At 43.7% G+C, this 144,179-nt stretch overlaps 1 protein-coding gene across 2 annotated transcripts; it reads right to left on the bottom strand.

Moving 5' to 3' along the window:
- Positions 1-84,130: 84,130 nt before the first annotated feature.
- Positions 84,131-139,887, bottom strand: PGM1 (phosphoglucomutase 1). Of its 2 annotated transcripts, none has more exons than XM_036842567.1 (11): positions 139,383-139,887; positions 110,676-110,838; positions 110,185-110,331; positions 108,614-108,739; positions 106,065-106,255; positions 104,638-104,792; positions 102,015-102,130; positions 93,118-93,253; positions 90,114-90,297; positions 87,191-87,325; positions 84,131-84,800 (listed from the first exon to the last, which is right to left on the bottom strand). In XM_036842567.1, the coding sequence occupies exons 1-11, from the start codon at positions 139,626-139,628 to the stop codon at positions 84,711-84,713; spliced, it is 1,689 nt and encodes a 562-aa protein (XP_036698462.1). In that variant the 5' UTR covers positions 139,629-139,887; the 3' UTR covers positions 84,131-84,710. The 2 variants fall into 2 exon arrangements, with proteins under 2 accessions (XP_036698462.1, XP_036698455.1); XM_036842560.1 differs by lacking the exon at positions 139,383-139,887 and adding an exon at positions 115,840-116,445.
- Between the last annotated feature and the right edge of the window lie 4,292 nt (positions 139,888-144,179).

The raw sequence follows: 144,179 nt of genomic DNA, 5'->3' as shown, positions 1-144,179 counted from the left end.
AAAGAGTAAATTAATAAATTAGAATTTAAATTAAAAGCATCTGCTCATCAAAAAAACACCTTTAACTGAATGGTCAATAAACTCACAGAAAAAATGTTCAACATCATTACTCATCAGGGAAATGCAAATTAAAATCACAATGAGAGGGCTTCCCTGGTGGCGCAGTGGTTAAGAATCCGCCTGCCAATGCAGGGGACAGGGGTTAGAGCCCTTGTTCAGGAAGATCTTACATGCCGCGGAACAACTAAGCCCGTGCACCACAACTACTGAGCCTGCACTCTAGAGCCTGCAAGCCACAACTACTGAGCCCATGTGCCACAACTACTGAAGCCTGCGTGCCTAGAGCCCGCGCACGGCAATGAAGAGTAGCCCCTGCTCACCGCAACTAGAGAAAGCCCACGCACAGCACCGAAGACCCAACGCAGCCAAAAATTAATTAATTAATTTTAAAAATCACAATTAGCTACCATTTCATATCCATGAGAATGGCTAAAATTAAAGAGACAAAAACACCAAATATTGAGAAGATGGAGAGCCATTGAGTTTCTCATACACTGCTGGTGAGAGTAGAAAATGTTACAACCACTGTGGTAACTTTTTAAAAGTCTCTTAGGAAGGTAAATATACCCCTACCTTATGACCCAACAATTTCACTCTGAGATATTTACCCAAAAGGAAATAAAAATCTATGTACAAGATTTGTACAGCAATGTTCATTGCAGCTTTATTCATAAAAGCAAAACACTGGAAACAACCAAATGTTCACCAACAGGAGAATGAATAAATAAAATGTGGCATATTTGTTTTATGGAATACGACTCACTAATACAAAGGAACAAAATACTGGTGGATGTAATGACATGGATGAATCTCAAAAACACTATGCTCAGAGGAAGAAGCCAGACACAAACGAGTACTTATTCTATGGTTCAGTTTTTATGAATTTCAAGAACAGAGAAGATTCAGCTGCAGTAGATATTATATTAGTGGCTGACTCTAGAGGGGGAACTTGCATCCCTCTCTCTCCCCTGTGGATAGACTGGAGAGGGACAGAAGGGAAATTCTCAGTGATGAGAAGGCTGTATATCATAATTGGAGTGGTAGTTATAGTTTTGAAAATTCATCAGACTGTACATATTAAGATATGTGCATTTTATGTTATATACTTACCATATATAAATTGTTTTACTATACAGCAGAAAGCAAATGAGAAAGACAAATGTAGGAGTAGGCAAACGTCCAAAGCTGAGTCAAATTACAGCTTTCAGATTTAACCTATTTTTTAAATTTCCCCAGATTGTTAAAGACAGTAACTACTGTGATTCTTCCAGAATCTCCAAGTTGATTCCAGATCCATTGCAGGGTAGCTCACTCTCTTAACCTCTGGAAGGAGGCTCATATGTAATAATAAAAGGAAGATTTGTAGAATCACCAAAGCCTAAAACTGCAAAGGGTCTTAGAGGGCACCTAGCCATGGGATGGTAGGTCTGTGCACACAGAGCAGCAAGGTTGGGAACATAAAGGAGTGAGGCCAGTGCAATGGTACCTTGGCAGACTGGATATTTAGGTCCAGTGAAGCATCATCCTGTGGGAATGCAGGCCAGTATACCCAGCTCTTCCCTTTCTAAGAGAAGCTGGAAATTCAAATTTCCTACATAAAATCTTCCAACTTTTAAATGTTGGCAAATAATTTTCAATTTATATAAAATTAAGTAGAAAAATCACGTAGAAAATATAGGAGAAAATCTTTTGATCTTGGAGTAGGCAAATATTTTTAAATTAATGACCAAAAGCACAATCCATAAAAGAATAAATAAATTTGACGTTATCAAAATTAAAAACTCTTGCTCTTCAAAGGACACTGTTGAGAGAATGCAAAGACAGCCCACAGACTGAGAGAGAGAATATTTGCAAGTCATATATCTGATGAAGGACTTACATCCAGAGTTTATAAAGGATACTCAAAACTCAATAATAAGAAAACAGACAACACAATAAAAATGAGCAAAAGACTCAGACACATCACCAAAGAAGATATGAAGTTGACAAATAAGCACATGAAAAGATGTTCAACATCATTAGTCATTAAGGAACTTCAAATTAAAACCAAATTAAAATACCACTACCTACATATTTGAATAAAAATTTTAAAGATTGCTTATTCAAGTGTTGACAAGGATGAGGAGAAACTGGAACTCTCATACACTGCTGGTGGGCGTGTAAAATGATACAACTTTGGAAAGCAATTTGGCAGTTTCTTAAAAAGTTAAACATACACTACATTGGACGTAGCCATACCACTCCTAGACTTTTAACCCAGAGAAATGAAAGCATATGTTCATACAAAGACTTATACATGGATAGTCAGGGCAGGTATATTTGTAGTAGCCCCAACCTAGAACAGCCCAAATGTCTATCAACAGGTGAGTAACAAAACAAACCATGGTATATCCATATAATGGAAGGAATGAAAGAAGACAGACGCCCTCCACAAAAGTATATTCTTCATAATTCCATTTATATAAAATACTAGGAAATGCAAACAAATGTATAGTAAAAGAAAGCAGATCAGTTGTTACCTGGGGCAAGGAGTGGATAGATTACGAAGGGGCATGAGGAAAGTTTCGGGGGTGATGGATATGCTCATTATCTTGATTTTTGTGATGGTTTTCATGGTTGTGTTCATATGTCAAAATTTATCAAATCATACACTTAAATATATGTATTCTTTATTTTATGTCAGTTGTATTACCTCAATAACAAGGTTTTTTTAAAAACAGAAAAAATTATTTAGGCCCAACCAAAGATATCTCTGAGCTAAATACAGCCCTTGAAATACCAATTTGCACCTCTCCTCAAGTTTTACTTCCCCCACTTAAAGAGTTAAGAAAACTGAGACCTAGAGAGATAAAGCAGCTTGCCCAGGTAAGATTCTATTTGTAAACCCTGTGTCTAGGGGCTAGATAAGAAAACACCATAATAATGTTGTTGATGAAAATGATGATTTAAATGGATTATGGCTCCTTATCTATTTTAAGATTTGCTCTCCCAGGGGAAAGTAGAGTTTAATATGAGAAGATCTGGTCTCAATCTCCACTCAATCACTAATTAGCTCCATGACCTTGAGCAGTTTCCTTAAAATTTGTGGAATCTCAGTTTCTTCATCTCTACATTCATGTTAAGAATATCTACCTCATAAGGTCTTCTTGAGGAGTAAATAAAACAGGATATGCTCAAGTAAATTTTCAATAAATATTAGTTAGGTTAATAAATTTAATCTGTGAGATAGATGGGTGGGACATGTATTATGAATTGATATAAAGCTGAAGATGAGTGAAGTTAAGGGTTTGCCCCTGATCATGCAGTTAGGAAAGATAGAGTTGGCTTACCCAGTCTCTCAATTCCCAGTCCAGTGTTCTTTTGTAAAAAGGGACACCCCCGAGATTACTGGAAAAAGTCTACAGATGGAGAGTAGGGAGGTTCTTCTCAAAGAATCACTTAATTCAGAGATCTCAAAATAGTAGCCTGGTGGCCATATCCGGCCTTCTGAAGTATCTAGAATCTGAATGGATAGTGTTTTAAGAAATTTAAGTCAACATTTAAAGTTTGAGAGATTTCACATAAAAAATCTGAATTTCCTGCTTGGCTTGAAAAATGTTAGCAGATCTGGCAACACTGAGCCTCCACTGAGGCAGGGCAGTGGAGAGCCTTCAGATGGAGTGGGTGCCCTCAGGTCTCCATGGTCCCTACCATCTCTCACACCCTAACACCAGGCCTGCCTCACTTATTATATTAATAATATAAACCTGGACCCACAGGCATTTACATGTGCAACCTGTGTTTTCCACCATTCCACCTCACACAGTTAACCACCCTTCCCAGAGGGCCAACGATGTTTATGATTCGTCATCTAGAAATGACGATGAGCCGTGTTGACATTCAGACAGTCATTCAACAGAATTGACTCCCTGGCGGCTGCATGTGTCAGCAGTTTCCACACACACCAACTGAAGCAGAGATCTGGCAACCTTCCAGCATGTTTGAGCAGTGTAGATATTCAATCTGGACTTTTTTGGACACCCAAGTGGATATATGTTGGGGGTCCTGAGTCTCAAATGATCCAACTTGACATCCTACCTTGATCAAACTGACCTGGAACTTCCCTGTTTCCACAGACCTGTGTTCCAATAGCCACAACTTTAAGTGATCCTATAACCACATTCAGTCTCCTAAGGAAACCGATGGGTGTCAAAACCAGTGCTGCCCAGGTCATGGTGACAGCTCCGCATTAAACCTGAAATGAGCCCACGAAGTAAACACACAAAACATATTCAGGATGAGAAAGGGGAAAACCAACAGATAACACACAAAAACATTATTTTTATATGCAAAAACTACCAAATTGCCTACAATTGGTGAATACAAATCACTTTTTGGCTCTGAGACAGTTCCTCACAGCACACAAACGTGAGTTAAAACCTGTGCTTGAGACCTTGACATACATCTGCTCTTGATCTTCTGTCAATCCAAAATATTTTTCCTCTTTCAACCTAAACACTGAATCAGGAAGCCTGTAATGAACTAAATAGTACTAGTTCACCTAAAAAACATTTTTGAAAACCAAAGTCTCGAAATAGATACATCTTCTCATTTGTCTCTCCTAATTACAAAATATAAAGAATACCTTGAAATTTTCAGTATTCTGATTATATTTGATGCTGCCACTATGAAACACAGGTCACCGTGAGGATAATTGCCTTAGACAGTTAGATACAGCTATGGAAGAGCCACCCATGGGAGGAGAATCAGCTGACTCTCTGTGTGTCTATGGTTTGTTTTGTTTTGCTTTTTCAAACAGTGAAAACGCTGGTGGTTAATACCTTTGTGGATTTCATTCCCCTAGAGAAAATGCATGACAAGCAACCCGCTTTTTATTACTGTTTTTTAATAATAGAATTAAAGATCTATTGCCTGATGTAATTTGTAAACACCATCAACCAAGAGGAGAGCACTCCAAAAACTAGTAATCATTTTAAGGGAATATGTTAAAAATTCTAAATAATAAACCCGGGTGCCCCCAGACCCAAGTTAGAAGTTAGTATCATGGTACAGAAATGTTTCTGTTTTCTTGTCTTACTCAGAGAATACCCTTTACTCCAGACTTCCTTATCTCTCTAATAAATGCCAGATTTTATTGACACATTTCATCTGCTTCTTGCCATACACACCAAAAGCTCTGGAATGTGAGGTCTCTTTTCGAGCCCCCATTATCTCCACACATTTGCAGAGACAGCACCATTTTAATTCTCCCAGGCTCTTGACTTTGCTTTTTAAACGCAGTCCCATTACACACACAGTGCATCTGTTTCCCTCCCAGAAGAGAAGCATGCATGATTACTCTGCCTTTTCCCCTCAGAGAAATGTACTACACACAGAGGACACAAATCTTTTGATCAACAAGCTTCCAAAGAGATACAGATTTGTTCTCCACAATCAGCAAGGAAGCTGCACTCAATCTTCTTCCTTTACTACAGTTAAAAGAGAAATAAGGGGGTGGAGAATCCTAAAACTGTGACAGAGAGAGCTTTCTTTAGGGAAAAGAGTAGAAAAACATTTGCAAGTTCACCCCAGGAAGTTGCACAGAAATTGATCCCCAAAAGTTATGCACAAAATACCCCTGTTTGAGCAGAGAGCACTTTGGAGTTTTCCTCTTGGATGTTGAATTTTTTTTTTTTTTTTTTAATCTCATTGAACTCTGAGCTCTAGACTCATAACAATGTTAGGCGTGTATTGTCACTACAGGGTTTTTCATCTCTGTGTAATTTTACAGACTAGCTCAGAGAATCCCTGGGCTAGAGGGAATTATTTGGATTCCTGTTTTACAGCTGAAGAAACTGAAGAAGAGAAGCAAAGAGTTTCCCACTGAGACACAGAAAGAGCCTGTTTGAGGGGCTCAGTCTTCAAGGTTTCAGAGTTCAAACGCATACTCGGAACACTACAACAGGGGAACGAGACAGCCTTCTAAATCTAGCATGAAATGCTGGATTTTGTTATTCTCTCTATATAATGCACTAGAGCATATCTGTGTGGGCAGGGATGGCAGCAACAGAAAAAATATGATCAAATGGCAGCTATAGCCAATACAGTCTTATTCTACATAACTGGATGTGACTTAAAAAATATAGTCATTCTTTCCTACCGCAAACATTAGTTAAACCCTTGATGCCAGATACATCTAAATCCTTCCATTTTATTGCGTATTTGATAATAGCTTATTCTCACAACCTGAAAAAGAAATCGTTAGGGTACAGTTGAACTACATTCCAAAATTCCTCTTGGAAGATGTAACTTTTGGTATAGAAAGCCAAAGCTTTTTGTTCACTAAAAAGAACTATGCTTCCCGTGCATCTAAATTGACCAAAATTTCCAGTCATAATATGGAGACTTTATTTCATGTGTAGAAAAGCCCCTCATGGCGATCTGTGAATCTTGCTGGAGGGAACCAAGAGTCCTAGAATGAGAGGTGGGTAAAAAGCCAGGATAACCTGTTTCTAGTCTTCGTAAGTAATAATAATAGCATCTGCCATTTAGTGAGCACTTTACATGCATTTTCTGATTTAATCCACAAACTTTTTGAGTCTGGTATTATTGCTTCCATTTTACAGATGAGAAAATTGAAGCTTGGAGGGGCAAAGTGCCTCACTCATGATTACATTCAGTGCCAGTGTGGTTAAACAAGAAGCCTTTTGAAGTCAGACAGCCTTGGGAGTCTCAAAGACATTTAACAGTTGTAGAGTCACCCACTGTCCTAGTTGGCTTGGGGTTTCCTGGAAAGTGGGAATTTCAGTGCACACCAGGATGGTTGCTCACCCTACAAGTTGTATAACCTTAAAGAAAGTTACCACCCCTCTCTGGACCACAGAAGAATTTGGACCAGAAAGATCCTTAAAGGTTCAGTGGAATGCCAAAGTCTGACTTCCCTCTCTACGTAGGGACATGGGTCATCTCTCCAATAATAACTCAAGGAGTCTGTAGGGTCGCTGTCTTTACTCTTCCGTTCTTTATGACTGAGTCCTCCTGTCTTATTCTGGAACACACCCTGCAACTGGATCTACACAGCTACGTGAGAACTCATAACAACAGCTTTCCATTGAACAGGGCTGGGCATGATGACCTCCACCTGCATCTGCCTTAACATTTTCAAGGATACATTACACTTATCACATCCACTCAACCTCTCTCAGCCTATTTCCCCATCAAAATGGGAATAATACAAATATTATAGTATCTCACAGGGTTAGTGGGAACCAAGTGAGATAAAAGATATGAAAGTGCTTCTGTAAACCATAGAAAAATATATATACGTATCTCATGCTGCCTCTTATCAGAGGGTGGGTACACAATTCACAAACCCATCTGCATCTGGCTCAGGGTCTGTGCTTACCCCCATGTTCTTGTCCCACATAGCACCATACAGATGAATTGTTGAAGGTGGAATTTTTTATATTCCAAAGGCTCTGGATCCCTTCTTTTTTTTTTTTCCAGCCGCACCATGCAGCTTGTGGAATCTTAGTTACCTGACCAGGATTGAACCTGGGCCCTCAGCAGTGAAAGCATGGAGTCCTAACCATTGGACCACCAGGGAGTGCCCTCTGGATTCCTTCTTATTTTAGTCACAATTCCAGCCATTTCCTGGTTATAACCTACTTTTCAGAGAATCAAGAAATAGGAAACCTGTTCTGTACATCAGGACTGGAGATGGAGAATAGGAGAATACAGATGGGAATCACTCAAACTCCAGGACAGCATTGGTTAAAATGTTTAGAAGAGAAAGAAGGAAACTAAATTTTTATGGTGAAGAATTGTCTAATCTCTTAAACGGGCAAAGTTGTCTATACCCAGTCTAATTCACAGAGGTATTTTGAGGATCAAATCAAACATGGATGTGAAGGGTCTTTCAAAAGCAGGTAAAGGAGTCTACACATTTAAGTGCTAGGTATGCTTATGGATATGAATAGACATGACACATATATATTTTATCTAATCCAATGCTCTTGTTTTACCAGCAGCATGCAATGACCAGAGCATGCCCTTAGGCATAGATTCACAGATCTGGCAATTGGAGGCGGAGCTAGCATGCCCAGCAGTGGTACAAGCTGAGGGAACAGTGGCAGGCACAGACAACATCTATGACTGGCATCTTGGGGGTCCACTAGTATGATGTACCAGAGAATGCTACAATTCCCTCTACCACTGTACAGTATTCCATTGCTATATAAACCCCATGAAGATGAGAATTTTTTTATTGGTCTGTTTTGTTCATTGCTGAACCCTCAAGGCCTAAACTAGTGATGACACATCATGGCTACTCATTAAATATTGACTGAATGAATGAATAGCATCCCTGACCATTGCCCAATCTGCTTCTCCTTGAAGGCTCCTCTAGTGAGGAGGCACTCGGGATGAGCTAAAGCAGCTGGGTCCTCTGTTGAGCCATCCTCTAATAGAAAGTTCTCCCTGACATCAACTTCTATGTAACACTTCCCTGTAACACTCATCTTCTGGCTCTAGTTTTCTCTGCGACCAGGAGGAATAAATCTAATTCCCTGCTCCACTTGAAAGTCCTTCAAATATTTTGGATAGTTGTGTGTGCCTGATTTCTACAGCTGTCCTCTTATGATATGGTTTTTAGGACTTTCACTATGTTTAAGCTGAAAAGGACATGGGGTTAGGAGAAAGCCCTGCCACCTGCAAGAGGAGTGATCGTGGGCACGTTTCTTCCTCTAAGAAATATGAGATTAATAAACCTGCGTTTCCGGTTTGGCGTGAACATTAACTGAAACCATGTAGATAAAGCCCTAGTGTCTAGTACATGGATGGTCCCCGCAACGGTGAGTCCCTTTCCAGTGCCCAGTCAGCATTTCCGGTTATGCTGCAGCTTGTCAGTACCAGGTTTAGAAGTGATGTCCACAAATGCGCCTTCCTATGCGTCTCTACTTAAATATAGAATACGGAGGGATTGTAACGTTCCTCACTCTGAAACATTTAATAAACTTAAAAAGCTGAGTCTCCCAGTCTGTTTGTGACAGGTCAGGATTAGAAGTCAACTCTATTCAAAATGCACTCTAGGAGTGCAGTCACATTTTAGGCTACCCATAGCAATATTGCTTCCTATTGCGCTTACACAGCTAAACTCCAAAGCCATTTTTGTGTGGCTTATTCTACCATAGCCTGCATCGGGTACAGCTGACTTTTTGAACCTAAGTGTAGGGGTCTGCGTTGATCCCTACTGGATTTCTTCTTTAGTGATTCCCTCTTCCCACAGCTCCACACCTGCCTTTGAAGCAGACAAGACTACCCTAAAGAACTCTACCATGCCTTCCCTGTCTCCCATTCACATCATCATTACGTGGCACATTCTCCAGAGATGAGCAGGAGGCAGGGGAGATGGAAACCCCTCTACAAATTTTACTACTTTTCAGCTGCTCTTTTAAAACTCCTACATGTGGGAGGAAATAGAAGCTGTTAACCGACTAGATGGTTGTAGAGAATGTGTATCTGCATCATCCAAACTCTCTTTGACCTCTAATTCCATAAATACAAGTGAGATAAGCGGTAGTTTAGCAAATGACTGCAAGGAAATGAGAGGGGAATCCTAAAACGCAAGCTCTAGGGAATGTCAGAAAATCAGCCCATCAAAGTAGCAAAAGTGCCGGACTGGAGGTTAAAGAGTTGTTTTCGAGTCCTGACTCTGTCACAGACCAGCTGGGGCACTTGAGCATGTTTTTTTTGTTTGTTTGTTTATTTTATTTTATTTATTTTTGGCTGCGTTGGGTCCTCGTTGCTGCGCACGGGCTTTCTCTAGTTGCGGCGAGCAGGGGCTACTCTTCATTTTGGTGCACGGGTTTCTCATTGCGGTGGCTTCTCTTGTTGTGGAGCACGGGCTCTAGGCGCGCGGGTTTCAGTAGTTGTGGCTCGCGGGCTCCAGAGCGCAGGCTCACTAGTTGTGGCACACAGGCTTAGTTGCTCCGCGACATGTGGGATCTTCCGGGACCAGGGCTGGAACCCGTGTCTCCTGCATTGGCAGGCGGATTCTTAACCACTGAGCCACCAGGGAAGCCCTAGTATGTTTTTTTAACCTCTCTAGGATTCAGTTTTCTCATCTATAATAGGAAATAAAAATAATAACCCCTGAATAAACTGGCAATCCAGACAATGGGATATTATTCAGCACTGAAAAAAAAGTGAGCTATCAAGCCATTAAAAGACATGGAGGAAACTTAAACGCATATTACTAAGTGAGAGAAGCCAATCTGAAAAGGCTACATACTGCATGATTCCAACCATATGACATTCTGGAAAAGGCAAAACTATGGAGACAGTAAGAAGATTAGTGGTTGCAAGGGTTGGGGGAGGGAGGGATAAATAGGCAAAACACTGGAGTTTTAGGGAAACTAGTCTTGATGATACTATCAATATAATGGTGGGTATGCGTCATTATATATTTGTCAAAATCCTTGGAATGTATAACACCAAGAGTGAACACAAATGTAAAAAACAAAAACAAACCCACCTTTCATGTGTTAAATAACAACAGTACCACGTGTCTTATCACTCAAGTCCCATGTGCAGGTCTTGCCGTGACCTCCATTTTACAAATGAGGAAACTGAGCTGCACCGGGATGTGGGCACCAAAGATGGGACTTGAACCTGGATCTGCTAACCACAAGCTCGGGGTTCTTTGCTTTTCACCATATTGCCTGACTCCCAGATCTCAAATCCTGTACAATTTTCTTGTAAGTGAATTTGTACCTATTTCGTGTTCCGGAATGAATACAAAGGAGGTTCTCTGCAAAACTCTTTCATCTGTTTTGTGCTGTTTACAGTTTATGCAGTTTACAGGGAAGGCAGCAAAACAGAATGGGCTTTCAAGGCATGTCTTAGCAAGTTCACATCTCTGAGCCTCAGATTCCTCAATTAGAAAATGGAAGTAATGACAGCACTTTCTCTCCAGGAACACTGTAAGGATAGTGGAGGACAGCGCAAGTCAAGAAGCACCCAGCAAGTGCCTGCCATAAAGGGGACTAAAGAAGATTCTGTTACTCTTACCCTTGGGTACATTGTGCAGGCAGTGAGAGGCAGCACAGCACAGTGGTTAAAAGCGTGGCTTCAGGGCTTCCCTGGTGGCGCAGTGGTTGGGAATCTGCCTGCCAATGCAGGGGACACGGGTTCGAGCCCTGGTCTGGGAAGATCCCACATGCCACGGAGCAGCTAGGCCCGTGAGCCACAACTGCTGAGCCTGCGCGTCTGGAGCCTGTGCTCCGCAACAAGAGAGGCCGCGATAGTGAGAGGCCCGCGCACCGCGATGAAGAGTGGCCCCTGCTTGCAGCAACTGGAGAAAGTCCTCACACAGAAACGAAGACCCAACACAGCCATAAATAAATAAATAAATAAACAAATACTTAAAAAAAAAAAAAAAAAAGTGTGGCTTCAAATCCCAGCTCTGCCACACACTAGCTGTTAATCCCGGGCAAGTTGCTTACCCCCTCGCTGCCTCAGTGTCTACCTGTGAAAGGGGGTGAGCACAGGAGCACCTACCTTGGAAGACTGTGGTGAGAAGACACTGAGCTCATGCAGTGACGACGCCTGGATCCGTGTTTGGCCCATAGGAAGCTCTCGTACGTGCTGGCTGTTGAGATCATGTTCCCTCTCTTTCCTTCAGTAAATCTCAACTCCATGGTTGCAACCAATTGCAAGACCACTTTGAATATATTCCTGTTTGTTTCAAACCCACGCCAAAGGAGCCAGCTCTCAGGATGGTTTCCCCACCTCTGACTCGGGGTTGCATCCCATCTGCTCTGACGAGTGCGCTGAAATCGTCCCCCCACCTGAACCAATTGCCAGCCCCTAGAGGCTTCTCTGGAGCAAACAGTCCACTAGCAAGGGCTCTGGGATGGGCAGCAAGGGTGGGCAAGGCTAGCCGGAGCTATGGATTCCCCTTGGAGTTGGAGTTATCATTTAGGGATCCTTGGCCTCCCACATGGAGTGGAGAGGAAAGTACTCCTGGGTGACAGTGGTACTCCTCTTCAAGGCTCCGCCAAGAGAGAGTTACCGGGAGGGGGATGTAAGGTGCTGCATACAGTGACAACAATTCTGAGAACCTAAGTTTTGGGTTCAGGCCCTTCAGCTGAGCCCCCCACGGTTAGTTCCTTGGCTCTGCTGGCTCCCGGTTCTGGGTTCCTGCCTAGGGCATGTGTTTTCTGCTCTGCAATGCACTCAGTGCATCTGGGAATGCCGGAAAGCTCACTCCTTCAGCCTCTCAGACGCTAAACATACCTTACAAACATGTGTCTTTCCACTGTCAAAGAATGCAGGATGGAATGTTTGGGGCAGATGGTTTAAAGGAAGCCCCAGTCAACAATGCTCGTTAAAAAAAAAGACATTCTTCCTGAGATAGGGGCTAAAATTAAGCATTTCTTCGGGTGGCTGCCATGGTCGTATGCATGTGTGTTACACACTCGTCTGGCACTCTGGTTGGAAGCATCTAGAACCTGGTGCCACAAATCCCTAAAGTTACCAGGGGTTAAGCAAAGCCATCTTCCTAAAATATCTATTTTATCTGAAGAAAGCTAAAATAAAACCTTTCTTTTATATTAAGAATATAAGATCTATTTAATATAAGTGACATAATTAATCAGAATTCATATTTTGAGTGAATGTTTTTTGGACAAAACACAGGACCTGGTAGTAATTTTGTTCCTTCCCTCCGCCATAAGGGATGTTTCTCTGGGAAATTTGTACCAATGTTGGGCCTCAGTCGTGGTGTGAAATGCGAGAGAGAAGACAGCCTCACGCAGAGGACGGAACACTGGGTGTGCGGTCCTCAGACCAGCGTGCAGCCCAGGACTCTGCCACCTACTCGCTGTGTGATCTCATGGTCAAACAGGGATGTTAATCATTGTCCCGTCTGTCTCCCAGGGCTGCTGTGAGAATCCAATGAGACAATGCGTGTGAAACAGCTTTGGAAACTACAGTGTCCCACAAATGTAAGTTATTATGATTCAGCTTTGTTGATTTTGGAAAGCTTGTTTCATTTTATTTATCACACGTATCCTCCACCCCGCGCCCTTCCCCCACAGGCAGATCAAAAGAAAGGAACCTATGAGTTGACAAAAAGAAAGGAAGTCACCGGGCTTGCTGCTCTCACCCGGTTTTGCGTCAAAGCCATGGGAGAAGCAAGCTCCCTGCAAGGCGGGGAGCCCCGGCCTCGTCACCCCGCTTGGAGGGGCCACTCAGACAGAGCGCAGCATTCACTGCTGTCTGACTTTCATTATGCGGGTCTCTAGACAAGCAGAGGGGAAAAGTGCAGAGGAGCGGGTCAGCGTCTGAAATGTGAGAGGGGCAGCGGTCTCTGAAGTGTATGGGAATGGGAGGAAACCTAATACTGCTGCTGAGTGGAGAGGGAGCATTGCATCATGTGAAAATCATTGAAAGTGGTCAGCAGCGCCTGAGGGCGGGGGAGGCTGGCTTGTCCACTGACCCACTGGCAAAACGGCCTGGACTCCGTTCTGTCCCACTGCCCAGTGAAGCGGCAGTGGGCATGCTAGGCCATCCATCTGGGTGCCCACAGGGACTAGAGACCGGACCCTCCGCTCCTGAGAGGGTCCATGAAAGTACTGGTTCCACGGAAGTACTGCTGGGGGTGGAGGAGGCAGTATGAATCCAAACCAGCGTTAGGAACTAGAGAGAATGGGGTTGGATAATCGACGAAAGAGTCAAAACTACTATTTAATGGACATTTAATATGTCATTCAATCCTCACAATAACTCTATAGGCAGATTATTACTCCTATTTTATGGACAAAGAAACTGAGGCTCAATGAGTTAAGGGACTTTTTAAGGGTACACAGCTGGTAAGTGGCACAGCCAGAGTTTGAATCCAGATCTGTGCAACCCCAGGTTTCTTGATTCTAAACTCTGTTGTACCCCTCTCTAAATGGGAAGTGGAGCCATGGTTGGGAATTAAATGGAGATGGATCAAAGTAGACGCATGATGGGAACAAGGGAGGAAGGACTGGAGGTCTTCCATGTTGGTGACTTGGTTCTGTAGGCAGGGGAGCATGTGTGTGTACATTTGTAATCTAAGAGTTGGCCACCTTTCCCAAGTAGGTAACTCATGGCCTGACTTCAGATTTTATATGGGCTTGGGTGAGGGTGGGGCTGCAACCACTACTGGAAGCAAATGCCAAACAAGCCAGCAGGGACATAGGAAAGAAGGCATGATGGAGGGGAACAGACATCCCGCCACTGATGAGATTTGCCTTCGGTGTTTTTATCAATTATCTGTTGCCATAATAATGCTGCATAACAAACAAGACCAGTATTAAAGTGATGTAAAACCACAACCAGTTATTATTTCTCATGCATTTAGGGGCTGGCAGAGTAAGTATGCTGATCTGGGATGGGCTCAGATGATGTCAGCTGGGCTTGCTCATGTGTCTGCCACTGGGTGGAAGGTCTTCCAGGGATGGCTAATCTAGGATGACTCAGCTCTGCTCCACACAATATCTCATCACCCAGCAGGCCAGTTCAGGATTGTTCTCATGGTGAAGGCAGAGGAACAAGAGAGAGTAGATGTGTGCAAGACCTTAGACATACCATCTCTCCTGCCATATTTCACTGGCAAGTCAGAAGACAGCCCCCAGATTTAAGAGGTGGGGAAATAGACTCTGTCTCCTGATGGCTGGCAGAGTCACACTGCAAAGTGCTTAGAGGACTGCAGACATTTTTTTGCAGTCAGCCTACTACAAGATTCAGCCCCATTCCCAAAAGCAGATGAAGGGCAGTGGCATTTTCTAATATTCTGGACCGTGCCCACTTCCCTGCTTTTTCTCCACTAAATGCCACTTCCTTGCACAGTCTTTCTGCGTCTTATTGGCTGGGGAGATACAATGGCTCTAGAATTAGGCAGATAAAAGAATGCCTTCTTTTTTTCGGGGTACTAAAATTCAAACTGCTTGTCCACTGACTTCATCTCTAAAGATTTTATAACTAGGAAGCTTGCATTAGAAAATAAACTTTCTCAGTGAGCCATCCCAACCTAGCCATACGTGTATGGGAATGCTGTCAAATTCCAGGAAACAGATGTTTGTTTAATAAGATGAATTTTTACTAGTACTTCTACCATACTGCTAATCCTAGGTTTGTGATCTGAATTTAAGATAGTAAATTCCAGCGATTTATTTCCTACAATGTGGCTGAGATCATAGATTCCCCAGAGGTACACCTTTGAAATCCTTACATATGAAATTACTGGCCTGATGTTTGACATTTGTATGACAAGAACTGACTGTTACAATACATTAGAAAGAGCAGTGGGCTTGAAATCAGAAGCCCTGGCTGGTGCTGAACTCAAAGGAGCATTGTGGTCAGGCACCTGCTCTGATGTCAGACTGCCTGGGATTGAAGTCCAGCACAATCATATATGCTTTGTAACCTTAAACAGGTTACTTGAACTCTCTGTATCTCAGTTTCCCTATCTGTAAAATGGGGATAATACAAGTTCCAACATCACAGGGATGACATAATTCAAATAAGATGCTGAGAACAAGGAAATGAAATCCACACCCCCACTTTCACAGCAACACTATTAACAACAGCCAAGACATGGAAACCACCTAAGTGTCCATCAACAGAGGAATGGATAAAGAAGTTGTGGTATTTGTATACAGTGGAATATTATTCAGCCATAAAAGAAGGAAATCCTGCCATCTGTGACAACATGGATAGACCTTGAGATCATTATGCTAAGTGAAATAAGTCAGACAGAGAAAGACACATACTGTATGATCTTACTTATATGTGGACTCTAAAAAAACTAAACCCCATAGATACAGAGAATAGACTGGTGGTTGCCAGAGCCGGGGGAGGAAGGGTGATGGTTGAAGGTGGTCAAAAGGTATAAACTTCTAGTCATAAGATAACAAGTCCTGGGGAGGTAATGTACAGCACAGTGGCTATACTTAACAATATTGTAGATTTGAAAGTTGCTGAGAGTAGATCTTTAAAGTTCTTATCACAAGAAAACCAACTTATAACTATATACAGATATCAAATCATTATGCTTTATACCTTGGAGTAATATGATGTTATATGCCAATAAAACTGGAAAGGAAAAAAAAAAAAGATGCTGAGAACAATTCCCACACAGGGTATCCACCACCAAAATGCTACCTATCATTATTGGCTCTGACCCTTGTTGCCTGAAGAACCGTAACCTCTCTGGCCTGAATATCATCATCTGTAAAATGAGAGCAATGTTACCTTATGGATCCTTCAACTTCCGACCTCAGATGGGCTTTCCCGCCCCTGAGAGCCCCTGAAACCAAGGCTTGGCTCAGGCTGACCCACAAAGATAGGGCACCTACAAGAGTGAGAGAGGGGTTTAGTCATTCTTCTGCTAGTTTTATTTCCTCATCCATCTCACTGATTCAGTGCCAGCAGTACCCTTCCATGTTCATGCTAGGTGCTATTGCAGCTCATTGCTCTGTTCCAGGGAAGCTGGTGGAGGGCCTGGAGGGACCACTCCCTGCTCCCTCAGCCACCATCTGAAAGACAGGACATCTGCCCCAGTTGACCTGTGGCCACACTGCTCCTGAACATGTAAGAAAAAGCCAAGTTGTACACGGCTTCCCTGCCCTTGGAGTCTTTCCCTACTGGTGCCCTCACTTCTTTGAACCTGGGCCTGGGAGAAACAACTTCTTTTTTGTCCTCAAGACAAGGTATGGGGGTGAGGCCCTCAAAATACAGCAATGCACATTCTGGTTTGAGGACTGGAAAGCAATAATGGGCCTAGTTGCCCAAACTAGAAAATTTTTTTAACTAATTTTTATTGGAGTATAGTTGCTTTACAGTGTTGTTAGTTTCTGCTGTACAGCAAAGTGAATCAGCTATACATATACATATTACATCCCCTCTTTTTTGGATTTCCTTCCCATTTAGGTCACCACAGATCATTGAGTAAAGTTCCCTGTGCTGCACAATAGGTTCTCATTAGTTATCTACTTTATACATAGTAGTATATATATGTCAGTCCCAATCTCCCAATTCATCCCACCTCCCCCCTTTCCCCCTTGGTATCCATACGTTTGCTCTCTACATCTGTGTCTCTTTGCAAATAAGTTCATCTGTACCATTTTTCTAGATTCCACATATAAGCAATATTATATGATATTTGTTTTCTCTTTCTGACTCACTTCACTCTGTATGACAGTCTCTAGGTCCATCCACGTCTCTGCAAATGGCACAATTTTGTTCCTTTTTATGGCTGAGCAATATTCCATTGTATATATGTGCCACATCTTCTTTATCCATTCCTCTGTTGATGGACATTTAGGTTGCTTCCATCTCCTGGTTATTGTAAATAGTGCTGCAATGAACATTGGGGTGCATGTGTTTTAAATTGTGGATTTCTCAGGGTATATGCCCAGGAGTGGGATTGCTGGGTCATATGGTAGTTCTATTTTCAGTTTTTTAAGGAACCTGCATACTGTTCTCAATAGTGGCTGTGTCAATTTACATTCCCACCCACAGTGCAAGAGGGTTCCCTTTTCTCCACGCCCTCTCCAGCATTTGTTGTTTGTAGATTTTTTGATGACCAAACTAGAAATTTTGATTTAGCTGTGACTCATCCCTTAGAAGTCCACCTACCAAGTCCTGGCGACCCTAATTAACAGACATCTGCTCATAGCAGCACAGTCTCCCCCATTGCTACTGCTCTTACCTTAGTTCTGGTCTCATCCTGAGTCACCTGGAAACTGGCAAATGTTTCCTCCCTGCTCCATCCTCTTCCTCAATGCCAGAGAAAGCTTGCGAATAACTTAGCCATTTTTCAGTGGTTCCCCGGCCCCTACAGGATAGTCAAAACCTTGCACTTACGACCCTTAAAACTTCAGCTGTGGCTTTCTTCCATCCCCATGCCATGCCACTTCCCTGTACACAAGCCTTACAGCAACCAAATTGAACTCCTCTCCATGCTCCTAATACACAATGCCCTCTTCCATGAAATGTCTCTTCCTCATCTCTCTTCTAACCAACCTCAGCCTTTGATAGCATCTTAAATGTCACCTCCTCCAGGAAGCCTCCCCAGCTCTCCCAAGCAGGGTTAGTTGTTGGACTCCACGGCACTTTGTACCTACTTCCATCAGCACACTCACTATATTCCAGTGTAGTTGTGTGTCTATATAGGCAATCCAGATCCTAGTCCCCCAGAGCTGGAAAAGGCCCATTGAATTCCAATTCTATGACGTGTGGAAGTCCAAAGCCTTTCCTATGGCTTTTGTGAATTCCCAGGGGATCTATATTTCCCTTGTCCCCCATCTGCATCTCCTGGTCCTACACTTGCTGCTTCTAGTCTACAATGTTGACCCAGGTGTGACCAAGGCCATCACATAGGGCTATATAGATCGTGCTCTGCTGAAGGGCATCAAACTAAGAGGGCAGAGAGGTCTGAAAACCAGCCTGTGCCCTGCTCACCCTCAACATCCACCAATAAGAGTTTCCATTTACTAATTTACGAAAATGTACAACATGAGATAGTGGTGGTCCTGTGCCCCTCCTTATAACAAGGGTTTGTGATACAGATGACTACTTGAATCCAGGGGGGCAGGGGGAGGCGGGGAGATGGAGGCGATGGCATTTCTATTCTTAAACTAAGGTTTAATAACCTCTTTACCAGACAAATTTTAATGCCATTTCTTCTTACATAATCCCCAACTTCACATCAGCAAGTTGGATCCTCTCATCCCTCCATCTTCCCTCCCCTCCTGTTCCCTCCTCCTCCAACTTCTTATTCTTCCTCTCCTTCTCTCTCTCCCCCTCTTCTCTCATTTTTCCATGAACAGTTTAACCACTTTATTTGGTCTTTATTTTTCTGCCAACACACAAAGTTTCATCATATCCTCGGTAATTTATTAAGACATTTTTGTAAACAAAGAATGTTCATTCCCTAAAAGGATGTCAATTGAGATCCACTGTTAAGATAATACACAAGTCATCTTCTTACACATACATCTGTTTCCCTTCCCCCCTTTGTCTGTCAGTTCCTTAAGAGTAGATGTTGTATTTCCATAGTGCCCATTATAGAAGATATCCAGTCACTATTCAGTAAATGAAAAACTGAAATCACCTGGGGCTGACCAAGACCAGGCTCAGTTTCTCACTCTGCCCCTTATTAGCTGAGGACCTTAGAAAATTAACCTCTTAGAGCCTCAGTTCCTTCATCTATAAAAGCATCAGGACTAAGGTGAGGCAAGTGAGGCACTCACTTGCAGGCTTGGCAAAATTTAAGGAGACTGAGAGTGTCTCCTTAACTTTGTACTCTGGGAAATGGACTTGCCTCACCCTAGCCCTGACCCAGATCTAGAAAATCGGGATAATAATGATATCTATCTCATGATAATAATGATTATAGTAGAGATTATTTGAAATGAAGCATGCAGTACTAAGCATGCCATCTAGCATATTTCTGAGTATTAGGGAGGGTTTTAACTTAATAACTGTAGCCCTTATTATCATTTCAAGCTGTATTATATGAAACTGATCAGAAGCGTCATTGTTTAATAGAAGCTATTTGAAAATTAATGTTTAGAGTTGTAATAATTCAAACAGGTCTTTAATAATTTTCAACTTGGTAAAAAAAAAAAATGTTTTCATGCACACATTTGTTGTCCTATGGATTGGGATATATAGGAACACATCTTCGTCTCTCACCCTGAATCATCCTTAATGTAGAGTTGCCAAGTGAGAGGCATTGTTCTATCTTAGAGTATCTGCCCACAGGCAACTTAGGGTTAAGCTTCACATTTGAAACCATTGTTGGTTTTATATCCATAGCAGCTTAACCCAATGGCCTGTCTCTCCCAATTGGCATCACAGGTACTTCTCTGTGTACCTCAGTTTCATTGCTCTGAAGGATAGCACCTATCAACATAGGTGTTTCAACATCCCCGGGTTGGACATCTGCCCCAGGTGCCCTTGGACAACTGCCATGAGCCGTCTCATTGCATCTCTCCTCTTTGGATTTCAAACATCTATCCCGTTCTGACTGATGTGCTAGATTCTTTTAAAGTTCTCTTTTAAAACAATTCTTCCTGACAGTGAATTAATGCCTTTAGTGAGCATTAAGTCAGGTATAATTTCTTATATGTACTTGTATGCACAGGGAAAAAACTGTGACTATTTTGAAATACATTGAACCCATCCATAAAATCATGGAAAGATTTTTAAAATGTAAATGTCTAAACTTGACTCAGTGAAATCTTCGAAATGAAGTGTCACAGTACACCCTCTGGGTAGAAACAAAAGAGCTGAGGCCCCCCCCTTCACCCGAGGTATCCTCTGGTGAAAATTTTATATCATGTAGCTCATATTTGAAGTAAGACCATCCTCAAATGAAGACCATCCTCACCTTCAAACTGAGTGAAACTTCATCCAGCTGTTTTCACGCACTGTGATGCCAAAGAGACAGACAGGAACTTAACCACGTTTATGTAGCTGATGACGATGATGGACACGTGAGAACGTCAGGCTGGCTTAGAGGTACTGAGCAGTGGCAGACAGTACCTGGCACAGAGCAAGGCTTCCATAAATGCTATTATCTGTTAAGTGAAAGACAGTGTGCAAAAGCATACACACCCCATCATTATATCTAGGAGAAACAAATGAAGAAACATATGCCAGAAAGGATGTGAAAATGTCGGTAATAGTTGTGTTTGGACAGCCAGGAATTCTTTCCCTTTCTTCTTTGCAATATTTTCTCATTTTTCTTTAATGAACATGTATTATGTTTACCACGGAAATAGCATACAGCCTTAGTAAATTTTAAAAAATGTTTTTGGGAAACTCTATTTTGTCTACTCTCACCCTTTACAAATCAAATACTTTCCAGACCTCTGAAATGTTACGAGAGAAAGGACGTGAGGAAGACTTTATGGGAACTGACAGGAAGTCATCCTCTGGCAAGAAGGCTAATCCCTCTTTTTCTTTTTCTCTTCCCTTTTTCCTTCCCTCTTTCTCTCTCTGTAAGTGGAGCTGAATCAATGATTTGCAGCTGTGAGAGCTGCCACATTTATTTCTTTAATGATTTTTTTTTCTACCAAACCTCCTCATTGCCAAAGCTGCCTGGGCAAAATGAAAACATATAAACATTTAGAAGTTTGTTGTACTTTTTTAAGCAAAACAAAAATGAATGTGTCCTAAAAGCAACTAGACTGTGTAGGTCAACCATTATTTTTTTAGTTCCTTTTTTTATACCAGCAGATTTAGTAGCCAGAAAACTGCTGGAGTCTCTTTGCAGAATCCAAGCAACGTAAAATCACTGACCTCGGTTAAACTCCTGACCAGCCCAGCTAGTGAATAAAGTAAACAAAAATCCCACAACTAAAGCTGATTTTATGCCCCAGCTGTGGGACAGGATGTGGATATTTTAAATCAAACAAACTAACAACGAAATGCAACCACCGCCACCAACTCCCAAGCACCGGGGTGTAGCCCCCCATCACCCAGAGCACCACGAGTCCTTCCCAAAGTGCTCCTGCAGTAAATCCTTGATAAAGCTTGACTCAGAGCTCCTGAACTGTTAGAGCCGACCCAGAGTTCACCTGGCATTAATTTAAAGCTCTGACTCAGGTGGTATATGCGGAGGGACTCAGCATAGGTTGCTGCAGCTGTTGACAACCTTGAGTACACTAGGCACTGGTCTGATTCTTTGTAGAGAAAGAAAAAAGGGAGTGAAAAATCATTGAACCTCCTCTACCAGTCAGGCCCTCTCACCTACCATATCTAATTTCATCGGCACAACAAACTTATGAGGTGAGGATTATTGTTCCCATTTTACAGCTGAAGAAACGGAGGCCCAAAGAAGCAAAGTGGCTTGAGGAACGTCACCCAATAAGTCAATGGCAGATGGGCTTCCCTGGTGGCGCAGTGGTTAAGAATCCGCCTGCCAATGCAGGGGACACGGGTTCGAGCCCTGGTCTGGGAAGATCCCACATGCCGCGGAGCAACGAGGCCCGTGAGCCACAACCACTGAGCCTGCGCGTCTGGAGCCTGTGCCCCGCAACGGGAGGGGCCGCGACAGTGAGAGGCCCGCGCACCGCGATGAAGAGTGGCCCCTGCTCTTCGCAACTAGAGGAAGCCCTCGCACAGAAACGAAGACCCAACACAGCAAAAATAAATATAAATAAGTCAATGGCAGAGCCAGGAATAGAACTCAGATCCCCATGGCAACTGCCCAATAAGGATGGAATGGGAATTCCCTGGCATGGAGAATGCATTCCAGGAATCTCCTATATTAGGAATTCTCAAACCTAGTCCTTACCCCGAAGTTCAAATACTTCAACCTGCCTCTGTGACAAAGAGGGTTTCTGCGTAGTTTAAGGAAAAGTGGTAGAGTTCTTTTTTAAATGCCTCTGTGTTCATGGTGTGCCTATGTCAGCCAGAGCAATCATATCTCCTTTGTGACCAGGTCTTAGGAGATGAAGAGGACAATCCCATCTGGTCTCTGAATCTTGTCACCCGATAGCACAGGAGCCAGTCTCTTCTGGCCTAATCCTAAAACTACCATATCTCCTTTGGCAGGCTTTATTTTAGCCTAGAGGGCTATGGGGTTAGAAGATAATGGGTAAATATTTTAGGACCAACTCCTCATAAAAGAACAGGGAGGCCTGGGAGAGGATTTCCCCAAATCTAATCTATCCCTGGTTGGACAACATTCAATCTGTGTCTTGTGGACTGTGCCAGTTCACAGTAAAAGGGCTAACTGTTTACTGCAAATTTTATATAGTTCTCAACCCAGTGTTAAAATCAGGAGAAAATGCTTTTTGAAAAAATACATACCATGAGTTTTTTGTTTTTTTTTTTTTTTTAAGAATTAACAGTAGAATTTAAGGCACTCAAATCATTTGTCTCCTCTAAAGCCTCATGTCTTAACAACTACAAAATCTTGCCTCTGGAACCTGGCAGGATTTTAGATTGGGTGTTAATTCATTTGGGGGAGAAGGGGATTGGCATGCATTTACGTGGAGTAGGGAGAGATTTAGTACTTCTTGAGGAGAAAGCAGAGGTGAAATAGATGTAAAAATGTATCCCTCCTCAGCAGGACTTGGTTCCCACAGCTGAACTGCTGATTCTACAAGCCGCCTTCTGCTTCATATGAAAATGACCTCTTAGTTTTGCTCTGATTTCCTTTTGGTCATAATTACCTGTTATTATAATATTCTCATTACCACAATATAAAACTCTAGAGGATGGAGAAAATATAAAAATCACCACTAATCCTATCACCAACCAATAACAGTTTCCAGGGGGTTTTTTTTCCCTCTGTATGAGCTTTATTCAGCCATTCAACAAATATTTATTGAGCAACTACTTCTATGTGTCGAACGCTGTTCTTTTCCATTGTCATCGTCATCGCGGCGAACACCATCTTTTCCCTTGTTTCCACTGAATAATACAGACGGCTTATATTTCTAGCACCAGAAAAGAGAAAGGCAACATAAAACCGGTCAAAATTAAACTGCATTCTTGAAGTCTGAGGTGATGTCCTGGGAGTATCTTGGGATTTCCTCCGTGTGGGAAGTAACTCAGGGTCCATAGTCTAGTTGTTTCTCGTTCATCTGTGCCCAGGGGAGGGGGCTGCCTTAGCTGCTCCAAGAGCACTGGTGGTCACTTACCTCTAGGCAGACCTATCCACCCTGTCACATCTGGGCCCTTGACAGGGAAGGAGAATTGTCCTCCCTGAGAGGAGGAGGACTTTCCACTCCACACCTCCTGCACCTTCTCACCTCTGCTGACCTGAGGCCTTGAACTCTTTGTCCCAAGGAAAGAGCACAAAATCTCTAGAGAGTCTGTTCCGCCCCTCGGGCCCCTAGAAGAAACAAGATGGCAGCCCCCAGCTGGTCACTCTGGCCTTTTGTGATGGTCAGCCTGGAGCTTCACTCCCTCTAAGCCCCCTGGCCTCCCACACTGGAATGTAAATATAGAAGCCACCAACCTTCTTGGGATCCAACAAGCAGTGTGGGGCCCTCCGTCTTCTCCACCTCCAGGCACCCAGAACTCTCCTCCCTCCTCCCCCCAACCCACTTCAGGGCCCTGAGCTGCTCTCCTCACTGTTCATCAGTTTCTTCACCCAAACCACGTGAGAGAACTTGAGCCGATAGAAAATGAGGAAGCGGTGGATCCAGCTGACCTCTGGGAGGCCTCCTCGTTATACAGATGGGCTTACTGAATGTGAGGGGCCCCGAGGAAATGGGGGTTTCACCCCCTTCCCCATTCGTTACTCACCACAACTCCCATCACCATCCTTGTTCTTGGAGCGAAAGCAGCACACATGAGGACTGAAAAAATAACCATAGTAATAATAACAGTCAAAATTTCTTGATGATGACAATGAGCCAGGTCCTTGATGCTGCACTAGGTCCTTTATGAGGATCGTCTCATTTAATCCTTGGGACGAGTTAGTTATTATCCCCATTTTATACATGAGGAAATTTGGGCTCAGAGAGGTTATGTGACGTGCCCAAGGTCACACAGTTATTAAGTGGAGGAGGTGGGATCTGGACTAGAACAGGGTTCCTAAGCATCATCCTACACCACCTCCTGTGCCATTTACTCATACCTACTATGTGCCAGGCATTATGGTGGGGCCTTTATACAGGTTTCTTTAATCCCAAAACAACCTGTGAAGGAGGCTGTATCCCATAGTACTAAGTAACCTTCTGGAGTCAAACAGACTTTGCCTGTCATCTCTTAAACTCAATTGAGGCAATCGCCTGGGCTTGTGCCTTTCCCCCTCTGCTTTAAAGTGCCATATTGCAAAGAACATGGATTTTAGAGTGGAGTAGACTATCTGAATCCCAGCTCTTCCACATGGCAGCTATAGCAGCTTTGTTATCTCAAGTCTCAGTTTCTTCATACATAAAATGGAGATAAACACAACCTCCCTAATGGGGTTATTGGGGGTGGTTAGTTAAGGGACATAATGCAGGTAAAGCACAACACCTGGCATCAGTGTCCAATAAATGGTAATGCTTATTAGTAATAAATGGTAAGCATCAGAACCACAATACAAACTCAGGGATTATTGGCTCCAAATACCAGGAACACTGCACTTCCAGGGTCATGACAAATGTCCCAGCAATGTAATCAGGGTTCCTGCCTGAGTGACAGAAAATCGTGTGCTTTTGGAAACACTTGTTTGCTTTCATAGGGCATGCTTGCAATGCTGAGAAATGTACACCTTTCCTCATTTTTCTTTAAAAAATGAGTGTATCACACAAACTTTTTTGGAGGCCCCTCATCACAACTTCACTGCAAAGGTTCAGCAAGTTAGGCACATGTGAGAAGAGAATTTAGCAATATTTACATCCAACATCCCTAATTTACAAGGCAAACGTGATATGATGGATTTGCTCCCTGCCAGCAGCTACTTTGAACACTTGGAGTCATACTGCTGATTCATCAAATGAGGATAATAATATACTTGTTCAATTACCTGAACAACATGCTTCCCGGTGCTCCTCCATTCTCTCCCTTCCTAATTCCCACAAAACAAAAAATGCCATTTTCTCTGCAGAGGTACTCTTCACGCAAATCTCAGGGATATCTGCATTAAAAGTAAGTGTAAAATTTTGGAAAGTTTGGGCATAGTGGGCATATTTTGAATTGTAGATGATGGCAATGGGAAAAAAACCAACTTTTTTTTCACTCCATCTGACCCTACTTATGTATCAGGTTGGCCCTAGAAGCAGCTCTGAATTGCAGCACAAAGAGAATACCAGCAAATCTGCCTTTGAGACTGCGCCTTGTCCACTACTGGCTCTTTGACTCTGGGCGAGTCTGAGCCTCAGTTTTCCTACCTGTAAAAAGAGTTGGGGGGAGGGTAACACCCAACTGCTAGAGCTGTTGTGAGGACTAAGTAAAATAAAGGACATGAAAGCACTTTGAAAACCCTGGGTATCCACAGAGACGTGAGATCTTATTGTGGCTTGTAATAATTAAAATCGGAGTTGTCATTGTTAACTGTAAGTCTAAGAGTAACCTCAATTTGTGTTTAATTCCTGGTGAAAAGCACTTTCCAGAATGGCATCCAGCTTTGGTCTGCAGTCATAGAGTTTACTAGTAAATACTTGTGCACGGGTGGCAAGCGACGTCCCCAGATGTGTCTAAGCCAACAGTAACACCCGACAGCCATCATTCCAGTCTGGTTCCTTCTCTCTGAAACACTTTGTCCTGTTTGCAGAACTGGCCCACAATTGGCACATTTGAAGAGTGGTGAGGAAGCCAGTGGCTAGAGCAGAGTGAGTAGGGGCAAGGGTGGTGAGCAATGAGCTCAGAGAAGCAGTGAGAGACAGGACCTGTGAGGGGGTTGAGAGGGAAGCCCCTGGAGGGCTGTGAGCAAAGGAGGCTGTGATCGAACTCAGTTTCTAACTGGATCATTTCAGGGCCAGAGTGGAAGTGGGGAGGCCAGCAAGGAGACCTTAACCCTGACGAGGGGCCTGGTGGGTTGGACCAGGGAGTTAGTGATGGAGGTGGTGAGTAGTGACTTGGTGCTGGACATAGAAAGGACGTGTAGGGGAATGTGTTGTCCAGGAGGAGCCAAGATTTGGGCCCGAGCATCTGCAAAGAAGACAGTGTAGCAGGTGTTGGGGAGCCCAGGAGTTCTGCTCTAAGAACTATTTTAAAGAATTACATTTGGGGGACTTCCCTGCTGGCGCAGTGGTTAAGAATCCGCCTGCCAATGCAAGGGACACAGGTTCAAGCCTTGGTCCGGGAAGATCCCACATGCCGCAGAGCAACTAAGCCCCTGCGCCACAGCTACTGAGCCTGTGCACCTAGAGCCCGTGCTCCACAACAAGAGAAGCCACTGCAATGAGAAGCCCGCGCACCGCAACGAAGAGTAGCCCCCGCTCGCCGCAACCAGAGAAAGCCCACACGCAGCAACGAAGACCCAACACAGCCAAAAATAAATAAGTAAATAAATTTTAAAAATATATATTAAAAAAAAGAAAAGAATTACACCTGGGAGTTTTAGTAAAACATTTATCCACATGTGAGTTTTTGAAAAGGCACACACATCCATAACACACATTATAATTTTCAAGGAAATTTCTTGTCCGTTACCTCATTTGATCCTTAAAGCAGCCTTGTGAGGTTGCTGCTACTTTCCCCACTGCGTCATGATTTGATTGAACAAGTAGAATCACTATGGTTTGATATAGAATAAGGGGTTTACCGTAGAAATTAGACCTTCTGCCATGGGTAAGCTCATGGAGAAGGGTCTGTGTCAGGTGTTGTGCCTACAGTTGATACTGGAAGTCGGGAGGGAAATCTGGACATGAAATGAAGGAGAGCAAGGATGTGCTAGAATCCACATGGAAAATAGGGACCCCATGAACATGAACCAGAGCCTGTGTCCATCTCCCACCACCTCCAACCTCAGTGTCACAGACGACCTACAGGAGAAGCCGTGCCCTTTACGTGCAACTGCACACACTCTGACCCAGGACTTGAAAGGGCTACAGGAGGATATAATAGGAGCTGAAGGTCCAGGTGCAGCGCCACACCAATGAGCTGAGCTAGCAGATCAGCAACAGTGTGAGAGTGCGTGTGTGCGTGTGTGTGTGTGTTGCCACAGTGCCTGCTATAGCATAAAAATAGTTCCTGCTTCGCTGCCACCCTCCAAATCTAGCACAGATTTGTCTTGTAGCCAACTCGAAATGAGATCCACACAGGGAAGGGAACCCTGGGAAAAATGATTCCAGCGTAGCTAAATTGACATGGTATAAAGTCACCACACCCAGTTTACAGATGAAGAAAATTAAGGCCCAGAGAAATGACCTGACTTGCCCAGTGCCTCGCAGAACCTTTGTAGCAGAGGTTTTTTCCAGAGCCAGTTTTGCTGACCCCTAGCCCTCTGGCTTTAGTTCGCAGTTTTTGGACGCTTGCTATGTGCCGGACACTGAACCATCACAGCCAATGCTCACCACCACTTTAGGGACTAGGTATTATATTCCCCAGTTTACAGATGAACATACCGAGGCTCAAATAGGTCAAGTCAAGTAATACAACTACGGAAAGAGAAAGCCGAGATTCAAGCGCGGATTGGTCAGACCACAAGCCCCACACTCTCAGTCTCCTAATGTGTGGGCTCTCCTCCACTAACCTCGTGTCCCACCCTGCTTCCTAGGGTGAGGCATCAGAAGATGCCTCAAGCTAAGAGAGGTCCTGGCACCCCACTTTCCCCTCCGTGGTGCCGGCCTGGGGCCAGTTCCCTCCCACCCCATGGACAGTGTGAAAACATGGTAGGAAGTGCTTTGGTTAGTGCAGTTAGGAGCTGCACTGAAGGGAACACGTACTCCCAACACAGCAGGGCAAAAGCACCAGAGCACAGGCTCTGATGGGGAAGAAGCCCACCAGCTCTCGGCCACAGGAACCAGAAGCATAAAAGTCAAGCAAGTGCCCCCTTGTTGCTGAGAGATTTCCCACAGTTCCAAAGAGGCCAGAAAATAGATCTGGGTGGGGGACAGGAGAAGGCCTATTGCTTAGAAATAAAACCTAAGATGTGTGGCTTTAGAGTTATCAAACAACTCTACATTCATTTAATTCCCTTGATAATAGTAATAATAATAATAATGTAACAGCTATTATTACATATTGCAGTGGACTGCTTATTTTGTGCCAGGCACTCTTTTAAGCATTTCACGTAAATTAACCCAGTTAATCCTCACAATAAGCATATAGGGTAGGAGGTACTATTGTCCCTACTGGGAAATTGAGGTATGGAAAGATTATAACTTGTCCAGGGAGCCCAGGGCGTCTGCCACCAGAGCCTAGTTGTTCAACCTTTATGCGATACTAATCTGTCTCTCCACAGCCCTGTAAGGAAAGGAGACAGGAAAGGAAGGTGACAGGATTATGGTCTCCATTTTGCAGATGAGGAAACTGAGGCTCAGAGAGTGGAATAAGGTGCCTAAAACCTCCCTGCCAAACCCAAATTTGAAGCCAGAGCTAGTCAACTGTGAAGCTCATTCCCTTTCCACTCTGCCGCTCAGTCCTGTTCAGTTAGTGAATGGCACATTCAGGACTTGAGACCAAGTCTTCCAATGTCTAACTCAAGCCCAGCACCAGTTGCTTATGGTTTGCCAGAAAGACTCATTGCTTTGAATACTCAAGTGGGCAATTTGGCTTCCAAAGTCAGCCTGGAGGCCAAAAGCCATCTACCTGGTGAACAGAATGGTCCTCTCACATTTTCAGTCAGGAAAGGACCAATGTTGACTTTCCCACCTTGGAAATGTTGCCTCACGCCTTGAAAACAGAAGAACAAAAATAATTTGAGTTTTAGAGGTTGGGCAACCCCAGCCCTGGTCTATGGCCATAACTGTGGTCGTCCTAGCATTTAGACCCTTGGAGGCAATAGTGTAATCACGCCTCTGTAATTCAACAAAACTCACTCACCCAGCATCGGCTTACTAGGCAGCCCCTCCAGAGACACACCCTAGGGGAAGGGGAGGCATGTACATCAGGGAGCTCACACACAGTCCCTGCCTTCGGTGACTTTACTGAGTAGCTGGGCAAACTCCAGTTCCCCTCCCACCCATCCGCACCACCACATACCTAAATAATATCAAGAAACATGGCCACAGGAACCAGTGGAAGCTAGCGGGAAAATGGCTGATAAAATTTTCTTTCATCATTCACTCAATTATATATAAATATGCATAGTTTCCTCTTACTTGTCATGTACTATGCTAGGCACTTTGGATGTGAATCACATTTAATCTTCCTAACACCCCCATATGGGACGTACTAGTATCTTTATTTTACAGATAAAGGGAAGCACATAGTGGGAAGATGACTTGCTCAAGATCAGCCTGTGAGATAGTGTTTGTAATTCTAGAACTCAGATCATCTGACATCCAGTTCACAGTTCTTTTAATTCCATCATACTAGAAAGGGGATTATAAGATCCTGGAGTAAAACACAGGAGCAAAGCAAGCAGAGAAAAAAGAGTGAGACAGGCAAATCAATGGGCAGGTCATTACAGATTTTTTACCTACCCATGGAAGGCAGAAATAACTAAGACAGCTAGTTGTCCAGCAAAGCATGGTGTTCCCCTTTCATAGCGGAGCCATGTTGCTAGGAAATGACTGCCAAGCCAAGGCCTCCCTTTGCCCTTGCATCTCGATGTGGCTGTGGAATCTGTTCTCACCCGTGGGATGAGAACAGAAGTCGTGTATGTCACTTTTGGGCAGTGTGTTTAAGAAGTGGTTATGCCTTCTTTATTCCCACTTTTCCCATCCACTGGTAGAAAACATAGGGTCTCACCACAGACACTCCAGACATCCCTGCTGGGAGAAGAGCAGTTGGGTAAACAGAATCTCACATTTGGGCTGGATGTGAGCAAGAAATGAACTTCTGTTCTATTGGTCCATCATACGTTTGAGGGTTTACTTGTTACAGCATCTAGCATTAGGCTAACTAAATATGGCAGATGAGTGCTAGGCTTTGGGTTGTTGTAGAACATAATTCACTCTACCTCTCAGGTAGGCAATAAATCAATAAGGTACATATAGGTTAACCAGCCTTTCTGAGGACAAGGAGGGCCCTTGGCCAGAGGTGTGGCTTTCACTAGACTGAGCTCCCTGGGCTGAGGCCTGTCTCACTGCTCTCTGTTTCCCGGGTCTAGCACAGCTCCTGGCTCATGGGACACATTCAGTAGGTGCTCTATGAACGGATCACTTCCCAGGTCCTTGCCACCAGAACACAGTGAGTGGCCGCAAGACTGAAACTTGATGCAAATATCTTGAAACCAGAAAAAAAGGGAGTATTTCTAAAATGTCTGGGAGAGAATCTGAACTAAGCCTTGAGCCTCTCTCAGCCAGACAGAGCTGACAAACAGTACAGCAGATGCAATAAGGAAATATTTTGGACTTTAACAACATTATACATATAACAAAACGAAAGAAGAAATCCCTCAATAAAACACCCTTGTGAAGGACCCCCCCGCCAACCCTTACCCCAAGGAAGGTTTCCTAAGTGATGAACTGGAGTGTTCCGATCCTTCTCCTGATGCATAACCATCACTTGTATTCCCAAAGGACTTTTCTGCTTAGGAATTTTTATGGGGAAGGCCTTGAAATACCCTGGGGGAGAGCTTATGGTAAATGTTTTAACAGGGTACAGTAGCCATAATATGATAGCTGATGTAGAAGGAAACCCAGATGGTAGCTAAGATGTCAGGAAATGCAATTTTCTTTTTTATCTGGGGAAAAGGTTTTCCCCGAATTCCAGAACCTATAGTGATCTGGCCTCATAGATGGTCGATTTGAAACCTCAACACAAAAGGATCTCTTCCAACTTGTTAGGGGAGAGGGTACGGGACCACTGCCTCTGGGACCACTACCTCTGGGACCACTCAGGAACTGGACTTGCTCCCTTTAACTAAGTTGCAGCAGAATTCACATTCTTTGGCTAAGAAAAGAAAATGTATCTGTAGATCCACAGGCTGATAAACACTAAGGATAAAAGCCTGTATTAGATGACACGTGCTCTGCAGATATTACTCTTTTACCACAGGTACTTTGAAGATGTCTAACTGCACAACAACTCCGAAAAGCAGGCATCATTTCTACCACATTACAGACTCATCAACTGAGGCATGCCAGCCAGCCATCCAGGAAAGGGCAGGGTCTGGCTCCAAGTCCGGGTCTAGATGATGCCAAAACCCACTGTACGCTACAGATGCCCCTTGGGTCAGACCCCTCCTGACTCCAGATCCAGCATGCTCCCCACCACATCACTGCTGCCTGGGGGAAAGGGAAAGACATCCTTGCCTTAGATTACTCACAGTGCCTCTACATCGGGATTTTGCTTTGCTGAAGGGAAAAGGCTAAACCATCTATAACTTAAAGGAGACACCACAAATACAAGATCTCCCAGGAAACCCCTTGACCCCTCGCTTTGGTGCCCAGTAAATTCAGCTGCCATCACCACCAAAGGCAACAACATAGATTTCTCCTCTTTTGCCTCTGTCCTTATGAGCTCAGTCTTAACTGTTGCTCTGTAAATTTCTTTTATGATGAGGTGCCTGAAATATAACATTCTCAGCAGTTTAGAGCACAAAACTGATTTTAACACATTATGGTACATCTGGGGATTGAAAGCCCATGGAAGCAGGTCAAATACAGGTACTGAGCTTTGCTGTAGAATTCAGCTAGCTGAGTTGGACACATCAAACTGCCTTTGCATTCCAACCTGTTGTACCTCTAAGCCCAGCTAGTCGATTTCCCCAAGCTCCAGGGCTGGGGAGTGCCAAGCCCATTCTGGCCAGAAATCAAGTACAGTCTCTTGAGCTCAGACCAAAACTGTTCTTTCCAGAGCCCTTTGCCATGCCTGTGTCACCTGCCTCCTTTCCTGAGCTGCCCTCTGAATTCTCTTCTCTCTAGGCCAGACATGCTTGCTCTTCACCCAAACCCCCCTCAAGAGGTTTTTCTTCTTTTTCTATCTTTGTTCGGTAGTATAATTCTTTTTAAAATTTTTACATCCCTTGGGCATTTAAAACTGCCTATTCATCACAAAAATATGATGAGATGCATCATCCAGAATCCTACCACTTTTTCCCATCCCTAGTTTATTTGCAGACACAATAGCTAAAGAGTTTGTACAATTATATCACAGATGCATTTTTGGCAGTTGTTATATTCCTTTGTGGCTGGGATGGCAAATGGGTCTCCTTTCTTGACCTGAATCTGGTCAATCTGCCTGGCATACTGGCTTGGGAAGATCCTAGGCTCAGCAGGTAAGTGTGCTGGGAGCAGTTAGTGATTTCTGCCATGGGCTCATTTTGGGAGAGAGGAAAGCGTGGGAGCACACAGACATGTCTGCTTAACTGTACTGTTAAGGGTTGTGGTAGACTGTCTGAAAATATGGCCTCCACCAATTCCTCCCAGCCCTGGACAGGTAGGTAGGTAGAGTCTGTTTCTCCTCCCCTAGAATCTGGGCTGGCTTCTTGACCAATTTTGATCAACAGAATGCAGTGGAAAAGACACTGTGACTTTCAGTCCCTAAGAGGCCTTGAAGCCTCTGTTCACCCTCTTGGGATCCAGCCACCATGTAAAGAAGTTCAGATGAAAGATGCCATGGAGAAAGAGAAAGAGCGAGGGAGGCCCAGTCAGCCCCAGCTGTCCCAGCCACCTCAGTGAGGCACTAGACATGGAAATGAAGCCATCTTGGATGCCAGCCCACACCAGGCTCCCAGCTGAATGCATCCACGTGAGTGACCTGGTCAGTGCCACCTGTGCCAGAAGAACTGTCCAGCAGAGCCCAGCCAATCCACAGAATCATGAGAAATAATAAAATGCCATGGTTTAAGCCACAATGTGGGGGTATTTTGTTACACAGCAGTAGGTAATGCATACAATACTTTCATCTTTTTAAAAATTTTTTATTTATTTATTTATACAGCAGGTTCTTATTAGTTATCTATTTTATACACATCAGTGTATACATGTCAATCCCAATCGCCCAATTCATCCCACCACCACCCCCACCCCACTAATACTTTCACCTTAATAGCTGATTTTCCGAATTCCCACTTTAGGCTATCAAGTCCCCTCTTGCATAACATTTTCCTTGACCTTTCTCTACCCAAATGGAAACTGCAGTTCTCTCTTTTGTGTCCCCTCTGACCCCTTACTTCTCATTGTACATACTTGTTTGCAAATCCAAGTGCCTTACTGGACTGGACTGCTGGAGGCCACCGTCCGGGTTTCATTCATATGTGAATCACCAGCTCTGTAAGAGAGGGCCTGGCACAGCGATGAGAGCTCAACAGATGTTTGCTGAATAAATGAACTAAATGAGTGAATTGACCATTGCACTGAGCTTACCTCTGCCCATAATCCTGCCTCCCCTCCCCGCATGTACTGGTATACCTCCCTCACTTCACCAAATCTCTCATCAACAAAGACTTCCTCCACCACCGTATCCCAAACAGCAACTTCTTCTATCTCTCTCTAGCCTTTTACTCTCTTTTATTTTCCTTCACAGCACATATAACCCTCTGAGAGTGTATATACCTATTTGTATGTCTCTCTCCGTTAGAATGTTATCTCGTAATGTCAGAGACTTTGTTTTACTCACTGCTGTGCCCCAGTACCTGGAACAATGCCCAACACCTAGGAGGTGTTCAATAAATAATTGTTGAATGAATAAGTAAATGAATATATGTATCATAACAAGAACAACAAATTTCGGTAGTTTTCCCACTTTTAATTTGAGCTGTCCTATATTTCAGCTTGGTAGGTATGATTAGTACCCACCAGTATCCAGTTCGCCCCTCCTTCCTGGGCACACAGAAGACCACTCATCCCAATAACCATGAGGTTAGGTGTGGCCATGGGAGTAGATCTAGCCCCCGGGCTCTGAGGGAAAGTGACACTAGCATATCTGGGCTGCAGCACTGCTGAGAGGGTGTGTGCTCCCCACGAGCCCCTGCCCTGCCTGGGCTGAGATGATGGAGACACCAAATCACAGGAGTCCGGGATTGCCGAGCCGCTGGATGGAGAGCAGCTGCTCTGGAGAGCTGCCCAGAACCACAGGGGACTTTGCATGAGTCAGAAACTAACTTGTGTTAAGTCACTGAGATTTGAGAGTGGGCTGTTACTGCAACACAGCCTAGCCCAACCTGATCCCCAAAAGCCTATTTGCTTCAAATTCCTTTACGTCTGAGAAAGAGATGAGGCAAATGTACGGGAAAGAGGGAAAGAATAAAGTGTTTCCATCACCCAAATATTAATCTACAATTTCAAAGTACAAAAGGGTCCGCCATGAGCCAAGCATGGTGCCAGGTCCCAAGCTGGGCCCTGAGGGAATTGGAATGAATCTGAATCAAGAGCTCACAGACCACTGAGAGAGACAGGCGTGTTATTAAAATATGATGGGATGCTGCAATGGCTATAGTTCTACTATGTACAAAGTGCTCAGGGCACACGTAGGGTGGAACACTGCATTCTGCCTGTTCCTATGTTAAGGTCACTCCGAGCTCAGCCAAAGAGGGGCCGCTCCTAGAACACTCACAGGAGCCAGACTAGGTCAGACTGTCTCTAGCAGTTAAAGCGGGCAAACAAGGCAAGGGGCAAAGTTTCCCTTCCCTCCTTATCGTGCCTCCTCTTGGCTCTGGCCTGCAGGCGCCTCTTGCCCGGTGTGGAAGGCCTCCCCTGGCTCTGCAGGTCCTCCCCTTGGCCTGTCCTCTAAATCAGAGCCCTAAGTGGTGTATTAGTCAGGATTCTCCAGAGAAACACAACCAGATACGTGTTTGTTTGTTTATTAATTATAAGGAATTGGCTCACACAGTTATGGAGACTGAGAAGTCCCAAGATCGGCAATCAAGAAGTCTGAGAGGCAGGATTGCCCATGATGTGGTCCAAGTCCAAAGGCCTGAGAATCAGGAGAGATAATGGTATAAATTCCAGTCTGAAAGCCTGCAGGCCTGAGACCCGAGAAGAGTGATTTTTCAGTTTGAGTCCAAAGGAAAGAAAAGACTGATGTCCCAGTTCAAGTCAGTCAAACAGCAGGTGTTCCCTCTTACCCAGTCAGTTTTGTTCTATTTAGGTCTTCAGTTGATTGGATGAGTCCCACCCACATCAGGAAGGGCATCTGCTTTACTCAGTCTACTGGTTTGTTGTACACCTGAAACTAACACAACATTGTTAATCAACTGTACTCCAATATAAAATAAAAAGTTTTAAAAAAAAAAGAAAAGCAAATGTTAATCTTCATCCAGAAACAGTCTCACAGACACACCCAGAATAATGTCTGACCAAGTGTCTGGTCATCCCTGGCCCAGTCAACTTGACACATAACATTAACCATCATGGTTGGTGACACTTGTCCTGCCTGCTTTCCCATTGATTCACAGCCAGTTCAGCTTGGGAAGCAAAAAGGAGGGGAAGGGAATCCAACAGACTAACGTATGTCAACGATGGAAGTAATTCTCATTCATTTAGTGGCTACTGCTAGCCAGGCATGTTAGACACATTCTCTCTAACCTTTATACAACTCTGCAACATGGGAGAATGAGCCCCATTCTACAGATAGGGAACCTCAAGATCAGAGAGATGACGTATACTGAGAGTAAGTCATTGTATCAGCTGGTGGCTCTCAGAGGTCTGTACAGAAGTCTGTACAGCACGGCCCCATCTTCTAATTCCTGCCCTGTAACCAAGTTCCTGACTTTAATATCTGAGCTATTCTGTCTGCCCCTTAGCCTTACAGTGATTGTTTCCTTCCTATGTGTTTGCAATAGCAAAGTAAAAAATCCCAACCATCTGCCACTTAATAAAAAGAAAAATATTATTTATATTTTTAACTCAAAGGATATGGTCATGGCAGCAGGAAGCAAGCAGGGCAGGTAGATCAGCTGACTGCAAGGCTCTCACAAGCCCATGTCCCTTGTCTTCTCCCACCACCTCATCTTGCTACTCCAAAGCCATTAAAGAAATAGCCCCTGGCTCTGAACAGCACCCAGGAAAAGGCAATTCAGAAGCTGGGACTCTGATGGCAAGGTGCCTTCTAGGTCTATTGCCCTTGAGCTTGGAGACCTCTACGATTTCTCTGCCTGGCTTGCTTTTACAGTTTCTCTAGGACCAGGAGGTTGCTACTTCAAAATGGTCCCTTGCCCTTTATTCATTGGTCAGTTCATGCATGTGATCCAACTGCTTCTCCAATCAGGAGCATTTAAGAAGGAGGTGGTGAAGTCATCCAGATCAACTGCAGGGGCAGGGTGGCCTTAGGAAGAGTCCAAAGGACTGCTGTCATTGCAGCTTTAATTGACAGGTACGCTAGGGGAGGACAAGGGTAAAACCACAAGCAGCAGCCAATGTCTTAGTTTGTTCCGGCGGCTGTAATAAGTACCAAAGACTGGACAGCTTATAACAACAGAATTCTATTTCTCAAAGTTCTAGAGGATGAGACTTCCAAGATCATGGTGCTGGCAGATTCAGTGTCTGGTGAGAGCCCACTTCTTGGTTCATAGATGGCTGTCTTCTCACTAAGTCCTCATATGGCTGAAGGAGAGGAAGGAGCTCTCTGGAGTCTCTTTTATAAGGACACTAGTCCCATTCAGGAGAGCTCTGCCCTTATCAGCTAACTGCCTCTCAAAGGCCCTACCTCCAAATACCATCACGTTGGGGATTAGGTTTCAACACATGAATTCTGAGGGGACAGAAGAAATAATCTATAGCAGCCAAGAAACAAAAGACCTTTAGGAACAAAGTATTTCTAATCCTTATCTTTTGCTGAGACATCTTTAGCCCAAGAACCAGGACATTTCCTTGGTTACAAAATTCAACTTTATTAGAGTAAAGAGCAAGATAAACATGCAGTTCTAAGAGTTTCTAAGGACAAGCCAAGGCAGTGTGTGTGTGTGTGTGTGTGTGTGTAAAATAGGTCTTATTTACAATTATAGCTGGGTCAAGACTTGAACCCAAATCATCCTTACTCCCAAATCCACACAAACACCAATGTACCCTTCGTTTAATACAATGTCACCTGCATGGGTGATATGTTTAAAATAAGAAAATGCTTATTCCTCCCATCTGAGACACAAGCCCCTGGGGTTTCACAGGAACCTTTGGAAGGTAATGCTTTAACCAGTGATTTTTAGTCTTTGTCTTTTTGGCTCCAAACAAATAAAAAATAAATATTCATGCTTCCACTGGGAGCAGTAGCTCACTATGGCATAGACATAGAGTTTCAGTGCAGGGTTGGGGGCAGAGAGAAGAGGGCATGTGTGGGCTGGACAAGCCCTCAGGTGATTTGGACACATCATGGGGAGATAAATAGTATGGGCTTCTACTCTACAAGGATCCTAATGTTCAGGCCTGGTCTTCATGGGACAGATCTCATTTTAGTCCTTTGTTTTTTTCTAACTTAAATTTACACAATTTTTCATTAATAAGACAATTAAAAATAAACTCTAGTCTCCTTGGAGCTCTATGTTTCCTTAATATCATTGCCAGAAAATTAGACACAGCTGGGTGCTGCCTTTACAGGAAGACATGGCCTTTGGAATCAGAGAGACCCAGGCTCAAATTCCAGATCCTCTCTAGGAAGGGCACTAAACCCCTTGACTCAGTTTCACCCACCCCTTCAGCCTTAGTTTCCTCACCCTCAGAACCAGATGATCCTATCACCTTTCCAGATTTGGAGGGTCTTACATGCTACAGACAATAAATATTTTCCAGTCTGCTGCCTCTCACTGAATGTTGCTTCAGAAGTCCATTTCCAAGAGTTGGCCTAGTGTGTATATTTGTCATTTGAAATAGCTATACAGTATTCTATTGTGATAATGTGTCACAATTTGCTCTGCCATTTCCCCAGTGGTGGTAGTGGGGATCGTTTCTAGTTTTCTTTTCTTATGAATTGGATTGCTATGAACATCTTTACACAGATGACTTTTTCCCCCCTTAAGGGATTTCCTTGGAGTAAATTCCCAGCAGTAGAATTACTGGATTGAAGAGTAGAATCTTCTTCATAGCCCTTGTTATTTGTTGCCAGATGAATTCTCATTTTCTAAGAAGGCTTTCAGCTGGGAGAGCCCAGCATTTGTGGTAGATATTATGGGTGGTTTCTGTCTGCCACTGCTGTTCCTGTCAAAAGCCTTACTGGAGAAATCATTCTCAGACTCTCATCCTGAAATTGGCACGAAGTGGTAGGAAATATGGACTAAATATAGAAGAAAGTGGAATGTGTAGGGATGCAGGGCTGGGAGAGTGAAGGTTGATAAAGCTCTCTGCATTTAGGAATTAGGATCTGATTTGACTATGCACCTTGGTCTAGAGTTAAAGGATGCTGGAAGAAAACACTTCCAATAAACTAATATTTAATGTTTTCATTCTACATACACTTATGAGCCCTTACCCAACATGTGCCAACATTTATTTGGTGTCTGAACCTAGCCTCCCCAACTCACTTTGTAATATGAGGAAGGCAAGTGGTCAAAGTCTGGTCCTGCCCACCAGGGGCCTTTCCCAGCTCAGATACTAGAAGAGAGAGCCTGCTTAAGAAGCCAAATAAGAGTATGAGTAGAGCCTCAAATCAGAGGCAGATAACAAACTGAGGCACAGAACAACGAATCAAGAGCTTCCCTGAAATTAGCAAATGCAAAAGTCCAGAGCAAGAGTAATGGGAGTATATGTGGAGTAAAGGAGAAAACTGCAGGGAGGGAGGGTGATGTAAACCAGTATAATTTCCTAAAAGTTTTTTAATTGTGCTGTTCAAATCTTAAATATCTTTGCCAATGTTGTTTTCTGCTTGATCTATCAATAACCAAGAAAGCTGTATTAAAATAGTGAAGGATCTGTTAATGATTCTTTGTAGATCTAACAATATATATAATATATAATTTTGAAGCTATGCTATTAGGTGAATATGTTTTATACTGTTACCTTCCTGATAAATTGAACCTCTTAGCATGATGCAGTGATTCTCTTTATTTTTCTTAAAGCTTTCCCCCTCGAATTCTATTTTGTTTTGCATTGATTTAACTATAGCTGCTTTTTTTGGTTAATATTTTCCTGCTTTATTTTTTCTAGCCTTTGACTTTAAAATTTTCTGTATTCATACATTATAGTTGAAAATCCCATAGGAATCATATAGTTAAATTGGTTTCTATATAGCCTAAGAATCTTTGTGTTTTAACAGGAGAGTTTTATCCATTTACATATATTGTGATCACTGATTGATTTGGATTATTTCTGCCCTCTTACTTCTATTTCTCTTTTCTATTCCTACTGTCTTTCCTGTTTTACACCCACTCTTATTACCTTATTTGAACTGACTGAATTTTTGCTCTTCCTCATCCTACTTCTCCCTGTACTTGTTTGGAAATTAAATGCTCCAAGTCTATTCTTTTCAACAAAGTATAAATAGCATTTTCACTTTTTCTCAGAAAATACCATGACCTTATAACGCCTTAAATCTGATCACCTCCTCCTCCAAACTTACGTACTATTTTTGTCCATGTTTCAGTTCTTGGCTTTTTGCCCCAGACACTAGATATTATCATTATTTTAGTTTTCTTAGTTTTGTCTACAAATTTACCAAAATCCCCATTCACCATATCTCCTTGAACATTTCATCCATTTTCCTTAATAATTATCTGCTGTTAGTAAACTTTCTCAGTTTTTGTTTTTCTGCACATTTCTGTATTTTACCCTTATTCTCGATTGGTAGTTTTCCTGGGTATGGAATTGTGGATTATTTTATTTCAGCACATTGAAGATATCAATTCAGCATTTTCTGGTTTCCATATTTTCTCTAGAGAAATGCAGAACAAAACTACAATGAGCTACCATTTCACACCGGTCAGAATGGCCATCATTAAAAAGTCTACAAATGACAAATGCTGGAGAGGGTGTGGAGAAAAGAGAACCCTCCTACACTGTTGGTGGGAATGTAAGTTGGTGCAGCCACTCTGGAAAACAGTACGGAGGTTCCTCAAAAAACTAAAAATAGAGTTGCCATAGGACCTTGCAATCCCACTCTTGGGTATATATCCAGAGAAAACTGTAATTTGAAAAGATCCATGCACCCCTATGTTCATAGCAGCACTAGTCACAATAGCCAAGACACTGAAGCAACCTAAATGTCCATTGACAGATGAATGGATAAAGAAGATGTGGTACATATATACAATGGAATACTACTCAGCCAGAAAAAAGAATGAAATAGTGCCATTTGTAGCAACATGGAGGGACCCAGAGATGATCATACTAAGTGAAGTAAGTCAAAAAGAAGGCAAATACCATATGATATCACTCGTATGTAGAATCTAAAATATGACACAAATGAGCCTATCTACAAAACAGAAACAGACTCACAGACATAGAGAACAGGCTTGTGGTTGCCAAGGGGGAGAGGAGTAGGGGAGGGGGTGGATTGGGAGTTTGGGATTAGCAGATGCAATCTATTATATATAGAATGGATAAACAACAAGGTCCTACTGTATAGCACAGGGAACTATATTCAGTATCCTGTGATAAACCATAATGGAAACAGATATGAAAAAGAATGTATACTCAATACTCTGTAATGGCCTGTATGGGAAAAAAAATCTAAAAAAGAGTTGATATACGTATATGTATAACTGATTCACTTTGCTGTACACCTGAAACTAACACATTGTAAATCAACTATATGACAATAAAAAATTTTTTAAAAAGAAAGAAAAAGAATGTATATATGAATATACAAATATGTATAACTGAATCACTTTGCCATACAGCAGAAATTAACACAACATTGTAAATCAACTATACTCCAATTTAAAAAAAAAAAAAGAAGAAGAAGAAGAAGAGACAACAGAGTGCTTGTCCTTTCTCTCTGCCATGTGAAGACATGGCCAGAAGGTGGCTGTCGGCAAGCCAGGGAGACAGCCCTCACCAGAACCCAACCATGCTCGCTCCCTGATCTTAGACTTCCTGTCTCCAGAACTGAGAAAAAAATGTTCTGTTGTTTAAGCCACCCAGTCTGTGTTACTTTGTTATGGCAGCCCAAGGAGACTCCGCATAAAAACTGAGATAATATAGTAAAATATATATTTCTTTCTCTCTAGAGAAGTCAGCCATCAGACACATTGCTGATCTTTTGAGAAAAGTCTTATCTTTTCTTTCCAACTTATCTTCTCTTTCATCCCACCTCCAAATACCTTTTTTGATTTTCTGGAGTTTGCCATTATTTGTATTTGTGTGTGTGTGTGTGTGTGTAATTTGTTGTTATTTTGGATCTGAGAACTGGTTTCTGTTGTATGCCTTATTCTCTGGAAAATAGACTCTGAGTGAAAGACTGGCATGCAGAAAGCTTTTTGAAGAGAGTTCTCAGGATCAAGGTCTGTAAAGTAAAGGAATAGGATTGGAACAGGATGAAATTGGGTTGTGATATAGTCACAAAAATGGCATCATCAGCCCATCCTATGGGGAACTCTGGCACTTAGATGGCCAGAGTCAGAAGCATTGTCCCAAACTGGGGCAATGTAGCTGAGCCTTTATAATTTCACAGCAATGACTCATTGGACCGAGGCAGCCCTCGAGAGAGGTGTGTGACATTGGGCAAGGCAACTCTCTTCAGCTGTACCTTGTCAATTGCCAACACTCTTAGTAGCTGGTCCTGGTGGGGGTAGGAAACAGAATTGGGCTGGAACACCAGAGCATCCACTACAGTCCACCCCTCATGATATTCAGACCTACTTGTTGGAATATGTCCTGGAAGCATATCTTTCAGGACTTTACTGGACTCTTTTTCTGGATAAACTTAAAAATAAGGTTAATGGTATAAACTACTGCACTGACTGCTGCAGGACAAAGCAGATACTCATCATCGCCTTCCTCTACTCTCCAGACCCCTCATCCTCAGCTAGTGCCTCTGAAGGTTTAAACAGCTTACCTGGAGGGGTGACCCAGCCTCTCATCTCTGAAGGATCTGAACTCTTGGTCACCCTGGCCTTCTCAGGCAATGACTTTTGCACTTATCTATTTACCATGAAAATTAGGTAAAGAAGTACCAAGAAACATTCAAATAAATCACCTGGGTGCCAAACATATTCTTCCCTGCCCCCACTGTGTAACATCAGCTCTACCTCTTCCTGATAATCAGAATCAATTACCCCTTCCAGGAGCCTGAAGGCATGAGAGAGCAAGAGGTAGCTGAAAAGTTAATGGAATTCTTTCCAGAAGCATTTCCCTTTCTGTAAATAAACCTATGTAGAGCCCAGAGTCGTGGGGATGAAGCACAAATTCCCCAAGTGGGTAATTGGGAATGATGGCAAGGAGGCTACTCCTACATAAACCCCTTGGTTTCCAGATCCATGTATTCAGCCTACTGGGGACAGCACATCACCTCCATAGCTTTCTTCAGATCAGGCTCACTCTTCCGTCACGGCGCTCATGAAGATAATTGCAACTACTTTGATTTTGACAGTTAAATGCTGAAATCTCACCTCTGTTTTGGGGATCATGTCATCTCTATTGTTATTAATATCCCAATGCTCCTACCATGAGCTCTGGTCTATAGGGAACAGCCGTCACTGAGCTTCTTGGTGAGGCTGACCTTCCTCTGGTCAGTGTGTTCCTTATGGCTTTGGCAAGTGGTGTGTCTTTTGGGCCCACCTGTGCAACATAGTCTTCTGGTGGATTTCCCAGCCTTATATAGTTTATTTATTCTAGTTTGCACACTTCTCTGAGCCATTTTATCTCCTCTTCCAACATCTTCCATAGCAACTATGGTATTTCAACTTCACTGACTGTGGGCTATAAGCATTCTCCAAACACTTAAGAGTCATCCTGGAAGTGTGTTAGCACTGTCTCCCAGGGTCCAGTCAGGGAGGGTCCTAGTCAGGGAGAGTGCTGCCATATCTTTAAACTTTTCCGTATCCAGTTTTCTGGTCTGTACCCCATCTTGGTGCAGCACTCTCAGAATCTAGGTCGATACACACTCTCCCAGCTTCTGTTGGTACATGCTGGCTCTGTCCTGCAGTTCCTCTGGGTTATAGTTCCTTTCTTCCTTTACCAGCCCTGGCACGTCCCTAGCTGGAATATGTTGTGATTTAATCCTATATTTTTCTGTTGGCTGAAGGGAGGGCAAATAGGGGTGTCACGTGTTAGCTCACAAGGCAAAGGCCTCTGCATTGTCTTCAAGTGAGGGGGAAGCACTAGCCTTTAACGCGGAGTGGTAGGCTACTGCTGCAGACCCAGAAGATTCAGAGCGATCTGGAGACTCAAGATATTCAAGTACATCAACCCAGATGTCCTTCTGCCACATCTCAGGGTCCCCTTCCTTTCCAATCAGGGCTCAACATTGGTAGACTAACCCTGCCTGAGTTTAGAATCTCTGTTACTCTTATGCTTAAATCCTGGGTCAGCTGAGCTCTTTCTGTTCCAGAGTTCGGGAGATGAGTCTCCATATAAGCTGCTGAATATTTACCCTCAGTCTTTCATTATCTTTCTCCAGAGCAACAATTGCTCCCTGCCACACTCATCCAATTCCATCCTCCTTATAGAGCATTTCCTCCATATTACCCAAACATCTGACCCACCACTGTATGGAAATACACTTGTGTACCTTCCCAGTTTACCACAGTGAAAATTTTAGCCATTTCACTGCTACCTGGTGCCAAGAATCATCTGTGTTCCAACCACCACCAGTGATAACATTCTTACTGCCTGCAACCAGCTCAAAAATTGTGTATTAACATCTGCATTCTTGGACACTCCAGGAACCAACTACTGCAGGTCAGATTTCCTGGGAAGCAGATTCTGGGATGGACATTTGCATATCGGAAACTTTTTGGAGAATATTCTCAGAATAAACACCTTGAAGGACATGAAGGAACAGACTTGAACAGAAGGAGAAGTTAGGGTATTGAAGCACTCACAGCAGTTCTCAGCTAATCCCACGTGGACCACTGGAGCTTGGACAGACTTGAAGAATAATCCTGAATCTAGGCAAGGACGCTGGCTTGATTCCTATGCATTCACCACTCACTGGAGGCTGACTGCCCTCAGAAAGGTGGGTGGGGGTGACCCTGGATGAAAGCAACTGGTCACAAAAGTTTCAAGTCAAAGAGAAAGAGCAATGGAACTACAGCGTGAGGACATGGTATGGTCAAGGAAAGAGTCCCTTAAATGAAAAAAGATGTGAGCGCTTTTTAGGCTAAAGGGAAGGAACTAGAGGAAAGGGAGTTTTTCAGCCATCAGGAGGTCTGTGGCCTGGTGCTGGGTAGGATGCGGGGAAGTTTAGAAGGAAGATTCTCCCTTTGCTGTGCACTGATGACACCGTAAGAGAAGCAGCTCCGAAAGCTATGGACCGTTTGGGAAAATAGTTCTGTGTATGAGGGTAGATGTGTGTGTGTGTTTAAAAGTTATTCATTAAACAATCATGAGAATGGAGAGGTATGCCTAAAACTCACACAGATGGGGAGAGCTTGAAAGGAACCAGACCTGGAAGAGAATCTGTGCTTGGAGAAAATTTTCAATCAAAAAAATCTGTTGACCCTATTGAATCAGTATTTTCCAAATTTGTATGACCATGGAAGTTTTAATTTTTTGGAATATCTTTTGATGTGTCTCAGAACACTCCTCAAAACACAGTTTAGGAAATGTGGAGCCAAGTAATAACTTGAAGACTTTAATCAGTCTTCTAATGGCCGATTCATCGTCAGGAGAGAAATGGAATGAAATAGAAGGATGGTTGAACTTTCTTATTCAATGATGTTTCACTTTGGAAGACATTTACAGAGCATCTACTGTCCACTAGACCCTGTTCTGGGCCCTAAGGACACAGAGATGACCAAGGCAAAGGCCCTGCATTCAAGGAGCTGGCAGCCTGTGAGGAGACTCAGACAGGTCTATAAGTAGATATTATACTGAGTCTCTTGGGGAGAGAGATCCTTGGTGACCAGCCAGGAGCCTGTGCTTGTCCAGACATGGCCTGGACACCTTTTCTTCATGAGAAAGGAAGACAGGAGCTGGGCCTGAGTGAGGGGACCCTTGGAGAGACCAAGAGGGCAGGGGGAGGCCAGCATTTGGAGTGAGGACCTACCTGGCCTGGCTCTGCCATTACCTGGTCATGTAATCTTGGACCAGGCCCATCTTTAAATCTCCCGGAGCTTCTGTCTCACTTGCAAAGTGGAGATAGTAACAATCCACACCTCACAGGGTCTCCATAAGGATCAAATGGGAAAAAAGGGATGTGAAAAAAATTACGTATACCGTAAAGCACTCCACAAAGATGGATCTTATGACTTACTTATTCCTTCACAAAGTACACTTCAAAGAAAGCTAAACAAACTCCCCCAAACTTTCCACTCTCAGGGCTATTTTTATTTTGTGATTTTCCAAGCCTCAAAATGAAATTGGAAAAAAAAAACCTTTAGCGGCTGCTTTTTATATGGTAGTTTATAAGAGTCAGGGTAAAATAGAAATCATGATAGCACAAGGCCCCAAGTTTACATTCTCAGAGGGAGGCCATGAGCTGGGAGCGACGAGGACTTTAGGGAGGGCAGCTGAAATCACTAACGCCAGCCTGGCTCTAACTAGCCTGTGTAGTTTTAAGTGGTCTAATCAGCCCTGCTTTTCACAAACACAAATAAATAAAAATTGACATTACATTGGGCAACAATATGGCATGCCCTGTGCAATTAGAACCAGCTGAGTTTATGCACCCCACAGTTTACGGAGAAGGCAGCCGTGCACTGCGCTCTGGGGACAGATGGCTATGTGGCTTCTTTAACACACATGTTCCAGGACAGCGGTTCCCAACCCCTTGAGGGGATGCAGGCTTCTTTCAGATGGTTCTAGAGGTTCATCTATTACAGCAGCCATGTCAATAGGCTGGCTAAATACTGGCTCCCACATATATGTAGGCATAATTTTCAAGTGTGCATGCATCTACAGAGGCTTTGTTCTTTAGGTGTTTTCTCAATTAACAGATACAAATAGCACAACGACCGTGCCGTGCGGGTGAGGTCTTTTATTTTAACAAAGGGTCCTCTTGCTCGAAAGGGTTGGATCCCACTGCTCTAATGTGACAGAAGTCCCAGAATTTATTATAATTCAATTGTAGAATGCTGTGGTGCATGGAGAAAAGGAACCACAGGGGTCTGAGAAAAGACAGGAGTCAAAACTTGTTCTAGGAATTCCAAAGCCTGGACCTGCCCTTGGAGGCAAGAGATTCTTCTGCACTCTTACTGTTCTTACTTGGTCGCCCAGCGTCTGGTGCTCCGGCCTTGCCTCCCTCCCGAGGGGGCTCCACACTGCAGTTGGAGTGAGCCTTCCAAAATGCAAATCGGAACTTCATGCTACCCATCTCCAGAACCCTACTCCCCTCACTGCCCTGGGCACAAAATCCAAACTCTTTCCAGAGGCTCCCAGAGCTCTAGGCAAGACCTCCCCCATCCCCTTTCCTCTAGGACCTCATCTCCTGCCCCTCCCCTCACTCTCTACTCCAGCCCCTGGCTTCCTGCCTTATTTACAAACAATCCCAACACCCATGGCCCCCCATTCTGGCCTCTGCATTTACACACATTTACACGCTCAGCCTCGGACACTTCCTCCCTCCTCACCCTTGCCTGAATAACTTCTACTCTCCCAGTTTCACATCTTGGTTTACGTGTCATTTACTTTGGGAAGGTTTGCTAGAATCTTCCCCTTCAAGACAGGTCTGAGTTAATTAGCCCTCCTATGGATACAGCTCCCTGTAGCTGTGTCACGGGAGCATGAAATGTGCCTGGTTCCTCAACCATCTCTCCATCACCAGACGTGAAGCTTCGTGAGCTTTGTTCCCTAGCGTGTCCCGGTGGCAGAAGGTCAATCAATAGGCTCTGAATGTGTGCAGATGTGCAATGAACGTCTTTCCCCTTGTGGGATTGGACAAGTAATGCTTTCAGACAGAGGAGCTACGCAGCCCCCGTCCCATCGCCCTGCATAACCAACCACTTACTACAAGCCAGACGGGCCCGGGCACAGGTACTAGCTCTTGTTCAAGAGCAAAGCAGAAACCCGCAGAAGGTTCTGGCATTGGTTGCAAGCTCTTGGGAAGAGAGATGCTGGTGTTGGGGAAAAAATGAAGAAAAAGTTGACTCAGTGGAAAAAACAGAAGACAGAGACAGCTAAAGTACACAGAACTCTCTCTCCCGCTCCCTCCCCCGCTCCCTCTCTGTCATCTCAGTAATTTGCTGAGCAGAAAACTACTGATATTTCCTCTTGAAGTCATAGGATTCTGCTAAGGGCAAAAGGGTCCAGAAAGGGTACCACGTGGCCCGAATTTACCAAACAAGAGAGGGGCAGACCTCAAACGAGAACCCATGTCCCCCGATGCCAAGTTGCCTCCTCTTCTCAGACCACCATGGTGCTTAGGCCTGTGCGTACACTTCTCTGGAGAAACTGCCAAATCCCAGAAGCAGCACATGTGCCCTCGGCCGGAGATGGCCTCAGTAAATACATAGTGCTTCTTGGCTTGCAAAGCAAATGTTTACTCAAAACCCACATGGCATGGCACATAAGTTCCTGACAGCCCTGGGCAGTTTCTAACTCACTTATTTATTTTTAATTTGTTTTTTAGTGCTTATATTTTCTGCATTAGACCTGGAATAAACAGAGTTCCGAGTAGAGGCTGGGTGAACTGAAAAGTGGTTTTTACTAAAAAACCCTAGTCTCTGCCTATTATCTCTAGATTCCAATTTCTGACAAGTCCATGAGCAAAATCAGTCAAGCTTAAATGGAGGCAGTGCTCCATTCAGGGGTGGTCTTTAAGGCAAGACAACATGCCCTCCTTTAGGAAATGGGCTGAAGAGTTAAGGAGACACATGTGGCTCTCAGCACATGCCTCAGATTGAGACTCAGGATATCTGGGTTCTGGTCCTGACCTTGCCTCCAACTAGTTGGTGACCTTGAGCAAGTCACTTAACCTCTCTGAACTTCAGTCTCCTAATCTGTATAGTGTGACTAATGATATCATTTTACTTAATTCACTATACTGACAACAGACCAAATTAAAGGTCAAGTCCAATATCTCTCCATCAAGTATTTATTAAAGGCCTACCAGGGGCCTGGCTATTCTAGGAACTGAAAAGACAGCAGTGAACAGAATGAAATCCTGTCTTCATGGAGCTTGCATTCCAGTGGGGAGCAGACATGATAAATAAAACATAAGTAATAGGTCTGATGCTAGGTTCTAAGGAGAAAAATTATCATGATAAGGAAACAGAGGATGATGGGGGTGGGTCACCTTTTTCTAAAGGGTGGTCAGTAAGAGGCTCTCTGATATGGTGAGTCTTGGAGGAGGTGAGGGAAGAGAGTCCCAGGCAGGAGGAAGAGTGGTAACAAGGCTCCAGGTGGTAAAGCTTGGAGCGTTCAAGCAGGAAGAGCAGGGCGACTGGAGCACAGTGAAAGAGTGGAGAGGGACAGGAGACAGGATCAAGGAGGAAGGATGGGGTTCCCCAAATTTCGTGTGCGTAAGCATCCCTGGAGGTGCCAGGAAAGGTGATCCAGAGATGCTCCTGTGTAACAAGCACTAGCCTGGAGTCGAGCATGTGCAAAGGGCTCCCTGGAGCACAGTAAACACCATCCCAACCTGACTCAAGAATGCACACGAGGGCTTCCCTGGTGGTGCAGTGGTTAAGAATCCACCTGCCAATGCAGGGGACATGGGTTCGAGCCCTGGTCCGGGAAGATCCCACATGCCACGGAGCAACTAAGCCTGTGAGCCACAGCTACTGAGCCTGCACTCTAGAGCCTACGAGCCACAACTACTGAGCCCTCGTGCCACAACTACAGAAGCCCACAAGCCTAGAGCCCATGCTCTGCGACAAGAGAAGCCACAGCAATGAGAAGCCCGCGCACCACATCGAACAGTAGCCCCCCCTTGCTGCAACTAGAGAAAGCCCACACACAGCAACGAAGACCCAATGCAACCAAAAATAAATAAATAAATTTATTTAAAAAAAAAAAAAAGAATGCACATGACCTCTGGTTGCCCATGAACATGTTCGCATTTATACCAGCTCAGCTCACGTGAATTACATGGTTTAAATGTGCCTGACTTTCAGCCCTCCTTTAGGTCAAGCCCCTGTGTTTTAGAAAATTTCACCTGCAGAACTGGACATTAGTGTGGACATTGTTAGATATAGACATGAGGACCTGGGCAGCCCAGCCACTGCTGCCTTTATTCATGAGGCAGACTGTGGTTTGTTATGTGAGGTCTGACAGAGGTTCTCAGCCTTGAGCCCTTGCCTACCAGACTCTTGCCTACTATTTTCCAAGAATCAGAGAAATATAAGTATGTGGGGTCTGGATCTTGATCGCAGCCTGGGAGCCGTTGGAACCGCTAGCCCGTGGGCTGGAGCCATTAGCAGGCCCGCGTGGGCCAGGGCAGGCCGGTCAGGGTGGGCACTGTAGGAAGGATACGAAGGGCTGGTCCAGGGCTGCACTGTTGGCAAGGCTTAAGCCTGGCCCAGAGAGCACTGAGTAGGGCTTGGAGAGAAGGGAGGGCACATTATTAAGCACCTCGTGTTTTCTAGGCAGCGGGTTAGGCTCTTTTCATGCACAATCACATTAAATCCTCACTAACCTGAAAAATAGAATTACTGTTCTATAGAAAAGGAAACTGGGGTCCAGAGAGGCTGAATAAACTGCCCAATGCCACACTGCTATTAAGAGGTAACTGGAAGCATTAGAACTCACTGACCACCAAGGGGGGAACGGGGTGGTGGGTGGGATGAATTGGGAGATTGGGATTGACATATATACACTATTGATACTATGTATAAAATAGATAGCTAATGAGAATGTACTGTATAGCTCAGGGAACTCTACTTAGTGCTCAGTGGTGACCTAAATGGGAAGGAAATCCAAAAAAAGAGGGGATATATGTATATGTATAGCTGATTCACTTTGCTGTACAGTAGAAACTAACACAACATTGTAAAGCAACTATACTCCAATAAAAATCAATTAAAAAAAAAAAAAAAAGAACTCACTGACCCAAAGACTGGCATCTTTCAGTGACACCACGACTGTTGTTTTGAAATGAGTTCCTTTATCATGAGCAGCTCCAGGTGGTCCTGTTGAGTTGGGTAGTTGAGACTAGTCATCCTTCCTGTCATCTCAGGAGTCTGGAGAGATGACCAGATTCTCCAGACAGACTTGGGATTCCAGTGGGGAAGAAGAGTCCATGTTCCCCAAGGGCTCCACTGATCTGGCCCTTTCAAGAAGATACCCATCTCCTCGCCATTGGGGCCCTCGTGCTTTGGTCTGGGCAGGGCCTCTGGCACTGGGCACCCTAACCCCCTTTGCATGACCCGGCACCCAGCCACCCAGACCCACCTCTGCGGCCCTGGGCCAGGCTGGCTGAGTCAGAGATGTCGGTACTGACCTCTGTGTCTCCCCAAGTCTGAAACACTGACTTGTTTTATAACCATCTGCTTCTGCTTCCTTCTTCCTTCTTGGGCTTGTTGGCACTGACTCTCATTCGACGGCACCCTTGCTCATGAAATCTCACCTGCAAATATGGGAGTCTATGCACCAGTCCCACATTGTTGACATCTCTGGAGTTGTTTATAAAAATATCCCTGCATTCCCTGCCCTGTGCAGCTCCGTGTCAAGCTCCGCTTGCAGGTGAGCTTTACCAGCCTGATAAGGAGTCCTTTACTTGCCCTTTGGGGAAGTTATGACTCACATCACCAGCTTTCCTTCCCTTTCTAGAGCTTGTGTTATCCATAAAAAGGGCCATTATAAAGGTCATGGAGAAGACTAACCCCAGTCCTGGGCTTTAAACATTTTCTCCAGGACACAGTTGAATCAGTGATAACTTGTGACCAATTAGTTTGAAAAGGAACTAGTTAGCTTAACTGGAGGATGGTTATCTCAGTGACTTGTCTATTCATCTTGGGACTGGCTAGTTCAGGTAGGATCTGGCTAGCAAAACCATGGGCTGGGTAGTTCATATTTGGATTGGAAATTGTAGCTCAGGGGTTGGTTAATATGTTTTTTCTGGCTGATTAGCTCAACTTGTTATAGCAGCAGGCTTGGGAAGAAAGACCTTGATCTTTATCTCCCTGAAAGCAAGCCAGCATCACTCTGCCAGGTTCACCTAACTCCAGGTAGCCAACATACAGGTGCAGAGAGTATGAATGGATCCCTGAAGCACGGCAACATCACAGGACCGAGCCCAACCTTTCGCTCATATCTAGGACACTAGGTCTCTGCCCAGATAGAATAGTCACGAGGAGAAAGAAGATAACGTTCATCTACGCATTTATTCAATGATGCTTACGGAGCACCCACTCTACTCCGGCACTGCCAGGCACTGGGCACGAGGTCAGGACAGGATGCTACACGTGTTTTGATGATATTTCCCAGCCTCCCTTGTGGTTAGGAGTAGCCATGGGACTGAGGTTTGGCCAGTGGAACACTGGCAAAAGTGATGTGCAACACTTCCAGGTGTGGCCTTTAAAGTCTCCTACACAATCCTCCACAGTCTTTCTCTTTTCCTGTGTTTGCCAGTAGAGCAGACGATCCAGAAAAAGACCCTGAGATCCTCGAGGAGCCATAAAATGTATGGAGCCCGAGTCCCTGATCACTGCACACAACAGAGGCATCTCTGAACTCCATGCTGACTGGACTTGATGGGAAGAGAAATACACTTTCATTGTGTGAAGCCACTAAAACTCAGGGCTTGTTTATCGCAGCACTTAACCTATCCTGACTAATGCACAGCCCTTCACCTTTTACTCACTGCACTCTTGGCAGGCCTTGCCTCTTTCTGTTCCAAGAAAGACAAACCATGCAGAGAGCCCTCCAACTTCCTTCTGCTACATCCCTGACTTGTCTGTGTGTCTTCACCCTTTCTTTGTCCATCCCCACCACCCCCCAGGGTGAATCCATCCACCAAGTGCTTGATCATATCCCCCTATCTGTTTTGCACCTTCATTCTGTTGACTGTCCTCTGCCTAAAAAAAAAAAAAATACATTGAACTCTCCTCTTTCCTTAAGTGAAAGAGAGTCCCATCTAGAAGTTGGGTACTTGAGGCAAGTCATTCTCCTGGTCATCCCAGGAGTCTGGAGAGATTGTCAGATTTTCCAAACAGATTTAGGGTTCGGGTCAGGGCAGAGGGTCCACATTTCCTGAGAGCTCCATTGATCTGGCCCTTTGAAGGGGATGCCTATCTCCTGAAATAAAGTCTGTGAAAGCGAGCTGCTTATCCCTCCTGCATCCCCCTAAAGCAACCAACCTATTTGTCTCTGACCCTTTACTACCTAATTCCTGATGAATAAGCCAGAGTTACTATTTCTACCTTATCACTCATTGATTCCTTAACCCACAGAAACCTAGTTTCCTCTCCCACTGCTATCCTGATACTTTTCATTCAAAGGTCACTGATGACCTCTAACTGTCAAGTCCAGGGGATTTTTCTCAGCCTCTTCCAGCTTAATTTCTCAGAAGCACTTGACACTTGCTCAACTTCTCCTCTAACTCACTCTTGCTTAATGTTTGCAGCCCTCCTCCCCCCTGGTTCCTTCTGACGCCCCTAAATGGACGAAGGCCCCCATGTTCTGCTCTCTGCCAGCTCTTTTTTCTTGAAATTCTCTTGTTTGGCACATAAGGCTACTTAATAATAATAACAATAACTAACATATATTGAATACAAGTGTCAGACAAGTGCCATGCATATCACATACGTTATCCCACCTCACCCTAACAAGAGCCCTCTGAGGTTGGTGGTGCTATAGCCCCATTCTACAGATGAGAAAGTCTAGGCAAAAAGCATAAGTAAGGAACTTGTGCCAGGCCACCGCCGGCAAGGGGTAGAGACAGACGAGGCTAGTGCTTGCCTGCAGGATGCCTTTTATTTACTTTTGGAGAAGTCAGATGCAGCCCCATTCCAGAGTGCGTGATTTGGGAAGTGCAAGGACCAGCTGGCCGCACTTGCCCCCTAGGCAAGCCCCTCATGCAGAACACAAAGTACAGGAGTGCGCAGGCACTCAGAGAGCCAGAATTCAAACCCTGGCCTCTCTGACTCCAGAGATGCTGTGCCCCTCACCTCACAGGGCATTGTGAGGATTAAAACTAAACAGAGCACAGATGGATGTAAAGCTCTGGGCTCAGCATTCAGCATGTAAGAAATATACAACATAGTTACTATTATTGTCATTATTATTCATCTCACCATTCTCATCCACTTCCAATGTTTCAACAAGTGAATTCATCAAATGTTTAATCATCTCTCACGTGTCAAGTGGTAGGCTAGATTCTGAGGTTACCAAGATGAATAAAACACTGTTCCTGCCTCATTAAATTAAAAATCTAGCAGGAGAGAAAACCATGCAAACAATGTACTAAAATTAAAAAGCAACAGGCGCAGTAACAGAGCTGGTGAGCACAGAGGGGAGAGCATTACACCGGCATAAGGCAGGGAAGGGAACCAAGTTAAGTTTGGTGCAGCTTCAGAGAGGAAGGGACATTTCAAAGCGTCTGGACCATGAGGAGGGATAATCCAGAGAGGGAAACTGCGTGAACAGAAGCATGCAGGTGGGCAGGTACATGGTGTATGTGGCCTGGAGTTTGCACTTGGCAATGGGAAGTCACTGAAAGCAGTGAGGCTGTGACGCGGTCAGATCTTGGTTTTAGAAAGAAAGCCCTGACATCTAGAACGGTGTATTGCACATAGTAGGTGCTCAGTAAACATCTGATGGACATTAGTTGAATGGAGAAATGGAAGAATGAATGAAGAACTTGAAGGAAACTTTTTTCCTGGGTAAGCACTGAGACACTGCACGTGAATGTCAACGTCCTCTGGAGTTGTGTAAACATGTATGCTCACGTATTTATTAGAATTCACTGTGGAACAAACTTGGACTTAGAGAACATTAGCACTGGAAGAATCCCTGATGGGGAATCATTCCTGTCCAACCCAACCAGCCCAGAAGCTGAGGCCCAGGGAGGGAAGTGGCTTGTTGAAGGGCTTTGTCTCAGGGCCCAGTCAGTTTTGGCTGCTGCAGTGTTGCTCTCCTTGAGTCTAGTGGCCTAAGTTTCTGATTTGATCAGGTGCTCCATTCAGGAACTCTACCTCCTACTGAGCACACCTTTCATATTTCCACCTCCACTCCTTGCTTATATGTCGGTGGCCCTGCCTGAACGCCCCATCCTGTGTTCTTCCCAAAGAGTATCCATCCTTCAAGGCTCTTTTCCTCCAGGAAGCCTCCTCTGACTACCCTGGCATAAAGTGATCTTCTCTTACACTTGTAGTAGTTCTTGAATACTTCTTATGTGCCAAGAACTGTGCTGGGCAATTTACATCCTCTACTATACTTAATCCTCACAACAGCCCTATGAAATATGCGTCATTGTTATCCCTCATTTTCAGAAAAGGAAAGAGGCACCATCAATATACTAAAAGCTAATAGTACACCAGACAGTAGACTAAATACTTTTCATGGATTACCTAGATTATCCACACAACAAACCCATTAAGTGACACTGTTACTATAACTTCCACTTGACTGATGAGAAAAGTGAGGCTCAGAAAGCTGAACTTGTCCAAGTTCGCACAGAGATGAGGGGCTGGTTCCAGGATCGAACCCAGCATTCCATCTCTGGAGTCCCGCTGCTTCCCAGTGAGGTGAGGACTTGCTTAGGGTCACCCCAGCAAAGGCAGAGCTGGGGTACCAGCTGACCAGAAACCCACACTTCATCCCCTGTGCTGGATAGGCTTCTGTTGCTCCGAGTGTCCATCCAAATCACCCATTTGGCTCTTTCCATTGCTATTAAACAGCATGTTTGTTCCCATGTTTTACTTCTCTAACTGGATTCCAAGTGCCTTCTGGACAGAGAATACGCCTTTGAGATCTCGGTATCCCTCAGGACCCCAACAAAGTGCCACCAACTCATGGGTGTTTATGACTGATTAATTGATTGATCAGTAAGACAACTCAACGATGGAAGTCATGTTGTATTTTCTCAAGTATGGAGAGGTTTGTGGAAGCCAGTAGCCCAAAGTTATTACAGAAGCAGTGACTACAGATTCCATCTACTTTTAAAACCTTATAAAGTAGATCCCAGAACAAAAACGTTAATCTTATTGTCATGTGCTCAATTTAAAAAATATTGAGATTTATATTTCTCTTGAAGGCGGGTTGCCTTCTTTGAATGCCACTCTTGTCCCTAGAACCACCACTCTAAATACTTCTGATCAACTGGTCCATAAAGACACATTATATCTTAACACTGAGGACTATTTTTGTTAGATTTTTTGGTCCCCTAGACTCTTGTAATATAACCTAAATCGCATTGATTTTATACTGGACCTGATTATGTGAATTTCTTCTCTCACTAACCTAAGGACCTACTCCCTGAGAACAGACTGTTTTGAAACAGCTTTCTACAAAAAAAAAAAAAAAAAAATGTAGATTTTTTTTTTTTTTTTACTCCCCCACTTTATTTTCCCAACTCCTATATGAGGAGGTTAGATGTTTTCTGTAGGTTTCCTCCTCTAAACTCCAGCTTTAATCCATTGTGTTGTTGCCCCCTACTGGTGACAAATGGAGGGTGACTTGCTCTGTTGGGTTAGGGCTGGAAGCTTCTTGCCTTGAAAACACCCCCATGCATTTGCAGCTAAGAATGTTTTGTTTTCAATAATAAATCTGCCAGCCAGAGGTAGACATGTTACACTTACCTAAATAAAAAGCTTTTCCCAATTCTCAGAGCCCTCCAGGACTAACTGTACAATTAACACTTACTTTCATTTTTTTCATACCCATACCCTACAACCTCATTCTCTCAGGGCTGCCCCTGAGGAATTCTGTTTTGTTCATCTTTGTTTCCTCTGCACTTAGCACAGGTTTTGAGACATAGTAGGTACTCAATAAAAGTTCATTAAAAACAGGTATGCTTAATAATGAATGCATGAGAGAATGGGAGACAGGGAGGGAGGGAGGGAGGGAGGAAAGACATTTTCCACAAGCCCCTCAGCTCATGGTGAACTACAGAGAGCCACACTGGGTTTGCAGAATCATTTAGTCAACAACAAGGGCTTCAGAACTTTCACCAGCAGATTCTAAAAACAGGATAAAAACTTCTTTCCTTTCTCCCTTTCTCCTATAGCTGAGCAGACAAAAGCCTGGTGTTGTTTGAATTGTGGTCATTAGGCTCTCGACTCACAGGCTGTACCTCTCTCTTTTTTCTTGAGGTTCTCAGTAATTACAGGGCAGCTGAGGTATTTTCCCTTTTCTAGAAGGGAGAGTAAAGGAGACTAGCCCTGCATAGCTGCGGTGAACATCTGCAGGTTGGGCTATCCAGTGTCAGTTCCTCTTTCTATTAGGGGAATGCCTGCTGGGAGTAGCCTGGGAGGAGTAGGGCCCTGTCTCCTCCTGGTCCCCTGGCAGCCATGGTCCTGGCATGGAACCCAAGATCAGCCAGTTGAACACTCTTGCCCTGTGCTTGGACTACTGTAGGGATGGTGGGAAAATAGAAAGTCATTAAAATTCTTTTATAGTAGCAGTTATGGTGGTTGGCAGAAGGGCATCTATGGCTGAGGAGGCCATGTCTACATCAGGAGGCCGTGTCTCAGCCACAGCTCCCTCTACACAGTGGGGCTCAGGGGCTGACTTCTTGGACCTCTGGAGCTGTCTCAGTTCTAGCCTCTGTTCCAAGCGTGGTCCTCCAGACTTTCTGGAAATTCCATGATCCCACATAGTCTTCCAATCAACTCCTTTTTGACTCAGTGAAACCAGAGTCAGTTTCTATCACTTGCATCTGAAAAAAATTTAACTAATACAATAGGAATCAAAGGGAAAAGCGAAGACAAAAGAGAAAGAGAGAAAAAGGAAGGAAGGAAGGAAGGGAGGGAGGGGGGTGGGACGGAGGGAAGGGGAAGAAAGGGAGAGGGGAGTCCTTTTCTGGTTGTCAAAATGGGTGCCTAGCCGCTGCTCAATGCATAGTGGGCAGTCAATAACGTTGAATGCAAGGAAAGTTCCTTTATAAAATTTAATATAGTGTAAGATGCTTGTCTGGTAGTCTCCTTACCTGATCCCCACCTCAACTCTAGGGGTCCTGTAGGGATCAGGTAAACTCAAGTCAGCTATTAATTTGTCCTCACGACTCAAAGTCTGCGGTCCACAGACCAGCAGGAATCACCTGGGAACTTGGAGAATGCAGACTCTCAGACCTACTGAGTCAGAATCTGCACTTTAACAAGGTCCCCAGTGATTGGTTTGCACAATACAGTTTGAGAAGCACAGGTCTTCGAGACCGTGGTTAAGTTACTTACCCTGCCAAGTCTCAGATTTTTCATCTGTACAAAGAGAATAACAATAATAAGACCTAATGCATGTATAGGACACAGGCACATGAAATTGTCCATATTTAACCATTTTGACTTACGGAAATGACAATTCCATGTGGTTCAATGGCATACTTGTACAGGATTGAATAAAATTATCCACAGAAAGTGCTTACCGCAGTGCCTGGCACAAGGTAAGATCAGTAAATCTGTCCCCAACCTAAGTTCTAGCAGAATTTTTTCAATTCAAGTTTCACACTCTCAGGACGTTGGAAGTAAACTCTGACAAGCCTTGGATAGAAGGGGGAAAGGTGATGAATTAGCAGACATAGGGAGAATGCAAATGACTATTTCAATTAACATTATTTCTCATGCACCTGCTCTGTGTCAGTCACTCTGCCAGCTGCTGGGGACCCGGAAGAGAGCCTGACAGACAGGGGCCTGGGAGAGAAACATGAGCCACGTGTTCAGCACCGTTACCTGCAGGCGGAAAGTCACCTGCCCGTGTTCTCTCATTTCATTCGCACGGAACCACGAGACGGGGATTAACTCTACATGTACATGAGAGAACTAGGCTGAGAGTCTAGCAATTGTCCAAAGTCAACGGCTAGTAGACGACGAAACTAGGTTTGGAATCCGGATAAGCTAACCAGCATGCTCAGCTGTCACAACATGTCAGCACGGTGGGCTGGAAGCTTTCCTCAGGGCCACCCGAGCTTTGAGACCTCCTTCCCAACCCCCTGGCTCCTCCCGGCCCTGCCACAACCTCACCTCTTTCATCATCCAACTCTGATTTGATAAAACATTTCCTACCACACCAAACAGTCTGGTTCCTAAATCAGAGAACTCCTTGTAATTCCGGGTCTAGGATGCAGCACAGCATCGGTCTGGCAGCATTTCCTAGAGATCCGTGGGAAGCGTTGTGGCCCTAGGTATTATTCTGCCTCTCCAGCTTGAGCTGGTTTTAGAATTTTCAAGTCCTCTCTTCACCTCCAGCCCGGTGGAGGGCCAAGTCCTCCAGTCGAAGTCGTCTTAACGGTTATATCCGAACGCCTGAGGTGGGGAGACGTTACCGCACCTGGGTGCCCTACTGTTGCCTGCTGTACCAGTGGGTTACCTCTTCAGCCTTCACTGTGACCTTGCTAAAATGGGTGCAGCTATGGATTCATCAATTTAGTGGGAAAACACTGAGCGTCAGCTGTGGCCAGGCACTGCCTGGGGTCTGGCAATACCTTAGGGTAACAGGTGCTGCTGGTACCCACATGTATCGCCTCAGGCCTTCCCATCTCAGGGTGAGCTGGCCCACAGACAACATCTGCACCTCTTTGCCTTAGGGATTTTTCTTTGTTTTTCTGTTCTTTTGTTTTTCAATGGAGGAAAATGGCTCTGCCTGCTACAAGGCAGGACAGACAAGTCCTAGAATCCATACTCCAGAGGGGCAGGACTCTGGTGAATTCTGGTATATAAATACTCCAGCTCCTGGGCTCCCCGGGTGGCAGGATAACCCAAAGGAAGGTATTCTACATTGACTCCCAGAGTCCCCACTGGGGTCAGGCTCCAGTTTCCCACAATGGTAAGGTGACTGAAAACACGTTCCCCCTTTGCTTTCTTTTCTTCTCTGCCTCACCTCCCCAAGCCCCTGCTGGTGCTGGGCACCTCCTAAATAAACTGTCTACACTTTCCCAGTCTTGGAGTCAGCCTTTGAGGAAACACCAGTCAGGGCCAGCTGTACACAAAGCTCACGTCCTGCCCTCGGGGACACACTCAGGCAGCAGTCACTTGCTGTGCCTTCAAATCACTCTTCTCTGATTATTTATTCAATAGTTATTAAGTGAAGGTTGCAATTTCCTATGGATAAATGTTATGAATAAACACCGATTTCCTATGAATAAATATTATTTACAGAAACAACTTAATTACTAGCTCTTGTCTACTGGCTGAAGCAGAATCAATGTTCAGGAAAATGTGACAAAATTTCCCACCTTTCAGAATTCTGATTCTGTCCTCAGTTTTCTTTGCTGACTTCCTGAAGTGGACTTCTTAAGGAGGCACTTCAGAGGATTTTTAAATTTAGATGATAAAATGAGTCATAAGTTCCCAGGAAAGAGCACTAAACATGCATTCATTCTATGGTTTTCAGAATTTCATCAGAGCGCGACCACTGTGAGTTTCACAAAAACTCAACAGAGATTGGCCAGGGCTAGCCAGGAGCGTTTTTCATTCCCAAGGACAGATGCCGTCTCCCTCAAGGGGAACAGGACCAATTCATATTTTGCCAGTTTTGTCCAGTGACGTCCCAGTGCCCTGTGTAGATGAGCATCCTGGCTGACCGCTGCCTGGCCTGAGCCTTCATTCACCTCCGTCCACCTCCACAGCGCTCAGTCTGCACTGCCTTCCTTTTGGTGCCCTTACTTCTTGGCGTTAAGAGACCCTAACTGGCAAAAGTTTGGGGGCTCCACGGCCAGAAGCTAAGGTGAGCCCTACTGCATGTCACTGAGACTTAGGACATGGCTTCTGAGGCTGCCTTCCTCTCCACCTTGTCCGCACCCCTTCCCCAGACCCTGGGTGGGAGCTATCCTGCTGCCAGAACAACCTGGAAGTCACAGTGATGGAGAGAATCCCAGGATGTGAACAGTCTTGCTGGGGCTTCAGAGCAAGAAGGCACACGGGAGCCCCAGCCTGCGGCAGGTTCTTGAGGACTTCCTGAGTGTTCCTGACTCTTTTTTTTTTCTTGACAACTGAGAGAAGTGGGTGAAACACTAACTCAATTTGACCTGACAATTATTTATGGAGCATCTACTATGCCCCTAGCACCATATGAAACCCCATGGAGGGAAAGGATGCTAAAGATGTCCAAGCTGTGGTCTATGCATTGAAGGAATTTATAGGCTTCTTACCAAGGAAATGATTAACGTGAATTAAACAATTAATTTTTAACTAATTAAATCAGTTAAAATTTCATCAAATTAATTTAATTAGAATTTAATTAAATTAATTAAACTTAATTAACATCATGAATCTGATGGCTATAGTACAGACCATTGGTCCAATTTTTGGAGAGGGAGGGGCAATGCAGAGAGGAGAAGAAATAACTTTTATTAAGCACCTACTACCTACTATATAATTTAAATTCAGTTTCTTCAGTTTCTCAGTTAATCATCCAACCACCTTATGAGGTAGATATTATCATTATTACTATTCTCATTATCATTATTTCCATTTCACAAATGAGGAAGCCAGAGGCTCAAAAAGAACAATTTGGTTGTATAGTTATGGAGAGGGCAGAGCTGGGATTTGAGCCCATGTCTGTCAAATTCTAAGCCTTGTGTTCTTTTTTTTTTTTTTTTTTTTTTTTTTTTTTTTTTTTTTAAATTCACGTTCTTTTATTTACTTATTTATGACTGTGTTGAGTCTTCGTTTCTGTGTGAGGGCTTTCTCTAGTTGCAGCAAGTGGGGACCACTCTTCATCGCGGTGCGCGGGCCTCTCACCATCGCGGCCTCTCTTGTTGCGGAGCACAGGCTCCAGACGCGCAGGCTCAGTAATTGTGGCTCACGGGCCCAGTTGCTCCGTGGCATGTGGGATCTTCCCAGACCAGGGCTCGAACCCGTGTCCCCTGCATTGGCAGGCAGATTCTCAACCACTGCGCCACCAGGGAAGCCCTAAGCCTTGTGTTCTTTAATACTACATTCCATCCAGAGTTAGACTGAGTTCATTTGGATGAACATAGTGAGAGAAGTCTTTAAGGGAGATGAAGGATTTGAATTGGGTATGAGAGCAGGGGAGGATTTGGATGGGCAGAGAGGAAGAGGGAAGTCGCTTTGAGTGTGGGAAATAATATGAAGGTGATGTGTCATGGGGTGTTCAGCACCTAGAATAGAGTCTGTTACATGGAAAGCTGTAGGATGGATGGATGGATGGATGGATTCATGGGTGGATGGAGGAATGCATAGATGGGTGAGTGGACAGATAGATGGAGGGGTAAGTGGACACTCGAGTAGGTGGGTAGGTGGATGAGTGGATGAATAGGTAGGTTGGAAGGTGAATGGTTGAAGGAAGGAATGCATGGAAGAGTGGGCAGATGGGCAGGGGAAGGAATGGATGTATGGATACCACTACATATAAGACAAGATAGGCACTTATAAAACATGAATACAGAAATAGGAATGATTTTTAATATGCATATCAATATTTCCATTTGAAAACCACTGTTGTCTCTCAAATGGGTCAGCTCAGAGAGCCTGTACACATATTACCAGGAGGGGTTCACCTGCCTTAAGAATTAAGAGAGTTAAGATCAAAGGTAGTTAAGGTAGTTAAGATTACAATTTGTATTTCACTATTTCCTAACTTGATTTCAATTTGTATTTCACTATTTCCTAGCTGTGTGACTTTGGGAAAGTTTCTTAACTTCTCTGGGCCTTGGTTTCTTCATCTATATAATAAGAATAATACCTTACAGCATTCTTCAAAGGGATAAATGAACCAGTCCATGTAAAGCTCTTAACGTAATACCTGGCATTCAATAAAAGGTAAGGAAACTTCCAAAATAAGTAAATACCATGGGGTTGATTAACCTGGGGCTTTTTTGTGGCCAGGAGCCTACCTAACAAGCAAGACTTATTATTTATTAAAAGCATTTTCAGGGAGACAGAAGTAGCCTAGTCTGAAGAATGCTAATTAGAGTTTCTAAACAAACACATGACAGACCAGAGACCAGAATTGGGAGCCAAGCTCCTAAAGTCTAAAAGATAGTTCAACAGCACAGGGACTTCAAACCCAGAGACTTCAGAGGTAGAGTCATTTGGAAATCTGAACACAGATGTTGTTTACTTAACGGAAAATCAGTGGGTTGCAAATGGGAAAGAATCGCGTCTATCCACCTGGACCCCATGGGCTGCGGTCGTTGCAACCAGAGTGTGACAGCAGGGCGGAGGCACAAGGGGATTTACTCAGAGCAGAGGATGCAGGCAGTGACTGAGCCCCGCAGACCCCCCTGCAGTCTCCATGGTGCGAGATCAGAGTAGGGGCTCCCGCAAAGTGACCCACAGTGCTGGGAGGGCTGGCTGCCCCCTGGGTTCTCTTTTCCCACTGGAGGACCTGGAGGCTCAGGGGAGAGCTCTCCGCGTGCTGGGGGAGGGGCAACGCGGCCAACGGGTACCCGCTTCTCTTACCTTCTAACGCGGTCTGTCTTGGTCTCTGAGGTGCAGGGGGGTGCTTCAGCCTCACCCCATGCTCTAGGATTCTCTTGGTGGTGTCCTGGTCTTGAATAGACGTTACTTATTCTTGTGAGGGGGAGCGAGGTCAGGATCGACCTATGTCAACATCATGGTGACGTCACTCCTCCCTCCATGCCTTTCTTCTCCCCCTGTCCCAGGCCTTCTTCATTGAACTATAATTGTCCTTCTTTCTCCCTCAGCAAACGGAGCTTCCTTAAGGACAGAGACCACGTCCTTCCTTGCTCACCATTGCATCCCAATTGGCACATAAATATTTGATGACATATAAGAGGAAGGAAGGAAAGGAGGAAAGAAGGAGGGAAGGAAGGGTGTTAATTTCTCAGTGAACTTTGAGAAAGGATTATCTAGAAAAAAAGGGATATGCTGGTGTTCAATGGCCTGCGTGCATTTCACAGGATCCCAAATACAGTAAGGAGCATACAGCAGCCACTCAATAATTGCTCGTTACTGCACCCTGCCAGTTTAAGATCATTAGAATGCCTAGGTCCCCATGTAAGACCAAGACTTAAGATTTCCAAAAAAGACGGTTTTGGAATCAGCCATTGTGATGCTCCTTTCGGCAGCATCTCTGCATCAGCCTGTGGGGAAATGAGTAGTGGAAGATGTTGCAAGCGGGTCCAGGAGAGGGCCTGGAGCCAAACCCAGAGAGGCATATCCTCAAGCTCCCTAACAAGAGTGGCCTGAAGTGGGTGTCAGGAGCTGGGGTCTCTGGAACCAAGGGGGTCAGAAAGGCAGGAAGAGCGAACAAGTGATGGGGGGGTGGTGTGTCTATATAAGGCAGGGGAGGAGGTCTGAATGGATCCTGGACTGCTCCCAGGAGGGCCTGCAGGGGCTTCTGGCAGTACAACAGCTGGATATGCCAGAAGCATGCAAAGGTCAGAGTGAAAGGCAGGCAATGCTGGGGGATAGGCTCTCCACTCTTCACGTGGTTCTTCTCTGCTCCATGAGTGGTCTCATCCTCTCCCCACCAGATTCCCTTTGTTCCCTGCTGCAGCCCGTTCTCAAGGAAGAAAAGAGCTGGTGCCCTCACCCACGTGGGTATCTAGGGCTTTGCGCCAGTCACTTGCCTGCTGGCTCTCTGATCCATCCCCACCCTTCTCCTGCTCTACCCTGAATCTCATGACCATCCTTGCCAATGATCCTTAAGCTCCTTTGTCCGCAGGATTCTGGCCAGGTTCAGCCAATGGGAGGCACTAGTGGGCGATGGAGGGCTTGGGATGGGAAGAAGCCAGGGTGTTTCGCTCCCTTTCTCTCAGCTCCAGGCAGCATCTTTAGCAGGGGTCACATCTCTGTGGTTCCACTTCCCACTGAGCACCCTTCTCTCGGTGGTCTCAGCTCTTGTCAAGCAACCCCTGCTGTGGACTCTTACCTGGTGACCCAGGCCACGGGGCCCCTCACACAGCCCTTCCTCCAAGGTTCCAGCTCCCACCAGGCAACTCTGGTCCTAGTCTCTGGTAATACATCTCCTCCTCCTAAACGCATTCATTTCTGGGTCACCTCACCTTCCTCTGGTTGTCCTTTCAGCCCTTTAGACACCTCTGTAACAAATTCCCTAAATTAAACCCACTCTATTGAGTTCTATTTCCTGACTGGACTCTGGCAAGTATAGGGTTAATCTGTTATCTTTCCCAGGCGTCTGATCATTTTAAAGGAAACATATAGGCTGAGGGCACTGTATATCACAGAGGAATGAAATACTGGGATTTTACTTTACAGGAGACGGGAGATTTAGGACTGCTGGCTTCTTATAACACATCATTTAAGTAGGTGTGTGAGTCTTCTGGGTCAGCTGGCCTCTTAGATCGCAAAGAACAGGCACTTGCTCCAAGTGAGCCCCAAATCGAAACACTAGAATAAAATAAGAAGAGCTGACCCCAGGATCCAGCACAGTCAGACATCAGAAAGTCATTGTAGACCCAAGGCTAGGACCCTGGGCGGTGGGCTGGATAATGACCCCCAGAGACATCAGATCTGTAACCTGTAACAGTTACCATTAGTCAGCTCAGGCTGCCATTACAAAATACCATACACTGGCTGGCTTAAACAGTAGAAACGTATTTCTTACACTTCTGGAGGCTGGGGAGTTCAAGATCAAGGTGCTGGTCAATTTGATTCCTGGTCAGAGCTGTCTTCTTCCAAGCCGGCTTGCAGATGACACCTCCTCTCTGTGTTCTCTCATGGACTTTTCTCAGCGTGTGCATGTGGAGAGAGAGAGATTTCTCTTCTTCTTATGAGGCCACCAGTCCTATCGATTAGGAACCCACCCTTATGACCTCATTTAAGCTTAATTGCCTCCTAAAAGCCCAATCTCCAAATATAGTCACATTGAGAGTTGAGGCATCAACATAGGAATGGGCCTCCCTTTCGCCCACACAAAATCAGTTCATAGCAGTTACCTTATTTGGCAAAAGGAATTTGCAGATATGACTAAACTAAGGATCTCAAGATGGGGAGATTTCTCGGGGTCACCCAAGTGGGTCCAAAATGCAATTACAAGTATCCTTATAAGAGAGAACCAGAAGGATATTTGACACAGAAGAGAAGGCAATATAACCACAGGGGCAGAGATTGGAGTGGTGCAACCACAAGCCAAGGAAAACTAGCAGCCACCAGAAGATAGGAGAGGCAAGGAAGGATTCTGGCCCAGAGCCTCGAGAGAGAACACAGCCGTCAGACATCTTTATTCCAGATTTCTGCCCTCCAGAACTATGAGAGAATAAATCTCTGTTGTTTGAAACTGCCAAGTTTGTAGCCATTTGTTATAGCAGCCGCAGGAAACCAACACAAGGTGTGGTTCACTGCTCTCCGCTCTCCCTGGAGCAGACCGCAGCTCTGCACGCATCTGCTCTACTCTCTCACCCTTGTTCCCACCCTCTGCTGTATCTTTTCTCCACCTCAGAGCCCCTGCTTCCTCACCGTTTCTGCTCTCTCATAGCGTTGGCTTACGCTTAGCCTGTCCCTGTCCTCTCTGGCTCCTGTCTGTATTAGAACCTTTCAGCTTTGGGACCCATTGCTCTTTTCACTGCCTCCTATAGTTCTCATTCTGCCCCAGGGCACACAGTTTGCTGGACAGCATATAGGTTGGCTGCCCTTAAGCCAAGTGCCCATCTGTGGTCCAGTGGCCCCTCGTCCAACAGAGATGTAGGACGATCACACATCTCCTGTATGTCCCTGGAGCACATAGGACTGTGTCTTCCTCAGAGGCCATGGGGAGAACCCCTTCACTTGGGCAGGGCTGTGAATGTGGCAGATGGTGGGACTGCCAGATATGGCTCCGCTCAAATGTCTAGAAATTTTTAAGCAAAATGATAGGATCTTGGTTCTGAGGCAGCATGGATGAAAAGAAGGAGAAAACAATCATTCATAGAGTTAATTCTTCCTAATGAGGAATAATCAAAATCTTATAGGTGGGCCAGGGCCCTAGTTAAATATGGCATTCTTACTCCATGTCCTATTTATGTTTAGTTGGGGGGCTGGGGCTGATGGGACAAGGAAGAAACTGGGCTTTCTTTCTAATTTAGTTTTCCAAATAGCACTCGTGTTGCCATCTTTCAAAACTTGGGTGGCCGAATGAGGCCTGTCTACTCAGTGAGCTTCCTGGTCTAGTGACAGTAGTTTGGCCGTACTCTCACCTAGGGCAGGGCTTCCCGGGGGTTAATGCCGTGAGGTCACCAGAGGATTCAGTGGGGTGTGGCCTGAGATTCGGCATTTCCAGCGAGCTCACAGGTGACGCTGCTGTGCTGGTCTGAGCACAGTGCTTTCAGTATCAGGGCTCTGGAGCAGAAGAGTTCCTGAGGACTCAGTTCCATGGATGTTTCTAGGTGTGCCCTTTTTTTCTCTAATTTTTATTGGAGTGTAGTTGATTTACAATCTTGTGTTAGTTTCAGGTGTACAGTAAAGTGAGTCAGTTATACATATACATAATCCACTCTTTTTACCTTCTATTCCCATATAGGTCATTACAGAGCATTGAGTAGAGTTCCCTGTGCTATACAGTGTCTTTATTAGCTACCTATTTTATATACAGTAGTGTGTATATGTCAACCCCAATCTCCCAATATATCCCTCCCGCCCCCTCCCCCCTGGTAACCATAAGTTTGTTTTCTACATCCGTCACTCTATTTGTTTTATATATAAGTTCATGACTACCTTTTTTTTAGATTCCCCATATAAATGATATCATATGATATTTGTCCTTCTCTGTCTGACTTACTTCACTCAGTATGACAATCTCTAGGTCCATCCATGTTGCTGCAAATGGCATTATTTCATTCTTTTTTTGTGGCTCAGTAACATACCATTGTATATATGTACTACATCTTCTTTATCCATTCATCTGTCAATGGACACTTAAGTTGCTTCCCTGTCCTGGCTATTGTAAATAGTGCTGCAATGAACATTGGGGTGCATGTATCTTTTCGAACTATGGTTTTCTCCAGATATATGCCCAGGAGTGGGATTGCTAGATGATATGGTAGTTCTATATTTAGTTTTTTAAGGAACCTCCATACTGTTCTCCATAGAGGCTGTACCAATTTACATTCCCACCAGCAGTGTAGGAGGGTTCCCTTTTCGCCACACCCTCTCCAGCATTTATTGTTTGTAAATAGATTTTTTTGATGATGGCCATTCTGACTGGTATGAGGTGATACCTCATTGCAGTTTTGATTTGCATTTCTCTAATAATTAGTGATGTTGAGCATCCTTTCACGTAATTTTTGGTCATCTGTATGTCTTCTTTCTAGGTGTGCCTTGAAAAACATAGCTGGGCCAAATACTTTGGGGAAACAGTGAGCATAGCAAAGTTCTTCAGGTTCCCTTACTTTCAGGACTTCTTGCCTGCTCACATGCCTTGTGACTCTTGGAGACTGATATAAGCAGTGGTTCCCAAATTATTCGACCCCAGGATTTGTGTTCCCATATACGTCAAAGACTAGGATTTTATAAAGTGTACCTCAGGAAATGCTTCTCTGGGAACCCAATCCTTACCCCTTGCTTTCTGCCCAAGACTCCAGGGAGAGTTTTTAACAATGAGAAAGAACAGGAAACTGTGTTCTTGGCTTCAGAGCTGGACTCTCCCTTCAGGTAAAGACTTACACCAGAGAGATTAGAAGCTCTTAAGACTAAAGAGTGTGTAAAGTGTAATGGTTGGAATAACACAAACCTAAGTTTGTGTCCTTGCTCCACAATTTACTAACCATATGACTTTAAGTCAGTCATCCTCTCTAAACCTTTGTTTCTTAATCTGTAAAATGGGGATACTCCACACTGCTGGCTCCATCACCAGCACAAGGCTGAGAAGGAGATATTATTATTCTCTCATAGAGAGAAGGCAAGGCGTTTATCCTGGGTCACCCAGTAAGTGACAGAGCCAGAATCTGAGCAGAGGACTGTCCACCATAACCCTATTTTGGAGGCTTATGGTGAGAAATAAATGAGTTGAATGCATGTAGAGGACGTGGTATGTTGCCTAGTACATAGTAAATGCCCAGTGGAGGCTCTTATTATTACAATGAGGCAAAAGTGTCACAACATTTCATTTGCACCCCATTTTTTACTCCAGTTTTTTTATTTTAAGAGAGAGGGAGAAGGAGACAGGGAGAGAGAGAGAGAAAGCGCAAACATTCTGACTTGGAAGGGAACTTGTGCTTTGAAGCTGACAAGTATAATTTGTCTTGAGACTGCCAAGCTCTTGGGCTGAGCCTTCATATTGGAAAAAAAGAGACAAGTGAGATTAATCTGGGGCCTTCATTACTTACTCCATCTGGCCTGGCTTTGGCACGGCCCCTTCACTCTACAAACCGATTACTCCTTCAAAAGCCTCAGCAGAGTGGCCGCTAATGGGTTCTGACATGGCAGGAATGGCGCTCACACAGCATAGAGATAAGGGCTCCAGCATCAGGGCCAAAACACTTACAGCGCTATGGCCCAGATGCTCCACCACAAAAGAAAGAAATGAACTGAAAAGGAGCCAAGGCCTCTGGGTCAGGGCAGCTCTCAGGATTCCCGGGAACACCTGGTTCCCCACAGTGGTGAGTGGCAGAAGCAAGGCTCACGTGGATGAGACCGGTGACACGGGTTATCTGACTAGGGTGTGTTCCAGTGTCCACGGGAACTTTTTAACCTGGCTTCACAGTCACACTGGGGATAGGTCGGTGCTTCGGGGAAGTGAAGAAGGTTGTTGTTTTTAGGCCTTTGCCAGTAAAAACCTGCAGAGGAGGACTTCTCACCTTTTCTCCCTGTGCACACGGCTGCCCCATGGTGGTGGGGAGGGGGAGAAGGAAGGGAACCGATGTTCACTGAGCACCTACTGTGCTCCAGACAGGGCGCCAGGAAGTCTCCATACAGCTGGCTCCATCACCAGCACAAGCCTGAGAAGGAGATATTACTATTCTCTCATTGGGAGGAGGTAAGGCGTTTATCCTGGGTCATCCAGTAAGTGACAGAGCCAGGATCTGAGCAGAGGACTTTCCACCTGTGGGTCTACATTGGTAGCTGGACTATTTTGCACCCTCAGTAGCAGCCTCTGGATTTGAGAGAAATTATGAATAGGGAGAATCTTCCACAGCCTCAGGACGTACCAACTCTGTGACTTGAAGTCTTCTCTCCTGGGAGATTATAGAGCATAAGGGAAGCCTTTGGGCCACCCTGAGAAAGATGGAGTTCTTGAACAGAGGAACCAAACCAGAGCAATCAGTCGATCAATCAGGGATTGTTTATCTTGGATTGGGAGACAGCCAGGCTCTGAAACAAAGGCTCTGCTACTGAGCTGCTTTGAACATGCAGCTCTTTGAAAGGGCCATGAACTTTGGCTTCTGGGGCACTGGGGTGTCAAGGCCAAGCCCAGTAGCTCCCAGGGCCTCAGAGAAGTGAGCTTGGGAGGCTTGACGAGTCAAAGACTGTACAACACTGCCCTCTCCTGGGAACAAGGTCCATCTGGTCTGGCCAGGCAGAAATCTAGCTCAGAATGAATACCTGACTAAATTACATGTTAGTTTCTCTGCTTCCCCCACGGAGCCTTCTGTGGTCACATTATGAATCTGGACTGCCAGTGGTTATTTATTAGTTAACAAAACCCACAGAGATGGAAAGTATGGGCTTCCAAGTCAAACACTGACCTATTCATTTCACTTTTTTTCATTCAACAAATATTTACGGGGTACCTATTTTGTGCCAAACACTGTGCTAGGCACTGAATGCACAATGATGATCAAGGCATATGGTCCCTAACTTCATGAATTTTCTAATCCCGTGGAAAGGATGGGCTATAAACAAGGAATTGTCTTATTGCAAACAAGGAATTTGTGCATTATTACTGTGGCAAGTGTTTAGAAGGAAAAGCACAGGATGCTGTAGGAGTACATAATGTGGAAGGGGAGAGGAGGACCCTGGCCTGGTCAGTCAGGAAAGCCTTCCCCAAGGACATGCTCTGTATGCAGACACCTGAAGGATGTGTAGGAATTAGCAAAGCAGAGTGATTTAGGAGAACAACATGTGTGAAGGCCCTGATACAGGAAGGAGCCTGGTGCATTTGAAGAACTAAAAGAAGCTCTGTACTGATGGGCCATCAGGGGAGAGAAGAAGAGTGGTGTGAGGTGAGGTTGCAGAAACAGGCAGCAACCAGATCACACAGGGCCTTAGAATGCCACGTTAAGGATTTGGCCCTTTATCGGTCAAGTCTCTTTTTGTTACATATGACAAGACCTAATGCGAACTAGTTTAAGTTGAAAAGGCAATTTATTGGTTCATATAATTGGAAAATCTGGCATTAAAGCTTCAGGTATGGCTGAATCCAGGAGTTCAGATAGTATCATCAAGACTTCCTTTTCAATGAATTAATTCTCTTTGCTTGTTTCTGCATTTCTTATTAGTTCTAATTTTCTCTTGCACTGACATATTCTGTCAATCTGGTAGGAAAATAGGCTGATATTCCAGGCCTATATCTTTACAACCTATAATCCAAAAGGAAGAGAAAGTTAACCCTCTATCTCCATTTTGAAAAGAAAAATCAGGGAAAGACTCTAACTGGCTCAGCTTTGGTCACATGCTGGAACCATTAGACTCACTGGACCAATCACTATGTCCACAGGGAGGCAGTACAATGATCAGCCTAACCTGGGCCATGTTCCTACCACTGTAGCTAAAATGAGGGTGGAGGGTGAATAAAGGAAAAGGGGAGGCACCATGGCTGACAGACGTAGGGTCATATGGAATATGGGAGGAGATTTCCCCCAGAGAAAAGTGGTGCTGATTATAGAAGAGAAATGGGAAAAAATGTGGGATATACAAAAACATTGACAAAACAACATCATAATTAACAAAAAGCTATGAGAAACGACTGAAAGGTTGTATGCAAGTGAAAAACAACATAAGGTTTATTTTTTTGAAAGATCACACTGGCTATTATAAGACTGGAATGGAAGGAAAAGGGTAGAAGCAGAAAGGACTTCAGATTCTAGGCAAACTGAAACACCTCCCAGCTACCTAGAAATTATCTAGAAATGCTCAATAAATCATAGCAAAGATCCTTTTAAATGCACAGTAGTACTTGCAGGAAAGTACGAGAAATCCTCTTGGGGGCAAAGACAAGGAGGAAACTGAAAAATATAAAGTGTTGAGTACCTGAATCTACTTTCCCTTGGAAGTTCTTCCAGTCTTAGATAACCAAGAGACTTGTGTTTTAACAGCCACCTGGGGAAAGGAGAGAGGGTCTTAGGCCTAAATGAGATGGGCATTAGATCTGAGAACCTTCCTACTCCTGCCCACACCCCACATAAAGCTGGGAATTTCAGTGAATGGTGAAATAATGAACCAGGGGGAAAAAAATGCACCCATCATCAAGGAGAGAGAATAAGAAAGTATTTGTGTCTTGGCATGGCCTCTGGGTAGTAAAAAAGCCATCCCCTTTGAGAGAGTATAGGTATGAGTCTTCTCATGGGTTTGGGGTTGAAATTTATTCTGCTGGCATGGTCCTGAAATCTTCAACTTTAAAGGGATTCCAAACAAGTCAAACCCTGTGGGGTACCTGGAAGAAACAAACACACATTTCTCTAGAGACCCTCAATCTAGGATGCACCCAGAGAAATTCCACTGAACGTGTGCTCACAATCCCACTGAGGTTTTCAGCCATCTTTTTTCCCCTGTGATGACCACATGGACCGTTAGCTGGTCAGTGCCCACTGGAGCCTCCTGACCGCTTCCCAATCTGCTTCTGACCTTCCTAGGGTCTGTCCTCATGATTCGTCTTCCTGCCTATGGCTGAACTGAACCCACTATAGCCCTGATATTTGCATCATTTCTCTGGCTTGGAACTTCTGTCTTCTTCTCAACCTAGTCTGGGCTTTCCTTTAGTTATGAAGCCCCTGGCTGCCCCCAGTGACAGTTTTTCTCCACCTCTTAGGCCCAGCCTGGCTTTGAGATCTTACACACTGGCATGACACCATGTACAGTACGCCCCTCTCAGTTTGTCCTGACCCTGCTTGCTGGACCAAGACCGAGGGAGCAGGAGAAAAGGAGAAATGAACCAGGGCAGGCTCTGGGTTGGTCTTCATCCCAGTCTGTGGCATCTCGTGGAGGTGGTGTGGCCCGGGCTCCTCCTGACACAGAGCCCCTTTGCCCTCTTGCTGACCAGGCCCGAGTCAGACGGTGGGTGTGGGAGTGTCTCCTGACTCCGCCCCCCAACTGAGGAGTGCCCAGACGGTGCTCCAGAACCTGCATTCCTTCCCACGCCATGGCCTGTGGCAGCGAGGCTGGTAACACAGAACACTGGCACGGAGCTCTGAGGTGGAAACCAAATAACTATCTGACTCGGAAAAAACAGATCCAACACCGCAGTCTTTGTGAGAAGAGAAAAACCACCAGCGGGCCAGAAACACTAAGGGAGTGGGCTGCCAGCTGCACCCCGCCCTGCGGCCCTGCAGTGAGGAGGAAAGGCCCGCCCACCTGCTGCCCTGAGAGACAAGGGCCTTGACAGCCCAGACAGGCCAGGAGAATAAGCACACCCAGGCACCCTTCCCAGGCAGCCCTCAAGGTGTGGAGGAGGGTGACAATGGGCCCCAGGAGCTCACGCACGGGGATGTGCTTTGCTAACAGCACTGGGTAGAAGCCGGCTCAGGCCCTGGGGTGTGCGCCCTGCGCAGGCACCTTGGACCCACCATTCCCGCAGCCCTCCATGCACATATACCTCTACCTAGTGCCCGTTGCAGGGAATTAGTTGGTTTAATTACCTTTGTTCTTGACTAGCACGTGGTCTGCAATGTAATGCGGTGGCTGGCACACTGCATGGGCTCCAGGAATGTCAGGTGCCCTACATACAAACGAGTTCTGTTCTGAGAGCGCGTTTGTAAGTGCAATTTGTTCTTAAGTCCAACATAATTAGCCTAGGTACCCAACTAACACAATCGACTATATAGTACTGTACTGTAATAGGTTTATAGTACTTTTCACACAAATAATACATAAACATCAAACAAACACAGAAAATAAAGAAAACATTTTTAATCTTACAGTACAGTACCCTGAGAAGTACAGTAGTACAGTACAACAGCCGGCATCCAGGGGCTAGCATTGAGTGAACAGGCAAGAAGAGTTACTGACTGGAGGCGGGAGAGGAGGTGGGAGATGGTAGAGCTGAAGGATCGTCAGCAATAGGAGACAGAGGACAAGCTGCAATTTCATTCACAGCTTATGTGATTGGACATGCGAACACACGTTCACATCTTTGAAAGTTCACAACTTGAAGGTTTGTATGTAGGGGACTTGCTGTAAATGCATTATGGATCTCCATTTTCTTGCTGCAGACAGAGGAGGTTAGACTCTATCTCTAAAGGACTTTCCTTTGCATACAATTTAGAAGTGCAGACTCAGAGACTGAGGACACGAGTGCAGTCTGGCTCCACCACCCACTGTCTTGGACTTGCAGCAAGTTTTTTAACCTCCTTGTCTTCCATATGTAAAATGGGCATGTTACAGTAATCATCTCATGGGGGTGTTATGAAGGTGAAGTGAGGTCACTTTTGCAAAGCACGTAGCACCCTGGAGGTCCATAGTGGGCACTCAGCAAACGTCAGACTCCGAGCTTATTTAGTGTCTACATATATTTATTTCATAATTCATTTGCACATTCAGTCATTCATTTAATCATCACAGTGGATTCAGGGCATTGTGAAGACAAAAATGAACAGAAAGTCTTCACACTGGAGGAATTCATAGTTTAGGGGCATTTGCTTTGTGTTAAAATAAGAGCTCTACAGACACAAAAGGCCATATATTATACAATTCCATGTATATGAAATGTCCAGATTGGGCAAATCCATAGAAACAGAAAGTAGATTTGTGTTTGCCAGGGGCTGAAGGGAGGGGAGAATTGGGAGTGGCTCTAGTGGGTACCAGTTTTTTTAGGGGCAAAGAAGATGTTTTGGAATTGAATAGTGGTGATGGTTACACAACCTGCACAACCTTGTGAATACACAGAAACCAATGTACACTTTAAAAGGGAGAATTTCATGTATGTGAGCTATAACAATTTTTTAAAAGGGCTCTAGAGTCTAACTGCTTGTTACTTATAGCTACTGGACCTTGGACAAGTTACACAACGTCTCTGGGCCTCAGTTTACTCATCAGTAAAATGGGGATAATAATCACCATCTGGTGGAATACTGGGGAAAACAGCTCACTCACCACGCTGACTTTACCAGTGTTATTTTAATTTATAGGATCACTCAATAATTCCAAATTGCCAACCAGACAAGAGTAAGATCCATTAAATAAATTAATTAAATAAAAAATAAACTTTTATAAACATACTGCTTGGGTTTTGTCACATCACACATCACATGATCTGCAGAAAACTTCCAGAGTATTTGGAACCTATACCATTCCATGACTTAAGCTTTTCCAAAGGAAAGCAAACAAGGGCTTGACTCGAGGATCTGAAACTTTTTACTCTAAAGTTCAAATTTTCAAGAGGAAAGCATCTGGGCATTAAAAAAGAATCCCTTCTTGAACCAACAGCAATTTGAATTAATATTTCAAGACAAATAATTTTCAGCCATATTTAATCAACTTTTTCTCCACATTCCCTGGAACGGTACCTGGCATACGGCCAAGTACTCACTGTTAGCTCTGATTATTACACTATGGGAATTTCTCTGCAAAGGATGTGAATAAATTAAATATGAATGAAATAAATGCTGAAGAAACATGAAAAAAAGAGGGACCAACTAATGGTGGAAAGGAGCTGTAAGTCAGAGCATCTTATTCATTCATTCATTGGTGAGTAGCAATACTGGCTAAGACGAAATCTGATGCAAACTATTATAAATAGGATGGATATACAACAAGGTCCTACTGTATAGCACAGGGAACTATATTCAATATCCTGTGACAAACCATAATGGAAAAGAATATGAAAAATAATGTACATATATGTATAACTGAATCACTTTGCTTTATAGCAGAAGTTAACACAACATTGTAAATGAACTATACTTCAATAAAATTTTTTTTTAAAAAGATGAAATCTGATTAAGATTGAGGACTTGACTGTGTTTTATCTGAGACCTGTCACTTATTAGCACTGTGCTTTTTCATGTAGAAAATGGGAATAAAACTCTTCTATTGCTGTGAGCATTACCTGAGTAACATAAAGTGTCCAATTAAAAAAAAAGAAAATCCTGACAGCCTAGTGGAATGGGGGTCAGAGCCAGATTTAAATTGCCTTGAGATAATAAGAAATGTGAATTTTTCTTGCCCATGTGAGTTTATGGACTCACTACACATTTACTGAGCCCCTACAATGGGCCAGACATTGAACTAGACCCTGTGGATACAATGCAAGACATCATTTTTCTCCTTCAGAGACTATTGTAAGGAGTATGAAGTGTTGTGTTCATCTGAAGGAGAGGGTCTGTCTTACTCCTGGCTAGGTAGATCGAGCAAATTAGTTCTTGTCTTACCTCAGATTCCCAAGAGAAAGCCTGATCATTCCAGCTCATCCTTTGGAACCAAGCCGTAGGTCAGAGGTGATAAGCTGTTGACAGGCCAGTGGATTGGCTGCCCTTGAGTCAGGTGCTCACCCCTGGTCTAATCAGCTGTGGCCAGGAAATCTGAGGGTGGCTCACGTTCAAGGCATGGCCATAGCCTCCTCCCCAGCAGAAGCTAGTTCCCCTTAGAAGGGGAATTGGGTGGAGCAGACAGTATGACACTAGCACAACAAGGAACATTTTTCCAACAGATGTAACAGCACATGCAAAGTCAGACCAGTGTGGAAAACTATGAGGTATTTGGGGAACTGTGAGGGTGGAGGGTGGAGAAGTCGGATTGCGATTGGAGATAAAACTGGAAAGGGAGGCTGGGGAAGAGCAGCTGGGGTGAACATCGTTCCCTTTCTCTGGAAGTCAGGACATTCTTTCACTGTAGGGCAGGAGTGATGGTGGTAAACGTCATTATCCCATAAACGCTCACTGTGGTCCCAGTCTGGGTGAGAGATCATAGTGGGCACTAGAGTGGGAACCCCAGCCACTGTGGTCAGAGGTCCCCTCCCCACCCACCCCCCAAAAAGACATTTTGAAGGCAGCCCTTCATTTGCTGGAAATTGCTATATAATAGGACATAAATCTGCCTTGAGCATGGAGGTGGGAGCATAAACATGAACTTAGGGGCCCTGAGAGGAACTGCTCTTATGATGCCAAGCACTTCTCTAGCACAACCACCAGGCTAGACTGGTTCAGGGAGACTGCACAGACGCGGCAGACCCCCAGGTCTTTCCTGCCTTCTGTAATCAGCCACATTGCAAGGGGCTCTCTCCTGATAACACTTGGGACCCCTGAACTTGGGCTTCTATTCAGACTAGGCTTGACTTCTCCCCAAGTATCAGTTGTGTAAATATCTCCCTACCACCACCCCCCATCTGTCAGAAACATATTATCAAATTATACATCAAATTTTATCATCAGTTTGTCTTGCTAAAATCATCATTTAAAAAATTAGATCTGAATAAAATTTTATTTCCCAAAGAAGTAACTGAGGCCTTGTTTCTTATTCTAGGTTTTACTTGACTCTCATAATCTGATCAACTCTGGTTTAAATCTCTGTTCCACCACTGGCTAACTTTAACCTCAGGCAAATTACTTAATCTCTTGGCCTCCATTTCCTCATCTGTAAAATGGAACTAATAATACCCACCTTTAGGGTTACGATAAAGATTCAATGACATGGTGTATATAAAGTGATTAAATGGTATCTGGTACCAAAAAGGTGATCAATACATATTAGTAGTAGTAGTGACTTGTATGATTTGGGGCAAATAATCTGATTGCAAAATGTCATATTTACTGCAAATCTACCTATTTGACAGCACTGTTGTGAAGATTAAATTAAAGAATGCAAGTTGAGTGCTTTGAAAAGTGCTGTACAGCTTCAGGAATCATGAAGTCAGACACGGGGGACTGTTACAGGCGAGGCTGCAAAGTGGCAGATGGAAAAAGCCAAAGTGTAGAAAAAAGCTGGGGCCATGAACTTAAACTACTGAAATCAATCTTTAATTCACTTCTGAGTTTAAAAATATCTGTACAACTATTTTATTAATATGTTTTGTACTATTTCTGAAATCAATTGTGATTTATCTCATTTAATAGTAACTACTAATTTTCTGTATATTGGGCACATATTTTTTTATCAATTTACAGATTGGCTGGTCTATTTTCAAATAGGCTTTCACACCCACAAATGTTAATTAAACATTTGTGAAAGAAAGTAGGAATATTCCTCAGAAGTAGCAAATAAGTTTTCATTGACATTCCCACTACCATTGATTAATATTTCTTGTCCAGTGCATTGTATTGAGGTGTCTGGGGCCCTATCTGGACTTAGTAGAAATAGTGCTGCAATTGATTAGTTATGTCTGTCATGGGCATGGGAATGTGAAATAATAGCACATGTCTATACTTAGAAAGTTGACAAATGGATGCTCCTGATGAAAATAATTTCAAGATTAAATTCATTCTCCTGCCCACCTGACTCAGAATGGTATATTTAGTGGGGGGAGGGGAGTGGAATATTCGAGTATTGTGACCGATTGTGTTTTCCATAAGATGGCTACAGAGCTTCCAGCTCACGTGCTCTTCTGCAATGTGACCTTGCCATTCCTCCAAGAGGTAGAGTGTAATGCCCCGTCCCTTCAATCTTGGCTGGCCTGAGTGGGTCATAACCAGTTGGATATAGCAGAAGTGAGGCTGCCTGACTCCCGAAGCTAGGTAGGAAAGGAATCCCAGCTTCTGCCTGGCTCTCTTGGGACACCTGCTCTTGGGAAGCTTCCTCTGGGAAGCCAGCACCGTGCTGTAAGAAAAGCAAGCTACACAGAGAGATCATGTGCAGGCCAAGCTGTCGACATTCCCAGCTGAACCCAGCTTTCAAGTCTGAGAGGCTCCAGATGATTCCTGCCCCTGGCCTTTGAGTCATTCCCAGTTGTTCTGGCCTTCCCAGGTAAGGGCTCAGACTTCGTGGAGCAGAGACAAGCTATCTCCTCTGTGTCTGCCTTCCTGACCCACAGAATCTGTGAGCATAAAAATATCATGCAAAAGTTTAAAACACCACTAGATTTGGGGTGCTTTGTTACACAGCAATGGTAAACCAGAAGAAGCATCCCAAACACCAAGGGTGGGTGCTGGTGGCGGGTCTGCTTTTTCCTTCATCTTATGAGAATCTGCACAGGACAGGAAAACTCTCAAAGTTTCCATTCCTTTATCTGGGATAATAAGAGCCTTCCTATCACAGTACAAAAATGAAGTCAGAAACCAATAGAGACTGAGCTTTTACGAGACAGAGTGTTTATGAAACACCACCGTCATGAAAAGCAAACGACTGCTACTCTTGACTAGCCTTTCCGTCGACTGGAGAGTGGCACTCTGAATCACGAAAGACGTGCCTTTGGGAAAATAGTTATTACCCCACATCCACAAATCCAACTTAATGGATCTAGGTAGAGCTTTCACATTTGGTAAAAACCAAACCAAAGCCCTCAAAAATTCCCACATGACAAGCAGACATGAGACATACTCTTGCCGGCAGTGACCTCACTTCTCTTAGATAATGACACGCCAAGTTTGTGGGACTGCTTCTTGCCTCTGATAATAAGAATGGAGAAGAGCCTCTCGGCCTCCCAGAAGTACATGCTGTGTGCCCGTCCAGTGCGAGGCCCAGGGCCAGTCTGCCCACCTAGTCCCATCATGACTGCCCTTCCGAGAACCTGCTTGAAGGGGGGCTTTGGGGCTTGGGCCTGCCTTTGTTGAGTCTACTCCTTAAAGAAAAATAACTCCTTTTGGATTCAGGCTAAGTTGGTAGAACCTTCCTCCAGCTACACCCCCAATTAACTTTTGTAGCAATGGGAGATAAAATACTTTTGAACATGTAAATCTAGTTTTATTCAAAGTGACCATGATACGTATCTCCCATCTCCTGCCAGCATCCCCCACCCCCCGACCCTCTGTCCTGGGTGCTTCTCCCCTTCAGCCTCTAAAGCTTTAGGAAAGAGTTCTTGGCTAGCCAGTCACTAGCTGCAAAAGTTGGTCAACTCACTGGTCACCTGTAAAATGAAGCTAATCATACCTCATAGGTTGGGGAGGTCACAGCATAAGGAAACACTCTGTCATGCAACAAACAGATTTCATTCACTCTTTTCTTTTTTTTTTTTTTGTATTTTTTTTAAACATCTTTATTGGAGTATAATTGCTTTACAATGGTGTGTTAGTTTCTGCTGTATAACAAAGTGAATCAGTTATACATATGTTCCCATATCTCTTCTCTCTTGTGTCTCCCTCCCTCCCACCCTCCCTATCCCACCCCACTAGGTGGTCACAAAGCACTGAGCTGGTCTTCCTGTGCTATGCGGCTGCTTCCCACTAGCTATCTATTTTACATTTGGTAGTGTATATATGTCCATGCCACTCTCTCACTTCGTCCCAGCTTACCCTTCCCCCTCCCCGTGTCCTCAAGTCCATTCTCTACGTCTGCGTCATTATTCCTGTCCTGCACCTAGGTTCTTCATAACCTTTTTTTTTTTTTTTAGATTCCATATATATGTGTTAGCATACAGTATTTGTTTTTCTCTTTCTGACTTACTTCACTCTGTATGACAGATTCTAGGTCCATCCACCTCACTACAAATAACTCAATTTCATTTCTTTTTATGGCTGAGTAATATTCCATTGTATATATGGGCCACATCTTCTTTATCCATTCATCTGTCGATGGACACTTAGGTTGCTTCCATGCCCTGGCTATTGTAAATAGAGCTGCAATGAACATTTTGGTACATGACTCTTTTTGAATTATGGTTCTCTCAGGGTATATGCCCAGTAGTAGGATTGCTGGGTCGTATGGTAGTTCTATTTCTAGTTTTTTAAGGAACCTCCATACTTTTCTCCATAGTGGCTGTATCAATTTACATTCCCACCAACAGTGCAGGAGGGTTCCCTTTTCTCCACACCCTCTCCAGCATTTATTGTTTGTAGATTTTTTGATGATGGCCATTCTGACCGGTGTGAGATGCACTCTTGAAAAAAAAACGTTTATTGAACTTTTACGATGTGGCAGGCATGGGGCTAGACCCTGGGTAAACATTGGTGAAAAAGGCAGTCCCTGCCTTCTGGGAGTTCCAGGGCAGTAGGAGGAATGGAAAATAAACAGGTAGAGCGCGATAAGTGCTGTGAAGAGGACGCTGCTACGGGAACACTAGGAAAAGCTCCCAAGCCAGAGACTGGAAGCTCAGAAACTTCTGAGGCCTGAGGAAGGAGTAGGAGTTGGGGAATATGGGGGAGGGTGGGGCGGAGGAGAAGGGTGATGCAAGCAGAGAGAAGAGCAGGTCCGAAGGTCTGGAGACGAGGGAGCACGGTATTTCCGGAGAACTGCAGGTGGTTTCACGTGGCTGAAGCATCCAACGTAAAGCAGAAGGTAGAAGAAGAGGAGCGGGGGGTGGGATGGGAAGCGGCAGGCAAGTCTGCATGGGTCTTGTAGGCTACACAAGGCATTGGGGAAAGAGCACTTGAAAGAGCCAGCGTTGGAAAGAGCACTTGGCCAGTGATGAGAATACCGGCTGAGAGGGGACAAGAATGAAGGCCAGGGGCCACGAGGGGGCCTCTGCTGTACGCCAGGTGGGAGGCAATGATTCTGTGCACGATGGTGGCTGCTACTCATTTCCAACTCCTTTTGCTGGGGCTTCGGAACACAGAAACATGAAGGGTGTGTCTCTTACGTATGTTTTCTGGAAGATTCTAACACAGTAAGGCCACTCTCTGTCCGATGAGTCAACAGGCAATGCAGCAGAAGCAACGTGGGATAAGCTCTGGGGCAGAGGGGGCAGAGGGACCCCAGAGCTGGCCTCCTAGGCACTGCAGTGAGCTCGGCCTTTGCTGTCATTCTCCATGAGGCAGGGCCCACCCCCTGGAAGCCCGGCCATTCCCTGGGCCTGAGGAACATCCCTGAACAGGAACCTCCTTCTCTGAAATCAGAGCTGAAAGTCAAGAGGGAGGGGAAAAGTTGAAATTTCAGAGTTGGGCCCCAGACAGTTGAAACCCAATTTTCTCACTGTAATCCTCACCACACCCTAAAGAAAACAGGCCTGACTCACAGACCACATCAATCCTGGGAGGCGGGGAAGATTGGCTGTGCGCTGCTGGCCGGCCTCTCAGGGTTCCGTCTCCCTGCACGCCTGGGGGCACGTGTTCGGGTGTCTCTCTGGAAGCCACAGAGGGGGGAAGGGCAGCCCATACCCCAGCCCATCCCACTGCTCCACGGCCCCAGACACCCCTCTCTTCCTCCTTTGAGCTAACAGCTCCCAAACCTATAGGCAAGTGGATCAGGGAAAGCAGCTCAATTATGATCAGGGATGAGGAGGAAATTCTTGAAGCCGCTCCAGGGGCCACAGACCCGGGACTGTGTGCAGCTGACTCAACAGATGGGGGGCGCAGAAAAGGGTCATGGAAAATGAGGGAGATTCGGGGTCAAGGTTTCACTTCTACCACATGGTAGCTGAAAACCTGGGGCAAATTACTTAAGCTTCTGTTGAGTTTCAGTTGCCTCAGCTCTAAAACGGGCACGAGAATGTCTTGCTTGGAGGGTTACTGGAAACCATCTTCTGAAACAGAAGAGGCGCTTGGAAAATTTGGATTCTAACAGCATGTGTTGCCTACACAACTCCTAAGGCACTTATCCTACACAGCCTTTCTTTTTTTTATTTTTTATTGAAGTATAGTTGATTTACAGTGCTCTGCCAATCTCTGCTGTACAGCAAAGTGTCTCAGATATACACATCTATATATTCTTTTTTTAATATTCTTTTCCATTATGGTTTATCCCAGGATATTGAATACAGTTCCCTGTGCTCTACAGTAGGACCTTGTTGTTTAGCCATTTGAAATGTAATAGTTTGCATCTACCAGCCCCAAACTCCCAGTCCATCCCTCTCCCTCCCCCACTCCTCCTTGGCAACCACAAGTCTGTTCTCTATGTCTATGAGTCCTACACAGCCTTCTATTTGTGTGGGACTCCATTCCTCCAGCTAGTCCCACAGGCAGCTGGAGGGCGGTAACTGTGTGTTACACATCCTTTCCTTCCCAAGGCATCTCACACTTAAGGTGGTCAACACGTGTTTCCTGGCTGACTGATACACCCAGGTATCCAAGTCCCCAGGGTAGGGGTTGGACAACAATGCCAAAATTAATAGAGTCTCTGGCACCCAAGGCATCACCCTTTAATCACCAAAATACAGGGGCATTTGCACACCTTTCTACCACCTGTTAGAAGTAGTTGAGAAGTAGCCAGTTAGTACTAGAGGCAACACAAAGCACTGGTAAACCATGTAGGACTAGGGCTGCCCTGCCGGGGGACAGGCCACCACCCTCCCGTGGTGCGAGCTTGGATGATGAGCTGAACCCCATCTGTAAAGTGGGGATATTCAGAGTACTTACCTCATAGTTATTGGGAGCATTTACAGAGTATATGGAAAGCACTCAGCACAGTGCCTGGCATAGGATTAATGTTCAGTAAGTATTCATCTTCACCTCATCATTGTCAAAGCTCAGTTCTGTTTGCTGGGCTGGACTCCCTTGTTAAATGGCAACACTGGAAATCTCACCCCAGATAAAGACCCTGCCACCTGGAATGGGGATTCCACCCTGGGTCGGGGAGGGGTGCAGAGCTGGGCTGTCTCTCTGGAACAGTCCATACGGCAGGTGACTACGGGAAGTGCCTTCCAAACCATAAAATGCATTTCAAATATTTGTTTTATAGTTTTTGTTTTTCCGATTCTTTAAAATCTAGAAACAATATTGTAAACATAATCCTAGTTCCCATTTATTTGATAACCTACCATGAATGAGATACTGTGCCCATGGCTTTTCACAGACCCACTCGCTTTATATTCTCCATGACCCTACAAAGTTAGAACTATTTTTCAAGCCCGTTTTAAAGATAAGGAGAATGACATTCCAAGATCACTCAAGGTCTCAAGTGGGATTCAAACTCAGGCCTGTTGGCTCCCAAGACTATGCTTTTAACTACTAAGTTACGCTCGTGGGCTGAATATAGTCTAAGATGAATAAGATGCCAACGGGCTCAAGATTTCCAGCCAAATGCCAGAAATCCTGCTCTCAGATTCCGAGAGTTCTGCTTCTGTCCCCTCAACAGGCAGGGTGGCATCTCAGCACCACAAGGCACAAGGCAGTGCTTTGCTAGTTAAGATCTCCTGACAACTATCTTCCTTCTCCTTGTTCCAAGTTAACCATGTCAAGCTTAATTTATCCACCTCAGAAGGAGCCAGGGCTCAGCTGACCCTGCTAAGATTTGAAATTATAGTTCCTGAGTCTAATTTTAAACCAAGCACAGACAACATTTTTTTTCTAGCTAGGACATCCAAACAAAATACAATACCACCCACCCCCTCTAAAAAAATCTGGTTTCTTTCTGAAATCAGAAGAGTGTTTTGTAAGAAAAAAAAAGACATAAAGAAATGATAGGTTATTTTGCTTTAATATCCCAAAATATTTGTGTGAAGGGGACTACGCTGCAGAACAAGGCAGAACTCTGTAGACAAGTACGTCTCACTCTGAGGAAAGAACTGATTGGAGAGAAGGCACCAGAAACTGCATTTTGCTGGATTATATGTAAACAGTAAATGGGGGGGAAAGGCTCACAAAGGAGAAAGGAACTTGCACTGTCATTTCACGGGTGGATCCTAAGGACGGAAATTAGCCTCAGGAGCTGATGCTCAACCTCCATCTTCCATTGTAGTGTAAACAGGACCTGGTGCTAAGGAGACAGACACCCACACACCAGCCGCGCACGAGGACACAAAAAGGAACTGACAGTAGTATAAGCCCCTGGGTTCTTTTTTTTCTCTTTCCCGCATGGCTCCTATGGGCATATCAATTGGCAATGCCTAGGAATTGTACCATTTGTCAATGACTGGTTAGTGGAAAAACCGAATCCTAAAAAGCCGGGGGAATACACTTTGTTTCTGTTCATGCTCTTCAATCAGTTGACTCGGAAGGCCTGGGGTGGAGGGATGTACTGCATCTGGCCTGTCTTCTTAGGTGATAACAGTGGGTGCAGTGCGTCCCGTCCTTTCCTGGAGTTGGGACAACTTCAGGGCAATAGAAATAAGGGGGGCCAACATGACCTGAGGGAGACACAAAGAGAAAAACCTTTGCCGTCACTTTCTCTAGACACGGATCCATAGCTCCAGCCCTGAGTAGGCCTCGAGCTCCAGACCCATGTCTGATGGCCTACTCCGATAACCCAAAGGCTCCTCAAACTCTATCAGTCTAAAAACAAAGACATGTTCTTTCTTCACAAAAAAACTAGTTCCAGCGTTCCCTATTTCCGTCAATGATCTAGTACATAAAGCAAATGAATGACTAGGAGCCACTCTTGACACCTTCCTTCCTCACATTCCTGTTGGTCAACCCACCAGCAGCCTAAGTGACTTATCTTCTACCTCTCTCCCATTGTCACCCAGTTCTCTCCATCCCAGTGCCACAGCTCTCGCTACACCAAGCCCTCCCTCTGACCTGGAACAACTGTGCTTCACCATCCGCTTCTGCATCCTCCCGTTTGTTTCCCACACTCTACCCAAAGAAGTCTTTTCAAAATATACCACCCTCCCATCTACCTCTCACTTAAGGGAAAAAAAAGAATTCTGCTGTTGCTTAAATAAATAAATATTTTAATATTAAAAAAAGAAAACTATGTATCTAGTTGAACTGCCCATTTTATAGATGAGGAAACTGATAACCCAAAGAAGTGAAGTGATTTGACCAAGTGATTCAAGGGCAGAGCCAAGAGTAGTACATTTTCTATTGACCACTGTTGCTTTCCCTCATCCAAATCTCTACCAACTCATTACACCTGGAAGAAAGTTGGAGAACCACTGCACACACTGACATACCACTTGCCATTCCCCTTGGGGCTCCAACAGTCCCAATGAAGTGCTGAGGCTGAGGCCCAGCAGCTCTAGAGTAGGGAAAGGCACGTCCCCAGATAGAATGGTGGTACACCTGGGCATGTGGGCACCTTGCATCCTTCAGGGCCCTCCCACTCCCTGAGGACTATGGTTCAGACGAAACTTAACTCTCACTCATTCTTTGTATTTACCATGTGTCAGGTATTAAGACAGAGAAACACAACTTCCTTCCTCTTTTGCTCTTGCTCTATTATTCTGTGGATCTACAATGTAGACACCATTGCCTTTGATTTTAGTTTTAGGGATGTCTCAACACCACAGCAATCTGGCGATAACTGGAGCTAATGCCTGGCCACTGGAAAAACTGTAAAAGTGAAGCATCCTCTCATTTCTCTCTTTTTGTAATAAAAACAATTGTAAGAGCCACTTTTCCTCAAAAGCTAATTCCATATGTCAGGCACAGTGTTCAGAATTGTGCCTTCATCATCTCCTTAAATCCCTGTAACAACTCTGTGAGGTAAGTAGCATTCTGCCATTTTACAGACAAAGAAACCAAAGCTCAGAACATTGAAAAGACTTACCCAGGGACACACAGTTATTAAGGAAGTGAATTTAAAACAAGATCTAACTCCAAAATGGGTTAGAGAGATCAAAATCACTATGCCAGGGGTTTCCAAATGAGTTTCACAGGATTCTAATTCGGTGTTAAAAGGAAAAAGGCTTTGTGGGAGAATAGACATGGCGAACATTATTTAAACAGGCATCTGTACTGCAAGTCTGCTCCGAGCTCTAAGGCGAGGTGTGTGTTGTGAGCTGCCAAGACGGGGCTGACGTACCCCAGCACTTCCTAAGCTGGCTTTGGCTCTGGAGCTCTGGGTGGGGAGCAGTTCCCAAAACAAGGAACACACGTGGGGAAACCCTCCCCTGTGCGTCCCTGCTTCCCCTTTTGGGTGGCTGTCCTCCAAGTTCTCTGTTCCACCTCTGGCTCCCAGGGCCCCTCCTCACTCTAACATACTTCTGGAGACACTCTGGGTGGGGCTGGGACCCCAAAACACAGGTTGCAAGTCCGAAGACTCTCCCATAAAGACCTTTCTTTCTGCGCCATGAAACAGTCTCTCCTTGCCTACCCCCTAGCCCCGACCAAATCTAGAGCCAGTGTATGTTCTGCCAGGGCAGGGGATGAGACCAAGCAAAGTGGCAAATAATCAGTGACAGACCAGAACACCAGATCAGGGGCTGATTTTAAAGATTAGTTCTCTTGACTCTGCCACTTAACCAGGCGTGTGAACCTATTAACTATTATTTAACCTTTCTGAGCCTCCGTTTCCTTATCTGTAGAAGGGATATTAATAGATAAGAATAACAGATTTGAGAATGAAATGAGTATATCCATTTGGGTAATGGGTTTAGAACAGAGCTTGGTGAATAGAAAATGCTCAGATAATTGTTAGCTATTATTGTTTTCTGATGCACTGAAGGAGACGTGGAGGAAAGTGAGCCCACCTGTCTGATCATTTGAGAAACGGGTTGTGATGACAGGCGCAATGGAGCCACTACCCTTCCCTCCAACAGAAAGAACTAGCCGGGGCACAGGACCTGGGCATTACCTGGGGGTCCTGGTTGATCTTGGCGACGTCCTTCTCATAGCTGTCGATGTACAGTCGAACGGTGGCGCCTGCACTCCCGGTGCCGCTCAGTCGAAAGATGATGCGAGAACCATCTGCAAAAATGAGCCGCAAGCCCTGGGAAAGGTAACAGAGTTTCTTTTTTCCTCACATGCTGGAAGAAAGATTGAAGGCTGACAAATTATGAGGGGTCCATTTGGAGATCTGATTTCACCCGTACTTGATCAATCGGAGGATTAGATCCTTGAGAAACGGCCACCGTTGAGCCCCGTGAGTCTGCCCTCGGTCAGCCTGTCACTGCATCCAGCCAGTGGGGGTTGGGCTCATGGCGGAGAAGCATCCCCAGGGTCAGGCGGGAGACAGGATCCTGGGGAGGCTGGCTGACACAAGCCCTGCCCTCTCCATCCCACTTCCCTGTGATTTATGGACTAACCATTCTAGCTTGAAGCCTAATAAATAAGTTAATAAATAAATAAGCTGCTAGATACGGAAATCCGATTTCCAGATCAGGAGGGAAACACGGACAGAATGGGCTGAAACCAGAGCAGAGGAGGTTTCAGGTGGAACAGAGGAAGAACTCTTTGCAAAACACTGATGGAGAGCCTCAAAATAGAACAGGGGGCCATGTGCCCCAAATGGCAGAAGGCCAGCTATTCCGACCTTTTTTTTTTTTTTTTTTAAATTTATGTATTTATTTATTTATGGCTGTGTTGGGTCTTCGTTTCTGTGCGAGGGCTTTCTCTAGTTGCGGCCAGTGGGGGCCACTCTTCATCGTGGTGCGCGGGCCTCTCACTATCGCGGCCTCTCTTGTTGCGGAGCACAGGCTCCAGACGCGCAGGCTCAGTAATTGTGGCTCACGGGCCTAGTTGCTCCGCGGCATGTGGGATCTTCCCAGACCAGGGCTCGAACCCGTGTCCCCTGCATTGGCAGGCAGATTCTCAACCACTGCGCCACCAGGGAAGCCCCCTATTCCGATCTATTGAGCCAGATCCAGCGGTCAGTCTCCACCAATGCCTGATGACTCAAAGCAGGGCCCATGTGGGTGCAATGCCAAGCCCCGCCCCTCTATCTCCTGCCCTCCCCCTTCCCTCTCTGGCCGCATCTTTTGTCCTCAATAATCTTGATTCAGGGAAAAAAGGCTGGGGACTCTTGAGGTAAGAAGGCTGAGCAAGACAGTTATCTGAAGACCCTTCAGTCTTGATGAGTCTGTCAGTTCTTCCATAAGAAGAACTTTGCATAAGCCGATGGCCTAACCAAAAGGAAAGATACTACCTCTCATCTACCGTTTGTCACCAGACCCAATCCAGGGTTTAACCATGCCACTCAGCACTGAAGACAGCAGATGAAATACACAGAGTACATTCCCACTTAGTCAACATGGGGAGGATGCAGTTAATACCCGTTTACCATTTCCTGCTTTCTAGACACATACCAGGGTTGGCCTCCTTCTCCCACAACTTTCAACTTGAAGCCTCTAAATTTTTTTCACTTGATTGCAGATGCTATATCTACTTCAGAAGATTTTCCCTCCTCCCCGGTCTTCCATCTAAATGCTCAGACTTTCTGATTACAAAACGTGGAGCTGTTGACTTCTTCCTCTGAGCAGAGAGCACAGTGCCCGTGCTCATGCCGACGCCCCTCCCAGGCACACCTCAGCATCCCCCCTCCCTCCTGGTGCGTGCTGGATGCGGCGCAGAGTTGGGGTTTACTTTGCCTAAGGGTCTGTTCTCTCTCTGAAGGCTTCACCACAAAATCTTCTGCTCTGCTCTGCCACCCCCCGGGCCCCACCCTCCCCTTTCCTACACCCACCCCCTCCTCCACCCCAGGCCTCTCTTTTTCTAATTATCTCAGACATCATTTACGATCATCCATACTAGACCCAAAGTTCTCACAGATGGTGAAAAAGCATAAAGAAGAAAAGCCACAGGGCCAGAATTCTGACAAAGGGAGACTTCAGGCACTGAGGGTCACTGTGGCCATGTTCCATCCACTCGTCCACTACCTGCTCTCCAGAGAGAGACTTTAAATAAGTCCTGCAGCCCAACTCCTTCAAAGCCTGCTGGATGCCTTGAGAAGGACCCAGCCAAAAATCTCGGTCTGGATCAGAAAAAAAGCTAACTGGACAGCTATAGCATAATCTTATCTCCCTCTTTATTATCTCTGTTTCTAAGTTATGAGTCCATTCTGTGACAACAAGAACAGAACCAGAGGAGAGAGGAGCCTGGCCCCGGGTGTTAGTGAGAAGCCTGGAGAAGGGCTGACCCAGCCTACACCCTGGGTGCCTGGCGCCCAGTGAGGGAAACGCTAACAGTTCTGTACATATCCAGACACGGTCCAGGGTCTCAACTGTGATGTCCTCCTACGCGCTGCTGTGTTAGGGTCGGCTGCGAGTCACATGCTACAGGTAATAACAGTGCATGTTTCTAAGTCTGCAAATGGCTTGTCTATTTTTTTCTTCTTTTTTAGAAATCAGAACATATCACAGAAATGTCTATGAAGAGGCTACTCTCATGCCACTCCGGCATTCTGCTACAAGCTCTTGAGAGAGAAGAAGGAGGTTGAGGTCTAAGGCAGCAGTTTTCCATCTTTTTAAGATTCTAGGGCTCTTTTCTGCGCACACATTCAACATGACCTCTTGCATAGAATTCTGGAGAATGTAAAAGTCTTTCTGGAGTCTAGACTAAGAATCCCAGAATGAGGGCATAGGGGTGTGCATAGAATCAGGGCAAAAACCATTTTCCCTACAAGTACCTGTGCAAATCATGTGTGACTCAGCAGAAAGCCACTTGAGAAAACAGGGCAGCAAAGGACAAATGACCAAGAAGCCTTTTTCTTTTTTCTCTTGAGATTTCAGAGACAAAGCTCCGAGGCTTCTCTCCCACATTGCACATATGTCTGTTCCTACCTGATTTCTTGAAACACTTCCATCCACCGGATCACTGTATTCAAAGTTATCAATTTTCACCACAGTGTAAACTTTATCTCCCACTGGGAACTGTTTCCCCACGAAGGAGCGATCAGAGATCAGGGCCTCCAAGTCCTTCATCATTTTGTTTGCGCCCTCGGCTTCCACCTCCTCGTAATCATACCTGGAAGAAATCACAAAGTTGAGGCCTGTGGGCTGACTTCAGATCACACCAACTTATATCACCACTTTCTACAGCATTTGTTTGGCCCTCCCCCAAACCACCTAACTTCAGAAGAAGCTGGCAGAAATATGAGCGTGTCATTCTCTGGGGATGCAGCAGACGAGGGATGAAAAGAAGGGTTTGGAGGGTTTCAGGAAAGGGTTAGGAGCTTCTGAATAAGCAGAAAACTCCCATCTTGGCTCTTCTACAGAATAAAGCTCTTAGAAGCTTCAAAGGCTTTTGAGAGATATTATCTAACATGTAATCACCACATCCTGAGGATGTAGAAACAAAAGCAATGTTATCTGCATAAAGGCACACATGACTCAGGCACTGCTCTTCCAAACTGCTGGAGCTTCTTTGGGATAAAAGTTGGGAAGGCTCCCAGTCTGGGACCTGCCTGAGGCTGCTGAGATTTTGGCTAAGGAGAGTTCCAGTCTCCACAGGAGCTTCCTCAAGTAAGGCCAAGTCTTCACTGACCAAATGAAGGAGCCAAGCCTTAACTCTTTTTTTTTTTTTTTTTTAAGCCCTAACTCTTTACACCTGAAACGCCTCCCTCCTCTCAGTGAGAGTGGATTCCGGTCCACAGCATTCACCCAGACAGAGGAGGCCTGGTGTGGATGCAAAAGGGCCAAGAAAAAAAAAAGTACATCACAAATGAAATTCTATGACTGTTAAACTTTTCCTCCAAGAATTGTTCTTGACTTCTTTCTTATGAGGTTAAAGACTCTTACAGGTGGCTTTTCTTGTCCTAGTGGCACACACCCTCTTGAGAGAGTTCTTTTTTTAGAGGCTCAAGATAGCAGAGTCTATATTTATTTGCAATAGTGAAACAAATATGATATGTGCAAGCAGACACCTCTGAGACATGAGAAATACCAGGGAATTAAGGCCAACTATTCTGGCTCCAGGATTCTATGAATCAAGGACAGCAGTCCCCTTAATCCTGAAGTCAGCTCTTTCCCCCAGTTAAAATGATAAACAGCAAAAAATTACAACCAGGTGTTTGTGCTTTACATCTGTGACCTTTGGGTGTTTGAGGGAAATGTTCTATAAATCCTAGGCACAGAGGGGTATAATGGAAAGAATCTGGGCTTTGGAATCAGACAGAATGAGCTATGAACCCAGCCTTTATTGGTTACTAACTGTGCAACTATGGGAAAGCTGCTTCATGTCTTAGAATCTCAGTTGCCTTATCAATAACTGTTTTCGAAGCTGATGTGAAACAATGCATGCAAAAAGCACTTTTGTTAAATAAACGGAGGGTATAATGGAGTCTTAACTAACCATAAATTCAGGTTCTGAGGACTTTATTTGTAATACTTGGTTAGCAGTTATTTGAAATTAATAAAAATATGTTAAGATAGATTTTAGATGGAGACTCCTAACTGATTCTAGAGTGACCCTCTCTGAACAAACCCTCCTAGCCTTATTCCACTCTGGCTACTGTTCATTTGTTAACTCATTCATTTATCTATTCAAAGCATATTTACACGATGTCACTATGAATTGGTGTTTGGTGAAACCATGGATTACAAAAACAGATATGGTCCTGCCTTCATGATCCTTTAGGCTCTAGAGAGTTCATGACTGCTGTTCTGAATTACCAGATTTTTCTGGTTCTTAGAAAGTAGAGATCCTTGCCTTGGTTACCAGGGCTACTGTGCGGTACCATGTGGCAGATACTACTTATACCTTCCACAAAAGAATAACCTGAGGGAGGAAGATAGCAATATACTTGTCCAAAGTCAAAAAAAAGGATTCTGATTAAGGAGGCCAAGTTCCTGAAGGTTGAATTCTTTCTTGACTATCCAAAGATCATGGACCATTAAATCTGTGATATATTTTTAAAATTCTCTAGTCTAACTCACCTATTTTATAGAGAAGGCAATTGAGGTTCAGAGAAATAATACCTTTGTATTTCTTACATAAATAATTTATTTAATATGCTTTTCCTCACATTTATTTTCCATAATTAGAACAGTGAGGTTCAGGAAAAAAATTATTAGATTTTTACACCTACTGGGGGAAAGGCAAATTAAAATTAGTGAAAAGTACAACTGGAAAAAAATGTTAATGCTTCTTAAAAATAGAAGTATGTATGGTAAAGAAGACTTACTAACTATTCTAAGTATTTTGTCCACTGATGAACCCCCAGTGCTTGGCAGAAAGTAGATACACAGTCAATATATATTGAATCAATGAATGAAGTATTGATAATTACACAGCCTTTGGGGACCTATTTTAATGAGTCAGAAAAGTTGATTTAGACTAAGCATAATTGTTTCCATAATTTCAGAAAAAGTTTCCATACTTTCAGTGTCCCAGAGTTTATAGAACAGTTTCAGACTCATATTTCATTTAATCCACTCAATAGCTAGACTGTTATTTCCATTTCTACAAATGAGAAAACTGAGTACAGAAAGAGGTTAAATGACTTCCCAATCTACTAGGAGGCAGAAATAAAATTCTAATCCAGTCTTCTGAATCCAAATCCAATGTTATTATCATGTCCACCTGATAGGTACATTTAAAAGGCTGACAAAACATTCATTCTTTTGAATATGTTAACTAAAAATTTTAAGCCTCGTTCTTTATGGCTAACATAAAAGTTGACTTCATCTCGACCCTGACTGAATTATATTAAAAATCCCCAATTGATAGAGGCTGAAGGAACTCAGGTTTTATTATCACTTAAGACAGGAAAGAATTTGTATGCATGAGAATTCTCTCTGTCCACTTCCCCATGCTACCTCTGTACCCAGCCAGGCTGTGGCTTACCTGGTGAAGAAATTCCGGCCATACTTTTGCCAGTGATCTTTGAGGATGTCCTCCACACTCTGTTTGCGGGTGGCTAGGATGGAGAGCCAAGCAAGGACAGCCCAGAGTCCGTCTTTCTCACGGATGTGGTCAGAACCTGGTCAGGGGGACAGCATGCAGCTGTGAGAAACGTGATTTCTCCAAAATACTTGGGAATAAACTCCTCAACAGTAAATATGACCCAAGCAAAAAAGTCATAAAACTTTACTGAGGAACTTGAATACATGGAAGAAACCACATATTGAATAAAGCCACATACTATTGAAAAGAAGGTGATGCTTCCCAAGTAATTTAGAAATTTAAGGCAAATGCTAATAAAAATGTCAGTGGAATAATTTGGTGGAACTTGATGTATCAATTATGAAGTATGAATGTGAGTGGAAAAAACAAAAGAACATGACCACTGTGAATTTTTAATAATTAAAATAGTCTGGTAGCTTAACGGAACAAAAGAGAGCACCCAGAAAGAGACCCAAACACATATGAGACTTGAATAAATGATAAAGGTGTCACTTTAAGGCTGTAGGAAAGAATGGATTACTTTTTAAGTAGTATTTGTCTAACTAGCTAAACAGTTGGGAAAAAATCAGTTTTTTCCCTATAAAACACCATACAAAAAGAATTCCAGATGAATTATACATTCAAATATAAAAACTGAAAACCTTTAAATATTAGAAGATATATATAATTTTTTTAAATCTTAGAGATGGCAAATACATATAAATTCAGAATTCATAAAGAAAAAAAATCTATGTATTTTTCTACTTAAAAATTAGCATTTCTATCAGCAAAACTACTATAGATAAAATTAAAAGGCCATTGGTAAACTAAAAAAAAAAAAAACTACACATTTGCAATATAAAGTAGATATTTAAAACACTCAATATAGAAAAAGTTTTTATATATTAATAAGAAAAAAGTAAAATCTCGATAGAAAAACAGGCCGAGGACATAAATAGGCAATTCATCGAAGAATCCAATTTACATAATAAAAAGTTGTATTATTTTTAAGAAGACAAATTAAAGTTAAAACCGCAATAAGAAACTGTTGCTTGTTTGACAAATGGCCATAGATTTAAAAATGAGAACACCTAGCATCAGGGGAGGTATAAGGGAAATGGGATTCCAACATGCTGCTGCTGGGAGGGGTACAGTCCTTCCAGAGAGCAATTTGGCAAAAAGTATGAAAGGCTTAAAAATGGACTTACTTGTGGATCCAGGAACTCCAATTCTAGGATATCTTTCTTTAACCAAAAGGGGTTTGGTTAAATAAACTATGGCACATCTGTCTCCTGCTAAGGTCCTTGCTAAACTCTTTATCAAAAATAACAAATTGGCTCCTTTGGATGTGCTTCTATGCATGGAGACCCTTTCCCAAGAGCCTGATGGGGACAGAACTCTCATTTTTTGGCCTTTAACTTCCTTATTCTAAAAAGGGCAGACGATATTGAGCTTTACTTTCTGATTTCTGAATGGGACTCGATACAATCCCTCTAATAATGTTTTGCATGTTATCATGCCTTGAATTTCTTTATGTACCTCTCTGTCCTTCTTGACTTCCCACTGGGTCTTATTCTCCTTACAACTGTGAGAGTATCTAGCACAATGCTGGTGATGAGGCATGAGGTAAGTTTGTTTCCTTCCTCTCTTCATCCTTTTAGACCCAGCTCAAATGTCCTCTCCTATCTGAGACTAGCTCCCAGCTTCCCTGGACAGTGACGAGCTACTTGTTCTTCTTGTATAGCAACTGCTCAAAACATGTGATGCGGCGCCATACCCCTCGAGCCTCAGCCATCTATTTATGAGCCTTTCACCCCACTATCCATGTATGTCTTGGAGACATCTCTTATATCCTTGTAAGTTAGTCTGGTGGCTAGCAGAGCACATGGAATATATTAAATAACTAATTGTGAAGGAGTTCATAAATGAATTAATCAATTAATAATCTACTCCAACATCTTCTCTTTCTGTTTTTGGTTCATAAAAATATACAACTTTTTCCCCCAAAAGAGTCCCTCTTCAGTAAGACACTACTTTTAGAAAGAGCAGTTCTCAAAACCTGGATGCTGGCAAACTAGAAATATCAGACAATACTTTTAGCACTTTATATAACAAATTTAAGAAATGTTAACCTAATTTTATTAGCTATGGACTTTTATTTGCCTTTACTGCTATTTCAAGGAACAGAAAGTTAGCTCTCTGGCTCCTACAGCTTTCGCAAGTGATGATATGTTTTGGCAATAGTTTACCCTGAGCAGTAAGATCCTGGCAGCTTCCCCAGTATACTGAGAATTCATGACAGAAGTGTACAGCTTGGAATTATTCATCTGTGAGCCCCTAGGCTTGGTTGTTTTTCTGTCCTTCCTTCCTTTTTCTTTTCTTTTTTCTTGGGGGTGGGGTGGGGGGAGGCGGAAGGGATGTGGCTGGACTGAAAGCATAAGGGGCAGTGTTCCTTTGTGCTTTTCCTATTCTAAGTAATGAATTGGCTTTTTCCTTTATGTAGAAATGACAATAAAATCTAAAAATCTCACCCAACTCTGACCAAGTTACCTGGAGATAACTAAATCACACACCTAATATTATAAACAAATAATCTGGCTTGGATAATAGAAATAAATATTCTATTCCATTTACACAATCTCCAGTCTCTTTGAAAATTCTCATTAATCTCACTAATCACCTTGGATGTCTCAAAACTCTAGGTAACTCTGACTAATACTCAGGAAGTCTGGGTAAATTTCATTTTCTTTAGGGTTCTAATGAATGATGACAAGTTAGTAGTGAAAAAAGGCAATGGTGTGCATATGTGTTTCTCAAGCTACTGTTGTTTTTGCAGTTGTGGCAGTTGTTGTTCAATGGAAAATGTTTTATGCTTAAGAGTCAGAAAACCTGAATCTGAAACTTAATTATAAGCTGCTTGAATTTGGACAAGTCACTTAACTTTTCCAAGCCTCAGTTTCTTCAACTGTAAAATGAGGATAATGCCACGTTTCTCACACAATTTTAAGACTTTACTGTGATAGAGTGTAAATAGTTTATAAATTGTTAAGTACAATATAAATGCAAGATACCATTATTAATAAGGGAAAATAAAAAAAGTTTTAGGGAAAATTAACACTTTCTACTACCTCATTAAGCTTTCAAAAATAACGTCCCTTAACTCTACATATTGGGAAAGAAAATGGAATATAACCCAATATGTTCTTTTTTTCTGGGCAGTGTGATTTCAGTGCTTTTCTCTTCTTCCTTATCTAATTTTTTCCTATTATGAATGTGAATTACTGGTATCATTTTTTTAATTAAAAAAAAAAAAAAGCCAATCCCACTGAAGTGTAAGGAAAGGGAAAACTATCAGCAAGCACCACTGACCCTAGCTGACAGGAGTTTTGCCTCAGGTCTTTTCATGCTTAGTCCAGGTCAGGGACCAATGAAGCCTATGGGGATTCTGCCCTTTCAGCATCTTCAAACACCTGTCACTTGACTTTAGCTTAATCAGCACCTTGTGATATGTATAAACTCTGCTCAGTCAGGGCACACTCTGGTCTCAGCCAAGAAAAATGTCAACCTTTGCTCAGGGAGCCAAGAGCCAATAGTTTAGGGATTAGGTTTCATTTACCAGTATGAGCATCTCAGGAGTGCCTGAGCTCCTGCCTCTGCCAGGCCAAGGCCTGTGGATGGACCACGGCAGCAGAAAAAAAGCTCCACAGAGTTCTCTGAAAACCCTAGCATCGATCTGTCTGCCTCTGTCTCTCTGTCTCTCTCTCTTTCTCTGACCATCTCTATCTCTCCTTCAATCTCCTAAACATGCCTGGAAATGTCCACCCCACATATACCTATTAGCCTGGCTAACATCTCCTGCAACTACTTTCAACTTCCTCCTTATCTAGGATGCCTTACTTGTTACCCTCTGTCCTTACCCCTATTCTACCACACCCTGTCTGCTCTTACCCCAACCTACGCCAAGAATTGTATCCCCGGCTCGTGCCTGGCGTGCAGTCAGCTCTCAATACAGGTTTGCCCAGAGAATGCCCAGACCTCAGCTGACTGGCTGGGAGGTCCAGCAGACCTGCTCTGTCCACAGTGCTGTCCTCTTTGGCTTCCATTGCACAAATGACTTCCCTGTGAAAGGGCAGATAAGCTCCTCAGGAAGCCTTTTCCAGACTACTCCAGCTTTCAAGGGGGCTCCTGCCCAGCAACCCCCAAACTTTCCATTTATCAATTCATCCTGCCCTGCTTCATGACTGCCCCTGGAGCTCTGTTTCCTTTGGAGGAAATTGGTAAGCGCCTGACAGGCAGGAAACGTGTCTTAACCCAAACTCCATTTGATACTCAACAAATTTGAATCAGTGCCTACCATGTTCCAAGTATATGAGAAAATACTAAGATGAATAAGATACGTTCCCTGCCCTCACAGATGAGCACAGATGTACAGATGAGGGAGACAGACATGCAGGTAACAGTTTAACTGAGTTAGTTATAATTAGGGTATCAGCCTAGTTCTACTGGGGTGTTCTGCCTGGGAAATTTCCAGAGACAGGATGCTCTAACCTTCCTGCGGGGGCTTTACCTACAGGAAAATGTACTCAGTAGGTATGCAAATCAGGGCAGGCAGAGAAGTAGATAGGACATCTAATCCCTTACACCACAGAACCAGGTTAGGCGCCCTGACTATACAGTTCCCAGAGCATCCTGTACTTCAGTTTCTATTACTTTCTATTACACTTGTAATAGCCTGGCCAGGGTCCGATTTCCTTCCCCAAATGTGGCCTCCACGGAGTCCTCCACAGGGAGGTTATGCTTAACACTGTGTTCCCAGAGCCTAATTCAGTATCTGGGATACAGTCAAAGCTCAATAAACATTTGAGGAATGAGTTGATGAAAAGAAGTACAAATATGAAGGACTTTTCATAAGAAATTAAAATTAAAAGAAATCTTCAAAGCATGAATGCTGTACTTCTTCAAGATATCACTCCTATATAATATATCATCACTAGGACCTTTTCAAGATGGGATGGGGGAAAAATATTGCTAACCTTTGGACCCAACCAGATCAGAATTTACTGGCGTATTTCCACATGATACCAAGTTAATCCTCACCCTGGTTTCCTATCCCTCTTTCCCAAGACCCCCCACTTTTCCCGAGGAAGAGTTTCAAAAGCAGTGACATTCTATTCTATTCAGTGACGTCACTTTCTATTTCCTTCCCAATCTCCCAAGAATTCAAGGTTTCCCTCCACCCTTGTGCATGAACACGTGCACCAGCATCCACAGTTAGGGGGGAAAATAACTGCTCCACGAGATCAACCAAAAACAACAGGTTCACCCTGTCTAGTTCTGGTGCCCTAAGAAAAACACCTTTATCCCTGGCATTTGTAATGCTGATGTCTGAGGAAGTGTCATAGCCTTGGTGGCTACAGTAATCATGTGAGACAGTTGCTGTTTCTCCACCGTGAACAGACTAACGTATACTTGGTAAGAGTCATATTGTGACTTGTACTTTTAAATGCTAGTGGTTTGTTTTATTTGGTGAGCCAGTTCTGAAGTCTGACTCCTATGCACCTCTTCGCCAGTAAACTTCTCCTTTTCTTTCATGAAAGGTCATCTCGTCTCACAAAGACCTTGGGTCCTCAGCTCTGGACTATGGAGTGGGAATGATGCTGAGTCCCCACAAGAGTCCCAGACTGGCAGCCAGAGTTGAGGTGGGCATTCTCCATGGAGGTGGGTGTTTAAGCAGAAGGGCACTGACTGGTTATTTATGACTCCAGCAACACACAGAAAATTATGTGGGATAACGTTTAAAGTTCTTTCCTCTCCAACAGCAGGATTCTGTTGGTCTGAATGGAGGATGCCAAGTGAAGAATGTGTTCTCCCATTCATTCAACAAGCGTTTGCTGAGCACCTGGTCCGTTCTGGGATTTATAGGAGGCTCTGGGGATATGACGGAGAACAAGACAGATGTGACTCCTGTCCTCATGGAGCTTACAATCTAGTGGAACCAACAGACGTTATTCAAGTAATCATAAATAATTGTAAAGTTACAGCTGTAATACGTGCAAGGAAGAAGTATGCGGTGTCATGAGGTCCAATAAGAAGGGGATTTGACCCACTCTGGAAGGTTAGGGAGGCTCTCCTGAGAAACTGCCTCTGCCCTCGCCTAGAAAAATACACAAATAAATGACCCTGTACTCAATTAAGCTACAGAATTCAAATATTTCAAAGCTTGTAGAATCACTAACGTCCATCCTGAGAAGCTCTGTAAAGGAACCGTCGGAAGCATTTGCCAACAAGGGACATAGTAGGTGGAAATTAACTCCTCTATAAATAAGGAGATCAGAAGTTCAGTTAAATAAGTTCAGCTGCACTCACTCAGCAGTGGAGACCCATGGCTATGCAGCCTGGTTTTTTAAATGCTTATCTCAGAAATATTGCAGAACAATTGTCTTTTTTTCAGGGAGAGAGAGAATGAGTTTGTGGATTGTTCTTATGATGAATTCTCTCTTTTGATATAAAAGATATCAAAGGGAAGATAAAACCATGGTTGGTACTTAGTATTTGATGAGTGGGTTAATAAGTAAACAAATAAGAACAAGCTTTAACAAGAAATAATTTAAAATCTAATACTTGGGTTCAAAGAAATCAGTTCCACAAACGTAACATGGGGACTTTTCTTGGCAAATGTTCCTAAGTAAAAGCTTAAGGGGGTTTAATTATCTACAGCATTACATGGGCTAAACAGTATTATGAAATGTCCTAAAAGCTAACATAAATGAAAGTTACATCAAGAAAACTACAGGGTCCAGTTCTCTAGAAATAGTCATCCCATCTACTCTTTACTTGTCAGGTCAACCCTGGAAGATTTGGGCTCAGTTCTAGACATGATCTTCTTCAAAGGGCATTGGTGAACGGGGAAGCATCAAGAAACTCATGCTGGGTATATAACCAACGTGAAGTGAGGGATGACTGGAGGACTAGGGATGGGTGGCCAGAGAAGAGAGGACCTGAGAACTGCCCTCTGGCATCTGAAGGCCTGTCATGCGCGGGAGGAGCAGCTTGTGCCGTCCTGTCTTCAGGCCTGTTCCCAGACAGTCAACACCTGGTTGGCTACTTGGCTCTAGGACTCTGACCCACCTTGACCAATGCTACCCACATGGGTCTGTGGGGCAATTTGGTACTAGATATACCACAAAAAAGAGATATCGCAGTTAACTATGCTTAGGTAAAACTGTACAAACAGGATTCCTTATAGCAGAATGTTTTGGAATCTTCAAATGATAACATCATCGTGAATATCCAAGACAGAAAGGTGTATTCCAAGTTTCCCAATCTGTATTGAACTCAGAACTCTTTCATGGAACTAGTATCTTTCCACACATCCAAACACCCTGTAAAGACCTGTTCTAGACTCTTCTCTTTTTGCTAGGCTCAGCACTGAAATAGGTACATGGGGTCAGGAAACCAAAGGTTTAGACATGGTGCCTGCCTTCAAAGACAGCTTCATCCATAGGGAAGAATGATTGACACCAAGTCTGCACTGGATAACACTGAGGAGGTTTCATGGGAGAAGACCACCTCACAGGTCCATTGGGTATTCATCTAGTATCCCATGGAGTAACATGGCACCATCCATACTTTATGAGGTAGGAAGGGACTAAGCAGTAGACTTGTTACCTCTTACCAAAGACCTAGAACCTTGGGAAATCATGTAGCCTTTTTTGTAGACATTGTTCAACCCCCCAGACTCATCCATCTTTCTTAATACTCTCCAATTCCATCAAGCCAGTTCATTACCAAGAAGTACTGCCACTCCCTCAAGGGTATTAAACTGCTTAGAATTTTGTCAATGGGTGTCTCAAATTTACCAGCTCATTCTACCCACCCTGCCCTAGGACTTGTAGGAAAAGAAATCAGCATTCTATTCTGTTTAACTTAGCATGACTTGCAACTTAATGGCAAGGCTGATAGAATGCTAGACGTTGATCTTTTCTTTGCTAAAGGATGGAAGAAAAGCACTAAAGGACCCAGAAGATTGGTCCTTTTACTTCAAAATATTGGGTAGAGGAAATAGGAGGAGAGGAAATAGGGCCACTGAAGTACCTTGCGACCTGGCTGCTGGAGACAACACGAGGGAAAGGGCCACACTCCTGAATGAATGTTTAGAAAAGAAAGAGACTGATGTAGGGTGGGTTACAGGAAAGGTCATGGAGGTGGGAATTCAGGTCGATATTGGACAGACATAGAAGAGGAGAGAGAGCATAGAAAGTGGGATCTAGGGGTCTTGGGACATCTCCCAAAGCGTACCATGTTCTACTCTTTCATCACACCACAATTTACATATAGGTCCTTGTCGTCAACTTCTTGATCACCTAGCAACTTAGTTCCACGGTAATGGTCTCCCTCCACTTAACCTTAATAAATCACAACCTGTTGCTACGGAAAACGTGTGCCTATTAAAGAGGAAGATGTAATGCTGTGGTGAAACCTTCTCTTAAATAAAAACAAGAAACTGACTCGCTCCACCATATTTCTTCCTAGAAATGAAAACATTTATAAAGGTTTCCTTGGCCACCGAGGGAAGAAAAATGTGTTTATCACTCTGTTTAATCTCCACAGACTCAAGGATCAAACTTCCTGCCTCAGTAGATGTGATCCTCTGAAAGTAAAATTAGCCCTCCCTGGCAGAATGTGCTCATTGCTTTTCAAATGTGTACACTCCATCAGGGTTGTTATAAATAAGCTGTATCTTGATTCAGGACACATCAGCTACTGTTGCTATTTCAGTGCTGCCTTTAGCAGTCTAAGCTTTCACTGCAAGTAGCATTTACAGGAAAGAAATCGGTGGCTCAGGACTGCACACTTACCGGTCCCGAAGCTCTCCTCCCCACAAAGGGACAGTTTGCTTGCATCCATCAGATTCCCAAAAAACTTCCAGCCAGTTGGGGTTTCATACAAAGTGATCTTTGCAGCATTAGCCACCCTTCAAAGGCATGAAATCAAAGTTACATCACAGCAGGACTGCTAGCATAGCCATGTGAGGGATGGAAAACAGCAACCATTATTGTATCAAGGGTCCCATTTAGTATTCCTCAGAGGTACACATAATTCTAAGATTGGTGAAAAATCATATGAGAAAACTTGCACACAATGTGCTATTATATGTGGAGTCAGAGGAGGGGGGGAAAAGAGGACGAAGAAAGAATTAATTCAGGTCACTGAGTTTAACATTTTAGAAGAAGCAACAGTGGCAAAATGGGCAAGGCTGTTTGGGGGGCCATTTAAACCCACATGTTTTGGATACAGACAGTATTTATAACCATTCCATAGTGAATAAGAGAGTGATGTTTTGATGCACCTATAGTCATAGAGACATAGAATATTGGGTCTGGGAGGTCAGTATTTTACTGAGAAGGAAACAGGACCCAGAATGTTATGTGATCAGCACAAGGTCACACGGCCAGGATGACCAATGCCTGCTGTCCAGCTGCCCAGTCAGTGCTCCTTCCATTTCCCTGGAAGGCCCCCCAAGGGCAGTGCCCACTGTGGCCCCCCAAGGGCAGTGCCCAGTGTGGCCCCCCAAGGGCAGTGCCCACTGTGGTCTCCCGTGTGCACCAGCTGCATCCACACTGATGCATGGTCCCCTGTCCCCTCCAATGTATCTTTTACCTCTCCCTATGTTATCCTTAGCCTATTTGAAAGCTTTGAGTGACTGTATTTTTAATCCCTTGCCCTTTGAGCAGGAAAAGTTACCTACATTTCATTTACTCTTTTAGTGAGATTTGCTTTCCAAAATGCTTGTCTTATCACTAGCAACACAATTTCATATTTCAATTCTAATATTTGAGGAAAATTAGATCTATGATTTTGAAACCTGTGAAAGTACAATGAACTTTTTTCTGGGTAATGAGGTATTTTCCACTGTGATTCTATATGTGGATTAACAATTTTTTCAGAACTTGGAATTAAACTGTTTTGGATTACACAGAAGGTATTTCAGGACCTGATCAGTCTAATGTACAAGAGCGTGGCCACACACCAGCTCACGACTTCGGATGGAGGATGTGAAGGCAGAAGTATCAGGTTCTAATTCTAGCTCTGATGTAGCTGTGGGGTCCCGGGCAAGACTGCTAACTACTCTTTTGGTTTCCTCCTCTTTAAAATAAGGACTGCTATGAGGATCAATTGAGATGGTGAATGTAAAAAGGCGCTGTGTCAACTACAAACTACTATATGAATATTAGCCATTACTTTGTTAGCTGAAGTCAGCACTAGTTCTGTAACACACACACACACACACACACACACACACACACACACACGAAATAGATAACTACTGTATAGCTCAGTGGTTGGGAGCAAAGGTTCTGGGTTCAAATTCTGCTCCATCATTTACTAGTTGGGTGACCTTGGGCAAATTAGTTAATTTCTTTGTTCTTTTGTTTTCCCACCTGTAAAGAGGAGTTAAATATAGCATTTACTTCATGGGGTCGGTCTGAGAATTAAATGACTTAAAACATATCTAGTGTCTAGCATAAGGTAATGTTCAATTAATATTAATTATGATTGTAAGTGCCTAGATACATACATTCTGCTTTCCTCCCTGGCCTCGACCTTTTATTCATTCACTTGTTCTTTATCTATTCATCCAGGAAACATTTATTGGACACCTAACATGGTCTAGTTAATACTCTCCCTGGTTGGTCCTCATTTATGACTTATACTTTTCAGATGTTTTAGATGTGATCCCGTAAGCTACCCTAAAGCCTTTGCAAGTGAGATGAAATACAATCAATCAATAAATAAGCAAGTCAGAGATATCAACTGTTTACTGTCACTGGTACCGCCTTTCTCAAAAACTGAATGTATTTTTTTTAACTATTTCAGCTTTACATTTACTCAGATTTTGGATAAATGAACATTTACTATGCTTGTGTGTGTATGGGCATCTGATGGGGGCTGGATGAGGAATGTTTTTTGAAAGTTCTGCTGAAACACTTATCTTACATCAAACTGCTCTTTCACCCAAACTCTGTGTACACTGCTAAGGGAAAGTGAGTCTCTAGAATGATGTCTTGACTACAACGAAGTGCTATCCATTCATTTATTCATTAACATTCAATCATTCATTTTTAAAAATGATGTGTGTGTGTGTGTGTGTGTGTGAGGCACACCATGATCAGGAAGAGTTTAGGACAGTGAATAAGACATTCTTTTCTCTGTAGAAGTTTCTAGTCTAACAGGGCAGATAGTCAAGTAAGCAGGCTATCAGGACACAGTGTGATAAGTGCCAGGATGGAAGAAATGCAGGGTCCTAAGGGAGCACAGAGGGGGGGACAACCAATCCAGAAAAAAGTTCATCCATTCCTTCATAAAATAAACACTTCCATAGCACATACTATGCATCAGATGCCCTAGGTGAAAAGGGAAGAAGGGTGTTCCCAGCACTGTGAAGGGCCTGGCGGGAGCCAAGGGAATGGAGAGACGTACCGGTCCAGGGCACCACTGGTGGGCATGCTGCGTGCAAAGCCGCGGACCCCGGTTTGCTGGAAATATGGAATGCTGACGATGTTGGCAGCAATGACAGCCACAGAGTCTGAAGGGTTCACAAAGAACCCATGCTTGCCCAGAATCATGTTTCGATCCTTTGGGAGAAGGGGAATTCAAAGGAAGATCTTTTAATCAAAGTGCTGAAGAAACCAAACTATCTTACATGGAGGTTTTATAAAATTTAAAACTATGATACATTTATTCATACTGGCTTCTAAACACTGGATTTTATTCCTAATGGATCTGTACAGAACCACTGGGCCAATGGCACCTCCGTGCCAAAGAGCTAAAACTGTTTTAAATTAAAGTGCAAGCACAAACTCCTTCTGGGCCGAATCCTCTGTTCTCCCTCCAGAGGCCAGCGGACCGTAACCTCCCTGACCTTTTCCAAACTCTGGAACTAATCACCTCTCTTCTCTCCCAAAAGAGAGGAGAGATCACAATGAGAGGAAATATGGGCTCTTTAGAGTCTGGTAGGTCTACCAGCCATCCTTCAAGGAACAAAGCAGATTTCCTCAAGGAAAGGCTTCTAAATCTTGGGCCCTCCATGTGGTGCAGGACCCACCAGAACATGCTGCCACCTCACTGCTCTCTTGGTGCCTGACATACCGGAAGTACACAAGTAACTGAGAGTATGGAGGGAAAAACTCCCATCATGCACTGCCACAGAAAGATGCATTGCAAATAATGTCTGCTAGGGACCCTTTTAATGTCCCCAAATTTTGATATTGGAAAACCTATTTTTAGGAAACAATGAATTCTAGATGATGTTAAAGAATAATAGCAACCATCAAAATATATTTTCAACTAAGTAAATATGTGTAGTGTTTACTATCTCTGAGATATCAAGTATACAAACCTAAGACAGTTTCCCTCCTCGTCTGTCATATACCCACGAATGTAAATAAAAGTGTGTGTTTATTTAAAATATTAATTGTAGCTAAAGAATAAAATGTTAATTCTCTCATTATAGTTTCATCTTTCAGCTAATGTGAATGAACAGATGGGCATATTATAAGGCCAAGACCCTTTCCAGAGATTAAGTAGCTAGCTGCTCGTTTAGAGCAAAAACCTACCTAAGGACAGGTACCTAGAACTCAACTAGTTCATGAAGCACCAGTCATGACATAACCAGGCCCCAGTTACCCTGCCCCTCTTAGCAGACATTAAACACATGGGTTCCATTTCAAGGACTCATTCTGTTCAAGAGGGTCTTCTAATAATTGAGCCCTGACTCCAGGTGCAATGAAGGGGGTTGACTGGCACTCCTAGGCCCACAGGGCCTGGTAGAAGCAGTCTGCTTTCTCCCCGTCTTTAGGATCAGGCCTGACCTGCATCAGAGTTCACTTAAAAACACTTGTACCCACCCCATCTCCATCAAAGGCAGCCCCAAAATCATGGTCTCCTGTCTTCATAGTCTCCACCAGGTCAGCTGCATAGGTGAGGTTGGGGTCAGGGTGGTGGCCTCCAAAGTCCTCCAGGGGAACACAGTTAACTGCTGAGTTGGCGGGGGCTCCGAGTTCTTCACAGAGGATCTTCTTCACATACGGTCCCACAACTATGCAGAGCGTGAAATAAAGAACCAGAAAATAAAACTTACTACAGGAGGTGAGGATTTACTACATAAGGTGGAGGTGTTCTAGGGAGAATGGCAAAGAGAACATGCAAACTGTATTCAAGGGCTTGTGGGGAGATAAGTCTGGAGTAGAAAGTTCTACAAACAGGAATATTGAGAGATTAGGTTGGAAAGGGTGAGGCCATTTGATGAAGGAAAGGGTGGGGAAAGGGAAGGGAGCGAACCATTATGAAGGTCCTGCTACACACCTGTGCCAGGTGCTTCTCAACTGTTTTCTCACTCAGTCCTTCAAAAAAGGCCCACGAGGTGGTACAGCTTAGTGCTTAAGAACCTGGACTCTGGAATCAGAGTGTCTGGGTTCAAATCTCAGCTCTGCCAATTATTGGCTGTGCCATTTGGGGAAAGCTATTTAATCTCTTTGCTGTGCCTCCGTCTACCCCACCTGCAAAATGAGGATAATAATAGTAGCTACCTAACAGGGTTGATGTGAGAATTAAATGAGTTAATAGATATGAGGCACTGAGAACAGTACCGGCACACATTTTATAAATTTTGTATTACGATTATTTCCTCCAATTTATAGATAAGAAAACTGAGGTTCTGAGAGGAAGCTATTTGCCCAGACTTACACAGATAGTAGGAGTGGGAGCTAGAATTCAGAGCCCTAATCCTTCTCCTCTATCAAACTATCCGAAAAACTGATCAAAAGAATACAGACAAACAAACAAAAAACAGTAACAATGAACAACAGGAAAAACCAGTCACACACTTCACAGTGATACTTAGTGTAACGATCAAGAACGTTCATCTCTAAAATGCTGAGATTGTTTTTTCACCAAGGAAGGTACCGACACCAATATATGCGACAGAGGTCAGAACAGTATAGAATACGTGTCTCCCATTAGGGGCCCCCCGTTAAGGAGGCTACTGACACACCACAGAATGAGGCCGAGGCAGCCAGGGCTGTGAGGGGTATAGCAACTGAGGCTTTCGAGGAGCAACTTAAAGGCCTGGAGAAAGAAGTCAGCTTCGCGACCAGCGGCGACTAGCAAATACCCCATCACAGTCTCCATTCTCAGGCCAGCCCAGGCTTCTGCTCATTCCCCTAATGTGACTTCTATCTTTAAGCTTTCATGCATTTGCTAGAGCCAACTGCCTCAGCCTGGAATGACCATCACTTGACCCTCCACCACCCTACGTCTTTCTTTCATAAAAGATGAGTTGGCTGCCACTTTTTCCAGGAAACCTTTCTTGATACCTTTGGTCAAACTATGCCTTCTTCCACACCCCAAGGAGAATACTTGAAATTCTACCTAACCCTCATTTTGCTGGCCTGGCGATGGTTGGTTTCTTACCTACCTCATCTCTCCAAGCATCGCAAAGCTCTTTGAAGAGAGTCTCTACTGAACCCCTGCCTACCCCCAAGCATACATGTAGTAGCTACTCAATACATGTCTGTTGAATGCTTTGAAAAGTCAGAATAGCCTTTGTCTGAATCAAGAAGGAGACCCATTCTATGGGACTCCAGAGGCAAGTTAGGACCCAACGGGAGAAGTTCCAGAGACAGAAGATTTCAACCCACCAGGAGAAGTTTTCTAACTGTGGTTTTGCAGTGTAACAGAAGGCCCTGACAGCATCATGGAAAGGGTTCAAGCACAGGCAGAAAGTCTTCCACAACCAGGCAGGCAGATGGATTCCAACACCAGGGAAAATCCCTGTGACTCAAAGAGTCTAAAATTGTAAATTATTACAAAACAAATAAACTCAAGTGCTCAGGAATTCCCTACATGCAAGAGAACCTCATGGTTCTGGTTTGGTGACAGCTGCTCTCTCTGACCTGGCCACACAACCCACAGAGGAAGAAGAGGGAGAGACATACATCCTGTTGTTCCTGAATTTAATCCTCAACTTGCTCTTGTCATCTTCTAAGAAAAGGCGTATGTGGGAGCAGGCAAGTGGGGTGTGGGGCTCAGGAGCACGTTTATCGCATCTAGCAAACCACAGGCCCCGTCGGAAATAGATGGGGGCATTTAGGAAGAATGTAAGGCATCTTCTGAGGGGGAGGGAGAGTACACAAAAATAGTTGCCTGTTACTTAAAACCTGATGCTTAATGTGGAAACGCTGACCTTCACACTACCTTACCATGAGGAATTTTTCCTGCATACAATTAGATTTTTATCTGCGTGAATATTACTCTGAAATTTTTGCAACGTAACTGTTTAAAAACCGTCAAACAGAGAGAGTCTTAAGAAAAGGTTTGTTAAAGCATCATGATACACAAAGTCGAGAGCTGCTTCATGTCTTTGAGGGAAGGGAACAGAAAAGAAATGGCTCCATACCTCCATGCATGGCGTCTATGCGGATCTTTAATCGGTTTGGACCAGACAGCAGTTCTTTCAGTGCATTGAAATCAAAGATGCTTCTCAGCATCGTAGCATAAGCTTCCACCGAATCCACAATTTCCACTGTGAGAACAAGCAACATTAAAGACGGAGGAACTAAACACATTTAGAAACATTCTCCTCTGAAATGATCATATTGCTGTAAACGTGCAATTGCTATTTTAAAAGGACATTTATGGAGCAGCTCCAATGTGCCAGGGCCGTTACATGAACTCTTATTCAATACTAACAGATTTCCTGAGAGGTAAATGTTATCAGTTCTATTTTATAGACGAGCAAGTTCAAGTTCTGAAAGATGAAGTAACTTGCCCACACAGCTGGGATGGGGCACAGAGGGGAATTTTCACAGAGTTTTGCCTGATGCTAAACTCTGTTCTGCTGCCACGTTGATTCCCTATCAGTCTCCATGAGAAGTGTATTTTGGTGTCAAAAAATAACAGAAAATGTAACACCTACTTTATTTTACTTTTTCCAGGCCCCTTGCCATCAAGACATAATAGTAAAAAGCAGAGAAAATAATTTTTAATGAATCACTTTTCACATGCACTGCTAAAGGAATAAAACAAAAGTAAGAACTAAGTATTGTTCTTGTTGTTGAGTTTTCACGGGTCTGAACATTTTCAAACCATGAAGTGTTTAAGAAATTCTCTACTGGTGTTTTCTAAACCTTAAGAATGTCTTCAAAATGTACCAAAGCACCCCTTCCTCTTTGTTGGGATGCAACTGTCAGCTCCTTATGGGTAGGTTCAAACAAAAAAATGCCTCCCATAAACTTGCAGCCCAGAGGAAAGAATACATGTTAGAGCAAAGTTGAAATGCAAGTCACATTGCTAACCCATCTCATCCTCATTTATTAATATGAATAATTTTATAAACATTTATTCCATCAATTATTGTCAAAACTTGGCATTCAACAACAAAATGTTTACCACAGCTGCTACGCAGGGAGCTTCAATTTAGCCCCCAAAATGGTCTAAGTTGATTTTACTGAAAAGGAAATCAAAGCCCAGGCTTTGGAATCATTCACACCTGTGTCTGAATCCTGGTTTACCACTCACTGACTATGTGACCTGGAGCCTGTTACTTAAGCTCTCTCAGCCTTTGTTTCCTCATCTGGAAAAAGTGAATACTGACAGTGCTGCCCTCACAGGGCTACTGTAAGAATAAAATGAGATAATGCATGTGAAGAGCTTGGCACATAATAAAAGCTCAATAAAAGATAGCTGTGAACATGATCTTACAGGTCTTCTCCTCAAGGCCGTCCGTTTTATAGGTATGGAAACTGAAGCCGAGAGATTTGGAAACAACTCAGCCAAGGTCACACAGCTGATCCCCAGCAGGGCCCAGAGAGCCCAGGTCTCTAGAATTCCAGACCTGCTAATTAATGCATGCAAAGCTTGGTGACCACAATCTTTCCAAAGATAAAGACCCATGTTATTAAAACCTTGAAAGGCAAATCCCTCAAGTTGGAACTAGGAGTGGGCAAGAGAGGAGAAGAGTAAACATGCCTGTGAAGGGTTTGAACTTGTTTTCCAGGTCAAACTGCTGCTTTCCCAGAACCCCAAGGTCTACATGCAGGTCAGGACAAATTGCATATTCTTCGATTGTCTTGCTGATATGGAAAATTTTATCAGTTATTGCTTCCGGGGCAGGACCTGGAAATCAAACAGCAAACAGTGGGTCATTCTGTACAGTTGACATGGAAATACAAAGAACACAAAGCTCATCAACTCCTCTTTACTAACACATCTGCCATGCCATCATTCAAGCAGCAAAGTATCAGAATTTTCTAAAAGGAAATATTATGTCAATGATCATTCACGCACGGCTCCTCATACTCAGGTACAGCAAAATGAGAAGCATCTCACTTTCACCAAAAGGAAACAAAAAGCTCCCTTGCTGAGGATCAGAACCAGAACCCTGATCTCCCAAGGCCTTGGTTATCAGTTTGTCCTACAGAACATAAAATTGGCTATACTCAAAATGACAGCAAACTCACCTCCATTGGAAATATTGAATTTGATTCCAAAATCTCCATTGGGTCCTCCTGGGTTGTGGCTGGCTGTCAGAATGATCCCACCAATGGCTTTGATCTTTCTAATGATGCAGGATACAGCAGGGGTGGAGAGGATTCCATTCTGTCCAATAACCAAGCGACCAATCTAGGAGAAGAAATCCAGAACACACACTTTAACTTTAATAAATCCAGAGCTACTGCACAGAAATGCCAGAACAGCCAGATGGACAAAGAAATAGTCTACTGGACAAGAAAAGATGTCCTTTAATGAACATCTAACAGCTTGGGTTAATAGTATTATTATATTGAAGTATTTTATTGCTGTTGTTGAGTAATATTATTATTGAAGTAGAATCAGCATTGCTGAACAAAGCCATTCCTTCAGATAGCTTTTTGGGACTTTGTAGTGTATGATCCAGGGATGCTGTAAGGCTTTGGCACGAAAACAAAACACAGCCTTTCCAGACTCGGTTCATAATTTGGATACATTAAAAATTTGTGAGAAAACCCACATTTTTATCCACTATAATCATACTTTCAATCCACATTGGGAAAGAGAATATAAATTTAACTAGTTAAAGGAATTCTAACCCAAAGAGAAGGCTTCTGTAAACTAAAATATCTGACAAAGTAAAAAGGGCAAACTTTACATGAAGAAATGTTACAAAATGTATCTCATAAATTTATGTTTCCAGTCAAGCTTGGATTTGGGGGTTCCTCAAAGCAGGACACACCTACCCTCGCTAGGGTGTACCTGAGCTACCTCCTGGGCCTAAGGCAGGGAATGCTGGGAGTGTTAGTGGGTAAACCAGCCAGAACACCTACATGAAAGAGCTACAGGTGGTACTTCTGTTGTGTTCTTAACTCACTTTCCCATATCTCTCACAGATGGTATCAGCACAGCTCCTTTGCTAAAATGAGAGTAATTTATATCTGTTTCAACACGACACAAGTTGGAAAAGAAGGAAGAAGTTCTGTCCGTTCCTCTGACTAGAGATGTGACTGCTACATGAAAAGATTTAAAAAACAAGGAGTTTGTGCCCTTCCTCCATCCTCCCCTCTGAAAGAAGGAAGGGACGAGGATGTTTTTAAGTTTTCCAGTTGTTACTTCTTCTTGCCCCACCCAAGATAAACATGGTTGAAGAAATGACTTGATGGTGGAAGATGCATTTCTAAGGTTGAAAATGCCAATGAGATACCTGGATTCCCTGGGGAAGTTTTTCTGGGACTGTTAGCTTTGCCACCTTTTCGTAGGTCACTAACAGCTTGACTGCCTTATAATTAACCCTCTCCACTACCAACCACCTCTCAGGAGGCAGCCGCTTCATTGCAGGCACATCTTGGCTCTCATGTGTCTCTCTCTGAACAATTTCTGTTATCCTGATATATTTCTTACGTTCTGCCTCCCTCAGGAAGTGGAAGCTCCCTGACTCAGTACAGTGGTAATGGTAACATCTCACCCTTCCAGCAGTTTCCAGGTGTGGTTCTGATGAAAATAAAAGCCTGTGGCTGAGCAGTTCCATAATTTCGATGAGAGGAGCTTACAGATGGCAATTTAATCAGCCAGAGTGGCTGATGGAGTTATCTGAAAACAGTGTTTGCCCATCAAGCACGCTGACTTTTACTTGGATTCTGTATGTTCTTAATGTGGAAGGGGAAACTGATAAATGAATATTAAGCTATGCCACCCAAGTCACCCCTTAATTCTACCATTCCTTATGGTGAAATCTGCAGTCAGGAATGGTCCAAGGCTGAGAGGACTATACCAGAAGGTAAGAGTAAGAGAGAAAGTCAAGAGAAGCAAGGGAAGTCCATGGTAGGTTCCTTCTCCTGAGCCCAAGAATAGGTACAGCTGGCCAAAATATTCCCTTCCAGAGCAGACTCTTTTCCACGAATTATCCTCAGCAATATTAATCCTCAACCTGATATTGGGGAGATATTACTCTATTACCTTCCTCCCCTGAAGGATGTCTGAAGCATTGTAACAGCTCCTGACTCAACCTCCCCTGCCTCTCTCCCACCTGTACCTCCCTTGCCCTACCCTGGCTGAATCTATCTGACCTACTCAGGCCCACCTAGTTCATCTTTCTAAACCATAGTTCTAACTGTGTCCCTCCCCTACTCAAAAACCTTCCCTGTACCATATGATCCAGAAATTCCACTTCTAGGTATAGACACAAAAAGAAAGCAGGGACCCAAACAGATATTTGCACACCCATGTTCACAGCAGCATTATTCACAATAGCCAAAAGTGGAAACAACGCAAATGTCCATTAAAAGATGAATGGATAAACAAAATGTGGTATACACATACAATGGAATATTATTCAGCCTTAAGAAGGAAGGAAATTCTGATATATGCTACAATATGGATGTACCTTGAAAACATTATACTAAGTAAAATAAGCCAGACACAAAAGGACAAGTATTGTATGATTCCACTTATATGAAGGACACGGAACAGGCAAATTCACAGAAAGTAAAACCAAAGTTGCCAGGGGCTGGGGGGAGAAGAGAATGGGGACTTCTTGTTTAGTGGGTACAGAGTTTTGGATGAGATGATGAAAAGGATCTGGAACTAGATAGTGGTGATGGTTGCAGAACATTGTGAATGTAATGAATACCACTGAATTGTACACTTAAAAATGGTTAAAACAGCAAATTTTGTTAGGTATACTCTACCACACAAAAGAAAATTAAAAAAAAAAAAACCCTTCCCTGGGTCCCAAGTGTCTACCAACTTAGAGATACCCCTCCATCCTGCATTGAGAGTCCTTCACCAAGCAGCCTTTCCTGCCCTTCCTCCTGGCCCCCTACTCCCTTCCGTAAGACTCACGTCCTTCTGCCAAGCTGGATACCTCACTCTCCCCCCAACCCCACATTTGATAGTTAACCATGACAGGGAGCAAACTTTAAAATATTCCTTTTAATTGAAAATAGGGCCTGGTGTTTTCTTATGTTTCACACAAAAACAAACAAAAAAACAAGTTCCATTTTCTTTGCTCTGCCAGTCATATTCACAGGTTCTATTCTCATTTCTAAAATTATCTCTAGGTTTAAAGCTCAGGGGACTGAATGAGATACCTGTACTATAAACGGGGCCCCACCAATGTTTTATTTTGTACATTAAAATTGCCTGTAAATGCAGACAGCTCTGTGCAAATAAAAACAAAGGCAGAGTGTATTCCATTATCCGTAAATGTACCAGATAAAAGTGTACTAAAGGGGAGAAATGAAATGATCTCCATGTAGCTCACTAGGCTGAGAAGCTCTCCTAGAATCGGCTCATGGGTGGAGTGGGTATTGACAAAGCTGAGGAAGGAACACTGACTTCTACCGAAATCTGTGGCAATAAATTTTCTTTCCTTTAGATTGCCTCCTTAAGGTTCTGCCCACAATCAAAGGGATGTTAAAATAGTCAGAATCTAGGATACGTTAGAAAAAGAAATCAAACTATATAGGATTTGATAGGTTTTATCAGATGAAAGTGCTTTATGGGTCCACTAAACGTTTTACGTTAAGTCAGCTGGGTAGTGTGACTGTTTCAAATGCAACACTATTTTTAGTGAGGAACGTCCTTGAAAAGACTTGAAAATATTGCTGGGGCTGTCACAGCTCTAACAAATAGGCAGTTACCATATTTAGTCAATTATTATCACTTAATTGCATTATTTAGCAAACCTTCAGATGGTAAATCTGAGAAAGTCTATAGCGTCTGCCTCAATTACACATTCCTACCACCTCTTCCACATCCTTCCGCTTTGCACAAAAATGAAATGAAGCCAAATATATCACAGCAAAGGGGACAGTGTACCAGATCCACTCAACAATCTAGATATATTCGGAGAAATAATGTTCCATTCGTTCTCCCCCAAAAGATTAAAAGCATCTTAATACCATTCGTTCCCTTTGCAGCTCTCCTCAAAGGTGAAATTTACAGCATGTCACATTTTTATCTTAAAAATGTGTATGTGTCATAATTTCATATTTGAGTACTTTATCAGCAAATTTTACATGAGAGGCATTCAGATTCTGAAACTGGGTATAAAGGAAACTTCACATAAACAATAGGATCTACAAACTCTTCTAAATTTGATAACGTATGCTTTTTTTAAATTTGGCTTTTGCAATTACACCTTCTTAGTGTGTTGTTAAAATAGACTGAAAATGAATGCCCAACACATTTGGCTACAATGCTAAATTTTTATGTTCTCAGAATCAGAATTGCTTCCAGAAAGGAAATAAAACAGATTTTTAAAATTTATAAGTACTGAAGGACTGTGCGCTCCAAATTATTGCTAAGTGTAATCCAAAATCTAAAAATATATTTTTGGTCCCACAGAGGAATTTGCAGAGCAAAAACAGCAATGTCCTGATGCCTGCCTTCCTGTAATTCAGTAAGGCTGTGCAAATTGTTAGATTATCAAGATCAATGCTTCCTGGTGCAAGATTCCTTCTGATTCAGGCAACACAGTTTTTCACGATGCAGAGCTTTAGCAAAGCCTCCTTATATTATAGTCTTACAAGAGTTATTATCTCTACCCTGCTGCACGAATTCACCACACACAGGGCTTCTTTGTGTCCAAGGTCATTATACGTGGGTTCCCCTGTAACAGGTCCTCTTGGAAAGCTCACACCTAACATTTTCCAATTCCCTCCTAGCATTTCTGCACAACTACCAGGATCCACAAATAACAGCGTGCCCTGGCTTTTGTTTTGCTGTTTGACAAGTGACTGAACTTCAACAAGGAAGCCATTGAAAGAAAACAAAATCTTCTTCTCTCCGCTGCTCATTAGAGCCTCATACACAGGACAGAGTGTCCCTCAAAACTAGTTAGAATGTAGATAAGACAGCTTAAGGCTGGGGTACGCTTTGAATGTCTAAAAGCAACAGGTACTTTTTCAAGCAACAGGCACGGAGCACAACATAAGAAATTAAGCTTACATTCCCATATCCCATGTGACTAATGTAATTTCAGGGGTAATATCACAATATACAATCTCTGAAGTCACAATGAAACTTAATTGGATGTTAGTAGCATTGAGGTGTTTACAATATACAAATCTTTGTACCTGTGTATATTTCTGCAAAATTAAGAGGTTATGTGGAGAGCCAGAAGCATAGCAATACTTATCGTATACCAACCCCATTGGCAGCTGCCATCTGCACTATTGTCTCTATTGCTGATTTATTAAAATACCGCCCATCTCCACCAACCACCAGTGTGGATCCCTGGCGATCTTTTAGGTCTATGGAAAAGAATATACTCTGGATGAAATTCTCCAGATAGCATGGCTTTGCCTCGAAATAATAGGTTTTCTTCCGTAATCCACTAGTTCCTGGTTTCTGGTCATAGTAGGGAGCTGTAGCAAAAGTCAACAGAGGGAGAGGACCTTCTTCCATTCTTCTGTATTTCCCGGAAATCCATTCATCAGAATCACTCATCTTTCACTTCCACCAGCTGGCTCAGCGAGGGTGTCCAGAAAGCAGTCAAGGGTCCCCCAAATAGTCTGTCCAAACTGAAGCTGCAACAGTGTTGGCCGAGTAACTAAAATAGAGGTCTTGCCTGGAAGATCACTCTCAATGAGGAAGCAGAGTTAATTCCTGTTGTCGTCACCCCTTGTGAAAAAGAAAAGGACCAAACACCCACCCACATCCACAGATCTTCAAAGTTGTTTTGATGAGGACAGTCTGCCCACATAACCAAGCCAAATACCCTTCAATTATTTTTGCCTCGTTTCCCTGTTAGGGTGGAGATGGGTCCAGAGGGTGTTGCATGCAGCAGACTTCAGTTACAAACACCAGGTGGCCTCCAGACTCCACTCTCAGAGCCAGACAAAGACGGAGCAAGTGCAGTCCTAAGACGCAGGATCATGAACAAGACACCCTGGTGTGGCTCCCACTGCTACTGACACCCCTTAAAACAGAGCCTCTCTGGGCAGTCATCACTGAGAAGGCCAACTGCAGCTAAAGTTGTTCCAGGCCATCTCACAAGTTAAAGGTCAATCTTAAAATGGAAGTGAGGGATCTCTGTTACCTCTGGTTTACTTTCATCACTGTCATTTTGTTACTTAAGTATTTGATACTCAAGTAATTTTTTTTTTACTTCCCACATGCAATCCCAGTTAGAAGGAAAAAAAGCATCTAACAGAACAGATTTATTCATTGGCCACCAAAGATTTAACAAAAAAGTATTCACTTCTAGAAGAATAGAGATTCACAAATATGCCCTGAATGACCAACAGCTTGGTCATTCCCTTGAACTTATAGAAAAGTAGGGATGAAGACGCACCAAATCCTTGAAAACATAAGCAGAATAGTGTGTGTGTGGTAGGGGGAGAGGGAAGTAAGTTTTTCTGAATGCATGAGGCTTGATCAAGTTATTATTTGGAAAAATAATATGGACATAAGATTAAATTTTGTGTATTCATATTCTCAGTTTTAAGTAGACTTGACTTTTAAGAAAACATTTTTAGTGAAGCAGTTTAAGTCCTTTGCATTTGAAGAACCTAAGATGTTTAAAAACGCTCTACCTCATCCCATTTGATCCCTGAGATTTTATTAATAATCTATGTCGGTACATACATGTTGTGTTCTTTATCTGGCTCAGCAAAAGTTGTCAGTTACGAAGCTCCATTGTCAAGGTTTTGGTGAACTTGTTAACAAGGCTTAAAAAGTAAATCAGGGCTAGTTACGCCACATGTCTGGGCAGTTTGATGTGCACATAAAAGTCAGGTTTTCAAGGGAAAAGTAGTAATCTCTTGAGAAACAAAATCTGAGTATTTTTCTACTAATTTGTCAAGCCAGGTCCAAAAGCAGACAGGCCCTGAGAGCAGCAGACTGCCCTCTGTGAGGCAAGAATGTCTCTGTGTTCCAGGGGCTACTCGTACTGGACCAGGAGAGCTAACGGGCTCATGAGCAGAAAGCAGGCCACTACCAAGGAAGCCTAGTCTCCTTCAAATGGCAAACGGGGCTGGTCCACCTGCAAAGAGGACCTCGAGACATAACATTATAACAATTCACAGGACACGTCTATTAAGCTGAAAACCAGTCAGCCAAAAGACAATTGCTTTTTATAGCTTATTATTCCCTCTTATTTCAATTTTAAAACTAAAATTCTTATGAAGTAAGCTTCCTTTGTGAACAGTAGTTTACACACCCAATGTTTTTCAACTTACCACAAATGCATGTCTTTAATTCATATTTTTTAAGTTCTGTGGCCAGTTTTCTCTGATTTTAGATAGGCTCGCAAATTATGCCAGTCTATGTGTCTTGACATATTTAATAATAGATCTGCATTTGTGAAATATCAACTCAACAATCTTTTCATTGGGAATAACAGAGCAACCAACCATGTAATTGGTAGTGTCCTTAACAAGGTCTTGAAAGCCCAGCATAGATTCAGGGACACTTCGTTGCAAAGGGGCTCCAATATCCCCACTAAAGCTTCTCTGCCCACACATTCCAGCATGTTCTCTGCTGGTGATCGACCGCTCTCTCTCGAAGCTCTTTCTAAAGCCAGAACTAGGAGAGTGATGTTTTGTTGGGGGCTTTTCCCACACATTCACTTATTTTATTTACAGTTTATGGTCAATGCAAATCAATTCCGTAAAATGAGAAATGATGAAGAATCAAGGCATAACTATGAAAATTCAAAATCGACAGATGTTCAACACAAAAACCCACAAGCATCAAAATGGGTTTGTTTGCAGCGTAAGATCCAACAGGTGTTATTTCAAAGGATGGCAAATGCTTGCTTTTTTCTTTTTAAAGACAGTGGCCACATCGGATACTAGAACACCTCAGCTTAGCAGTGTGTTTACATATGAACTAAAATTTGTTTCTAAAAATATTTTTTCACATTGAAACTGTTGTAAGAGCTACACTTCTCCAGGATTAAGCCTGTTCCTAGGCCTAGTACCAGTTTCTAACCACCTAACAACTGACTGATACAGAAAGTATTCCAAACGTAAGTATTCTGATTCTTAAAGGTGAAAACATATATACTCTAAAGTAGTTTAGAAGAATCACTGCAAACAATAATGCTGGTGCTCTTCCACTCCTAACTCTCCAAGTAGCTGATGTGCCACTTTGGGGTTCATTGTTTGATGACCTCTCACTTCCAAGGTTTTTAAATATATCTCCCCAGTGGAACATCTTCATATTTAAAACATTACTGAACACAAATGGAAATAGACAGCAGTGTTTGAGCATCGAGAAGTCCTACCTGTGAAACCTGGGGAATCAGGTCACTAGGTGAACCCAGCGCCCCCCTTCCTGGATGGGAATGTCCGTGTGGGCACATACGCTTTTTTACTTCACTGTATGTGAGCCAGCTTTACGGCGAGGCATGGACTGGAAAAGACCCCATCTCTCACGGCCCTTGCACATGCCAATGAATATCCAGCAATTTAAGCGCACATCAAATCTAAGGCTCCGAAGGAGAGAGTTCTGTACCCCAAAATGAAGAGCAATGTTTTCACCAACTATATGTGTCAGCATGGTGTTTGTCAACATGCAAAACTAAACCAAAAACATATAATCTTTGCCCTAGAAAAGCTTCTGTTCTAAAGATGGGCCTGAGTCATAATTTTATGGACACTATAGAATTCAGCCCCACATAAAAATATTACCAGAAGCAGCAATGCTAGATGGACTCTGAAGTGTGGTAAAAAAGAAGAAGCATTAAAAACATTAAGCTTCCGAAGACGCTCAGACTAAGTGGGGTAGCTATTAAGAAACTCATTTGTTTGAGCTCTCCAGCAAAGGTTGAACTTCATCTTCGGAAACGTTACTGTCGAGCATAGCGAAGCCAATTTGGCCTAATGAATTCGCCTGCCTTGCCAGTACTCCTTCACAATGACACAAATTACATTTAAACCATGCGGGGGATTTAAGGATTATTCCCTTCAGACAAGGAACTTTCATACTGGTCTTGGGTCCAATCAATTTCACAATGGCAGCGTTACGAACCCCTTCGCTCCCAGCCTCGCAAAGACTCCAGCTCCCACTCTGATCAGCAATGATGCCTTCCTAGTAGAACACAGCAGAAACTGAAGACTTGCCAATCCTTTATTCATTCTATCTTTCTTTCTTTTTTGCCACTGACAAATATTTACTGGGTTACTAACTGCTGTGCCCCAGGGCCAGTGAGAGGGCTGGACCCAGGGCCTGAAAAGTTTCGCCTCTTCACACCAAGAATTATTCTTTAGAAAATGCCACAGGTGTGGGCATAGTGGATAGAACTGGTAACCCTTTCTCTCAGCACAAGCACTAGAAAGAAAGCTACTAACTGGGCTAAAAGCAGCAGGGGTCATTAGACCCCCAGCCCAAAGCCCTGCGCTTGTGACAGCTGCAGGTACCTGCCTGAGTGCTTGGGGTGTTTGACCCCAGTGACAGGAAACAAAAGCTGGGAAAAGTCATTCATTTCTCCAACCAACAGTAAGTAGGCATGTAGTGAATGCCAGCCCCAGGAGAGGCACTGCAGGATAATGCAAAAACCACAGGTTCAGGAGCCAGACACAACCAGGGCTCATATCTTGCACTCTAAAGTGTATGAGGAGGTATAATCTTGAGCAAGTTAACTGACTTGAGCCTGTAAGATGGGGATAGCTGTCAAGGTTGTTCTGAGAACTGAATCAGGCAACAGGTGTGAAAACACTTAGTACCTGTGTCTGGCATACAGCAGATTATCAGTAAATGTCAGCCCCTCACCCTTCCATTCTTAATGTCCTCATCTCTAAAATGGGATAATGATACCTGCCTCACAAGGTTTGGGGGACAATGACTTCCCCGAATGTCTACGAAAGCCTCTGTGTACTAGAAAATGATGTAAAGATATGAATTTTTTTCACATTCTGAGGGGTGATAGGGATAGGAAAAAAAGATGAACGGACCTTTGTTCTTAAGAAGTTCATCTTGGAGGAGCCATCACAGCCTGGTGGCCTTGGTGCTGTCCCGGAGGTGCATGGACAGAGCCATGACTCTCAAGAGGTTGCAGTGATGGGGTAAGGCTGAAAAGTAGTTGGGGCAAGATTATAGAGTCTCATGAATCACAATAAAGTTTATTCTGCAGGCACCAAAAGCTATGGAAATTTTTAAGCCAGAGGAATACAAACTGCTATTTTTTGGGAAGTTGAATGGCTGCCAGTGGTGCATCAAATAGCTTGGAGGAGAGACTGGAAAAAGATGAACCAAGGCTTGCAAAAAAGGATTCCCTCTGCAGCTGAGGTGGCTCTGAGGATCCTGGTCTCTGTGATCTTGCCAAGAGCTGCTCCTGGGCTTCCCTGGTGGCACAGTGGTTGAGAGTCTGCCTGCCAATGCAGGGGACACGGGTTCGTGCCCTGGTCTGGGAAGATCCCACATGCCGCGGAGCAGCTAGGCCCGTGAGCCACAATTGCTGAGCCTGCGCGTCTGGAGCCTGTGCCCCGCAACAAGAGAGGCCGCGATAGTGAGAGGCCCGCGCACCGCGATGAGGAGTGGCCCCCACTTGCCGCAGCTGGAGGAAGCCCTCGCACAGAAGCGAAGACCCAACACAGCCAAAAATAAATAAATAAATAATTCCCAAAAGAACTGAATGTTAAAAAAAAAAAAGAATAAAAATATTAAAAAAAAAAAAAAAAGAGCTGCTCCTCTTACATAGGACTTCAACTTTGAGTCTTGGCTAGTTTGGGCCCTGTTATTTTCCTCCAACATGAAGACACTACCTGAATAAGCTCTCTTTCCTCTGACCCCTTCAGTTCACTCTCTCTCTTCTCTGAGAACGGTCCCCTACCCCACCCCACAAGAGTGGATACCTAGGGCCAAGTTTCTACTGCAGGACCCTGATGCCAGGCCATGATCACCAAGGGCAGACACCTGACCAAAGCTGGATCACTCACATTTTTTCTCCTAGGAATCTAGAATTAGGACTCAGAAGTGTGCCAGTCAGATTCACTCAGTTCTTGAACTGGGAATACAGGTAAACTCAGGAGCTGTGGGGCAGGGATGTCGTGTCATGAGAATATCTACAGAATTGTAACTGGCAGCCAGATGATACATGAGAATATGAGACAATATCATGCAGGATCCAACTCTGGATCACTCAGGCATCCCTAAGAGCTGGGGGCCTGATGTATAGGAAGAACTGGAAAAGAATTCAGACTAGATTCAGGCAGAATATAGGTTAGATGAATCTTCTCAAGTGGGTAAGGGTTGCAGACTCGTGAGACATGAGAATTGGGGAATGTGGTCTTTGAACACAAGCCACTTGAGACTCCCCTGGTGGCACTGGCATTCTGGACTGGGGTGCTTCCATAGCCAGATTTCCGGTCAGTGTCACTGGCAATTCCATTGGAAAGGTAACTCCTAATTGCTTGGGATAAGAGAATTTTTTTTTTTTTAAATAGATCTTTATTGGAGTATAACTGTTTCACAATACTGTGTTAGTTTCTGTTGTACACCAAAGTGAATCAGCCATATGCATACATATGTCCCCATATCCCCTCCCTCTTGAGCGTCCCTCCCATCCTCCCTATCCCACCCCTCTAGGTCATCACAAAGCACCAAGCTGATCTCCCTGTGCTATGCTGCTGCTTCCCATTAGCTAACTATTTTACATTCGGTAGTGTATATATGTCAATGCTACTCTCACTTCGCCCCAGCTTCCTCCTCCCACCCTGGGTCCTCAAGTCCATTCTCTATGTCTATATCTTTATTCCTGCCCTGCAACTAGGTTCATCGGTACCAATTTTTTTCTTAGATTCCATATATGTGTTAGCATACGGTATTTGTTTTTCTCTTTCTGACTTACTTCACTCTGTAAGACAGACTCTAGGTCCATCCACCTCACTACAAATAACTCAATTTTGTTTCTTTTTATGGCTGAGTAATATTCCATTGTATATATGTGCCACATCTTCTTTATCCATTCATCTGTCGATGGACATTTAGGTTGGTTCCATGTCCTGGCTATCATAAATAGTGCTGCAATGAACATTGTGGTACATGTCTCTTTTTGAATTATGGTTTTCTCGGGGTATATGCCCAGTAGTGGGATTGCTGGGTCATATGGTAGTTCTATTTTTAGTTTTTTAAGGAACCTCCATACTGTTTTCCATAGTGGCTGTATCTATTTACATTCCCACCAACAGTGCAGGAGGGTTCCCTTTTCACCACACCATTTCCAGCATTTATTGCTTCTAGATTTTTTGATAATAGCCATTCTGACTGGCAAGAGGTGATACCTCATAGTAGTTTTGATTTGCATTTCTCTAATAATTAGTGATGGTGAGCATCTTTTCATGTGCCTCTTGGCCATCTGTATGTCTTCCTTGATGAAATGTCTATTTAGGTCTTCTGCCCATTTTTTAATTGGATTGTTTGTTTTTTAATATTGAGCTCCATGAGCTGTTTGTATATTTTGGAGATTAATCCTTTGTCTGTTGTTTCATTTGCAAATATTTTCTCCCATTCTGAGGGTTGTCTTTTTCTCTTGTTTATGGTTTCCTTTGCTGTGCAAAAGGTTTTAAGTTTCATTAGGTCCCATTTGTTTATTTTTGTTTTTATTTCCCTTTCTCTAGGAGGTGGGTCAAAAAAGATCTTGCTGTAGTTTATGTCAGAGTGTTTTTCCTATGTTTTCCTCTAAGAGTTTTATAGTGTCTGGTCTTACATTTAGGTCTTTAATCCATTTTGAGTTTATTTTTGTGTATGATGTTAGGTAGCATTCTAATTTAATTCTTTTACATGTAGCTGTCTAGTCTTCCCAGCACCACTTATTGAAGAGGCTGTCCTTTCTCCACTGTATGTTCTTGCCTCCCTTGTTGTAAATTAGGTGACCATATGTGCGTGGGTTTATCTCTGGGCATTCTATCCTGTACCATTGATCTTTATTTCTGTTTTTGTACCAGTACCATACTGTCTTGATTACTGTAGCTTTGTGGTATAGTTTGAAGTCAGGGATTGGGCACTTCTTAACATAAAAAGAGTTAGAATTAAGTGTAGACATGAAGTAAATCAAACTCACAGTAGAGAGATAATAAGTCATAGTATTAACATTTTTGCAATAAGCTTGGGAGAAAATCTATACTTTAAGTACATTAAGAGACTCTGGGATATTGGTTTATCTAATAGATCGGCCCTGTGATTCCAATTTATAAGATATAGGTGAGTAACTTATTTTGACTTATGATTTCAAGTAAGAGAATTTTATAAAAGTTATAAACATTATTGGATCATTCAAGAAAACTTTGAATGTACCATACTTATATGTTTAAGTCATCAGATGCAGAGAGTCTACTGCAATATTTCAGGGAATGGATTCTAAGGCCAGACTGACAAGAGTTGAAACCCAGTTCTGCCAGTCACTGGCTGTTGTGACCTCAGACAAGTTACTTAACCTCTCTGGGCTTCCATTGCCCCCATCTGTAAAAATGGGGAGAACAACAGTCCCCCTACCTCACTTATTGTTGCAGTCATGACTGAATGAAGTAATATACAGAAAATTCTAAAACCGTTGCGGCATAGGGTACCCTACACAGGTATCTGCTATTATCATTATTAGATTATATGAGAACAATGGGAATATTTTCAAAGTTTTGCTTGTTAGACAAAGGCTGTAAAAAGTAAATAAACATATTTGACTTATAAACTTGAAATATTCATAGGAGTTTGAGTAAATGAGTATACAGCTAAGATCTCACACACACACACACACACACCCCGCACCAACTTACACTGACAATGGAGTCAGCAGAGAGAGAGGAAAATGAAGCAGATGTGCTGAGATAAACAGAGAGGAGAGACAGAGGCTAGCTGCCTGGGCTCCTCTTGCCTCAGGCTCTTGTGAGGCCCAAGTGCCCACCCTGCCCTTGGCTTTCAGGAGACCTTCTGGCCTTATGATACAGTCCTCTTAGAGGCTCACTGTGTCAGACTGGGTTTCTCTTACTTGCCACACCTGCACGCTTCAGTGTGTTGAGCAGGGCTCTGTAGTGCATGGCTCCCATTTGCCAGCTCTCAGGCAGGCTCCACCTGCTGTCCCATCCAGGCAAGAAGAGGAAGAAAAGAAACCTCCTGCCTTCACACTTTGAGCAACCTCAGCTAACAGCAAGGAGACTTTGGGCAAAGTATTTAACCTCTCGGTGACCCCATTTTCTCATCTTTGAAACGGTGATTGATAATAGCACCTCTTTAGACTTACTGTGGTGATCATTTCATAGTATTGCAATCTAGAATCATTAGCTTGTACACCTGAAACTAACACAATGTTATATGTCGATTATACCTCAATTTTTTAAAAAATGCATCTCTTAAAGAGAGTTAAAAAAAGAAAGATATAGTACCTACTGCACAGGTTTGTTGTATAAAGGTACAATGAGTTAATAAATATAAAGAGCTTAGCACTGGCTGGTTCTAGTGCCCTGTGAGTTCTACATAAGAGTTAGCTTTTATGACTACCCTCAACCAATCTGCAAATATGTAGCTGCGTTTAATAGCTATCTATGAGTATATATGTTTTAATAGAGTTAGGAAGTGTCCTTTAAAGAAAAGGAGAAACTACATTAAACTATAAAGGTACAAGGCCAGAAGAATTACAAGGACCAAATCGTTTGCTTAGAGTTGTACAGACTCCCAGGTTCAAAAAATACTCCTGAAGCATATTTTGAAGTTAAAAACAAACAAAACCGCTGCCTAGGAGCGTGTACACCCTTTAGCATGTGCCAGTCTATTGGCCCTCTGCTTACATCCATATGTCCAGCAGTTACTATGTAAACTGACTTTTTCCATTCATATCATCAGGCACTGTGCACCACGGGAAGATGACAGACTCAAGGTGTCAAACTCCTGATCTAAAAGGAGAGATTAATAAGTCAATAAATCATTTTAAAAAGAGTAAAATTTGGGAGTTTGCAAGGGTGCTCTGAGTGTTCAGAGGAGAGAGAAAATTTTTGGAAGGCATTCCCCACTCCACAAATACCATTCTTAATTTGTGTGGTTAAATCTAAAAACAATCTCTCCAACTTGAAGATGCTCAAGGCTTAGGAATTACTTTCATACAAAATGCACATGTCAAGAAGACTCCTGTTTAATAAGAAATCACCAATATTCAATCATTCTGACCTAAAAAAAAAAAAAAACAATGAATATGGTTCATATAAAATTTTTATATGTATTTTTATCTTATTTCCTTTTTTGGAGCATCCTTAAAATTTTTTTCATTTAAATCCCTGAAGAACATTCATTTGGAGCTAGCAGAATATTTTCCCATATTCTGGCTATTACCAGGAACTATGTATTAAAATCCTTTGGTAAAAAGAGGGCTATCTAAAGAATTGCTTGATTTGAAATCATTCATGGCTGCATGCTTCCCTCTAGTGTTGGAAAATGGAAACACAAGCACGATTTCCTACAGCCTCGGAATGGGTGGGCTACCTGCCTGGAGCAGCATTACACAACTCTCGGGGGTACCATTCGCCTGGAATACGATGAGAATCAAGTCCCTTGGAATTCTGTGGCAGACGGTGATTGGCCCTCTGTCAAATAATTAAAATGGGGCAGATTTCTTGACTTTTAAGAAGAAGAGATGTTACGTTACTCTGTCTCCTCACTAAGGATTTTTCCAATTGCACAGTCTGGCCAAACTAGGATGTCCAGCTGTAAAGAAACTGAATGAAGGTGGCCACAAAGAGGGGACATCTTTTTCTATGGGGTCTTTGTGAGTCTGAGTTTCTGTAAAACGGGGATAGTAAAACTCCCTTTAAAGGTTCTGACAACAAATGAGGAAAGGCATGTAAGGTGCTTATCACAATGCCGGGCTGTAGAGTAGCCGCTCAGTAAATGTTATATAAACTACCAAAATAGAGATACTGAGAAGGACTGATCCCATCCTTCTAACACAACCCCTGATCTCTAAAGCACGTGGGCCCAGGCAGGAGAGAATCAATGCTCTGGGTCGACCTGTGGGATAGATTAAACACCTACGATGGGCCAGGGAAAAGGTGGAGGAAGGGGAATCTACAGTCCCTGCTCTAACCAGAGGACTTTAGACAGGCCTGGGTCTGAATCCTGCCTTTGCCAGCTTCTGGCTGTGTATGGCCTTTCTGGTCTCATTTTTCTTATTTGTAAAACAGGGACAATGACACGGCTTTAAAGGCTGTTGTACAGTAGGAGATAATTGCAGTAGGCCACGATGTGCTGGGCAGTGTTCCCAGAGCTTTACAAGCATTAACTCACTTAATCTTTACAACAACCCTATGAGATCAATACTATTATTCTCAGCCCCTATCTTAGGTATGAGAACACTGGTTATGTCATCTGCCCAAGGTCAAATAGCTGGGAAATTGTGGAGATGGGTTTTGAACCCAGGGAATCTGGCTCCAGAGCCCACCCTCTTAACCATCATGCCGTGTTGCCTCTTATTGTATTATGTGGCCATGTGAATGGCAAATACACAATATGCAATAGCTTTTAAAACAGCGATCTAAAGAAATGTGGTCATTTTCCCACTCTACACCATTTATGGGAATTCCTGGGATAAACAGTAGCCCAAGTGGGCAGAGGCAGGACACTCTCGCTGGGTTTTAAGATTTAAGTGAGAACAAGGCTTCAGGAAAATCAAAAGTTGCATCACAACATAAAAGATTTGGGAACCCCCTAGACTAGAGCTCTAGATAACTCTATTAAAAATGTCTACCTTGAGGAATTCAGCATAGTGGAAATCTAGGTTTGCATCCCTACTCTTGATAATTTTTAGTATCTTGGTGATCTTGGGCAAATCACTTACCCTCTATTTCCTCATCAGTAAAACAGAGGTCTAAATACCAACTTCTTAAGAGTTGTTGACAAGATAAAAGGAGATCATGTAAAGGGCTTATCATGGTACACAGGATTACATGTAGGTTCTCAGGCAGGTTTATTTAATAACAACCCTGCGATGTAGATATCCTCACAATCCCCATTTTACAGATGAGGAAACTGAGGCTTAGGGAATAAATGACTTGCTCAAAGTCTCACAACTAATAAACTGGAAGGCAGGCTTTGACACCAGTTTTAACGCCAAAGCTGGTGCTTAGGCTGTATGGCTCCTTTGGATGATTAAGTGCATTTGAACTTGGAAAAAATTAAGAGGAAATAGATTCCAGGTGACTCTCATTGGGATATTGGCCAAGTGCAAAGTATATGAGTTTTGGTGCCTGTACAACCCACTGCACTTGGCAGACAGAGCACAGGTGTTGTGTGTTGAACTGCGCATCCCACCAAAAAAAAAAAAAAAGTTAAATTCTGAACCCCAGATACCTGTGAATGTGACCTTATTTGGAAAAAGTGTCTTTGCAGATGCGATCAAATTAAGACGAGGTCATACTGGATTAGAATGGGCCATAAATCCAATCACTGGTGTCCTTATAAGGAGAGGGAGATTCAGAGACAGACATATAGGGAAGAAAGCCAGTGAAGACAGAGACGGAGATTGGAGTTCTCTGCACCAATGACTGCACCTTAGAGCCCTCCAAACCTTTGTATGCCCATTATTTAAATTAACTCTCACAAAACTCTCCAATAGGGCAGATACTAGAATTGATTCCATTTTACAAGTGTGAAAACTGAGCTTTAGATCAGTTAAGCAGAATACATGATATTGCACAGTAAATTGTACAACTGAGATTTGAACCAAAATCTTCAATTCCAACCCATCACTATGAACAAAAGTTATCTGGTAAGATTCAAGGAGCCACCAAGTGGCTGTCTTCCGTTTGACATTATGTCAGAAGTCTACAGAAGCAGTGTGGATTATGGAGCACTGGAATCTTCTTGTCAATTATTATCATTAGCATAGTTTTAAATAGGGCAACAACGGTATTAGGTATATGCATTAAAGCAGCGACTGTGCCCTGCCTCCACCCTCACTTCACTCTCGGCTAAGGTCTCCCTGATTCCTCTTTATCATCCTGCACTTGCCTCAAAAATCACCTTGTCTGGGCAGAGAAAACATCCTCATTCTTCCTTTCCCCTTCAAGGTGGGGTTGAGTGACTCTGTGATCCTTTGATTCCCTGAACTTCTCCCCTGGAGATTCAGAGGGAGTGCAACCCTGCCAACACCTTGATTTCAGACTTCTGGTCTCCAGAACGGTAAGAAAATAAATTTCTGTATTTTTAAGCCACCCAGTTTGGAGTCATTTATCACAGCAGCAACAGGAAACTAATACACTAGTATTCACACCGTATTTTTGTAACTACTTATGGATTCTCCTCTACCATCATGAATCCGGAGAATGAAGATTTTGTCTTATTTATCTTTGTACCTGCAACCATCTCACACAATGCCTGGCACTTAAAGAGTGCTCAGCAATGCTTGTTGAATGAGAAAATACATGTGGTCCAGGAGGTTCACAGTAATGCCAGCACACATTTCTTGCAGCTTCCCATCTGTAACATGACATTGGCCTGGGCCAGGTAACCATTCCACAGATCCATCCCAAAATACCCATCTTCAACTACCCACTGCTAGCTCATGACTCCAGTAAGGTGAAGGCCTCAAATCAATGGCCTTGTGACTGACACAGCAACTGTGAACCTCTGCTTCACAGATCAAATTCAAGGGATAATGTATGGACAGAGATAGGACAGGACATGTAGGCAGCGGAGGTGATGGCAGACACAGAAGACCTTCCCCTCTGCCCCTCCACTGGCTTCAGAGTTTGGAATAATCATAATAATCACTAGAATCATCAGAATCTTCTGTTTGCTACATACTTCCAATGTCAGGCACTATGGTGAGTGCTTCACAAATTTTACTTTGTTCTCACATTAATCGTTAAGGCAGATATTTTTACTCTCTTTATACCAAATCTACTTACAGGGTAAAAGGCTATGGTGAACTGTGTGATAAGCATGTTTCTCATGAATTTGACCTCAGAGGGCTTGGCGCCAACTGCATGGCCCAACCCAGAGAGGCAGCTGTCTTTTGTGACAGGAGCCAACCTCACTCCCAATTCCATCTGAGTTTCCTACACTTATTTCCCTTTTGCTTCATTTTTAAATGGATTTCATTTGGCTCCACAGAATGCATTTCTTTCAAAGTCCCCATGGGGCAGTGTAACATAATAGTTTTATTACCAAAGCAAAAGGTCTTTCCCCATCCCCACCCAGTTATGCCAACCCAGCTCCATTTTCTGGCCTCTTTGCAATCATGGGATGATCTCTCAGAGTTGAGGTGGACACAGGCTTAACACCTAGGTTTCTGGTTTTTGTGGCTTTGAGCTGATAGCACTCCCTTCCAAGGTCAGGGTCATTTTGTCTACTTGGGCTCTCACAAACCCTCCTACTGTGTGCAATTTCTAAATGCACCAAAGCATGTTGAGATGTTTACCAGGATGGATGAGAACTGGATCCCCAGCCCACTGCGGTAAACTGCAGAAGGAAAGCAGAACGCCAGAATCTCCCTCAGCATGAACTGTCTTCTAAGACCTTCTCGACAGGGCAGTGTGCTTGAACAGTATAAAATGTAACTCATTTTCAACAGTTATGCCAGAGTATCTTCATCTAAATTAATATTATCTCCTTCAAAACAAGCACCCTGGGTAGCAATGTATGCATTCAAACAATGCTGACGTTGCACTAACATTTCTGGAACTCTTTTTCGGGCAACTGTCTTTACAGTCTGTGGTACTTTCTTTGAAAGTCTTCAGTCATAACAAATTTCATCCTTTGAGAATAGATGTGAACTTTGGAAAGAGAAGAAAATTGGTTGGAGCCATGTCTAATGAATAAAGTGGGTGATCAAATCTTGTTACATCGTTTTAGATGAAAAATGAGGCATGACTGTAAAATAATGTGACTGATTTCCCTAGGTGACCCATAAACCGACTAGCTGAAGAATAATTCCCGTAGAGGAGTTTCAAAATGCTTTCTGCACTAGATGCATCACTGGAATAAGTGTATGGTTCCCAGAGTGGCGACTTGCAGGGTACAATACTAATTTGGATATATAAGTTCAAATATGTTTGTAAAAAAAAGAAATCTGATTGCTTACACTCATGAAAATGAAGAAGCTATTCTCCTGGAGAAATTTCTCCTCCTTTTTTTGACAGCCTGGTTGGCTTTGGACAAGGAGTGTGCTGAGAAAAACAGACTCACCTCCTGCAGAAAGGCTTCGTTGGACACACTACCCCCTCCCACACATAACCCCCGCCTCAAGCTGGGGCAGGCGTCCCGGCTCTGAGCGTCCAGAGCCATCGCTTTTCCCTCAGGTATTAGCACTTATAAAACTTAGTGGTGATTGTCTGTTTTTGTGTCAATCTACCTCCTTCAACTAGAGGCTCCTTGAGAATGAGGACATTATTCTGATCCTGTATCTCCAATGCTCGGACAATGTGCACAGAAGCACAGGACACTAATTCCTGTTCTGGAGGCGGACCCTTTGCCTTTGCTTCTCACCTTCCCAGGGCTTCGCCTGCCAAATATAATTTCTTCTACCTGGCAAGCAAAACTGGACATTCAGTCTGTGTAAAATCCACCCATACATATTTATAGAGGCCTAAGGTAGAGTTAGTGGTTGCTTAGGGCTGAAGGTGTAGAGGAGCAAGAGGGATTGACTGTTAATGCACAGGGCTTCTTTTAGGGTGATGGAAATATTTTAAAATTAGATTGTGGTGATGGTTGCATAACTCTGTAAATACACTAAAAAATACTGAGTTGTACACTTTAAATGGATAAATTGTGTGGTGTGTGAATTATATCTCAATAAAGTAGTTTTATTTTAAAAGTCCTCCACAATGAGAATGATTGTTGCCTGGGTTCCTTTCTAAGCCTGTAGTTGGAATAAATGATAGTCAAGGTCTTTTCAAAAAATCTAGGTACTGATATAAAATCAGGTCTCTATGTTCCCTCTGTAACTCTATCACTTAAAAATGACTGAGTGGTTTTCACTAAATTTGGAAAGCATGTTTATGATAATGAGGACTGTGGGGTATTCCCCAAGATTAATACTCCCTTTCATTTAGACTGACACCCCCAATATTTAGCCTAACACATAGTACCCAGAATAACATCGATATAGGCATACCTCAGAGATATTGCAGGTTCAGTTCCAGACAACTGCAATAAAGTGAATATCACAATAAAGCAAGTCATATGAATTTTTTGGCTTCTCAGTGCATTTAAAAGTTATGTTTACATTATTCTGTAGTCTGTTTAGTGTGCAATAGCATCATGTCTAAAAAAATTGTATATACCTTAATTTTAAAATATTTTATTGGTAAAAAAAAAATGTTAAGCATCATCTGAGCCTTCAGTGTTATCATCTTTTTGCACTAGCAACTTCAAAGATCATTGATTATATAACAAATACAATAATGATGAAAAATGTGGAAACATTGTGAGAATTACCAAAATTTGACACAAAGACATGAAATGAGCAAATGTTGCTGGAAAAAAACTCGTCACAGAGTTGCCACAAATCTTCAATTTGCAAAAAATACAGTATCCGTGAAGTGCAATAAAGCAAAGTGCAATAAAATGAGGTATACCTGTATTTCCCAGCCTCCCTTGCTGCTTGAGGAGGCCTTAGCCTAAGTTTCAGCCAATGGGACAGGAGTGAAATCGATTACATGCAGCCTCTGAGAAAGGTGTGCCTTCCTCCCTCTTTCTCCCCTTCCTGTTGGCTGGAATGACCATGGTGGTAGGCAGCCATGTCGGACTATGCAGATAAGAGCAATTCACTGGGGAAGGCTGAGCAACAAAAGGGAAGAAACATGCATCCTCTGACACAGTGGAGCCACCACCCCAGCCCTGGACTGCCCACACCCAGTCTATTACAGAAAGGGTAACACTCTTGAACCTATTACTATGAACTTTTATTTTAAGTAACTTATTTTAGAACTCTGCTATAGCAGCCAAAACCTACGTTTCAACTAATGACAAAATTTGGTGTTCTGTACCAAAACAGAATCTAAAATATGCAGCATTGGCATACTTTTTATGGCCATGGCAAAATTTTTACCACCACTACCCTGGAAGGCAGACCACGGGCCAACCAAACCTGTAGCTCTAGGCAAATGGTTAGGAGAATTCAGAACAGGAGTGTTTCTTGGCTGCTTCTTGCCACAATACAGAGAGGAGCTCAGGCAAGGACTAGGCAGCCTGCTAGCAGAAATGGAGGTTATGGTTCTGCTGAGGAAAGTTTGCTTTGTGGCTTGTGCATCACGTTGCCCAAGTCCAGTAATTTGTACACTGCAGAGTTGAGATGAAGACCATTTGTGTACCTACGCTAAAGCAGCTACCCATGAAGCAGCAGGTGTAGCAGAAAAGGCTTAAATCTTTCCTGGGATTCTCTGCCAGACAGTGGGAACTAGCCTACCAGCAAATAACCCATTACGGATACTGTCTTCTTACCCAGCCTAGCTTTTCCTACTGTCTTAAAGTGACCATCAGTGACAGAGAAATCAGGGGAGGGACAAAGCATAGAGGCCAAAAAATAAAAGCTAATGTTTTCAGGCTTCAAAACTCTATCTAGGTGAGAACTTTCACTGTGGTTATCAGTGTTGGAGAAACAAAGGACTTTTAGGAAAGATAAATGGGGCCTTAAAGGAATGGGTAGGGGATATTATAATTTTGTGATAATGTCTGTTTAGGTGTGGTGCTAAGTCAATTTTCCTTGGTTTCCAGAAACTCTCTCCCAGGGACAGGATTTATGACAATTGAGGAGGCTCTGCTTTTAGGCAGAGAAAGGGGTTCAGAAAAATGCCTATTCTCAAAGGCCTTCAGCTCGAAATAGTTTTTATGCCACAGTGATGTATTCTGGACCCCTTCAGACTTCAGAAAAGCTTTCAGAAGAATGATTTGAGTGGGCTACACCTCTAAGAAAGTTAAGCAGGCAAGTTTCTATGATCCATTCATTCTCCCTTAAATTTCCTTGAACTTGACACAGACATACCCAGTCATTCTGTGGCCACTGGAGCTGTGGAGTGGGAAGCAGCCGCACAGCACAGGGAGATCAGCTCGGTGATTTGTGACCCCCTAGAGGGATGGGATAGGGAGGGTAGGAGGGAGGCTCAAGAGGGAGGAGATATGGGGATATACGTATGCATATAGCTGATTCACTTTGTTATACAGCAGAAACTAACATGACATTGTACAGCATTTGTACTCCAATAAAGATGTGAAAAACACACACACACACAAATTAAAAAATTAAAAAAATTTTTTAAATGGCTCCTGAGTGTGCCAAGTAATTGAGGGCTTACCTTCAGTTGGGAGAATTTGGAGAAGACTTTTCTTACCTGGTGTCCTCAAACGGGATGGACCACAAACGGGGTAGCCCTAGGGGTGGGGGGGATGTTTGGAAAGGTTGAAAAGGGGCTGCCTTTGCCTCAGGGTTTTGTTGCTTTTTTAACTTCAACTGTTGGAAGTCTCCCTTCCCAATGCTTATCCCAATCACCACTCAGATGAGTCCCTGAGGCACAAGATAGAAAAGGTGAATGAAGCCCTGAATAAATACAGTGAGGAATGCCAATCAGTTCAGGCCAATGAGTCTGAAACACTTTGAACAGCATGTTTTCGTACTGGAAACAATTTCTTCCCTTTTTCCTCTTCATGAGTGCCCCAAAGTGTTTCTGAAAAGAAGAAATGTGACAGGTAGGTGGTGGTACAGAAAGACTTGGTTGACTTGTCCAACCTGCTAGAAATGGTGGAGTTGGAATCAGGACTCTGGTCTTCTGATATTTCATCCAGTTGATCTTTTCCATAAATAAGTATATCCCAAAGCAAGCAGTTTCAGGGATTGTTATATCTTACTTAAAAGCTTGGGAAAACTGGATCGGGCAATGTTAAGTAGGACTTTCAGAGCTTTTAATATACAAAAGAGTCACGTGAGATTGCAAGAGGGCCCCAGAATGATATCGGGAAATACAAATTTCCACCACCCCAGGGTTGATATGACTGTCCATACATTATAAAAATCTTCCCAGGGTTAAGTTTGGCCTCTTCCTTTTAAACTGTTGTTAATGGCATACAGGGAGGGTGAGATCCTGTTTTCCTATAGATTATACCATACGGCTTATTTTGGCAACTGATACATGAATTTGTTTTTGCCTGCTGTTGAGTGTGAATGATTCTGCCCAAGAAGTACTTTCCTCCCAGGTCACACTACCTGGTAGGATTTGGGGATAAGGATTTGGGGGTAGGATTTGGGGTAACTTTCCTCCTGAGTCACCACATGGTAGGATCTGGGGGTAAGGGTTTGATTCTGAATAAATATTAGTCTCTTATACTGAACTCTAATATGCTTACAAACACCTGTGTTGCTAAAGAGTGAGCTGAAACGGTCACTACATTGTGTGAGTCCCATGGGCTTAATCAGCGGGGTGAGTAGCCATTCTGGGGCCAAAGCAACCAGTGTGAGGACCACACACACTGGCGGGGAGCTCAAGATGAACTCGCAGTGAATCTGCATGGTCTCCTGGGATAAAGCGGAGAACAAGACAAGCCCAGGCTTCATCCACTTGAGACCTACAGTCAAGAAGGTTTGTGTTGGAGGCCAGGTGGGTTACAGACAAGCAACCCAACAACCGCTCTAAGATGCAGTCAGTGCTATTATGGAGGTGAGCAAGACAGGCTACGAGAGCAGAAAAGCCGTGCACCTGATTCAGGGATTGGGAGCAGAGAAGTGCCCACTAAACCCAGACCTGAAGGTGAAGGGGCGAGAAGAACGCTCCAGGTGGAACCAGATGTGAGAGAGGAGAGCATGTTGAGGAAGTAGGTTGAAGAGGTTGGTTGGAGAGAGCCCCATCCTCCAACTCTGCTGTTTCACACTCTGCAGGAAGCAACCACGCTAAAAACACCTCATGTTTTATATTTTACAAGATACTTCCACACATATTGCATTATTTTCTCACTACAGCAAACATTTCAGGTGTCCCTGGTCCACAGTCACAGAGTCAGGAAAAGAGACTGGGAATTGCCCCCTCTGTTCCTGGAATGCAAGAGATGTTAAACAGTAGCAAACACAGATAAGCCAGGACTGTGTTCCAAATACTGGATTCCCGCAGGGAGTGGCTGAGGACACTGTCAGTCTGGGTAAAGTTTTTTTTTTTTTTTTAACATCTTTATTGGAGTATAATTGCTTTACATTATTGTGTTAGTTTCTGCTTTATAACAAAGTGAATCAGCTATATGTATACATATATCCCCATATATCTTCCCTCTTGCGTCTCCCTCCCACCCTCCCTATCCCATCCCTCTAGGTGGTCACAAAGCACAGAGCTGATCTCCCTGTGCTATGCGGCTGCTTCCCACTAGCTACCTATTTTACATTTGGTAGTGTATATATGTCCATGCCATTCTCTCACTTCGTCCCAGCTTACCCTTCCCCCTCTCCAGTCTGGGTAAGGTTTTAAGCAGTAAATGAACATTTGGAAGGTATCCCAAATTCCCTCCTTTTTCGCTTGGGCTAATCTAAGTTTTTGTCACTTGTACCCAATTGGGTTCTGACTAACAAGGTATCCCTCTATTTTGGTTGGGGCCATTGAGGGTAAGAGGAAGGTAGGAGGCAATGCTGAGATCTATGGGGTGTGGGCGTTAATATGTGCCTCAGGTTGGGTATGATTAACTTAGTGTCCCCATATTAGCAGAACACTGATAAGAGAAAGTCCTGCCCTCAGGCTCATCCTGAGGTTTCCCTACAAGTGTCATTCAAACAGTTTCCAGGTGAAAAGGGGCTGCCAGGCACTTTTAAATACGTTGTTTCATTTAATCCTCACAAGAGCCTCACTGCGTATGTATTATCATTTCCAGTCTTCACAGACAAGGGGGAAAAAGGATCAGAAATTGAATAACTTGCCCAAGAGAACTGTCCCCAACTCCTATGATTTTTATTCTTTCTGCCTAGAATTCCTCCCCGAGCAAATCCACCTTAGAAACTCCAACTCATCCTGTAAGCCTCAATCCCGCTACCACCCCTCTGTGAAAACTTTTTCGCTTCCCCTTCCGCTCCCAAGTACAGCCTGCCATGCTCTTGCCCCTTCAGCATCTGGCACATAACTCCCTCACAACACCTAACCCACTGTGCTGTCTGCTTATTCCTGTCTACCTCCCCTTCTAGACTATGTATTTACTGAGGGCAGGAATGTATTATATCCCAAGTACTAAGCACAATGACTGATAAGAGGTAAGCACATAATAAATGTTTAATGAGAATAAATGTATGGGTCGTAAACTATATGCTGGCTTTAAGTGCTGGAATATACTTGAAGTATTTTCCATATACTTCATAATTCAGAGCAACAGAACAAGGATTCATTGAATGCTGCATTGCCTTAGGTACGAGGGAGTGTCACATGTAAACTGACAATTTCATCTATTCTAGAGGTATCTATGGGGAAAGGTCAGTTAAGGGAGAAGAGCGGCAGACAGGGGCTGCTGGGAAAGGCTTTCTGAAAATGCTATCTGGATTGCACCAGAAGAGAAAGAGCAGCATATTTAAATCCCTGGTGAGGGATCAGAGAGAGAGAGAATAAAATCAGAGAACAGTGAGCTGAGGATGGAAACCTAGGGAATAGCTAGGATGTGGGTAGAGTAAGCAGTCCCAGAAGGAACTCTCAAGAAGTGTGAGTAGAATCAGGAGACAGTGATCAAGGCAAGAGAATGAGAATTTTAAAAGAGTACAAAGTCAGCAGTGCCAAATGCAACAGGCAGGTCAAATAAGATAAGGCCTAAACAGTGTGCAATGGATTTAGCAACCAGAAAGTCATCAGTAACCTTGGCAAGAGCAACGTCAGTGGAGTGGTGGAAGAAACAGAAGCCAGATTGCAGCGAGGTGGTGAGTGAACGGGAGTTAAGAAATCTGTGATGGTGAATGCAGACAACCTTTACAAAGATTGGCTAAAAGGTGGGGGGAAAGCAACAGGGTAGAAGCAAAAGGGTGAAGAGGTTTTAAGAACATATATTTTTAGTCTTAACTAATTCTTTTCTTCCACCCCACGCTACTCTCAAATGGACAGTTTTCCAGTTGGACCCCTTAAATTCCCACTATGCTGTAAGCCCCTTAAGGACAAGTCTTGCTTCTAAATCATCTTTTTATTCCACCCATTTCTCTGACATAGTATAGGCTCAGTGTTTGCTGAAGAAATGCAAGTTCAACACAGCTGATAACAGGGAAATGAACAAGAGCTGTACTGGGATACAGGTCTTGTTCATTCTTCATTCTTCTTTCAAGGGAATGTGAGGTTGTCTGAAAACTCAGGAGCATAAAGAAAACAAATCCAGACAATCTTCTCTCACCGATGCTTATAAATGTTTGACCCAGAGAGGCAGATGTAGATTGCTCCCAGTTTAGATTTGAGAGACAGCTGGAAAATACATCTTTAGACTCAAGGGTCTCTTCATTCCCAGAAACTGTTCAAGTCCTTGGAACTAGCAGGTCTATACTAGATTCTCAGTGCTGCCATTAGAGTTCCTGTTGAACCTGCCTAAGTTTCCGTTTTCTCATTGGCATCTTGAAGATGCCCATAATAGCATCTACCTCATAAGGCTACAGGAGGATAAATGAGATACTGCAGGGAAGTACTTTTCACAGGGCTTGGCAAAACGGCACTCAATATGTTAATAAGAGAAATAAAGTACTGCTAAAATGGATAAAAATATTACTAAATATTACTGAGTTCCAGAAGAGGTGAGTATAAGTCAAATCTTATGTTAAATATAGAAAGAAAAAAGAAAACTTAAAAAAACTCGTTAGAAAACTTTTCTTTAAGAGTAAACAATCACCCCAATTTACCTACTTTATAAAGCCGCATTTTCGCAAACGTACCAGGTTGACTGAAAAGTCTATTTCAAGGTCTCACCTGAGTGGACCTGCCCCATTAACTCATTTAACGTTTCTTAGCTGGGGTGGCAGAACCAAGGTATTGCGTTAATTTCCTGGCCTGCCACGACTGCTTACGTAAGAGCGCCCTTGGGTAGGTGGTTTCCGCTCTAATGGAAATTCAGCTCCAGCCCCCTCGGTGGAACAGATCCAGAAGCAACACCGAGCAAAGACTAGCCTTTTCAAAAGCCTGCCCCCTAGCAACCAGGCCGCGCCAGGGCAGAGGCAGAAGCTCCGTCCCAGCAAACTTAGGGGACGGGGAAAGGGACTTTGCGACCGCCTCCTCAGAACTGAGCGCTTGACCACCAGCGGGGCGGGTGCCCAAAGCCTTGAGCTCGCAGCCAGCGGGAAGCGCCAGTCCCGGACGAGAATAGCAGGCAACCCGGCGGGATGCAAGGGGGTTCTGAGCAAGGCGGCGGCCTCTAACCTTTCCCGGTTAAGGCGACTGCACTCTGCTCGGTAACTGGATCTTCACCGGCAGAAAAGGTTAACGTAAAGGTCAGAGGCCTGGACGGAGGCGGGGGGAGGGGAGGGGGGAGGAGGAGAGAGAAGGGAGGCGCAGGAGGCGGAGGGGCGGGCCTCCCAAGGTCAAGCCCTGCTCCTCGCCTCGCGCCTCCTCGCCCGCGGCGGGGGGCGACGAGGGATGGAAGGAGCTGGCAGAAGAGCAGCTCTGCGGCGCCCCGTGGCCACTGTCCGGCCCTGGGCGACCTCCGCCCGACCCGCTAGGCCAGGAAGAGCGAGCGCAGAGAAGCGAGGGGGTGGAGACTGCGGCGGCGCGCGCGGAAGTGGCCCCGCAAGAGTGAGGCAGAAGGCGGGCGGGCGACGGGGGCGACCGAGGAGCGGGCGCGTCCCTTACCCCGTTGGCGGCGGCGATGCGGACGATGAGCTGGATGGCCTCCTTCATGTAGAACCTGCCGTCCCCGCCCACCACCAGGGTGGCCTCCTGCCGCTGCGCCGTCTCCACGGTGGAGATGATACTCTGGATGAAATTCTCGGCATAGTTGGCGCTGCTCTGAAACACCTTCACCCGCTTCCGCAGCCCGCTCGTGCCCGGCTTCTGGTCTTGGTACGCCTTGGTCTTAACGGTCACGATCTTCACCATGGTGGCGACTAGCTTCCTGGGGCCGGAGAGGACTCTGCTAAGCGAGGGGCGACCGGAGCTGTGGCTGCAGCTGCTGTGTGGTGAAGCCGCGGCTGGGTCGGGGCAATGCCGGCTCTCTCAGCGGTGCTCGTCCCTCCTCCTTAAAGGGACAGGGGACAGGGCCCTCCCTTCGCGGCCAGCCCACCTCCTTGCAGGTCCGAGAGGGAGGGGAATGGGGAGCGCCCACCCCCAGGCCTCCGGTGAGATGGGTGGAGCCTCTCTGATTTACCCTCCCCTCGTAAACCCATCCGCTGTAAAATGAGATCCGCGCCTCCTTCCGTTAAGTGGAAGAGCAGAGCTTGGGGTAGGGGCCGGGTCACAGGGCAAGGACTTGAGGCAGAGTGGGAAAAATAGAGTAGGGACAGCCGGACTTAGAAGACTTGGTAAGGTTCCAGCTTAGGATTTTTCCGCTTTATGATGGTGTGAAAGCAATAAGCATTCAGTAGAAGCCGTACTTCTAATTTTGATTTTTGATCGTTTCCCGGGCTAGCAATATGCAGTAGGTACTCTGTACACTGGAGATGCTGAGCTGTGACAGCAAACCCAGCCCCAGCTCCCAGTCAGCCACCTGATCAGGAGGGTAAACAACCAATACACGTGGAACCACTCTGTATCCATACAACCATTCTGTTTTTCACTTTCAGTACAGTATTCAGTAAATTGCATGAGACATTCAACACTTTATTATAAAATAGGCTTTGTGTTAAGACGAATTTGCCCAACTGCAGGGTAAAGTAAGTACTCTTTTAGGTAAGCTAAGCTGAGCTACAGTGTTTGCTAGGTTAGGTGTATTAAATGCGTTTTCCCCTTATGATAGTTTCACCTAACAGTGGGTTTATCAGGAGGTAACCCTAAGTGGAAGAAGATCTGTACAACATTTCCTGTGGTTAAGCTGGTGTTTCATGTGTAAATAACTTTCCAGAAACACGTTCTGAGGGATGTCAGGGGTGTCAGCCTTAGCTAGATTTTGACTCATTTTTTCTATTCTCTAAATATTAGGGTATTTGTGTCTAATTCAAAGGTCTAATTCAACCTGCTACTTTCCACCTGTTTACTGATGGGCCACACTTCATTTGGTTAGGGTGGGTGTACTAATAGGTAAGATTTATTGAATATAATGTTTATTGAGTATAATGTTTCTAAAGTACAGGTTTTATTTTTTCCCCTATTTCATGCTCACAAAACTGAGATTCAAAAAATAAAATGACTAGTCAAGGCCACAGAGATAAGTATATGCAGGAGGCCAACTCAGGTGGATGTGGCTCCCAAGCCAGGGCTCTTACCATGATCTGCCTGCATGTCACCAGGTTTGAGAACTAGGAAATGTACGGGGAAGGCTTGGTAAACATACGTACAAATACACGGTAAAGCTGAGTGTTACTACCACCAGTTATTCATGTAGTACAAAATTGGTGAAGAGATCAAAAAGAACTGAGGTGGCCACAAAGCGTTGGAGGATACAGAGTCAATGAAAGAGGCTCGATTGTTAAGTAAGAATCTTCTGTCTTTTAGGTTCAGCATCTCCCTTGATTTGGTGAGAGTGGTTGTCTCCTCTGCTTGAGAGATGTGTCATTTACAAGATGTGTTAACCAGGGAAAGCTAGTTAATATCTGTGGGCATATGTTTCTTTACTATAAAATGGACACAAACCTATCTTAGAGAATTTCTGCAAGAATTAATGGGGTTTTGTATGTCCCTAGTTCTCAATCATGCATACACAGTAGACTCACCTGAGAACCTTTAGAAACTAGCCATGTTCTGATCCAAACAGATTCAATCATAATCAGCTGATGTAAGTAAAGCAGCATGATGCTTATAGAGTAGTATCATCTTGTGAATTAAGTAGTATAATCAAACTCATTTTATAGACTAGAGGATTGAGAATAGAATGGTGAATGTAATCAAGGTTACCTGACTCCACAAAATGAAAATATAGCATAGAATCACTGAGTCTTAGAAATACGAACCTCTCAGAGTTGTATGGATTAAATGACATACTGAATATAGAGCTCCTCGCACAGTACTGATAGCTACTCAGTAAATGGTAACTCATTATTATAAAGTGGTGGGCTCAACTTCAGATCTCATGCTCTTTCTCTATTCTTCCCTATCTTTGGAACTAGGATGGGGCTTTTCATTTAAGAGGACTTGTTGCATACTTCTCTCACCTCAGAAGTTGTAACAATTAGCTTTAGCTATATAACAAACCACTCTTAAACTTAGACAATCACCATTTATTATAATTGCCCATGATTTTATGAGTTAACTGGGTGGATCTGCGGATCTTGACTGGGCTCCTGTAGATGGTGGTCCCCACGATCCTCTCCTCCTGGTAATCATGCCTTTATGTAATCCCCTTATATTATTTTTTTTGCTGTGTAACACATTACCACAGAGTAAGCAACTTAACGCCCATTTATTATAACAGTTCTACAGGTCAGATGTCTGGGCGGGTTTGGCTGGGTTGAATGTTCATAGTACATATACAACAAGGCTGAAATCGAGGTATTGGCTAGGCTGGGCTCTTACCTGGAGGCTCTGGGAAGAATCTGCTTCCAAGTTCATTCAAATTGTTGCAGGATCCATTTCCCTGCAGTTGTATGTCTGAGGTCCTTGTTTCTTTGGTGGCTGTCAGCCAGGCTCCACTCTCTGCTCCTAGAGGCCACCTACAGTGAGTCCTTCTCATGGCCGCAATCTCTGACTCCCTCTTCCACCGTCAGCCAGAGAAAACTACTGCTTTGTAAAGGGCTTGTGTGATTAGATCAGACATACCTGGATAACCTCCATTTTGCCACATAATGTAACAGTCATGGAAGTTATATCCCATCATATTCGAATATTCTACCTGCACTCAAAAACTGACTTACAGATTTCCAAGTTGTAGTATTGAGAAAAGCAGCAGAATTATTCCTGTTCCCTCCTGGGTGGCAAGTGAAGTGGGAGAAGAAGCCATTGGACATGAAGTGCCCATACAAATAGAAATGAGAATTCTTGGCAGTGTGGACCAATGGTCAAGAATTCCGGGGGCTTCCCTGGTAGCGCAGTGGTTGAGAATCTGCCTGCCAATGCAGAGGACACGGGTTCGAGCCCTGGTCTGGGAAGATCCCACATGCCGCGGAGCGACTAGGCCGGTGAGCCACAATTGCTGAGCCTGCGTGTCTGGAGCCTGTGCTCCGCAACAAGAGAGGCCGCGATAGTGAGAGGCCCGCGCACCGCGATGAAGAGTGGTCCCTGCTTGCCGCAACTGGAGAAAGCCCTCGCACAGAAACGAAGACCCAACACAGCCATAAATAAATAAATAAATAAATAAATAAATAGATAGATAGATAGATAGATAGATAGATAAATAAATAAAATTTAAGAATTCGACAGGATGATGTGTGCCTCCAAAGACATTTGGTATCAGAGGCCAGGTATTCTTCCCCAATGTTTGGTGCTATATAAGCTAATTATACCTAATGATAGTCCCAGATGGATTATCTCAGGCAAATGAAATAGAAATCAAGATGAATTCTAGAGAAGTAAATATTATTTCCTGAACACCTAACTCTGTGGACTGAGATTTGTATCTACTCATAGAAATCTAAGTCTCTGCCACCTGAGCAGAATGGAGTTTAGAAAACATTAAGTTGTTATAGAAAAAGTAAGTTGTCTTCCTTGCAGTTAGATTATAGTGAGATATGTGCCCCTTTCATCTTTTTTTCTGATTCATATTTTTTTCATGTTCATACAATATATCTACTTTCACTAATTAATCCTAATAAAAATCCAAGATGCTGTCAAAGATTTATCAAAAGATATTCTAACTCAGCATTACTTATATTATGGGCTTAAGTAAATAGTGTAACGTAAAAAACACAAAATTGTGTATATAGTATCATCCTACTTGAGTGTTTTAATTTCTTTCTTTTAGAAACACATACATGCAAAGTACTAAAAGGAAATAGATAAACATATATAACAATGATTACCTCTGGGTTGTGAGATAGGGTAATTCTTATATATTCCTTTATGCTTTATCTGGATCTTCCATGCTTTCTATAGAGAATTTGTATTGTTTTTATAATAATAAAAACACATTTTTTTCCTTTTATTACCTCTTTTAAGTGGTAATTCTCATGTTATTTCATTAATGAGTTATCCTTTATCTTTTAGATGGCATTCATTCATTCATGTATTGATTCATTCATTCTACAAATACGTTTTGAACTGCTACTAAGCACCAGCTCTTGAAAAGGTGTTAGGTGAACAAGTCAGAATGGTCCCTGATCCCACAGAGTTTTCCATATGTTAGAGGAGACAAATACTGAATAACAAATCATACTTGTGATAAGTGCTACAAATACATAGTGGTGCTTTAAAATGTAAATAGGAGGATCTATCATTGGAGCGAGTCAGGGAAGATATCCTGGAGGAGCTGATGCACGAGCTGAGGACGGGAAGGATGAGCAGTCATTGGCCAGGTGAAAAGGGAGGAAAGAGCATTTCATTCCATGAGAGGGAATGTTAAGG

Source organism: Balaenoptera musculus, chromosome 1, assembly GCF_009873245.2.
Source record: "Balaenoptera musculus isolate JJ_BM4_2016_0621 chromosome 1, mBalMus1.pri.v3, whole genome shotgun sequence".
Taxonomy (NCBI): domain Eukaryota; kingdom Metazoa; phylum Chordata; class Mammalia; order Artiodactyla; family Balaenopteridae; genus Balaenoptera; species Balaenoptera musculus.
The sequence above is the reverse complement of the archived record's forward strand: the minus strand, read 5'-3'. Positions and strand labels throughout refer to the sequence as shown.

What these genes read in the sequence shown, in the direction of transcription:
- PGM1 (XM_036842560.1), bottom strand. Translation starts at nt 116,139, where the DNA reads ATGAGTGATTCTGATGAATGGATTTCCGGGAAATACAGAAGAATGGAA. An exon ending in ATTCAATATTTCCAATGGAG is followed by an intron (nt 110,332 to 110,675) that starts GTGAGTTTGCTG and finishes TTTGATTTCCAG; the next exon opens with GTCCTGCCCCGGAAGCAATA. An exon ending in CAAGTTCAAACCCTTCACAG is followed by an intron (nt 108,740 to 110,184) that starts GCATGTTTACTC and finishes TTGTTCTCACAG; the next exon opens with TGGAAATTGTGGATTCGGTG.